A 127,500-nucleotide genomic window follows, 5' to 3' on the forward strand; every position below is an offset into this window, starting at 1 on the left:
ATGTGCCTGGGGGAAGCAGCATTGCGTTTCTGACTGGTCAAGGCTTTAAGCTCTGTGGCGGAGGTAGCATTAGATCACAGCGAGAGACATCTTGCAGAGCAGTGGCTTATCTGCGGCCCGGGCTGCTTCGCTAGAGGATTCCTCTCCCTGCAGGAGATAAGGGACGCGGCTGCCAATCGCTCCAATTCACCTCCCTCCCGCAGCACGAGGACTCCCGAGGTACCCGCGTGAAGAAAGGGCCTGTCGTCCCAGCGAGGACGAACGGAGCTGTGTGCTCTCGAGGGCCGGACTGAAGGGCATCGGAGTTGAAGCTGGCTAATCCTCTTCCTCACCCCTCGACCCTGCCGCCAAAGCCGTTTAAAGTCATTATTGGTAATCTGCACCCCTCAGGGATGATGTTGTCCGAGGGGTTTGAGGTGAAGAGCGTCTTCGTTTCTAAGAGTCCAGCCGACTCACGGATCACCTCCTCCCCATCTCTGGCCCGGGGTCAGTCACACCGTTCAAGCTCAGCACCCGCACCAGGTCACTCTCTGCTCCAACAAGCCCTTAACTGCTGGCTAAATATCTGGGCGTTGAGGGGGGGAAAGGGGTTGTAAATGTCATTGCTACATACAAGGAAACGAATGACTGACGATGATGCCACTCTCACGTGGGTGGATCTCACATGGGCCAGGATTAATGCAACCTTCAGACAGTTCGTCTATGGGTTTAAGACAAAACTCTTAAGGCCGATCCCCATATGTCTACCCAAGACACCCGGCTTTTGACCAAGAGCTGTACAGTGAACGTTCTGCATTACAAAACCATGTGTATTTCAACGTTAAGCTATTTTGCTTGAGAAGGAGAGAGCAGTGAGGAGAAAACTAACTCAGTTCAGAGGAACTAGAGGTCAAGGAGGCTGTAGAGAAAGTGAGAGAGAGTGGGAGTGCGAGAAGAGGGAGAGAGCATGAGAGTAAGAGAGAGTGAGAAAAAGTGAGAGAGGGGTAAGAGAGGAACAGAGAGAGAGAGAGAGAGAGAGAGAGAGAGAGAGAGAGAGAGAGAGAGAGAGAGAGAGAGAAAGGGAACATTACAGCTGCATAACAGACCTCGTCAATGCAGCCGTTCCATTCAGGTGCGCTGGTTATTGTAAATCACTAAACGCGCTGTACTTCGGCTACAGTTCGTACGCAGGTACTGAAAGATTGGATGTGGATCCGTGATCTCTGCCACTTCCACGGAAGCCATGCCACTGAGGATCCTTTGTAGAGGACCAGGGCCCACAGCGAGGTCTTTCAAAGCGGGCCCGGCCTCCAGAGCTGGCTCAGTGCACTTCATTTGCCTCGCTGCATAAACCGATGACACCGCCAGCTGCGAAGCAACAGGTGGTCAGTGAAGAATTCAAATCTGATTGCTAATGATGTGTGAGTCATGCCACTAAAGCTGAACTTGTATAAACTTTCGGAACAGCCCTGTGCACAGAACCCAGCGAATGAGCTCCTCTGGAGTCTTCCTCATGGACATTCTTTTTCTGGTTCAATTGTATTTTCTGTCTTCAGTTAGTATTAATAATAATAATAATAATAATAATAATAATAAAAATTATTATTGTTGTTGATGATGCGTAAGAAGCTAGATGTCTAAACAATAAATAAAAAATATAGATGCAAACAAGCAAGCTGGTTCTTTGCTTTTTCCTCACTGGCTGAATTTCATTGAATGCTATAAAGAGCCCGTTCAAAGGCAGAATGCCAAGGTTGTTATTTATATTTATGTTGTTTAGGTGGCATTCTCCAGCCCTCAGTCTTTTATCTTTTCCACTCGACTCCTCCTGTTTAGCAGAAAAGGTTGAATGAGCCATTTGGTGGGCTGGGCTGGCTTTATTGAGATACCTATTTGTGAGTAATAGCTTCTGTCACAGGGGCGCGAGCCCCTGCACACTATGCTGACAGGATCATTGAGCCGTTGGGGCAATTTGTCCCGCGATGCTGCACCTTTATCAGGAGGTTGTCTGTGGTGGAGAGGGAGAGATGGGAAGAGAGGAGGAGAGAGGGAGAGGCAAAAGGGGAAGAGAGGAGGAGAGGGGGAGAGATTGGAGCGGTGGAAGCTGTTATCTGTAATAGTCTGCTTCCTTGTAAGGCTCAGTGCAGATAGCACTGTCTGTAGCTCTAGTAGAGGTGAATCTGCGGTAGTATCAGAAACTGCATATCTGCACATCAAAGACCACACAGTTACTGCAAGCGCTGCATGATTCAGTCCTGTCTGAGCAGAAACATGTAAAGGCACCTCGACTATCTGATCATCCCTGCTAATCTCCTCTTCCTGCACATACAAACCTAAGGAGTCACTAGTACCATGAAATCATTCAATTCACAGATCCAGTCGATTCCCACACGGTCCTCAACTCACTGCACTGTTGGGTCGCGGGGGAATACAGTGCTAAGCGCAGACCTTTGAAGGCCAAAACGAGGTAGGGTGCAACGCAAAACACGCGACTCAGTCAGAGGCAGCGCAAAGGATGACCGCATGCAGCGGACATTTCCTGACCCTGACCTTGACCCTAAGCCTGACCCTGACCCCGAGCCTGACCCTGACCCCGAGCCTGACCCAGAGCTGAAGCCACCAGAGCCCATTGCGGTGCTCTGGCAGAGCGGAGCAGGAGCAGGAGGGAAGGACGAGGCCTCCTGATTAGGGTCAAGGCCACATGGTCAGGCTTTGCCATTTATCGCCGGAGCAACAGCGCAGGTAGAGAGAGAAGGAAGAGAGAAGCCGCTTGCAATAACAAATACGCAAGTGGCAAATACGCATAACCTGTAACACCTTACACAATGCAGCTTCAGATGTCTGAGTCATAAAGCTCAGACATGGGCATCGTCCTCATCTGACTCACTAGCCACAAATATTCATGGCCTGTGTTCACGGATCGTACAGTGGTGGCGTTACCTTATCAGCATAACGAAAAACACCCCACACCCGCTTTAAAAGAAACCAACTGACGACATCGTAATTGAACAAGGTCAATGGTCGCCAAGCACACACGCCGCTGGCAGTGTCTACCGCGCTTCACCGCTGCGTTTGGGGAAGCGAACGCAGATTTCCCGTGAGAGCAGCCGCTGAGAGGGAGAACGAAATCTCACTCGAGCTTGGCCAGATGGCAGCTCTAATGACCACTTGGCAAGGCCTCCCACCCCCACCCTGGTTTCCTCCGCCTTGCCTCCCCTGTTAGCCAGAAATGTCTTACAATAACACAGTTCTGCAATACAAATTAGGAAAGGTGCAGTGTATCAGATAAACGCAGGGACCGAGTTCACGCAGAACATGGCGTTAATGACCACATTGAAAGGATCTCATGCATATATCAGTTTGGCTCCGCTGTTATGGCCATAGCAGGTATGTAGCTTGATGCCTCAGTGGGTTTACAAATAAATGATTGATTCAGCATCATTTGCTTTTCAGTCCACTGCAAATGGCTAATGGATGTACGGTTTGCAAGAAGCAGAGTGTGTGTGTGTGTGTGTGTGTGTGCTTATAAGTATAGGCTTATACATCAATGAGATATTCTCGTCTCTTGTAACTGTCGACAGGGCTGGAGCCATATTATTAAAGCAGTGATGAAGGGAAGAAATGAACACAAACACATGCACAAAGACGCAGAGAAGCAGAAGAATGCGTACATTCTGTGTCTGTGTGCGTGAGACAAAGAGGGCAAGAGACAAATACAGATAGAGAAAGTGAGTGAGAAAGTGTGTAAGTGAGAGGGAGGGAGAGAGTGTGGGGGAGAGAGAGAGAGAGAGCGAGAGAGTGTGTGTGGGGGAGAGAGAGAGAGAGAGAGAGAGAGCGGGGTTGGGAGGGCGGAACAGCAGTGAGGCTGCAGCCCTGCCTCTGACTCAGCCTGCTCCCAGGGGACCCCCATACTGACGTCACAGCAGCTCCGGCACACGCCAGCACGGGCCCAACCCGAGCCTCACACACACACACACACACACACACACACACAGAGCTGCACACATGCATACAACTCCACAAGGGCATGCACAAACATCGTTGCGAGTATTGAACCACAAAGCAAATGCATGTATGTACAAGCACGCACGCACGCACGTACACGCACGTACACGCGCACATTCCCACACGTATATAAGCACAGAGGATCTGGTTGAGTATCCCTCACTTTCACCACCGCAGGAGCCGCCCAGCCCTTGTCCTGCTTCCTAGCAGATGCCCTCAGCCGCCTGCCAGCCCGAACGCCTGCTCCCAGACGGAGGCGGGGCTCAGCTCGCGGCAGCCGGCTGTGTGGATCGTGATGTGCGCAGGTTCGCACTGGGGCTGAATCAGCGCAGGAACAGCTCTTATCGTGGCACACTCACAGAGCCACACTGACTCATGCACTACACCTCGTTAGAGAGAAGGCGCACGGGGTCAGAGGCGGCCTGGACCACTCGTGGATGGCAGCCAAGTACAGGGTCAGAATGGTCGGCCATGCAGCGCTCAGAGTAATGATTTCAAAGACAGGGCAGCTGGCTTTATTTGCATCAGGGTGTGAGCTATACTTTGGGAGAACTCTACCAATGCCTTGGCTCATGTTTGTCAGAAGCAGAATTTGTGAGTTTCAAAGAGCTAACTTGTCTACTCTCTAATGGCTAACTTGTCTAGTGCATAAATATATTCTAAATATTCAGTTGTATATAAATATGGTGTAGAGTCGAGGTTTCCTTTTTGTATAACTACATACATACATACATACATGCATACATACATACATACATACTCTATATTTCCCAAATGTTTCGCTTAGTGTAACCACAGTATCAGAGCCAGTAATCCACAGCCAGACAGACTCCCTCCTACACTCTCTCTCTCTCTTCCATTAACCAGGCTCAGATTAATATCCTTCGACCTCTTCTAGATTACTCAGAGCCAAAATGGCTGTCCATGACAGGCAAACAGTGTGATAATGAGGCAGCAGAGGCATTAGTGTGCAGTATGCTCCATTAAGGCTCTGGGTGATCTACTCCCTGCAGGGCTAAGTTACATGCTGGGCCTGACCCCTGAATTTACATTTAGGGGTAAGATTGTTTGCTTTTACATCCTAATTAAAGTTAAAGTACATTTAACTGCTTTAAGCACAGATCACATCAGTAAACCGTATTCAAAAGATGACTGAGGTGAGAAAGGGTCCAGTTTGGACCATAGAGGTGCAAATTTTTTTTTTTTTTGAATCAGTGTAATTGTAATTTCAGTCAGAGGAAACATACTGTTTCACATTTGTCATTATAAAGATGGATATGGAAATGCGCCTGCTTACTGACTTTACAAATCACCGGTGAACAGGCAAACAGAAGTCGAGCATAAAATGATTGTTAGGGATGAAAAAGGTAGGGTCACTCTTTTCATTAATAATAATAATAATAATATTATTATTATTATCAATATATTATCAACCACCACCACCATCATTATAATACTACAATGGTGAACTGAGGCCAGGCAAGGCGTGAATCGTCAGGTACCGAAGCTTTCTTTGCTTGGTGGCCTGGACAGGCGGCTTACGGCCAGACTCAGCTGAAGCCAAACTGAGTATTTCTGGTTCTATTTTCCTGCTGTTCTTCAGTGACAAGTGTTTAAGTGCTTTCAGTTAATATTTTTATTTTAGTGTACCCAATAAAGACCTGAAACAACTAGTAGTCATTTGCATAGAGTCTTATGTGTAAGTAATTGGCCCATTATGAATGATACTGCAATTATTCTGAATTATGTTGCCATCGGGAGGGATCTAGTCGAGAGGGCCATGGCGCAGTTACAATTGGTAAAGGATAAGGAGAAACGCTCGAGTGCTTTCACGCTGGGGCGGGGGTGCGGTGGTAAAGTGCGCACGTGAATCATATCATAAGAGTCTTTCAATGCGCAAAGCTCAGCAGCAAGGAGCAGGGCAGCGGGTGTAAGTTCAGTGTCAGTATTATTATCAAATTCAATAAGTGATTCCCCTCAGAGGCCAAAATTGTATATAATTATCCCGCCTTAGCAATTACCCATTAGAGGTAATTGCTGCGGCACTCGCGACATGTTTTCGGGAACGTGCACAGCGCTTGGAGGAGAGAGCTGGCAAGTAATGGCAGCATGTGTTCACGAGCGTGGACGTATTCAGGTAGTTACAAATCAACCTTAAAAAAGGACAGGAGGGAGGTTGTCCAGACAGTTATCTATTACATGTAAAGTGTTTATTATACAGTAAACAATATTAGGGTTCTGTAAATAGTGCACGGATAAACAGTGGTTTAAAAAAAACAAAACGATATGACAAATTTGGTCTTTAATATAATAACATTAGATCCTTTTTAATTTTTTTTAGAGTAAAAAAAAATAAAACCACTAGATCAGAAATTATAAGGTAAATAATATCGTAAATGACAAATATTTGTGGGAATGATTTAAAAGAGGGTGGGATTAAAGTTAGGAGACTAATTTTTGTTGACTCAAGAGCCACTGTGGGACTGAGCGTCAGGAACAGGTGCATTAGGAGAGAGCTGAAGGAGTGCTGGGACAGACCACCAGTCATGGCTGCACGAGGGCTATAGCTGCGGCCACACCGGCTCACGCGGCTCCAATTTCCTTTCGTACATACGTCTCTCTCGGTCGCGTTCGCCCTCGCTCGGCTCTCCCTCCCTCTCTGTTTCGAAATGTCAACCACGGGATGAAATAACTGACTGGGCCGACTGGATGGTAATTGTGTTTGTTAATAATTGATAGCGGCAGCATGAGTCCTGCCGCTGGGCAGGCGGGGGAGGGAGAGAGGGAGAGAGAGAGAGAGAGAGAGACTGCGTCTGCAGACGCTTCATTAGTTCTCTCTGACATGAAGACAGCAACGGCTTTATCTACACACCTGCCCCAGATTAGCCTGAAACACTAATTCCATTACTTTTGTAACTAATGCTGTAACCACACACACACACACACACATATATATATATATATATATATGCATATGCGTGTGTATATTATATATATATATATACGCATATATGTATATATGTATATATATATATATATATATATATATATATATATATATATATATATATATATATATATATATATATATATATATATATATATATATATATATATATATATATACACATACATACATATATACACACATACATACATACACACATACATACATACACATATCTATATCTATACTGAACAAAACTCTTTATGCTGTTCAGTAAGCATATTCACGCAGCATCCAAATTATTGGACATATCAGTTCAACAGCTCGAAGATAACCTCCACGTCAATCTCTTGCCAAGCACAAACTGTGTTCTCCCTCTTCTAGCACCTCATCTCTGGTCAGTTTCTGAGCTCAGGACTCCTGTTGGCTGTAGATGTTGGTACAGGACCACTCTCAAGCCGGCAGCAACACCGACGTGTAAGAAGTCGAACAACTCTGCTGTTCCTCACCAACCTATACCAGCTCAACTGCATTTAATGTTGTGGATAATAAAATAATATTCAGTCAGCAGCGATCCCATGGCCAGAAACGGAACAGTGATGTACAAACTAGGCTGGCAGTTTACTGGGTGCACACCAACCAACACAGATCAAGGGGCCGGTGTAGTCTATAAGCAACATATAGATGGGAACAGCATACTGACAAGCTCTTACATGTGTGGAATGTGATGGGGAAGCTTCATTCTCTGGTTGCTTCAACATGCATCAAAGCCATGCATGGAATTCTAGATTCCAGTCTTAGTCCGATAACTTTGTGGGAAGCCAACACTGTAGCGTAACATTGCCTCTGTACACACACCATTCAATGAATGTGTTATTGTATAACAGGGAGTTGACTGGGGTTCAGGATATGTGATTTGAATGAACTCACCAGCCACCTATGATTAAGAATTGGACATAGGGAAGGTGAGAGAGAGGTAACGTGAGGGCAAAAGACAAGGAGTGACAAGAATTCCTGTGGCTCATGCGTGCTTGGTTGATGTGCAGTTGGACAGCCGCTCAATTATGCAGTAAGTCAGGCCCACCCTGGGCTCAGGGCAGCTGGCCATCTGGCTGTGCTGACTCGGGCAGCCACAGGGACATTCTCGCTTTGTTTGTTTTTATCCTAGCCCAACCCCTCGGCCAGTCCCTGCGCTGTCGTCCAACTCAGTGTGTAGTCCCGCCCACCTACCCCAACCCCAAAGAGGTCAAGCAATTTACAGCACTCAAAATGACTCACCATCAGGGTTTGGTCATTACTGAGTCTGTCAGTTCACTCATCCATCCGGCTGCTCGTCCGGCCGTCCGTGCGCATACAGAGGGGTGTTTTCACCTTGGTCCGTCTAATTTATGGCCACTTTCCAGGGGTTCCCCAGATTAATATACAGCGCAAGCAGACAATCACACACCTATTAAGAGAAATTGATTAGATGTGCCTTGCATGGCTGCCAAGAACAGGCTCTCTCGGCGTGCTGGTGGGAGGGGCGTGGAGCGTTGTGGCAGAGGCAGGTCAGGGGTTTAACAGGTGGTAACGAGCGGTCAGGTCAGTCATTAAAACCTCCTCTGGCCCCCAGCCAGATAGAAGCGGCAGCCGGGTGTCTGCTGGCTTCTTTCCCTGTCCATGTCCGTGCGTGTGTTTGTGTGTGCTGAAAACCCAGAAACTTGGGGCTACGCAGGAGACTTTGCGGGACCCGGCAGGGATCCGATGGGTACTGGAACTTGGGAAAGATGAGAAGCGTGAGCACTGAAGAGGCCACAGCCCCATCTACATTGTACAGCCTGCACATATTGTGGGCTAGTGACTATTGACATATTTATGACACATTGTTTTCCATAAATGCCCTCATCATCATCGAACAGACGGAAGGAGAGTTGTTCAGGATAGCCCCATGAGCAGAAAAGCACCTACTGATATTGACGATGCGATGACTGCTTCGAGAACAGGGCCAGGGCAGCTTACATCACAAAGGGGTCCACTAAGTAATCAAATCTTCCCCATTACTCCGGAGCCCTATCCGGTAATGTGGTAAATCAACCACTGCATGCGCAAGTCCACCATCCGTGACCAACGAGTGCTAAACTGTCACTTGCGATGTAGATTTACAGTGCTGGGTCCTCCCCCACAGTCTCCAAGGCCTCGTTGCCAGTCCATCCTCTGCCATTCTGGCTCCATTTCAGGCAGAACACCCTACCCTCATCTTCCCCCAAATTGCATTAGCGCTTAACCAAGCGGGCCAAGAGAGACAGCGGCAATAACAGTTACAGGCAGGCGACGAGCTTGCGCTTCGGTCCTGTTAGTCCGCCACTGAGTTTGCCTCGCGGGGCGGAGCTCCAACTCCGGCGGAGACAGGGGCGGGGGAGCGGAACAGCTTCATCGACGAGGCCCGTTCTCTTCCACGGCTGAGCGAGCGCGACATGAGGGGAAAATTGCAGGCCAGACGAACCTGTCATTACCCCGAGGGCACTTGTTACGGCTGTACCCTGTGTTTTTCCAATCCACCCCCCAACCTCGCTACTGTCAGCCTCCTGAGTGGCTAAGAGGGCGGAGAGAGAAAGAAACAGAGTGTTTGTGTGTGTGAGTGAGAGAGAGAGAGAGATGCTGGGAATATTACAGGTCCCAATGGCCAGTGGGTAATTTTCCTGGAGAAGGATAATGGGGCGGATGGGCTGGTGGAGCTCCCACCGTGAGAGCGATGACTCCACTGCTGCACAGACCTTCCCCACTCACCAGTGATGTTTACGCTCTTACTGGCTGTTTTTTTTCGAGTGCTTTAAAGTCCCCACTCTCTTTCACACACCCACCCACCCACCCACCCACACACCCACCCACCCACCCACCCACCCACACACACCCAGCCCTTTTTCCTCTCTGTGAGAGTAATCCACTCCATTTCTCTGTCTTTAACAGCATCAAGTATGTCATCTAACGGTATGTCCTGTTCAGATGAGCAATAAAACCTGTTCAACCTGAAACTACCAACATAATCATGAACTGTACTGTGGTAGTTAGTTTTATTGTGCTTATTTGTCTATATTCTCTTCCTCTTCTCTCAGCATCTATGCACCTAACATGGATGGAAACTGGAGCCTCTGTGTTGAGAGCTGTACACATACACGCACAAGCGTCTTCGTCTGACGTCACCCTGGGAGTCCCTGTGGTTGCATCCTTCCGAAGTGGGCCCCGGCTGTGCGTGTGCGTGTGTGTGTGTGGTGGTGTGTGTGCATGCGCACATGTGTCTTTGGCCACTCTGTAGAGGAGATGCAGCCGGCAGCAAAACTGCACACAGTGGCAGACTCACTTAAAGCGTTTAGCACATTTGGAAATTAGCACGTTCTTAAAAATTTCAGTACCAGCAACAGCTTCAGTTTCTATTCTGTTTTTAGCCGCTGAAAATCTTTGACACATGCTTCACAAAAATCACACCAACAGCTATCACTGTTGCTGTATTTCACCCTGGTTATCATACTTAATTAATAGGTTCCTCCCCAAAGCCAAAGAGAGCCAAGACACACCTGCTGCCCTGAGAAGGACCCACCCACTGCATCAGGCCAAGGAAGCAGAGGGGCATGTGCTTCCACAGAACTACCCACTCATGTTTAAGACACTTCATTGCCTTTGGATATCTTGTATACTTGAGGCCATCTCAAATGAGTTAATTGGTTTCCCTAAGCCACTGATGTCAAATCAACTAAAACCTGATGAGTCAGAGCTCCCAAGTAATAAATTAACTGCTAATAATTGGAATCTGTACATGGCATAGAACAGGACTATTATTTAATCTTTATTTATATTATAGGTAACATAACCAAACAAGACAGCATAAGGACATCAGTAGGCCAGTATGGATTAGAACTTGCGTTGATGGCTTCAGCGAGCCTATATTAAAATATGCTCCTGCAATTCACAGCAAAGGAGCAGACCGTCTGTGCAGAGCTGTAACGACAGCTCCTGCTAAAAATGACAGGACATTCTGCACAGTCCATATACAAACCTCCGGGAGCTGCTTACTTCTCGCGCCACGCTGTGGGCTCGTTCGATAAAAGAGCACAACTAGGAACGCGGAGGAACAAGGGCTTCAGCTGAGACCACGGCCCAAGGGCCCCCACCTCCGGTGATGCCTCATTCCGCTTCGTATAGCCGTCTCGCCTTCTTTCCACCCCCCCCAACCATCAAAGTTCGGATGGAAAGTCAGAGAAGCGTGGAGGGACTTCCAGCTGGGCCCTCGACATGGCCGCGTCCTCCTCAGGGTTTGATCCGCTTCCCATGAGGCAGTGGGACCCTGCGTCATTCACAAAAATCATTCAAATGGCTTCGACCTCGGAGCCGCGCCTTCATTCAGAAATCTTTTTATAGCCCAAGCTGTGCCAGAGGGGTGTGTGTGAGATGAGAGCGAGGGGGGGGGGGGGGGGGGGGTTGTGTGTGTGTGTGTGTGTGTGTGTGAATGAGAAAGAGAGACAGGGAGAGAGAGAGAGTGTGTGTGTGTGTATGTGTGTGTGTGCGCGTGTGTGTGTGTGTGTGTGTGTGTGTATAAGGAGAAGCTCCTTATAAAGTACCTGATGAAAGAGCCTCTCCTCTGCCTCACCTCCTCCTTAATACACTACCCACATCCAATTGGCTGCCACACCTGTCTGTCTCTGTGCTGCGTGCAATTGGATGGTGAATGTGACCGTGCTATAATTGATGGTTGCGAAAATGTGAAGCCGACCCACGGAAGCCTATTGGCTGGAAGCAAAGACGTCACACCAACGGGCCGGCGAGCGATTGGATGAGGCCACGGCACGTTCCGCAAACAGAGCAGCGCTGTAAACAGCAGGGAGCTCATCACTGACACCAGGCTCATTCACAAATAGCAATACGCAGAACGGCAACGGCCAGACACTTGCTTAGCCTGCGTAAATGACTGCGCAATAGAACTCTCTTACATAGCTGCCATACCTCCTGCCAAAAGTGACATTTGAACCATATGAGCTGGCTCGGTGTGTTACAGAACAAAGCCCACTGCTCAGGGCTAGCCTTTAAACAAAGTCCGGAGGAAAAAAAAAAAAAAGCACAAACCACAACTGGAGCGACACAGAGCAGGAATAAACTCAACACTAATCACCTGCTGTGTTCCTGCTGTAATTGTTGTGAGTCAAATGTCATGCAGGGCCGGCAGGCAGGCACTTTAGAGAGCAAGCAGTACTAACGCAAGACTATGGGGTCACATTCACACGCGCTGTAGCTTTAAATTCCACTTCCGACATGCGTTTTCAGGCATTCTTTGATGCAAACGTGCCCAATGGAAATGAAACCAGTCTTAGTGGGTTGCCTTTTCTTCATACACTTCAGACAAGTTTGTCTTTGGATACTGTAATAAGTGGAGTAACAGACATATGAATATACAGTATATGAAACGCTGCATATGTACTGGGAAATTGAATGGAGAAATGGGATTTACGCAGGGCAATACGAGCGGTAAAACGGGATTTAAGCAGTGGAACGGGAATTTGATTGAATAAATGGGATCTGAGTGGAGGAAAGAGAATATGGGTGACGTGACAACGGCCAGGAAATGGGCATGTAGGCAGGAGGGTGGCTTTGTAACCCTGTGGGGCAGGCCAAGTTGCCAGATGACAGACAAGGTGGCACTAATCAGACCAAGTGTGAGGGGAAGGGGGGCAGTAGGAGTGCATTAAAGTCCATTAGCTGCTTCCAACACTGTCACAGTCACTTATTCAGACAGATTCATGCAAGCAGGGTGATTCTCTACACACACATACAGCACCCCCCCCAACAGCATGCAGCCCAACCAGGCGTGACTGTACACAGATAAATTGGAGGGGGGGGATACACAGAGATACAGTAGCTCTTAGTCACAGGAAGAGAGGCCTTGCATGAAAGAGATACCCTGCACTTTCAGTAATGCTACTGCCATAATAGAACTCAAAGCCACTATAGATGCCACAGATACTGTTAATGATTTAAAACGGGAGGCTAAACCGCCCTGAAGAGTTTCCAAGTCTCTTCCCAAAAAGCTGACGGAGTGTGTGCTAACAGCATACGGGACAGTCTCAGCCTGAGAACGCACGCACATGCAGTACATGGGGCTAAGCATCAGCACTTCCGGACTGGCAACGCTTTCCGTTTTGTTTCCCCACCATTTTCATTGACTCTGTGCTCCATCCCGCCAGTGCACTGATGTTCCAGCACTCCCTGTTCCCACTTCAAAACAGAAGCTCTTGTTTTCCAAAGTTACTCCACCTCAAGTTTCATTATACTCATTATACAATAAAGATATTCTATTCTATTCTATTCTATTCTATTCTATTCTACAAATAGCCAACCATCTGCTGACCAAACCTTCTCCAGCGTCCAAGATGCATTTCGCATAATGGGTGAAAAAAGGCTCCAATTATAGATAATTAGTGGGAATGTGAGTGTGGATCTCATTACCTGCCCCGTGATTCTGTTGACTCATATTTTTAATTAGTCCATAGCAAGGGAGCCAGCCCATTGCTGGGTAGGGATAACCATATTAATTGTGATTTGAGGGAAATTCTTCTTAGCTAGCACAGGAGAAGAACAGGCAGGCCCCTCATCAGCATACACCTGCTCAGATGATGTGTGGGCTTTGAACCAGACTAAAACAGCACCCAAACTTATAATAAGATTCAGCATCTGGCTGAGATATAAATAAAGAGTGTACAGATTCTTTTTGCTAGTACATTCATTTTAGTGTGTAAAAACATGAAGTCACAGAGGGCCTTAAAATAAACATCAGAAATAACCCAAACTTTGTTGGTTAGTTTGATGCGTCATGTTCCCGTGACTACCATCAGTGCCAGCTCTCTTGCCATAAGGGGAGGCAGAGCCAGAAATAAACTTGGCACCAGTGCCAAGAAGCAAGCCAACACACACACACACACACACACACACACACACACACACACACACACACACACACACACACACACACACACACACACTCCCCCTCTCTCTTGTTCAGTGATACTAACATATAGCTTGTTTACAAAATGTGATGCAAATGTGTGTGAGCTTATATATATATATATATATATATATATATATATATATATATATATATATATATATATATATATATATATATAAAGAGAGAGAGAGAGAGCAAGAGAGAGAGGGAGAGAGAGAGCGAGAGAGAGAGCAAGAGAGAGCGAGCGAGAGCGTGTGTGCGTGTGTGTGCGTGAAGTATTGTGATGAAGTATTTTATGTTGAAATTAAATCTTCCAATAGCTAACTGAATATTATCTTGATTCTGAGATTTGGCTTCATTTGTATCTAGCAATCCAGTCTTTAAAGTCCTACTGTGACACTTGTTTCCATAATCCTAACAAGTCCTTTTACAAAAGGTGGATGCTGCTTAAGATAAGGAAGAATTCGTGTTCAGGTGATCGAAATTCTCGTGGCGTTGTGCGTCTTGCATTCAGAGGTGTCTGGATTTCAAAGCGGCAGCTCGAGCGCTTTGACTCCTATTAACATGCAGGCAGCTGGTGTGAGGGGCTGGTGACGTCAGAGCGAGAGGAACCAGGCAGGAAGGGGAGGGGCTGTGGCTGAAAACACGATTAGAACCGAAAACACCCTTAAACACCATTAAGTTCAATGTTACATGTGCCGTTTAGTTTCCACGGCAACAACAGGGCAGCGTATATTTAGAGGCGGCAGAACAAGACGGTGGAGAAAAAAGTCGGAGATGGAGAAAGAGAGAAAAGTGGGAGCAGGAAAAGCAGGGCAAGGGAAAGGGAAGAGGAGCCACTCCATACCGGAGGAGCAATTTCAAAAATGACGACGGAGAGCACCTCGGGAGGAGCGCAGAGAGGAGCGCAGAGCGGGCCTCGGGAGGAGCGCAGAGAGGAGCGCAGAGAGGGCCTCGGGAGGAGCGCAGAGCGGGCCTCGGGAGGAGCGCAGAGAGGAGCGCAGAGAGGGCCTTGGGAGGAGCGCAGAGCGGGCCTCGGGAGGAGCGCAGAGAGGAGCGCAGAGAGGGCCTCGGGAGGAGCGCAGAGCGGAGCGCAGAGCGGGCCTCGGGAGGAGCGCAGAGCGGAGCGCAGAGAGGGCCTTGGGAGGAGCGCAGAGCGGGCCTCGGGAGGAGCGCAGAGAGGAGCGCAGAGCGGGCCTCGGGAGGAGCGCAGAGAAGAGCGCAGACCGGGCCTCGGGAGGAGCGCAGAGAGGAGCCGAGTCACAGGCTCCCGCTGAGACGCTGACATGTTTTGAGTCACTGAGTATTTAAAGCATCAGCACGCTACTGACTCACGCCCAGCAGAACAGTGCGAGCTAAGGCCAGGCAACTTTCTTTTTCTTTACCTCCTTCCCTCTCCCACCTCGAAATGTTATCTTAGCATTTGCAAACAACTCGCCCGCGTCACGAGGACACACTGCTGGGCAGTTTCCCTTGAGTGGACATTTGACACGGCGTTTTAGCTGATAGTTAGGAGTCGAGCTGTAGGCAGCAGTGACTGGGGTCCCGGTGCACCTCAAAGGCTCTGAAATCTAAACCCACAGAGGTAGATATGCAGGCAGACAGATGAGAGCACCTATCCAAGCAACTGCAATCAGCTACATCACATAGGGTGAAGTGTTTATTTCATCACCCCTGCTAGGTATTCCAGATACAAATCCAAGCCGAACACTATTAAATATATCTTGTTAATCGTTTTCAGAGACAATGCAGTCTTGTAATGCCTCTTCTTATATCTTGCGAGCTCTCTCTTTATACTTGTTTCGTGCACATAAGCCAAAGACGTACAAAACTCATTCATTAGAACACTAATGCCTTCTCTTTTTGAACAGAGGCAGATGAGATGGGGTTAAATTCAAATTATTCATAGAATTCATGACACACTTTCATTTTGCTGCTATTCTACACAGGCGGAGAGGTGTTTGGGGTCTTGGAATGAAGTGTTTATGCAAAGTTAATCAGATCTGATGTGACTCAGAGTTTGAGTGAGTGAGGGAGAGAGAGTGAACACAGTGCACAAGGCACGGAGCATCACCATGGCAGCCGAGTCCCACCCGCGTCCTGCAGGTGTGTGACTCACCCATCAGCTCCACAAAAAGAGACAGAAGACACTGCACAGAGAGGCAATCTCTCCATCTCTCTCCCTCTCTCCGACACACGCCACACTGGCAGCTTCCATGTGGGCTTGCCACACACACCCATGCGCTCATTCACAAACCTGCGGCACCGCTTCCGCACGTACCGCGGCGACGCCAAACTCCATCGATCACGACGTTCAACCCTCTGATGCTTCTCACCACTCGACTGCAGCGCCGCGCTCTTTAAGGCACAAAGACGCACACTGGCACTTGTTCTGCCTTGCGTTCAAACAGACACAAGCGCAACAAAAACACAAACGGTGAATGAAACTCTCACACGCACGCACGCACACGCCCCTAAGCTCTCTTATTAAATTGTTGTGAAGCTCGAATCTCTATTGAGATGGGAATAGAGAAGAATGGCATATGACTGGACCTACTTTACAAAAAATAAAGAAATAAAAAAACAAGCAAGCAGGGAGTGTTTTGACCATGACCGCTCTTGGTAATGAAATGAAAAGCTCTATAGGGAGGGTGTGTAATGTGGGTTTTGTTTCCAGGTATACAGTTTTGAGGGTACAGCTAATGAAAGAATGGAATTGATTTGAGATTTCATCATTATGAGTTACATTATGACCTTGGCATTTCTTTTCACTTTTGAATGTCCAGCATACACAACCTTTCCTTTATCCATCCATTCAGTCCCTGATTTTAGAGTTCTGAGGTTGTATAATTTTGTCCAAAAAAAACCAAGATAAATTACTTTGTAATGTTATTACATTACCACCTCAGGTTCATCGACAGGTAGACTAAAAAGTTTGCTCAGAGCAGAAGTAAACCTACAGCAGAGGGAAGCAGAGTGTTCAGCTACAGTCGGGACATGGGCGTGAAGGAAGGCTCGTGTCCCTGAGTCCCCTTGCACTTTGAAACGTCCTACCGTCACTGTTCTTAAGCCAAGATGAGTTTTGCTCTAGAAGCCAGAGGCCTTAAAAGGCTCCGCAGTGTCTGAGCACACGCTGGGAGAATGACACGGCAGGGGATCTCTCCAGCTCGGCTACAGCCTCATGGCTGCTCTAAGCTTGGCTGACCTCCCCCGTGGATTCCCCTGCACCTCCTCCTTGCTGGGGAGCACAACCTTCCTCCGCAGGTGCGCCCAGCGTCCACTCTCCGCCTCTCCCTCTTCGCCGTCCTGTTCCTCGTCCGCGGCCCGGATGAGCTGGCGGACGCCGCCGCGCCGCGGGGCGGCTAGGTCCTCGCCGCGGAGGAAGCGCTTGACGATGCGGTCCTCCAGGGAGTGGAAGGTGAGCACGCACAGACGGCCGCCCGGCCGCAGGAGGCGCTGCGCCTCCTGCAGTCCTGCCACCAGCTCGTTCAGCTCGTCGTTCACGAACACGCGCAGCGCCTGGAAGGTCTTGGTAGCCACGTGAGAGGGTCTCTGCAGCCGGTCTCGCCGGGCGTATTCGGCACAGGCAGGGAACGCTCCTCCAGAGGGACGGGGGAGAGACAACAGGTGACAGTTAAAAGAATGGTTTAGCAAAAAACAAAAACAAACCAAAAAAAAACCCCCCCACATATTTCCAGAATTTTCCACTTGAACAAATGTAGTCAGTCAGACAAGAAGTTTGGTGCCTAGACATTTGCTTTATTCATTTTAACGTATACGGTTAATCTAGCTAGTAAGTATGGAAATACATGGCCTTCATGTACTTGTTTTAAATAACTGATTTTGGACAATAACAGAGGAATCTGTATTTAGAAATATATCTATATAAGTAATATATAAGAAATATAAGTTCAAATTCTATTAAGATTTCCAGTACATGTACGCCTTTAAAGAAGAAAGGGATTCTTCCAAGATGGCTGCTCCCATAATTTTATAACAGTCATCCATACAATGAACTTTTTACATTTTTTTGCAGATTACAGTAAATCATACTTTGTCATAAACAGCATGGGCAAGTCTGCATAACATTACTTACAAGAATATCCCCATGCCTAACCTTGAGATTTTTATTTATTTTTAGCATTTAGGGTAATAGTCATACAGTAATTATATGTCAAATGCTTGCTTTTAGAGTTATAGAGAGCAAAAATTACATACCATAGATTATGGAAAGATTTCAATATTGAAAAATTTCAATATTATTTTTATAACGTAATAACGTAGCAGTTGGGCTATTCACTTCATTTTTATGGAGACTGTCAAAGAACAGAAGACTTCAATATTTTGGCATTTATGTGGTAGTAATGTTCTCTGCGACTGACTGAACGCATGGAGGGTGACGTGTGTTGGTACACATCTTTGCATGTCCCCTTGAAAACGTCCATCAATGCTAACTCTCTATTTATACACTTCAGATTCAGATCACTTCATCAGGAAACATTTTTGCCTCGAGATTAAAAGATCTTACTTGCAGTAGAAACTAAGGTAGCTGCTAAGTACCTATCAACCATCAGATTGCAGGTAACTAGAGCATTATCCATTAAGTACAGCAAATACCTTCATACCTACAGTAATTCACAAAATAGTTTGAGGACATGACATCTTTGATGTATGTTATTAGGCTTACCATTTCATTTTCCTAAATTGAAAATTGCACCATCGATAACCATTTTGCACCATGAGTAACTCTAAACTTTAAAATACTTAAAAACCATTTTAAATTTCCCCGAATGCTGCTAAAAGTGTTTTTGAGGTATACCTCTAGGATATTTGTTTAAGACTTGGATCAACATTACTGGAGGCAAGAGTGTGGAGATTTGGGAAACAGCTACATAGCTACGTCTCATTGCTGCAGAGCTAATAAAAGAGATAGTCGGTAATAAATCCTTCTTGTTTGATCGACCATATTTGGCAGTTTTTGAAAGTTTGATTTTTATTTATTCATTTTTTTTAAAGATCATAAGTAAAAATGACATTGTATTGCACAGGTAAATCATAGCTCAGCTCCTAGAGATGTAATTTCTAATAAACTGATTTAGCTAATAGATTTGTTTTAGCCTACCTAAAAATTAGGAAACAATTGTTTTATAATCTCTGCACTATATATGTTAAAGGATAGCCCCTCCCCCCACCCCCCAAATTATTGTGCCCTTTGCCCTTACAAAACATTGGGCACAGCAGCGGTTTTTTACCACCAAGCAAATCAGGGAAATGAGATTGGTTGCCCCCTGCTGGCCACAAGTGGCTGGCTGAAAAAACTTAAAAACCAACTTAAAACGCTTTCTTACATTGTTTGGCATCAAAGAGATTCCACAACACAACAGCCAGCTAATCAGAACTCCAGAACACAACCATGAAACGCTCGTATCCTAGCAGCACCCATAAAAGAAAAAAAAGGAAAATGAAGGAAAAGAAACCTGGATGGTTCACTTCTGACTGTAGTAAAGTAAAGATTGTACAGGGTGGGTAAATGCTGGAATTTATCTTTGATTAGAGCCCCTAGACATAACTTTGCTTGAGGTCCCAGAAATGACAAATCCGCTCATGACTGGGCATTTTCCTGAAGCTATTGCAGCATGTTAACATTATAAAAGCCCCAGATAATACCTAAAAGTTGCTGTCACTCAGGGGCTGCAAATTCACTTCCCTGCATAGTTTAGAGTTTAGAACTCTTATGTACATGATTAGCTTACCTCAGCTTCATGAGTTCAAGATATGAACTTCAAGACATGAACCTGTGAAGGTCTTAGGCCTGGGGCCAAAGAAACACATTCACGAAGACCAAGATGTCAGCAGTGAACTCTACCCATCACACACGCTTGGGCTAAGAAGATGCTGGGGATATGTAGAATGCGATATGCCCAATATGCCCTACAGGTTCTACATGTCTATCAGCTACAACTGACCCCTGTACTTCATGACCACAATACTAGCAGAACTAAAGGAAGTGGACACTCTGATGAAACATTAATGAGGGAATTGTGCAGCATGGTATGCGGCTAAAAGTCTAAGATGTAAAACTCTGACTTAAAGCATTATACAAAGCATTAGATTTTCTGATTCTACAAAGTGAATTACTACACATGGTTAATATAGAATATAATGGTGCTGTTTGAATAAAACAAAAATCTCTTAAGAAAGCAAAAAATAAAAATAAAACAAAATAAATAATAAATGAAGCTAAAAATCATTGTATAAACAAAGCAGCAAAGCATACTTTAAAATGGAGCCTTCTGGGGAGAGACAGCGCATTCTTACGGGCCAGCAAGGGTTACTGGGCTCTGAAAACACGTGGGCTGACGTCCTGCCTAAGCTCAGACGGCTAGCTGACAATGCACACGTCTCAGGAAATCAGAAGCCGCGGCACGCCATAAACCAACGAGCAACTGCAAAGCCTCCCAACAGGCTCCCAAACCCTTTCGAAACGAGGTGGGAGTTTCCATTTATGTTTGCAAAAAGATTTATTTCCTCCTTCTCCTGGCTGGGGAACAGAAAGCTTTATTTCCAGGTCTGTCTGATTATGGCTGATCTCGAGGCAGGATTCTATTTCGACTGATACGAATGCGACTCGGTAAGGTGTGGGATCAAATAAAGACACTTTCGGTAAATCAGTTTCTCATAGCAAATAAAAACGAAGGAAAGAACAATAATATATGGCCAAATGTAGGAAAAATTAACAAAATCAATTTCGTTTTAAGATTAATGAGAAATGTCTCAACATAAAAGCACTGACCCTAAGCATAAAAGCTTATTTGACAGACTAAACATAAATTACATCATATTTCACATAGGCTACTACACAGTTCATACATCATTCGTCTGCCAAATGGATCAGATGACATCATGGCACATAAATAAGACTTATACTCCAATCAGTTGATTGATGGAGATGAAGGAAAGGAGCGTTTTAGCAGCTCAAAAAAAACAAAACAAAAAAAAACAACCCGTTTTCTCATTTGGTTTGTATACAACAGCAGTTCCTGGTCATGTTTGTTTGTGCTTAAGAGCTCAGAGGACAGAATAAAGGAAGGATGTACCAGGTCTTTGTTGACAGCGCATAGCACACACACGCTCACACACACACACACACGCGCATGCACACGTGCACACGCACACACAGACAGATGCGCACACATAGACGCGCACACACACAGACAGACACGCACAGACAGACGCGCGCGCGCACACGCACACAGACAGACACACGCGCACAGACAGACGCGCACACACAAACACACAAACACAGACGCGCACGCACAAACACAGACGCGCGCGCGCGCACACACGCCCGCGCGCGCGCACACAGACGCACGCGCGCACACACACAGACACAGAGACAGACACAGACAGACAGACACAGACAAAGACACACACACAGACAGACAGACACAGACACACACAGACACACACATCTGCCTAACAAGGGTCAAGAAAAGCTGAGCGTGCCATGGTTCAGCAACTACCCTGGCAGGTGATCCATTTGTGAGCAGAGAAGAGAAAAAGAAAAGGAGAGACAGACAGAGAGCTGGTGAGAGACGTATCATCACAAACGTCTAACACTTCTGACCTCGAGTGACTCACCAGCCAATCAATAAGACCACAGGCCCCTGCCCAACCTGTCTCCTGTTCTTGTTCTTAAGACATCGGGAGAGCAGGGTGGAGATGCAGAAAAACAGAAGGAGAAAAGAAAAAAAACATTTGGGGGAGAATAAAATGACAGAGGAGTAAACGATAGGAAGATGGGACCGTGGGAAGGGCGAAGGAGAGAACGGCAGGACACGAGGAACCAGGGCGTATGTGTACAAACGCGAAGGAGAGAAATTAGGTTGAGAGGAGCAGGAGATCCTACACTGAAACAGATGGCGCCAGCACACAAATACGACCAACCGAGGGCGTGGGCTACAGCACACAAACAAACAAGCAGGCATGTACAAAGTCAGCCAGAACACAATGACTATCTGTTATGTTGTCATGTGAAATTCATAGGGCAACATGCAAATTGACCAATTTCTCGATATCGCTATGACGATGAAGTAAAACAGATCAGTTTTGAAATGGAGCCACAGAGTGAATTTCCTTTAAAAACTCTGAGTCAAATGAACTCTTGTGAATATATCTGTACGCGAGTCACTCAGTGGCTGATTCTTTTATCAAAGAGCTCTTTCCTTATTGTTTTTTAGCCAGCAAAAATGTGTCATTCTTTATTTAGCTAAAATAGCTTGAAGTTGAGGATAAAATTCAACATATTTTGAAACAATTTTCTGACAGCTCATAGTGTTGGAATGAAAAGGGAAAGGGATACATTTCCTTAATACACTGTTAAAATATACGCTAAAACATGAACGTGTTCTGAAAGTAAAAAAATCAAAAAAGCTTTTAGCATTTTTAGCCTTAGCAAAGCCATAACACACTTTTCATTCATTGTAGCTAATAATCGTACGCACGCACGCATACACGGCTAGCCAGTATAAGGCATTACATTATGTGAGTGTTATCTGGAACTCTATAGAGAGCACCTAATTGAGTGCCTGTCTACAGTGAGAGGGGAGGGATTAGTGGGTAACACCCGACTGCTTGTGGAACTGATAATTGGCAGTATGTCTTGTTTAGGTCAGGCTGATTATTGTGTGGCACCCCACTATAGTGAAGAGAGAGGGCAGTCTTGAATAAGGCTCTACCCTCACACATTTTAGCTTGAATAGAAGTCTAATTCTTAATCGAACCTGTAGACTGAATGACCTCTTTCCTTTTGTCATACTGTTCTATTATTCATTATCCCCTGTTGCCCCTTGCAGCGAACTACAGACAACATTTGAAATTCAAGGCTACATTACATCATTAATGCTGTGTTCTCCACGCAAACAATGGCCGGAATTATCAAGTTGCTGAACTGATTGTGCTCTTGTTATAAAATTCTTGGCCTGAATTACTACAATTGCTGTTAGATTAAACCGACCGCTTAAAACAAATTAAAACAAACACCAGCGGGTCACATCACTAGCCTTTAATTGATTTACAGGAAAATAAATCTCATAAATACGCTTCTTAAGGACCATAAAGTGTATGATGGCCAAAAATGTATCAAAACTGAAGGGTATTTATTTATTAAATTTTTTTCGTGATTTTCCACCACAGGATTGACAAAGGTGCTGACGAAACAAAAAACAAGGACTTGTAAGGGAGTCACGGCATGGAATATAGAGGCTATGGAACAGAGGTAACAGGCTTGGATGGAGAAAGCAGGCTACTATGTGTGGAGCAGAGAGGAGCCACATCATGCTTATCCCCACCAGAAGCCCTGGGCTTACTGCACAGCCTTTAAAAGGGCCATGCCATATTCCTCCAGGGGCCCCTGGGTTACAGCATCCAGGCTGCACAGTAATTCAGAAGGCACTCTGACTCCAAAGTCAGCAAGAGGCCCTGCTTCTGGTTCGTACTCAGAGTGACCGTTATGCAGTGCAACCTCTGGCCTGACACTGTCTCCAGAGCCGAGCTGCATCACCGGCGCCAGGTGTCAGAGCGAGGTGGACAAGCAGAAAACTGTCCTGCGGAATCCTTCCAATTACAGCCTGTAACATGTCCAGCGGTTCAGAGCCACGGCGAACCGGACCAAGGCAGCGTCTACACGTGTAGCATGCAGTTCTGGCCCTCCTCTATAAACCGGGAAGCAGAGAACGGGAAAAAAAATCCTTATGGAACGTGCAGGTTTTCCGTTCTTGATTTTGTTTTGATAAATGTCTCGTTTGCCTGTCAGGTTTCAAGGATCAAAAAAAAAAAAAAAAAAAAAAGGAAGAAGTGGAGCCAGTCACTTAGGTACTTACCTGAGTCAGGTCTGACGATGAGAAGAAGCTGATAAAGAGTTTTGATTTACTTCCAGGGTTTGACCCTGATGCACATCTCCTCCTCGTGTGTGCCGGGGGCCTCAGTACAGGGCTGAATCCCTTGCTATGACAAAGTGATGACTCATCCGTGATGATTGTGTCTCATGGACAAACTTACATATTTCTGTTTGGATCCCTATTCTGAAATAAAATGAATGAAGATGAGGGAGACAGCATTGGGAAAGAAATCAAGAAGAGGGTGAGAGAGCGAGCGAGCGAGAGAGAGAGCGAAAAAAATGAAAGCCCTCCATCTTCTCATTTACCTCGTGTGTCTTCTGCAGATTTGAACATTAACTCCCAACCTGGGATGATTCTTGTGTTCACCTGCGAGCGGGCACGTGGAGGATGTAATATCTGTTGACAGTGCCGATTGATGCTGCGTTTCCTGAAAGTCCTGGAAGGGCCCTTACATGGGGGCGGGGCCGGTGTACCATGTCAAGGCATTGGGCGGTTTTATGCACAAAGAGCAATGCCTTATTATTAGCTCATAAATCCCCCTTTATAGATGACCCAATGCATGCTGGGACACAGTACATTATGAACGTCGAAAGGGGTTTGAGACGCTGTCATTGGCCTGTGGGGGAACTCTCAGCGGAGTGAGGCTTTTCCATGTCATTGACTGTTATTAGGATTTTCTGTTGCTTTTTCCCTCCACTTCCATCCGAGTAACTGTGCCGGCAGCCGTAAGCAGGTGAGGTGTGACGGTGTGCCGGGTCAGTGGGCCCGCCCAATGGCGACTCGCTTTCCCTAGGCGACTCGCGGTCAGAGAGGATATCGCCTGGCCGGCCCTTCACGCACCTCTACTGCTGGAAGAACCGAACCCTCTCTCCGAGATGATGCTGGGCTCAGGCTGAGCTAAGCGCCTGATTTACATCATCATCCAAGGATGCACAGAGCAGTTGCCGGAGGAGTCTTCTCAAAACAGCATAAAAACAAACAAACAAAAAAAAACAACTTATTACAGCCTAACTGTAAAGGGTAGCAACAAAGATCGTGTCTCGCTACCACAGACTCCAAGAAGAGTCACAGAGGCCCGAGCAGGTCTGGGCAGCACCAAGAAGAAATCTGAGCAAGAAACAGAACGATCGATTTTCATCAGAGCTACAACGAGGCAGCACTCCAGCCGCTGATCAATACCGCGCTGATTAGCATCCCGCGATGATATTAACAGGACCGGGAGCCTAAATGATTCTTTAACTGCACCAGTGAAAGCCTTGAGCCAAATCAATCAGGTGACATTTTAGAATTTTAAGATTTGCATTTTTTTCCAAGCGGAAAAGTGCGAAGCATGCCAACTCGCCCACGTGCAGTCGCCTCACGCCCAAAGTACCTGCTGGCTTCCAGGTCATCAAGCAGGCTGTGCTGGTTTGTCATGACCATGTCTATGACCTTTGTTTTATTCATTCATATGCATAATCAAAAAAAAAATAAAAAATTAAAAAATAAATAAATAAATAAATACCCATTAATATTTTTTGCTTAATGTTTTTAACTTGTGGCCTGACTGGTGATTTATCAAAAACTGGTCAACAATTGATTCAAAAAGTCCAACGTCAAATAGGTTTTAAAAAACAGGCATGTCAGTGAGTAGGGCACAGACATCTGGGGTAGGGTTGGTGAGGGGAGGTTGTCTGTAACTGGTTAGTGCTACCGTAGGTGTGAACAGGCCGCAGGCCTGGGGCTTATTACGATACCGGCTGGTCCCTGACGCGCACGGCCGTAGGGAAGAGGCAAGGGGACACTCTCCCGTTGGACACCGCGTAATCTTCTGCCAGTCCAGCCGGGTCCACGCTGGTGGGAATATTAGAGCAGCGCGGGCTGCTGCTTGGAGGTACACAGCCGACACACGTGGGGAGGGACAAGTGTGGCCATGGCCAGGATTTAGGAAAGAGCGGAGAGTGATCTTTTGTATGGGGGAGGAATGGGGCAGGGCCAGTGCTCGTGTGAGCGGGGTGGCAGATGCAGAGGCTGGCCAAGCCCCAAACGCAGGGGCAAAGAGGCATCATGGGAGTAGAGTCATCTGCATAGGGAAAGAAGTCCCCAGATACTCATCACCGTGGCTTCCAGTTACACACACACACACACACACACACACACACACACACACACACACACACACACACACACACACACACACACACACACACACACACACACACACACACACACACGCGCTCCCTCATTGCCTCCCTCCACCTTGTCACTTGCTTCCCGGGGCAACGATGGTGTCACTAACCCGCTGGCATTCCCAAGAGACCCATGGGAGTCAAGACCTTCCGGATGGATGGGAACAAGCACTGGTGTTGACTAGCTCGGCTTTTTAAAAGAGATGAAACAACTGCCCTCTCTCACACCTGTTCTGCCACTGTGACGCACACGCTGGCCCCGCTTTACCGTCATCCATCGAACCGCCCCTTTCTGTTCTGTTCTCCTCTCTCTCTCTCTCTCTCTCTCCCTCCCTCCCTCCCCCATCCTCCTCTCACCTCCTTAGCAGCACGGGGTTATAAAAACAGCAGTGGTGGAAAAACAAAGCGTACGATAAATATAATATCATGCACCATCATGAAGCTGTCGCAACGTGGCGTGCGTGTGTGCACAAGGACGCGTGAGGCGTGTGTGGTGTGCGTGAGGGAGGAGGTGCAGCGATGGACACAAATAGGTGGGTGGAGGGACAAAAAAGAAACAAGAAAAGGGAGGAGACTAAGGAGAGACGCCAAATACAAATTAAAATAAACACCCCCCCCCCTCCCCAAAGGTTGGTAACCCCCTTCTCTCTTGCCTTGCTGTGTTTTATTAATAAGACTCATTGGAAAGTGAAGAGCCAACGGGTAGACGAGGGCTGCGTAAAGGGGGTGGGGACTGATTACGGATTACATTCGCCTCTCTACCCCCCCCCCCTCTCCGATCCAGGACAAATAGGTCCTGGAGGGAGACATCGGATGAATATTTCCCCTCTCCCTGCCCCTCTCCGTCTCGCTGCTGTCGCTTTCGAGTGGTGCGAGATGGCACGGGAAATTAATCCCAGGGGCGGTAGGGGTGGTGTGGTTGGAGGGTGGCAGGCGGGGGTCTCTACCTGCCACGATGCGGGCTAGTTGCTGCGTCCGGACGATGGGGTGGAAGCTGCGTGCCTGCGCGATGGCCGCTGCGATTTTCCTGGCGTGCCGCTCCTCCCCGTACGTGGCCAGCACGGACGTGAGCGCCTGCTGATCCAAGGCGTTGACGGCGTCAGCCGCGCCGGGCATGGCGGGGTACCTACGCACAAAGAGCAGCCCAATTAAGCCGCTTGACGTCACGGTCCTTCGCTGACAGGAGCGAAGGCTGACAGCCCTTAGACGCCTGCGAGAGGGGGAGAGAGAGAGAGAGAGAGAGCGAGCAAGGAGGGAAAGGAAAGAAAGAAATAAAAGAAAGAAAGAGGGAAAAAAAAGCCCTCCCTCGCTCCATTCCTCCCTCCCTCCCTCTTTCTCTCTTCCTCTCTTCCCACTCTGGGAGATGTGGGCTCGAGATCTATAAAAAGAGTGCGTGTGTGTGAGAGAGAGAGAGAGAGAGAGAGAGAGAGAGAGAGAAAGTGGTGGTTTGCAAATATATAGATCCCAAACCCAAATGTCTAAAATAGAGTCCTGGTCCATTTGTCTTTGAGCTTGAAATGGCAGTTATGCCTGTACACCTATATCACTTGCGAGGAGGGGGCGAGAAAGAGAGACAGACAGAAAAAGACAGCAAAAGAGAGAGAGAGAGAGAGAGAGAGAGAGAGAGAGAGAGAGAGAGAGACAGACAGACACACTAAAATGCACACACTGAACATGGGTAGCCGGTAAATAAATATTTCACACTTACCACGCTAAACTTGCTTAAACAGAGACTGCACCATGTCATTTGTCTTTATTCATCATTTTTAAATGATCAAAGCCTTAAACTGAGTCAAGGTTTAATCAAGCTGTAAAGCAAATGGAAGAAAGATGCCTACTAATCTTAGGAAAAGTATCAGAATTTTGCTTGAAGTTCACCTTATTATAGACTCAGGACCTCTGACCTGATCAAAGTTGATTCTGACCTTGTTTAACCAAGATGAACTCAACAACCTGATGACATTTTTCTGTAGGGGGGACAAAATTAGCCATAATTGCCCATTTTCTGCCCATTTGGGTAATAAAATGCTTCATTTAGCTTGCAGGCCACAAGTGAAAAGTGTACCAACTAAACTTTATCTCTGTTGATTCACCACTGCACCTAACTCATAAGCAAATGTTCATTCCCCACAGATCCCTCACGTTTTTCTTGGAGGGAAAAGCTAATCTTGATCTGCCAGGAAGCCTTGAAGCACGGGCCCCGCCCACCTCTCTGACAGAGCGAAGCAGGATTCTTCTTTGGTGTGTAGCTGGCGACGGCTTCGGCATCACAAGCCCATGGCTGCAGTGGGCGCAGAGAAAAGCTTCGGAGGCGTCAGTCAGCTACGAACATAGAGAAGCACGAAGCCCCACCCCCTCTCCCGCGCAAGGTCAGCGCAGGCAGAATGAGATCACCACGCGGCCTTGAAAGTCTGAGCTGCCGTCAGACGCAGTAAGGATTAGCATATCTGCACTATGGGCAAGGCCTGCGTCTGTCACTCCACTCAGTTATAAACCTCGACTTCTCTCGCTCTCTCTCTCTCCATCTCTCCCACCACTCCATCTCGCCCCCGGAATAATTCTGGAGTCAGCCCTGGTGGGTGGGTTACCCAGTTCATTATCAGTGGCAAACTTCTCAGAGACTTCTTGATAAAAGTTAGAGGCCTGCATCCATTCTTCAAATAAACAAGGGGGACATTAAAGGAGCGAGTAACAGAGGGCTTGTTAGACGAACGGATATTAATTATGGCAGGACCCCTTTGTTTACATGTAAACAAAGCTAATGGCTACCATTAACAGAAAACGGAGTGCAGGGCTTCCATCATTAGCACCAGAAAACAGTGCTGGTTTTCAGTCACTTTGGGCTGCCTTTAGCCAACTGAGCTTCATGGAAGTATACTGCTGTGTGCTCATAATTTGTGGTTGCTCATAATTAATATATAGGCAAAATGTTACATACTCAATATGCAGTAACATTCTGGAACAGTGTATGGATGCTGCCTTTAGCATACAGGTTTGGGAAACGGCACACATGACATGCGATCCTTTTCCTTCTGTTCATTTTTGTGTACGCGCCTTTTGAGGTATGCAGCTTGATGATGTCGAGCTTGTTCCTTTCTTTCTTTATTTCTTTGTGAGGGGGTTTTCTCTTCATTAGAAACACCCCCCTACGTGTGGGCAGCTGGATTACCTTGAAACTCGACAGAAACCGAACAGCCGTGGTGTTTAAATGTTTAAAATATGGGACATTACACTCGCATGCCTTCTCTCTGTCTCTCTCACTCTTTCTCTGTCCGTCTGTCTCTCTCCCTCGCGCACGCACAGACACACACACACACACACACACACACACACACTCTCTCTCTCTCTCTCTCACAACGTTTCTCTTTGCTCCCTCTCCCATCTACCTCTTCTTACACACTGAAGAGAAGACGCCTGACATCCAACATGGCAGAGTTGACACTTTAACATACCGTATTTACACACCGCGCCAAGCAGCTTAGATGTCCTACGGCTACGGTGGAGGGACGGCACAACTCAGAAGTGCTTCACTGCACACTACCAAGGCATAATGCACAAAGAACGTTTTTCATTAGCTAGTTTGTCCACTTGTGCACAAAGTTGGTCTCTGGTGGCCAAGGTGGACAGATCAGGTCCAACGGCCATACAGAACACTGTACGCCTGCTATCGCCCTGAAACTCTCGCAGACGCTCTAAATGGCCAGACGAGATGAACTTGAAAGACCACTTATAGGGATGAAATATTCCCTGCAATTTACAACATAATTCCAGTTCATTACAGCTGGTCTATATAGTATAAAGTAATCACACTCTATGAAGGAATATTAGGCAACACTAAATAATGTCTAGCCTACTTAAATGTTCATGAGACAAGAATTATTCTGGGGTCCTACCCTAACAGCAAACATGGGTAAGGCCCACATGCGTAACATACTTGAAATTGATGATGGGTAACATCTCACTGAGACAGAACTTCAAAAAGCATTCCCCTCTGCAGCTGGCTGGGCTCCTATCGTCAGCTCCTATCATAAACTCCAGAAGCAACGTGAACTCCGGCATGGCACCTGTCTCCATCCATCCTCATGTCCAGCGGTCCATCCTTGCTGAGGGAGAAGCCTCTCACCGCAACATCCATCTGCATGGAGGAGCATCCGGCGTCCAGCAGGGCAGCGTCCAGGCCGCTGTCGGCCAGGCCGAGGCTGGGGAGCAGCTCTCTCAGCTGACTGAACCGCGCTAGCACAGGCCTCACCTGGCCCCTACACACACACACACACACGCAAAAAGAGAGAGAGAGAGAGAGAGAGAGAGAGAGAGAGACAGAGGCAGGGACTGGGTAAGAAAGGGAACAGAGGCAGTGAATGTCAGAGACCTCTGAGCTAAGTTCAGAGGAGAAACCAGCCTGCACATGCACTGGGTCTGGATCTGAGGAAGAGTGTGACAGGTGCACTGTGAATACACTCTGTAGCTGGTTATCCTGTTGCTAAGGCCCTAGTGGGTGTCTGCAACTACTACAGTTGATAAACCATTGCAAGAGAGAGAGAGGGAAAGGGGAAGAGAAAGAAATCACAATGTGCATACCACTGGGAAGGTAACAAAATATCATTCCATTTGTTTATCACCTTGGAGACGCAGAGACGGGGTAGAGATGGGTGGGGCGTGGGGGGAGCAGAGAGATTTGCTGCAGCACGTGAGCTAGTTCACACGGCACAAGCTCCACGCGCATGTGCCAGAAAGCGTGCGTGTCCGTACGCCGCTGTGTGGATGAGTGGTATGGGACCAGGCATGCGGCTGGAGCGCATTTTATTTGGGGTTGGGAGTGGAGGTGGTGAAGTGACGTGCGTGCTGACGTGGACTCCTTTTCATTCTTAATCATTCAGATGGACATGTGGGCGTCCGGGTATCTATCTATCTATCTCTCTCTCTCTCTCTCTCTCTCTCTATGCCTTTGTGTTCATTTCCTACATTCCTCTGGCAAGCACATACTTATTATAAAGCAAAGAAATGTGCAAGCGAGCGGCTGCCGGACGATTAGATCAGCCCAATCCTCAACGTGAGATGTTCCAGCAGGGGCCGATAGGTTAAGACCACCTTGCCACCTCTACCTCTCCCCTGTAATAACTCTCTCTCTCTCTCTCTCTCTCTCTCTCTCTCTCTCTCTCTCTCTCTCTCTCTCTCTCTCTCTCTCTCTCTCTCTCTCTCTCTCTCTCTCTCTCTCTCTCTCTCTCTCTCTCTCTCTCTCTCTCTAGGAGCTATCCATTTTTACATGACCTCTTGTGGCTGGCGCGCGACACGACCCGGGTAAGCAGCGCCATATCGGAGCAAACGTCGGAGAGGAGGAGGAGGAAAAGGACAACAAGTGAAGAGGAGGCCCCGCCCTCTGCTCCGATCAGCGCTGCGTCCCGGAGTGCCTCCGCCAACCCCTCCCCAACAGAGTAGAGGAGGACCGAAAGCACCCCCGCCTCCGCCTCCCTGTCCTGCGCACACGGAGGTTCTCCTCCCCTCCCACACGCGACTCTTTTGCCCGTACGCCCACCAAGCCAGCTGAAAGATGAAGGGCAAGGGAGCAGCTCGGCAACTCCGCGCCCACGGCCTGGGTTTCCCTTGCTCCCCTACGCTGGCGATTAGTAGTCTCTCCCTCTCTCTGTCTCGCCCCCCCCCCCCCCCCACCCTCTTTCTCAGCATCCTCATTAATGTTCTGGAAAATCTATAGCGAGGCATTCTCTTGCCCACCCACGCAGTGCTCTCGGCGGGGGCGGTAAGCCCTGGGCCCAGCCCCACCATGGATCATTGGCTTCGGAAGAAGAGACGAAGCGTCTTAACCTGACACACAGAGCTGACAGGGCCGGGTACAGGGGTCCCCCTCCCTCTCCTATGTCAATATGCTGCCAGCTGAAGACCCCAGAGGTGCTAGGCTTCCCCCGACGTGGTCCCCTGTTCCTGAGGATCCTCTAGTCTCGTCTGAACATGTTGATGCTTTGTTTTTTCGCCTCTTTTGGTTAGCTCTCTAACCGGAGCCCCAGGTGACTGAACAGTAAGGAGAGTGGTCAGACCCAGGGAAGCTGCGCCACTGCCGAGCTGATGTGCAGGACCACGCCACAGCTGTTATGATTCCAACCTTGCCTTGCTGAGCGTTCAGCCAGGAGCCTGTTGACCTCTAACCCCCTTTAGGCCATAACATGCTCTAAAGTGAAGACAACTTTTCCACCAGATAAGACTGTATCTGAGAGCACGCAGGTGACCTGCGCGCCGTGTACAGACCCAGCGTTAGCAACATTTTTCAAGCATGCCGCTTCTCTTTCCACTGACTGAGGAAGATATAATAACTGTCTGAGTGTAAACACCATTAGCCAGTAGCAGAAGCCTGTGTCATTACACTGCGTGTTCATATGGTGCTCTGATGCCTCACGGCAAAGGTCTCCGAGCAGAGGACAGCAGGTTGGGCTTTTTTCCATTTGATGCAGAAAATCCTCCAGGAAACACATTCACGTAATAAACTGTAAATGCTTCTTCATTACCGCTGATCGATCCATGACCGCTAGTGACAGCAAAGCCGAGCCAGTTTAAACCTCACACCAAGGTGGAACAGCTGGGGCTAGTAACCAAGGCAGAGGTATTCACTCCCCAACCCTGGGAAGAGCGTAAGGTGAGGGGGGTGAGAACTGACGGGGAGTGAGCACGAGAAAGAGTGAGAGAGAAAGAGGGAACAAGTATGGGAGCGACAGCAAGAGAGTGAGAGAAAGAGCAAGAAAGAGTGGGAGTGAAAAAAGAGCAAGAGACAAAGACACAGAGAGAGTGTGAGAAAGAGAAGGAAAGAGAGAGAGAAAAACCTGCTGCACCTCTCGTTCATTTCACCTGCGGAGGGAGGCATCGGTGACATGCCCTGACACTGGCTGATCAATAATTGAGCGGAAACACTGATTAAATCGAGAGAAGGAGAGAGTCCCTGAGCCACTCCCCTCCGCTGCCTCCTCCACCTCCAAATGCCAAAGCCCCCACCACCACCTGAACCTTCCGCCCGTCAAGAGCATGGAGCCCCAAAGGCAGACGGCGGTGCGCACCGGGCGCGTCTGAAGACCTGAGCCTGTCACCAGTCAGCTCAGCCTGCCACCGACATGGACAAGGGCCACCCATGAAACTGAACAAAGGTGCTACTCCAATCCAATGGCGCGCAGGATGCTGTGACACAAAACACTAATAATCCATGCTTTCACACAGGTTTTCTTTCAAGTCCTTGTTTTTTTAAGGCTATTTTTAAAGTAAGACCATTTCCCGCCGAAAAACCTCGCTCATCATCGGTGCTGTTTATTTTCGTGTTCTACCTTATGAAAAAGTACCTATAATATGTTGACGCATTAAATGTGTCTAACAAAAACCTTCAGCACTGAATGCAACACCATCATTTTCTGTGTCAAAACAGCACTGAAAAGGCATTTAGGAATGTCCTTGAAAAATCCACGTATGTCTGATGAATCATAACTGAGTGCTTTGTAAAGGGAAGACATCTTATCCTCCATTATGCTTGTTTATCTGTTTAGCACATATAAGAAAAGAACTCTGAACCTGAGGGACCTTAGATTAGGCACACCACCCCTCATCTGCCTCTAGGAGACACCAACCAAACTGACAAAATACACACGTTGCCAAAGGCGCATAGCTAATCTCTCAATGCCAATGAAATAAATTTTGTTACAAAACATTGGTACTGTTACAAAAATTACAGTTATATACAACTATAAAGGTCACAAAAGACATTACGAAAATTTGAATTGCCCTGTTTTGATTAAACTACTTTACTGTGAAGCACTCTGTAGTTTTTGCCTTAGAAAAGTGTTCCAGAAATAAAATTGATTGCTTGATTGATAAAAACGTGCAAAGCTCACGGGGTGGCTGTTTAAGACGACGGTTTCTAAATGTCTGTTGACGTGAACAAGGACTGTCATGACACAGACGGTCACAGTTGCTAACCTGCTGTGTTTATAACACATCTGCGTCCAATGACATTATGTGGGGTGTTTGATGCATGGCTTGATGGCTTCATTTGACAATGTGTGAACCCATAAACTCGCGTACATACACGCACAGTTTCTTCCTCACCCACTCTGCCTATGGCATATGAGAATAGTCACTAGTCATACAATTTCTCACTGTGCTAGTGACCATGGCAACTTGCTACTTGGTAGTGTTATATTTATTAATTATTAGTTTATGCAGTATGTGACTTTTACTCAGCATTGCCCATCCACATTAAATAAATGACTGAATACAGCAAGACATTAACCGGCCGCCTCGACTTCAGTTGCGACTGGATCAGAGCACATGAAAGTGAAGTCTGAACCTTTATGCTAAAGTTATTGTGAATCAACCAGTGCTCGGTAGTTCACTTCAACCAACTAATGATGCAAGCTGTAATAACTGAAAGCAGCATGATTTTCTATCTACATGCACTAAAACCTTGTTTTGACCAATTAATAAAAACTGGATGCAATGGGAAATGTGAGAGGGTGACATACAGGATATCCCCGGCTGGCAAATATGCCAACACGTCACGTTCCCCTGGCTTTGCGACTGCACTAATGCTGCAGTGTTCAGTGAACACTTCTAAAAACCTTTGGACAATTGCTTGGAGAAAAAATGTGTGCCAACATCAAAAGCCCATGAAGCATGATGGAGGGACTGACTTCAATTCCACTCTAATGCTACGACATGCAGACCTTGCAATGTTGTGTCAACATTTCAAACTAATATCTGTATAACATCTGTATTGTACAATGCTGAAAGAATCTTCTCAATTACAAAAGCCAGATTTTGAGGCGATGCTGAACAATAAATAACAATATAATCAAGATTGAAGTGCAAATTTTCATCACTGACATTTAAAAAAAAACTATGAATATATACTGTAAAAAAGGAAGAGGAAGAAGCCCCCAAATTGTCCCTTGCAGTACACCCTTTACCATCATCAAATAATACCGTAATACTAGAATAGGATATCTAGACTTAATACTTCAGATTCAGCCAAACCCTTGACCTACCAATCATCAAATGAGTAATACAAAGACAATAATCCAATAATAACTGCCTAGTCTTCCAAGTTCTAAATAATGACATCAACATTTACCAGTACTATAGCCTGAATATCATCAACATCTGGTCCCAAGGTGTGGAACAGGCTTCCTTTTCGGTTGAGGTTTGTTCAAAATTGGTTTAAAACTTACATTTTTCATCTTGCTTATGGGTGAGCCAGTATTGAGATTTATCGTGTGTTGGTATATTGTACAGTGTCCTTAAGTGTCTTGAAAGGTGCTTATTAAATAAAATTATTATTGTTAAAAAGCATTAAAACAGGCCAGCAAGGCCTCCATGGTAACAGCGAGTCTCCTGGAGATTAGTGCTTCTGTGGGAACATGTCCTTTTAGGGCACTGCCCTCGTGTCGACAAGGTGAACTCATTAGTGGAATCGGGTTTTGGAGCCAATACCTGGTGGATGCGGTCGAGTACCTGTGCTCTGCGTGATACCGCGTGAATGGTAACAGCGCCTAGCAACCCAGCAGGAATGGGAGGTGGCATGTCAGAGCCTCAGAGGTGGAGACCGAGTGCTGTAATGTCTGCTTTGTCTGCTGCCCAATATCAGAAACACCTGCGAGCCCAAACTCTGAGTCAAATGCAAGCCGAAGAAGTCAGACACGTGCCAAACGAGTGAATAATGCACAGCTAACCGGAAGAGAGCTGCCCCACCTCTAGACTTCCAAAGAATGCCATTCACAAGAATTATCCATAACGCACCTACCAGCAGCACTAAAAAGTCATGGGTCACCGACAATTGAACCATCAAAGATCACCAGGGCCTTAGGCCAGTAAGCATCTATGAGCATCTTCATCAGCATGGCTTATGTACAGTCATTTTTCTCTCTCGCTCTCTCTGGGTTAGCCAACGGTGCTATTCTCCCATCCTGCATCTCCAAAAACACTGTGGGGGTTTCCTAACCCCCTCCATAGCTCGGTTACTCACAGCATGATGTGAGAATATGCAACACACTTGCATAACAATTGTAAATAATTAACTACTTTTCTTATGCCATAAACGCAGAATCGGGAGACCAAAATGTCTTATGTAAGGCACGCTTTATTTTATTAAAACAGGACTAGTGTTATCGGCAAGTGTTAAATATCTCAGCACGTAGATATGTGTGCGCACGAGACGGCATGCGTGCGCTCGTGTGTGTGTGTGTGTGTGTGTGTGTGTGTGTGTGTGTGTGTGTGTGCGTGCTCCAAATAAATTCATTCTAATTGCTCAAAAGAACGGGACTATTTATAGCCACACAGCCCATGATGGTGAGATCATGTGAGAATGGCAGGCTCCACGCGCACACACCATCACTCGGGTGTAGGGAAAGGCAGAGGCTCCTTACATTCGCAGATGCAGCAGTAGCTCTTGCCAGAGCCTCCGAAGGTTCTGGAATCCTTGAACGATGCCCCTGCCCCATGCAGCATGCTTTGAACTGCAAGCAACTGGCAACATTTTACACCAGTGTAACAGGCATGTCAGCTCAAATCCTAAATATCACAGGAAAGGTTTTTAATCCACTGTGCTTCTTAAGTTTATTACACTGAGATTAAATAGGTCTTTAAGTAGAAAATACTTAAATATATTTCTGTAAGCATTTATTTCAAGAAGGCCTAGTACGTAAAACCACGCTCCACTGTTTGATGGAGTGGCCGTTTTGATGAAAACAAGCCTCATGCACCGTTCTGGGGTCTCAGGAATAAGTTAAATTAAAGCGTCTATAATAAAAAAGGATACAAGCGGTTGATCTGCAAATCAGTGACTTGCTACCTGAAACCAACCACAAGATCAAAACAGCTGCTAGTTGTCAGGGTTACATAAAAGTGTGAGTGGAAAAACGGCCTCGCTGTGAGTTGATAATGCTGGGTGGATGTTCAGATGTCCCCTTTAAAATCAGCAAAAAGCAGCTACTTCCTTTCAGCATAATTAAATGTGACATGTAACCTCATCTAAAAATGCTGTTTGTAAATTCCTCTCATCACAGGCAGGGGAAGATTAGAGATGTTTGCTTACAGTGGGTGTAAAATGCAGGTGCAAAGCCTGGGACTGGATGATTTCTTATTATGGCAGAAATGATTTCATTTTTATCCCACTGATGTGTAAAAACATTTCTGCTGAAGATAACACCTATGAGCTTAACGCCTATGATCAGGTGGAGTTTCACTGTGCAGTCCCTGTGCAGGCAGGTGTGGGAGCGTGTACTGTGTGTGGGAACTGTAGCACAGCGCTCCCTACCAAGCCAAGTCTGCACGGCGGCAGAGCGGGCATGCTCACACCCCGGGCAGACATCATCCAGGCCAGACGCACGAGGCTGATTGACTGCCATCAGCAGGGGAGCGCTGATGAAAATATCTACAGAACAAGTCCAGACACACACACACGTGCGCGCACACACAAACAGGTCCCAGATGGACAGGAGCAGGATGTAAACTCTTTAAAGAACACCATTTGGCTTAGAAACTGGCGGCTTGGCCTCAGCCTTGGAACGCCGTGCAACAGGAAGACGCAGCCATTTTGTGATGCAACCACGCATAAAAGAAAGATGACAGGCCGAGATTCCGGCCCGACACGGAGCACAAGGTCCCGGTGGAAACTGCGGCTCTGGCCAGCCGCAGAATGACTACATTTGCGAGCTTGGCACACATGACGAGCTGCATTTACGCATTCATTACCTGCCACAAATTAACAGCACTCTCGCCACTTTTCACTTGCTCAGCAGCTGTATTCATATGTAGCTGCATCTGCAAGCTGCAGGAGAATACACACACACACGCACGCACGCGCGCGCACGCACGCACACACACACACACACACACACGCACGCACACGGTGTGTTTTTGCCAATGTGTGCCCACGTGTGTTTTTAAAGAAAGTAATGCTGTCATCTCAGATGTGGTTTAGTTGATGGTGTGCGTTGCTTTTAGTCTGATTAAATCTGATTAAATATGAGGGCAGAAAAGAAAACCATCAAAAAGGCAGGCTGAGTTGCTCTGAGTGAGGATCTTCTCTGCCCGTAAACTCTGGGGAAGGAGGAGAGTGGAGGAGAGGATGGGATAATATGAGCAATAGGAAAACCCATGCAGAGGAGAACAAGGACCGGTGACTGGGAGGTGAAGAGTTAAGAAAATGGAGAGAATTATAAAAATTAGAGGAGGAAAGAAAAAAAGTAAAACAAAGACAGAAGAGAAGAGAAGAGAAGAGAAGAGAAGAGAAGAGAAGAGAAGAGAAGAGAAGAGGTTGTGCCTTGTGCAGGGGGTGCGTGGGTTGTCTGGCCCTGTTACACAGGCCTGCAATACGATTGGCTAATTGCTAGATTTCTTCAGCTCCTCTCACCCCTCGCACGAGTGGGAGTCGAGGGCCTCACTGTCGGGGTATATATCGCTGCTGACAGAATGGCTTGTCCTAATATTCTCTCACTCTCTCTCTCTCTCTCTCTCTCTCTCTCTCTCTCTCCTTTCTGCCTCCACCCCCCCTCCCTCTCCCTCTCTCTCTCTCTCTCCCTCCCTCCCTCACATGTGTTTCAGTAGCTGCAGCAGTTCCCCTGAGACAGGTTTCCCCAGAATCGACGTAAAGAAGCAGCTTCAGCCCACGCCGCAGAATCAGGAACATCTCATTTCCATCCGCCCTCATGTACTCCCTCGCTCACGCCATCCACACACACACACACACACACAAACACATGCAAGGCCCCACGCCTTCTCCCTTCGCCTCCCCTTTATTAAACACCATTTCTCTCTCTTAGTCGCTCTTCTTTTTCTCCCTCTCCTATCCTCATCATCCTCCTCTCCCTCAAACAGGAAGCTGGGAGATCCTGCGTGGGTGGCAATGTCTCTCCCTGTCACCGAAGCCTTGGGCCCCCACTGACAAACGAGTCGCCGGGGCTTCTCGGCCGAGCGTAGGTGAGAGCAGAGTTTCTGGACCTCCGCAAACAGAGCAGCCCTGGCTGCTACTTAAGTGATATAGACTCCGATGGAGGCCAGCAGTGGGTGTGAAGATGGGGGAAAGACTTATCGTCCATCTACAGCCTCGCTACTGAAGATGAATGCGGTGCCTGTGTACAATGGGCAAACAGCCACTAAGGTCCTACCATCCTGGATTTAATTAAGTTCTACATAAAGGCAGTGCTAATGCAGCACTGGGCATTTATTCCAGTGTTTCTACGAGACTTAAGTGACGTAGCAAAGCAGCAAAGAAATGCACACATTAGAAGGGCCACTAATTTAGGGATCACTCAAGACGTAACATGCATCTGTTTTGCATGTGACCAGAGCCAACTGATCTGATTGTCAGCCTGAACCAGATCGAGATTTCCCTCCCCCAACCGATGATTAAATTACATAGTTTATGAAGGACGGCATCACTCCCTTAAGCAATGCAACCAACCTCAAACACTGGTGGTAAGAGACAGGCTCATTATGTGCTTATTAAGAGACACTTGTGAAACTGACAGACGACAGTGCAACAGTCAGGGAGCATTTCAGTGAAAGTATAACTAAACTCACGGGTATTCTTCTGCAAGCTTCTGCGCCAAACGGAACGCCACGGGGTCGCGGTCCGCGGCGACCACAGTCACGCCTGGAACAGACCGCAGGATGGCCTTACTGTGACCTCCGCCCCCAAAGGTCAGGTCCAGAAAGACCTGTTCCAAGAAGGACATGAGAGAGGTCGCTGAAATGGAACGTTTAGTAAGAATTCATGCAGCACAGGTTCTTGGCACCACAGGGATCCCAAGGCCAGTTTCCTCTGTTCCAGGTATTCCTGCACCTGACCCAGGTCATAAGGGCTGCAGATCTTTGGATTACCTGGCCAAGGAGCGTTGGGACCTGGAACAGTATTAAAATGTGAACTGTCTGAGGGTTGGATTAAGAACCTCGGTTCTCAAAGCAATCTTACGTTACTTGAGTTAAAACAGAACATCATCAACTACAGAAGTGCATTTGAATTTGAGTTACACTTGATACATGATTTGCAGTACATTGACAACAACTAAAATTAGCAACAACTCTATCCAAGACTTCTCCAATTTCCAATATATTAGTCCAGTTCACCTGCAGAGCTTCAGAGATTAGTTATATCCTTATTAAGAGAGAACGTAAAACTGTGAGACTAACAGCTGACAATCCAACATACAGGCAGCATTTTTAATGCCAACATTTCTGGCAGAGGCATCAAAGACAAAGACCTTGTCATTAGCAGGTAAGCCGACTGAGTTTCGAGTCCTTAACTGGTACTGGCTTTCATTGATCTTGATGTCAATTTTGACTGATTTAATCAAGCATAATTCAGTTTTACTCTGATATAAATATAATGCTCCTGGTACTTCTGCCAAAGAGGTCATAAGTCATGTGTTCTTCCCCATCAACTTGACTAATTTTTAATATTTAATTTTTAAATATTAAATTGAATATTTTAAATTAGTCATTGTACACCGACTGCTTAATTGAAGTGCTTGGTCTAAGATACTTCATCAAAGCATTCTTTTTTTTTGTCATTTTACTATTAAAATAACAGTTAAAATAATTCCCCACTGAAATCGAAGGTCTGCTTCACACAGCCCCAGCATCCATTACGGCTGATCCACAATGGGACAGGAACTGGCTGAGCATCATGGGCTGGCGTGAAAAGCTCACCAAGAGCTTACAAAACGCATTTGTGCATTTCACCCACTTTCTCACTTTCTTACTCTGTCTCCCTCACGCTCTCCCTCTACCCCTACCCTGTGTGTGTGTCTCACACACACACACACTCCCAAGACAAGGCCCTTTGTTCTCATCCAAAAGTCAATGCATGAGTCATGGTCTCTCCTGGTGGGAATAAAAGCCCTGGGTTTTGAGAGCTGCACCTGTGCATGTTCCCAGGACCTGAAGCCCATCACCTCTAACAGCCATGATATAATGATATAGTGTGCCCCCCACAAGAAAAAAAAGAAAAACCTTCTTTGGGACAAATATTTACAATTAGCATCTGAGGCTCCAGGTCCATCTGAGGCTCCTGGTCCATCTGAGGCTCCTGGTCCATCTGAGGCTCCTGGTCCTGGTCCACCTCTTCCCTCAACTATGCAGGGAACACTGTACACTGCCTGCTGATATACTAACCTTTCAAAACTGGTGACTGAGCTTTGTGTGTATTTGTGTGTGTGTGTCTGTATGTGTATATAAAACAAGGGCCCTTAACCAGCTGTACAAGTGAAGCATTTCTGCATCATAGACGTTTTCCTGTGAAAAGTACTGTTGACAGTTTTTTTGTTCAGAATATTTTGTCAAAGTATGTTCTCTGACAGTACAGGAAAAAGTGAGCCAATGAAAGACTCAGATCAGAGCGGGTGGGGTGGGGGGGGAACCCTTCCCCCTACCAAGCTGGGGAATCTCGTTACCAAGGCCTTAACTACATTTTGCCCCAAAGCTTCGTTTCTTCTCCTCTAGTATCGAACACCTGAACCTCCGATGCTTGCAGGCCGCCAGCAGATGCCAGCCCTCCACCTTCACCATAGGCCATACCCCACTGGACACTACTGTTTCTCTCCACAAATTACCAAATGATTTTGTGCGTTGTCATTGAACACAAGGTTTTATTCCTGCACCTCGATCTCTCACTCAGAGGAGCTGATCTCCAGGCGAGAGTGGCCACTTGTGTAAGAGCGCACACATGCGCATTTAACTCCCCTTTATTGATCTGTGGCAGGCGGGCTGGCGGGCGTTCGAGGGCCTCGGCGGCGTCTTCACGCTGACGTCTCTCCGGGCTGGGAGAGCCCGACAGCCGCTCCTCTTGTTCCGTTTCATTCTGCACGTAGTTCCTCTCTGCAGTCTTCCCACCCCCTCTCTCCTGCTCTCCCAGCAAACGGTCGGAGCACTCCCTGAGCTGATTGGCACGCCAGCGGATGGTGGATGTATGTGTTGTTCATTACACTCCCCTGCGTGAGGTCAGACTCGCAATCGTGACGCACCGCCCTGCCCTTATTGCTCTGTGTCCATAGCAACCGTGAAATTGTCATGTCCCTTTGCTTCTTTTTGCCACGAAGGCGCCTCTCCTTTCAGACGAACAAATTTAGAAATTAAAATGAATTTCACATGCAGGGAAGTACACTCCAGCTCACGCTTCTAGACGCTAAAGTGGAGATTCAACACCAAGAGAACAATAGGCAACTAAATACCTCCTACTTTAATCAATGGCGGTAGCAAACGCAAGTGGAATATTGGGCTAAATGTGGTTCCCACTGAACAGTTTCTACCTCCTACAACTTTGATATCAGCCCTTCCGCTGGTTCCACGTGCAGTGTTCCAAAAGCGAATGGTGCTTTGATCTCCTGTTAATTCCCAAGATCCAGAAAATCAACCAATCAGGCAGCATCTATAAACCATTGAATGGAAGGTAGTAGAATGGCCAGCCTTGGAGAAGCGCAGCCTTGGTTTTCAGTCGTGCTTTACAACTTTATCTCTTAGGCTGCTCCTGGTCTGTCTGGTGCTTCCAACATTATTCCCCAAGCACTGACTCATGTAAGGGCTCCTAATTCAAATGTTATTATAAACAAAAACTGACAGGAAAACAAACCCATTTGGTCCATGGAAGGCGGAAGGGACATTTCAGGGTCATACAACCTCTGCTCTAGAGTCCTGTGTTAATAAAGCACAATTACAAATTTCTTATTAGAAAAATTTCTAAGGTTTGACCTCTTGTGCCCTGGAACACACCACTAATGTTTGTCAGTTGGGGTGGGGGCAGGGAGAGCCAGAGAAGAAAACAAGAGGAAAAATGTTAAGCACAGGGATCGATAGTGAAGGCAGTGGAGATGTGTGTGCATGTGCATGTGTGCGTATGTGTGCACACATGTGCAAGCGGTCGAGGAGGTGATCGATGCTGGAGAGGCTGAGTCTCCCGCTCGTGTCTGGGACTCGGGCAGCAGATGGGGAGGGAGAATGGGCCAGTGTGATGACTCACACCTAGGAGCAGCAGCTCACCCGCCGCTCCATTCAATACGGGGAGGGAGGGAGGGAGAGAGAGAGAGAAAGAATATGAAAATAAGAGTAGGGAAGATATATGAGAAAAAAAACACTGCAAACAAACTGCAAACCTGGTTGGAATTGTCAGTTGCTGAAAAGGCCTGGTTCCTGATTGAGAGAAGAAGAGGATTATAAGGCAAGAATAGCAGAAACAGAGTTGGTGTAATGGGTAACAGTCCTCTCCTGTGGGTGAGCGGGGTTCAAACCCCATCCAGGCAAGTGCTCCATGCTATACCAATAAGAGTCCTTAGGCAAGACTCCTGATACTACATTCACCTACCTCTGTATCACGCTTGAAACTGTAAGTTGCTCTGGACAAGAGTGTCTGCCAAATGCCCAAAATGTAAATGCAAATGGGCCCAAGAGCTGGAAAAGGGACCGGTAGGGGCAGCTGGGCTCGTTAGGGAAGACACACAATCCAGCCACTGCACAGTACAACTTAACTACATGTCCTCACAAAGCAGAGCTGTAAATGACTTATTGGAGAGGAATGACTAGCAGGGAACCTCCTTTGACTGTACCATGTTCCTGTAGATTCTTCCCTTACGGCTGCTTAAGAAATGGAGACAGTTTCATTACTCTTCTTCCTGTCGTCTCTCCCTTTTTTTTTTTCTTTAAATTTGTGCTTTGACAGAGCGGAAAAAAAAGAATCCAAGCTTTTTCCTTTACTTTCCAAGATGGCCCTCTGGTAGCAATCAAAATGTGCGAAATGACACACACTGGCGGCCGACTCTTTTCATGTCAGCCTGAGCGAGACGGCGATGGCCAGCAGTGGGGGTGCTCCAGGGTCAGGCTGCTATGTCTGGATCTCGCGGCAGGAAGGAACAGGCCTCTGATTACTCCAGACGCGGCTATAACCCCTTCATATGGCTCAGCCCGGAACTGCGTGCTGCAGGACTGGGCAACAGCTCTTTGCTCAGTCGCTGTTCTCTAGAGCTGGCGAGCAGCTGTTTTCCTTCAGAAACTTTAAACTGTGTCTAGGCGTCCGTAAAAAAATTTGCCAAAGTAGATGCAAACATCAAATTGCGCATCAAAACGGCCTTGGACGGCAAGGAAAGCGAAATGGTTTAAACAGAAGCATCATCCAGCCAAAGCACCACAGTACCTCGTGAAAAATCTAAAGTCAGATTTGAAAATGTTCCTGTGAATGTGCAGCAAAATTTAAACAAGCACTCTTGCTGGTCCTTACAAGTCTCCTGAACCAGTCACCACTATCAGTGTCATCATGGGCCTTGGATTTTCCATGATGATCTGGAGGGCTGTCTAAGTTGCTTAGTGGGTGCCTGACCCAGCTCACACTAAATGTTTTGGGTCAGGGGGTAAGGAAGGCTTTGGAGACTGCTGATGTTGTGGTGTTATTTCCCTACAGCATCTCTGCGCCCAGTTAATTACCCACTAGCGTCACCCTGTCATCGCACCTGCGCATAGGTGCGAAGCGGAGCAGAGGAGTCCTGGGAACCTGAGAGACACTGCAAAATCGGCCCCGCCACCCAGTGGGTGTCTAAAGTGTCATTGGGGGACTTTTGGAAATATCGCCTTACGCTGAAGTGACATAGACAGGCTGGGCTTCGTCGAGTCAGCATGACTCGGTGCTCTTCTGTGCACCATCACTGCGCTGAGTATCCCCAGGGCCGTGCCGATTCCTCTCTCTCTCTCTCTCACCGCGGCTGCAAAATGAAACATGAAATGCGCATGCACGTCTGCTGCTGACTGCTGTTTAGTTACCCAAAGTGCACACTTGACTGAACCCTTTTTAAAATGGCAAGAGCATGTGGGCTTTTGGCATTCATCTTTGCAATCCACAAAATAGAGAATTTGCATGTTGCTTTAAAGAGGACAGTGAGCAGTGGTTTTGTTCACACCCTACTACCTATTATCATAAAAAATTATATTCTAAAGCGCAGTCTAGCCTTTTGCATCACGCCCGAGATTAGTACGTCTGCACATCAGCATGGAAAGACTCTCGATGAGATTCTGCAGTGCTGCCGTCAATCAAAAGCACCCTCCAACGTAACCTTGAGAGGTCTGAAGTGCTGCTTTTTTTTTTTTTTTTTTTTTAAAGCCAGGGTGACGCAAACGGCAACATCGCAGCATCAGACACAACAACCTGTGCCTACCTCTTACAATGACGAAAGTATCGAACAGACCCAAAATAGCAACCTGCTCTCATGGGAGTGCCACTGGATGTGGGGCTGGGGATCATCTTTCTTTTATGATCCCAGCTTTCCCGAAAGAATAATACTATCCCAGTTATCAGTTTTTGTTTACGTGGTGTGTCTGTTTTTAGAAAGATGAACTAAAACGTGCTAAAAAATTAATGCCTCCTGCAGCATTTAACGCCAGTGGTACTGGGGGGGGGGGGGGGCTACTCTGGCCCTTTAAGAGACCAGCCTTCTCTACCAGCGGAGAGGGACGTAACAACTCCCTGAAGGATTTGGCTATAATGGGCTTGGCATTTGCAATGGTGATTTACACTGAAGTCGAAGTGAGTCATCTGCACTGATATTTCATACAGAACGGTGTCGGAGGCCGTGCCACCCCAGGCCCTTCAGGGCCAACACAGCTCAGGGAGGGGAGGGAAAAGGTGCGAGCGAAGGGAAGAGAAACTACGCCCGACCTCCACCCTGGTGCTTCGTCGTGGGAAACAGCCCGATTATGCTCACTCACTGGTCATCAGTTTGGGCTATAGGTTTCTTTTTACATTGTTGTGTGATAGTGGTCCATTTGATGGGGAAGAGGAACACACTGTAATGTCAAGTGCCGCTGTTTGATCAAGAGGCACTATACAGGGTGTTGCCCTTCTAATTGTGTGTGTGTGTGTGTGTGTTTGTGTGTGTAGTGTCATGGTTCAGATGGCAAAGTGTGGATGCAGTTACTGCCTTTGCCAGCAGAGGGTACAGGAGAGTCAGAAGTAGCTCTGGATCACCACACATCAAGAACAGAGGACACTTAAAGACCCACCCCCTGCAGCCTCACTGTACCAGTTTAGTCTCTTGGTCAACTGCAATATATAAGAAAAACAGCAAATCTTTGGTTACATAAAAACAAAACCTATCCCAGAGAAACGGTCTATGGTCTCGTCATTAAAGGTAGGCATTGTTACTGAGTTTTGGCCACTGATGACACTGTTTGGAGTATAGTAATAGCAAAAGAGAGCAAAAGAGAAAGCGCAAGAGAAAAAGAAAAAGAGACAGAGAATGTGTCAACGCTTCCATCTCTCATTCATGCACTGCGATAAGCAAAGGAGGGCCGGGAACCTGAGAGACGCCTCAAATTCTACCTGTGGCTCTCCTGCCCAGTTCAGTTACAGCTGGGGGTCTAAAGTGTCACCAGGGGACTTTTAGAAATATCTCCTTACACCAAGAGGTGCACCATTAAGGAGAGAGATTGCCTGGAACAGGATCGCGTTTCCCCGTCATTCGGTTGCCATGGCACGACACGGATGGGGCGGAAAGGTTTCTTCGTCCGTCCCCCCCCATCCTTATTTGGTGTTCAGCAGAACATTCCCTTCTCACATAATTGCGTAGCCACACTAATGAAGAACACTGCTCGTTAGGATCCACGTTTCACAAACCTCCGGTAAAGGAGATTCTACGGTCGTGGTGGAAACAGGTGGGCAACAGTCGCAAACTTCGCGGGTGTGAAGTGGCCCACGCTCTGCTCTGGATTCTCATACAAGGCCGCTTCACAGGACAGCCTGAGAAGGGCTGTCCCGGGAACAACGCTCCCTGGTTGCACTCTCAGAGCAGACCTGTGGGAAGACCTGCAGCTCAACCAATGGGGTGACCCAAGCTTGGGGTACAACATTATAAAAATACATTTGAGGTCATTATTTTGACACAGTATTCCAAAGTTTTGCTGGGGAAAGCATGTTTCTCTGTTCAAAAATACCCTTCTGAAGAGATTTATATTCCATTTACAGCTTTTAGCTGACACTTTTATCCAACACGACTTACAATTATGACTGAATACAACTTGACCAATTGAGGGTTAGGGGTCTTACTCAGGGTCCCAACAGTGGCAACTTGGAGGTGGTGGGGCTTGAACTAGCAACCTTCTGATTACAAGTCGAGTACATGACAGGTTGACCATACACATGTTGTATATTTAATCATTGAATCCTTGCTCCTCCCATTCTAGCTGTGGCTCCTTCCCAGGAAAAAATGGGATTGATCTCATCAGTTGGGTTTGGGTTGCTAGAATGACAATAAATCTTAACGTTTAATGCTTAGATGCACTAAATACAGCACTCTGCTTCTTTACTTATTAACCCGACTACTGAAGCTAGCAGGATTATTTCTAATCAAATGTCCCAAACCAAATGTAATGAAATTGAACAATTACAGAAAACTGGATATCACCAAATGGACCAAAGTTTCTTCAGTAGTCAAAGGAACAGTGAATGCTTTTATTTAATCCTTCCACACACTTAATAAGTAGTTTCTTGTCACCGCTGGTAATGTGTAAGTCACAGCGAAATCCAAGATGGCTTCCAGGAGCAGATCTGGCACATGAAGTGGAATCGACGTGAAGCAGGTGGGCATGCAGAACTTTCGGCAATGCTCAACGAGACAAAAACTTGACCCAGAAACCCCTTAATTCTGGCAACTGGGTCACTGCCAGATTTTACAGTCTGCAAACATGAAGCAAGTGAGAGAGATTGAGAGAGAGAGAGAAAGAGGGGAGGCTAGCCAGCCAATGAGGTAAAAGTTCCTTGCAATTACTCTGTCAAGGGGTAATTGTGTCGTTGATTGTACACATTGATGGATGCGGCCAAAACGCATGTCCTCTCTTGCCTCTTGCTGTTTGTTTAATGGGATTTGAGGGGACCTACCTGACAAGCTTCCACGAGTTGTTGGAAGGCGAGGCAAAGAGGAGCCACAGAGTCAAAACTCTGAAAGAATGAACAGTGGCATCATTACCGTACGTTGTGTAATCGATTAGTCAAAACTCACAAAGGAAAGAAGAGAGACTTGCATAAGGCTCTTTCTTCCTGTAAGGCTTATTTTTCGTGCAAATCGGCCGTTTGTTTGATGGTGGGGGGGGGGGGGGGGTTGATGAAGCATGGCGCATTCCTGGTCTGTTTATGTGTGCAGAGCGGCTGCGTGGAGGGCTAAAGCCCACATACAGAAGCCTCCTAAGCTCGAGAAGAGCATGGCGCGACTCGTCGAGTGAAAACAGCACTTGCTTTTGCACGCAAAAACCTGGCAGCCACGACAACCATGTTTAGAGAGCACCCTGCTGCCTGTGGAAGCGGTGGAGGAGAAAAAAAAATAAAAATTCCTCATGCCTATGCCAGTGTGTCTGTGTGAAGAGCGAACGTATCCGAATGTCTGCGCGAGTGTGTGTGCTCATGTTTGTCTGCTTCAGGTTAGGGAGAGACAAAGGCCCCGGGCTAGTCTGGACACTGAAACTTAGCAATGCAGTAAAAAAAAAAAAAGAAAAAAAAAAAGAGAAGAATCCAGTTGTAAGTTCCGTCAGTCCCTGAGACCACCTGGCTTTCTCTGAGCTGCGGTAATCCGTACCCTGTATGCTCGTCTCCGTCAGGCCTGCCTGCCAGGACCACCTCGGGCTCCACACCTTCACGTCACCAAGTCTGCCATCACCTCGCCATGCACTTTTTGTCATGCTGCCCGGTACCCAAGGCTGGAGGGTACACCGTGCGCAAGAGGGACCACTTTCTCCAACTTCACCTTTAACATGCAGTTGGTAGCTTTCAGAAACAATACTCCCTTCTCCCAGTGGCCTATACAGAAGCACTGTTGAGGGAGACATGCTAATCTGCTACAATAGAGGTGGAAACAGAAGCATTAGTTTTGTTTCTTCTGAACAGATTTCAGAATTATTCATCCAGAAAGGTATTTCAATCATTCATTTTAGTGAAAAAACACACTTTTTATATAAATATTGCATGAAAATAATTTAACTGGAGCTTTAATTACCTTTTGGTAAATAGCCAAGTTGAGCACACATTTTTCCACTGCTTTTAGCCTTTGAGTTAATTCATCTTTTGGCTGGCATCTTAAGACCATTAAATGAGGGATATGGCATACAGGAGCTAGGTGCATTCTGTCCAGAACAGATTCATTGAAAAACCAGTGTTGTACCCCTCAGGGGAATCGCTCAACACCTCTTCAGCCATGTTCTATTCAGGGGCTTTGCCCATGTTACAAGGACAGAAATATTCAAGTACCTCTTGGGACAAAAAAAGAAGAACACCATGAAGCTTAGGTTCCTCCTTGGTAATCACCATGTGAATTGAAAGACAGCCTCAATTCGCAAGGTTAGCCGCTTTTACCCAACATGGAGGAAAAACGCAGCAAAGAAGCTCAAGTGCATTTCAGCTAGTTCTCAGGACTGGTGGGAGCTGTGTTCGTCTTTGCTGCATCATGGACGCCCAGGTGAGCGTTACAGCCAGGATGTCTCCGTCTGACACGTCCAGAGCAATGAGCTCTGACAGGGACAGACAGGGAGCGAAGACATAGAGGAACTTTAACATAGAGGAAAATTAATAATAATCATAATGAAATAAATTGGCCCTATTGATTTCTACCATGGTTTCACTGCTGGTTAACTGCCTTATTGGGGTTATAAAGTCTTTAATGGGCCTGCGATCACTCTCGGGCCGACGGCCCGGGGGCTGCGGCCCAGTGTGTAGATGGGGGCATAAAGGCTGGTGGATCTGTTGAAGGATAACCTGTGGTTCTGGGTGGGGGGGGTTGAGAAGGAACCTGTATCGGGGGCACCCACGCTTGCTGTGCCTGCTGTTGGGGATGGCACCTCCACTGTCAGTCAGGGCCTGTTGGAGTGGGCCACTTCAACTGCTTCACCTACACCAGACACTCTACAGGAGAGAGAACACACTCAACCAAGTGTGTGCGCAGACACGTGTGTCTGAGCGTGCCTATGTGCAATGGGGAGAAAACTCATTTGTACTTCAAGTGTGAGTGCGTGTTTGAGGGAGAGAGGCCTCATTTGTGAAAGAGTAGGTGCGTGAGTGTGTGTGTGTGTGTGTGTGTGTGTATGTATATGTGTGTGTGTATGCATGTCCATGAGAGAAAAGCTTAGAGCTGGTCTGTGCATGTGAGTGTGTATTGGTCTACATTAATTAACATAATGCATTCTAGTAAATATTTCTTTAATAGGCCAAATTCTCCTTCGCTATAATAATAAGACTATGACACTTCTGCAAAACACTGATTCTGTAAGTCTGTAAGGCAGATGCGATATGTAGTACAATGCTTAGTGTAATTACTGGTACTCTGAAAAACAGTTCTAAGCATGGTCCTTGACACAAAATCAAGCAACTATTATGAGTCTGTTTGCTAAAGCACTGTTGTTCACGTCACCTTCCAGGCTGCACCTTAGCAATGAGTATTGGGAACATTTCATCAGGTCTTTAAAAAAAAAAAAAAAAAAAAAGAATCAAAATGATTGCTGCCCTTTGTTGGGCAGGTGGTGGAAATGGCGAAGCATGATGCAGTGCGCCATAGGCAGCCTGGACCTAAAGGGCTCATAGGTCGGTTTGTTCCTGGGAGAGGTGGAGGCGAACAGCCACGGGATGTTCCCATGGTCCTGTGATCTCAGGTCCCTATGATCCAAGGGTCCGAATATCCCAGGTCCCCATGATCCCCAAATTCAATATTCTGTTAATACATTAACTTTCCTAAGCCTAACTTTAACCCATTATATATAGAACCATACGACAGTTCTAAGGAACAGAAAACCCCTTTGATGATTCCCCACAATAGCACATGTCGTATTAAGTGAATAGAGAGCTGGGGAACACCTTTTCCAAGTTCCCATTATGTGCTACATAGAGCAGGGCAACATAGGAACCTGGGAGAGCACATGTAGAACTGAGGAACACAGGGCCCTTTGTCACGTTCCCATTATGTGCCATATGAATATGGGGAATATAGGACCCTGGGAACAGAGGGGCTTTGGCCCACAGTCCACTGGGAACATAGGAAGAAACTGTCCAATGCGTGGGCAGAGCAAACTGTCCTTTAACCAAAAGAACAATGACGACAGGTACCCAGACACATGACCATTTACACGTTTACGCACCCCATCCCACCCCACCCCCAATCCCCTGGGACACACGGGGTACTGAGAGACCCTGACAGTGACATGGGAAATAGCTAAATGTTTTAGAGCAGCTGTGTAGTTGTGCTGCTGTCTGGCAGTCATGAATGACAGCTGATAATGAGATGTTTTGTTATTGGAGGTGAAGGGAAAAGAGAGTCTGTATGACTCATATCCCCAACCCATGAATTATACTTCTGCCCCTCCCTCCCTCTCTCCCTCCCTCTCTCTCTCTCCCTCCCTCTCTCTCCCTCTCTCTCGGTAACTAGCGAATAACTTCCTGTAACCACCCATAATGAGCCCAGCATGCCAGCACGAGCCTGTGTCATCATCTTCATCAAAATTAAAAGGAAGAAGGAGGAGAACAGACCCCGTATTAAACACGCTGCCGTTCCCCAATGCCGCAAGTGTGCCCTTGTTGTGTTTAACCATGTACTTGTGATTTAGGAAGGGTGCGTATTTGTTCGCTCTGAATTTTAAAAAGGTAGAATACACTGGTAAGGAAGCTAAGAGCACGTTCCAAAACCTGCACATTAGTGAGGCCATGAAAAACAAGTGCGATGCCTCTTGTGGCTCCACCATAAACTGTCCGTGTACTGCGAGTCCCACATAATGTATGGTGCAGAAGCTACATTGTATAAGAGGCAGCAGTGTGTATTCTGAGTAGTACTGCAAATATAAATGGAACAATCTAAAAGTTCCTTTAATTTTCAAAAGTGCCCTCCAACAAACAAAATTAAATGCCCAGAAATAAAAGCTAACTGACTAAATTAATAAATAAAATGTTTCTTCTTAAATGTAGGGAAGGTAAAAGTGAAACACATGGTCGTTCTTCAATGCTTGGAGTAAAACCTCATGTCTCCAAATACACTTTGAGCATCTATGTCTGTTCAAGTCAAGATCTGAGTCTCAAGCTTTATGTTTGATGGTATTCCCTTTTCAAAGACTGTCACAGAGAACAGTAATCCATCCTGGGGTTTGATCATCCTGGACAGATTACAGCATTGTCACGATTAACCTGATCATAACCATGATTATGATCATCACATTTACAGCATTTATGTGACACTTTGGTCCAGAACATCTTACAGTAGTACCTTCTTCCCTCCATGGGTTTTCACTATAAGTGTATTTTAGATGACTCTGTTCTTTTGTGGAATTAGTCGATGCTTAAAAACTGAGCAACTCAACATTAACTGGTTTAAAATCTAATTACATTAAAAAACAAAACAACAAAAAAGACCCCGTAAGTGTCTTTACCAATTAGAGCGATTTGCTCAGAGGGTCCATGGCTCCGACTGCTGCTCTTATGGGGTAACTGCTGTGCGAAAGTGGGGTAGGACTCAAAAGACCTGCTGATGCCAAAAAGCCTCCTCTAATATGACTAAACGTGAACAAAACAAAGGGAACGGGGTCACATCCCATGCAGCACGAGCCATTCCCCAGCAGGCTACGGTCCACCGCTGCTCCCCTTTGAAGGGCCTGCTTGCTTGGCTAAAGCCAGGAGTGCCATGCTAGGAAGGAAACAATGCGTGCTATATTTAAACCACAACGCAATCAAAGTCAAGCGTGCAGGGCTGCGGTGGCCGAGAGGTTGTTTTAAGGCCTTGGACTATACACACGGAATATAAAAGACAGTGGCAAGGATCGTCGGGGAGGGAGGGAGGAGAAGAGAGAGAGAGAGAGAGAGAGCGAGAGAGAGAAAAATATGGACTCCCATCCTGAAGGTGAATTTCATGGCTGTAGATGTGGACAAAGGCGGCGCTGATCCAGGACCATTAGGATGTGATAAAAAGCCCAGCAAAACGAATACATGCCCATCTCAGAGTGATGATGGACAAAAGGAGGGAGGGGGAGAGAGATCCAACTTGAAGCCACCATGAGAAGTTGCTTCCGGTTGTTTAATAATAGTGCAAAAAGGAAAGAGGTGCAGATAAAAGGACAGGGAGAGAGAGAGGGAGGGAGGTTACGTGCCGAGGTGGTGCAGGAGAAGGAGTCTGACAGAAGCTGCCCCAGGGCGAACCGTTTTAAGACTGTGGAATTAGCAGTTCATGGAGGACTTCATACAGCTCAAGCTGCTGGATGAGGGAAGAGCACAGGAGTTGCAGCAAGGCAACCTACTTACAGAGAGCTGGCCAGAGGAGCGTGCACACACACACACACACACACACACACACACACACACACACACACACACACACACACACACACCTAACAGCTCCCTCAACTCTGTAGAAACAGTGCAAGGAAAGTCTCCAGACTGCCACAGAACTCCTTAAACAAACAAACAAAAAATCACACATCAACACATCATGCTCAAAGAAGTGTTGGAAATGCACATATACATAAACTGCACAACAGCAGCAACCATTTCTGTTCTACTGGTAACAGGACCCAGACCTGAAAATCTCACTCGCCATTTGACAACAACGGTGATGGTGGAGACTCGAAGCAGGCAATCCTGCCGATGGCAGGAGGAAGTCCTGTGGCATTAAGAAGCGCAGCCGGCGATGGAGTGGGTGGATGGGCAGCTGAGCCCGCGCACCATCCACGCGGCTCTCTGTCTGCGGGGGAAGCAGTCTACCCTGGTTATCACATCACTGCGCCGCGCAACACCCCCTCAGCCCAGGCCGAGGTGGGCCGAAGGACGAGGCGGCGGGGGACAGACGGGTCGGGCTGTCACACTGTCAACCTGTCATGCCCACCTTGAACCAGGCAATCCCAGTGGAAAAGATGGGAACTTTCACCCACACAGCTCGCGAGAACAAAACCTCCCCTCTGCTGCCTGAACAAAGATTGCAGCGCCACCTAAATCAATTAGAGGGAAGGTAGCTATTTCAGGTTTTGATGTTGCATAAGAAAATGTAAACGCGCACCCTGGTTTTACCGGCCGACAAGGTTCATGTTTAGTTCATTAATGCCTTGTTGGCTTGTAGGCAGTACCACTAGCATGGCAGGCTGGCATCCTTTAACGGCAGAAGCAAACGCGCAGCCATTTCCTTTAAGCAGTACAGAAGGCTGCATCCACTCTGTGCTCACGATAAAGGAGGAGGACATACAAGCAACAAGGAAGATCTACTGCCAGGTGAGGGAAAATTAGCCATAGAGATATAGCTGTCGTATTCGTTCTTCGCATCCTCCTAGTGAAAGCTTCAGAACCGTGGCTACAGCCAGTAATACCGCAACATGCCTTACAGTAAATTAAAAATGCATTTGATGGAAGTGACATTTAAGGAGTGGACCACATTATTTTTTGCTAAAATTATTTCCATTTGTTCGACGATGCAAATACCTCCGTTTAAATCATGTCCCCTCCCCCAGTAATAAGCAAACGCATATGCAATCTGGTCAGGAGGTTCACAGGACAAAAGAAGAAAATTTACATTTGGATATTGCAACCTTCTGCAATAGCAGTTTTGCAAAGGCCAACACTGCAGTGACAAACTATATATCATGCAGCCCTAGCAACAGAGGTTGGAATAGGATTCATCCATCTGAAGCACCACAGTCCTCTGCAGTTTAGTGTCTTACTAGAACACACTTGATTCAACTTATGAAGAACGTCTTAATGAGCCAGTAGCTTGACTCAGTCTTATGCAATATTATGGCCCATCATGGCATGGGTTAGTGATGTGATGTACAGAATTGGTATCACAATATATTAAGTAACCTACCACGTCACTGGCTCTTCTAACAACACTGACCAATGGTTTCATTAAAAAAGCAACAATTATAGATAGTCTGCAAACAACAGTGGTGCAACGCTAACACGCCGAAACGGCACTACTTGATTGTACATTAAGCTATTTTGCTAATATTACATTATATTATATATTCATTATTATATATAGTACTGTGTAAAAGTCTTAGGCCACCATTAGATTTGTTGTATTAACAATGGTGTAATGACCATATATAATTATTCCTCATTCTCTTTATTAAGATACAAACAGAATGTATAGGAAATATGTACATAATTTTTTAAAAAACAATTTTCAAAACAAAAAAGCTTCTACGGGCAAACCTCAGTATTTAGTGTGACCTCCCTTCGCACTAAGCACATGTTGATCTCTTCTGGTGTTTTCTGAAGTAATGTTCTGGTAACATTCCATTCAGGTTCATTCCATGCAGGTTTAAGAGAGCCAGGTTCCTGCTATTGCTGAATTAGAAGAGGCGGTCAAACTAAAGACTGGCCACTGTAGCTTATAGTCTCAGTCTGTAGCCTCAGTTTTTATTTAATACTACATCCATATTTCCTGCATTTTCTGGTTGTATTCTAATGAAGAGGCTGGGGAAAAATCATTTCATATGATCATTCATCATTGCTAAAACAACAAATCGAATGGTGTCCTAAGACTTTTGCACTGTACCATATCTCGCCAATCCAAACACTGCAAAGCACTTCTGCTGTTTTATTTTATTTGCTAAGAAATGTCAATCAAATTGTTACCTGTGTAAGTGCATGAGAGAAGAGCAATTTTATTGCAAACTGATTTCATGAAATGGGAAGATCATTCCAAAATGAGGGAATCCTACAACTAATTCGAAACTTCCAGTAGACTGAAGTAGACCGCAATAAAAGTCCACTTAGCTGCATGAAAGAACCAAAACGAATACCAATCGCAACCACCAAACCACCATGACACCAAACATGAACTTTCTGATTTCTAGCTGTTTTGCATAGGACTGCTTGAGTGTCACATGGTCTTGCTTATAAAGAACCAGCATAACCCTTTTAACTAATAGCTTGGAGCGTATTAGGCAATAGGCATTATTGTGTGTGTGCACGTGTGCGCCTGTCTCTGTCAGTGTATATAAGCCATCACACCTGTACGCCTCCTGTGTTCGCCCATTCAGAGCACAATAACAGAGTGTGTTAACCTGCAGATGACAGAGAAAAGCCTGCTGCTTGCTTGCACAAGCAAATACCTGCCATTCACCTGGAAGTGTTTGCACTGGAATCAATGGAGTTCAAGCGTACATGTAGTACCTTATGACACTAATACAATGTCAACAGATGACCCGCCTGCTGTACAATACCATGCTAGATTGCGCTGGCGAGAGCCGGCCTCAGCAAGACCTGTGCCTTAGACAACGGGGGGAGGTGGCTTATCCCGGGGGGTGGGGGGTTTGAGAGGGGATCCTTCCACCAGGTGGGCCGTGCAGTACCTCTGGCCCAAAACAGCACGGCCTCGCAGCCGTAATCCTCCTCTCGGGTTAATGCTGACTTCCTTACAAGCCAAATGATGAATCCATAAGTTCCAAACTTCACTTGCTGTCAATAATAAGCTGACATGTTTTGCCTACACTGATGAAACAAGTGCATTGGTTTTCCCACTGCTGACTCACGGTAGGCTGGGGGGTGACAATATCCAGGCTGCAGCAAGCTTCTTACCAGCTATATTTGAATTAAGGGAGAATTCTAGAAAACTGTACTCAGTCGAACAACGCATAGGCCTAGGCCATATCCACATTGCCCTGAGGCAGTAAAGTCTAGATTGTGGTTTTATGTTTAGCTATCTTAAGGGAAAATATTGCCAGGAAAGTCAGTTTAGCAGTTCCCAACACAAATCATGCAAATATTGTTTTGACGTTAACATTTACTGAGGGTAAAAACACTTTGCAAAAAGTTTGCATGCTGGGCAACTAATGTGTTTATCTACCTTACCCAAACTAACTAGCTGTTTTGGAACAAAAGTAATTCACAAAGTAACTAAAAAAGTTACACTTTATCAGTTTTGTATTTTGCATTTTTCAGTATGTTCATGTGGCATCTGGGGGGAACCTCTCCCTGAGCAACATGAGGAGAAGCAAATTAAGAATAAAATGGTGTAATGAAGGATGACCAACATTTAACATTAGATGTATCATGGCTAAAAGACTGAAGTCAGTGTGTTCAAACACGGCACTCATACCACGACAGAGGTCATCATCCCAACACTCTCAAGGCAAACTATTATATAAATTATATAATAAAAAAAAGCATAGAGACAAGTTTTATCCTTTAAATTACAGATCGGCATACTACCCAAATACAATTTTCTGAAAATATTACAGGATTATTCTAGGTTTCATTATTCACATTAATTCTCGTTAATAAGATACCAGTTACAGCAGAGTACACAACCATAGTACACAATGAAACACAAAACTCCTCTTCTGAATACTTTAACATGTCTGGTTAGAGGGTTTTAAATCACACACTGCTAAATCTCTGGTCCCTCAGACCCTGATGGCGTGCTGCTAGCCTGTCTCGGTCATACTGAGACTCCTCCCTCCCAAACCTACCACCTGTGCAGGTAACTCGGCAGGGGCGGGATTTCTGATGCCCCTGGTCTTAAAAGGCCATAATCAATGAATGGGATTTGAGGAGCCACTTTTTCATTGAGTGCGTCTTGACAATAGAATTGTACAGCACCTATAGAAATGAAACTGATCTGATATTTCACCTGCTCTACGGCCAGAGTCCTGACACCACTGCTGTGCCTCTGTAGCATCACCTAGCAAAGCTCTGTGACACCTAACACCAATATTACCTTAACAGGGTAACACAGTATGGTGCCCCAAAAACAGCTTTCTTATGAGATGATACTCCTAAAGTAGGCTGACCTTAAACTAAATTACACACTCAGTGCAGAACCTCCCATTGAAAGAAAGAGTAATACACAGAATGTCTGGGAAATTTCATAATAAAAAAAAAAAAAAACGCATTAATGGGGTAGAATTTAAAAGTCCTTTGCCGTGTGTGTGTGGATAGTCACAAGCTCTACTCTATTTTCTCTGTAGTTTGGGGGATGATATCACCTTTGACTCCACCCCTTGTTGGTTCCTTTTTATTCAGAGAGATTTACATATTTATTACTCTGTGTGCTCCCTTGGAATTGGTTTTGCTAGGACCTTGCTCTGTTTACACTACCAGGTAATCTACAAGAGCGCTTTTTTTTTTCTTCATCATTTAGCTTTGGAAATGCCCCTGCTGATGGGCAACACTGCCCACCTGAAGGACTGTAAATAATTACACAAATATGACTAACCCTGACCATGATCATATGCCATCACCCCAAGTCATTTTCAAGTAATGCGGGGCCTTTCACATCTTTGGCCCTTCTGTTTCTTCATGCAAGGTCCGGTGTAAACCCAGCACTGCTTGGGGTAATGCATCCAGTCCACCTCCCCTATTTGAGCTGGACCAGAAGGCAGATGTACCGTCACTCTACAATAGCTCACCTATTATAAATAACCGGCAGCCTCTGAGGGGTGGCTCCTACAGTGGTCTACCTGTAATAGATTCTGATCTACAAGGAAAGAGGAACCAAAACTGCAAGGGACACCACAGTTTTTGAGACAACGCTTGATTTATGGGGCAGTGGTAGCTCAGGGGTTAAGGTACTTGACTTGTAATCGGATGGTTGCCAGTTCGAGCCTCACCAATTCATGATGGTCTTGCATTGAATTGCAAAATGATTGAACAAAAGTATTGTTCATGCATGCCAGGCTTTAACGACAGGTGAGGGCACTGGACAGCATAATAAAACCAGCAAGTGACAAGCCCAAAATTGACAGGAAATGTTCATTATGATTTATTTGAACTGGCGCATCGTAAAAAGGCCTTTGCCCGAGGCTCTGACTCACTGGTCTGAACCCGAGTTATGATCCCCTCTCCCAGACACCCATAAGCACCCAAGACACCTGCTTCACCATGGCAAAATGAGCCCTCATACATTACAATTCCTGTCACGTAAAGCCACAACACCCCACCCCATCTTCCCAACTATCATGTCCATTCATAATGTAATAAGTAGGCCTCCGTCACCGAAAGCACACGAAACAACCAAGACTGAAACAAGACCCCCACCCTACCACCACCCAGAAGGCAGGTGACATCCACAGACTCTTAAATGTAAACCTTTTGTTATCACAACTGGCATCCACGTGGATGCCAGTTGTGATAACAAAAGGTTTACATTTAAGAGTTCTCAGTCCGGTGTTTCAGAGAAACAGTGGTGCTGTAATTAATCTGGAGTCTTATCCTAGTTAGTTAGTCCAGGCCACGTCCGGTCGAGAAAGCTCTGAGTCAGGGAGCTGAGTCATGTGGTGAGAAAACTTTCTGGTTTTTTTTTTTCCCCACTAAGGCTCGCGTTGACTTCTCTCCCTTTGTTGTCTGCAGAAGGAGAAATGCCCATAAAGAAAAAGAGAAATAACAGGGTAAAAGAGCTAGTCCAAACACCACCACCACCAAAAAAATAAATAAAAATACATAATGCATACAAGGTCCATCTGACCCGTTAAATACAGTGCCTCGTCTTCAGATGGCTTTTCCCATAATGCACCCACTGAGTCACATCCATGGTGGCTAAGACAGCCATGAGAATGCTCGCAACACATTCCCCTCTCATAATTTCTTACGCTGCTCCTTGTTTTGGGGAAGAAATGGTGACCTTTGGAAGTGTGCCAAGGTAACGTGTTTAGTGCATTCAACGTGGCTGACTGCGGCGATGGCCACTGGAAAGTTTCACCAGCCTAGACTCAGCGGCTGGGATTGGAAATGCATTTACTCAGCCTGCTTTCACTGGAGCAACATCCGACCACAGTGCAAAATCAGTGCGCGCTCAACATGCAGCCGCTGCATCACAAGTCGATATTCACCACAGCCTTTCAACATGTAGCCCGTCCCCAACAACACGCAAGAACATCAACAGCAGCAACAAAGACATTGTGGATTGTCAGCCGAGCCTCTCCCAGTGAGCCTTCACCATGAAAATCTGCTGTGATGAATTATGGAGCATGATCATTCAAATGACAACGTGCCTGCGGTTTTTAAGCTTCCGTACAAACCCCAATCAAGGCCATGTTGCAGCGATGAGTCATCGCTCTATCCAGCTGTCCACAGGGCATACATCTGATTAGCAAACCCACGCTCACACGGTAGGCGCAAATGTAAATATTGTAATAAAACCTTCCGTAATAACTTAGCTCGTGTCTTGGAGAGGCTTCACTTTATTTATTCTAGTCCCTCGCGGAGAGCGCGCACGCTGAAATAAGAGTTACTAAAGCTGCACGTCAGGTGCAGTTTCCCAGATATCATCCCACTACTCCACTACTGACGAGGCACTCGCCTCATTAGTGTAATCATCCTTCTCATCGTTAAGGCACAGGTTTTCGTGTTTCCACTAACAGACACCCAGAAAACGACGCCTCTATGCACGGTGATGCCAAATCTAAATCAAATGCCACAGAAACTTCTAGAACATTTGTGAACGTTGCGCGACAAAGGCCCTGGGTCAAAGTTCGAGGTCTGCGACACCGTTGGCTCATACAGAAACGTCACTGCTCTGGCGCAAGCTTGCCACAAACGTTGCCAGAGAGGGAGCACCAAAAACAGAGGTGGGAGGTGGGTTCAACGGGTGTGTTGCCGTGGTGATATGGGATGCTCAAGGGCTCCTGCCGAGCTCGCGCTAGGAGGCAGGCTCCTCTGTGCCAGCCCAGCCACCTGGTACGGTCGCAATACATTTGGCTAATGAACTCGTGGACCCTCTTTCATGCCGCGCCCCCACTGCAGTGGCAAATTGTCTATTCATGAGGGTAATGAGAAGTCAGGATCAGGGAGAGAGAGAGAGAGAGAGAGAGAGAGAGAGAGAGAGAGATGATGCTTGTGGCCACTGATAACCCTAGACTAAACTCGCAACCTTACGAGGTTCGAGCTTAATATCTGGCCGTCAATCAGCTCCGCCATCACTCACCGGAGTGTTTAATTACAGGGATCAATTATTCACCAGCCTCTTCTTTCAGTGGGGCACACTCCTCCAAAATAACACTGCCCCAGGCGAGGGGGAGGAGGCCCGGACGGCTGCGCTGGAGCGGTCACACACGCCTGCGGCCTGCAGGGTGGAGAGAGCCCCTCACGGCACACTTACGCACGCATCTCCCTGCAAACCACCCTGCGGCTGAAGTATGATGATGCCCAACTGCTGCAAGGGGAAAAAACACCGCAAGGGAACACACTGCGGACGGCCTCGATGTCAGATTGGGCCGTTGAAAAATGTCACCCAATGAGCTTCTCGTGCGTGGCCTCAGTGGTCATAAATACTTAATGGGTAGTGTTTAAGATGCACCAGAGAATGTTCAGCACCACCTGTTGCACGTAGGCATGGTAGTGGAAAACCCTGGCAAATATAGTCATTGGCATAAAATGTATTTTTATTTAATGCTTCAGACTGGGTAAAACATGAACAGAGACCTACCGAGCCTTATTTCCAGAGTGTCAGTACAAATATGAAATCATATATACAACAGTAGTAAACGATATTAATCCAGTTATGTAAAATACCATTAAAATAAATGTAATTACATTGAAGCTGAAAGAGATCATTCTTGATTTTCCAAACAAACCAGTGAATTCTGTTACCATCCTTACTGAATGTATTTGTGCTCAAATATAAACTTATGAACTTTGCTGTATAGTGTACAAAAATTGATTGAAAATCAAAACCAGATGGCTACCAAGAAGACTTTTACCATTTCCCTCTCTTTGTGTGTGAACAGAGGCAACCAGTTTTCAAAATCAATGATTAGACAAATATAAAGATTTATGACCATACATCGTTACAAACCTCAGTCCTCTCTGCAGTTATTGTTGCTAATGGCTTGTATTTGGAGATATTTTTAGCTGCAATACATCAAAGGTATGTGCAAGGCTGATCACAGGCTCCGTACAGAATACGCTCAGTCCTTGTTTAGCTAAGCAATAAGACTTCATTCAAGATGCTGGTAAGCCAGAGCTATGCGTATGCAAAAGGATTCGTCATTATGTGCGTGGTTCTGCTACTTCATGCTAATGTGAATTTTATTTCCTAGTGGTTTACACTGCTTGGATAAATCCTGTTTGAGGTTTTCACACTAACGCCTTCTGATGTATGCCCACATTTTATTATGATTTATAAATGTGGTCCACATTTCCTACAACTGCCACAGGTGAAAGACAAGAACAAATGATTGCACCTAAATCTAAACAAATGCAATAACAACATTCAACTGAATGCCACCACCAGGAATCACTGCAAATGACTGGCCAGTTTTTACTGCAATTTCAAACTGTAAAAGCAGCGATTAAACTTTGCTCTCTGTAAAGTTTACGCATAGTGCTTTCTGTTAGTAAACTCAAGACTCCTGGAGCAGACAAGAGTACAAATTTTTTTTTAAACAGTTTGAATTAAGATCAATTTGAAATGAGTATACACTTAAGACTTTTTCATATCTTCACACCCCAATATAGGCACTAAGGAAGTGCAACTGGTGCTGGTGGCACATTCCCTGCATATTCACAAAGCAACCATCAGAGGCCGAACTAAATTATGCATTCGGGTAAGAAGCATCGCCATTTTCACTCTATAAAGTTGAAGGTTTAATGACTGCGACCTTCATACAGGTTGCACGACGTGCTGCATTGGTACGATGTTGCCCTTTCGGGCCCATCCATGAGTTTCTCCTTTCCTGTATTGCTATTATAGGAGAAACTGATCTCAGGTCAGTCGTACGTGCTTTGGACCTATGGCTCGTTAATCTCCGCTAGCCGAGATCCCTCCCGCCGAGTGCAGCGAACCGGCACCAGAGCCGAGGATTCCCCGATCAGCCACTCGCCGGGGGGGGGGGGGGGGGGGGGCGCTGGGGATGCCGAAAAAGCAATAAAACAAAGCAAACCACTTCCCGCCCGGGAAGAAGCTCTGCTATGTGGGAGTGCGCATGTGTCTGTGTGCGTGTGTGTGCTCGCGCGTGCAGAGTGCCGAACGAGGGACCACTAAATGAGACACGACAAAAAAAAAAAAGGGGGGGGAATAAATAAATAAAGGCTACGGCTGGTTTCGATCGTCTGTGGGCAGGCTTCGGGGAGCAGCCGGCAGAGAGGAATCCATCACAGCAGACTAGTGTGTCCGTGGGTGGACCTGCCTGTGTGAAAAACAGCAGCGGGGCAAGATCGTAGACTGCAGTCACAGGCATTTAGTCCATAAGTCTTGGGGAAAGAAACTTCCGCCCGATAATCAGAGGAGATGCCGGGATTTCGGGCCATGTGCTGACTTAAATGAGGGGAAGGGGGTGTCGGCGAGTTGGTAAATTCAGGAGAACTTCGATTCCTTACACCTTCAGTACCGCCGGAGGAGCAGTCGCCCACGCCCAGCTGCTGATTAAAATTCTGCGGAGGCATCAGGAGAGACAGTGGTGGATGCAGGGTTGAATCTATAAGGGCCCCTCGGCGGAGCCAAAGCCACCGCGCTCTCTAACTCAGGAGTCCAGGCAGGGGGCATCTGCTGTTATGGCTGCAGAAGTCGGGTGGCATAGGGCCTGAGTGCACATGCCATGCTGCTGAGCCATAATGGCCAGCCTAACGAACGCCATTAGGCAGCAACTGGATCAAATGTGGAGGTCATGTCCCTGCATTAGTTACAATGGACATGGCCTTACAGCAGCGTGAATTCTCCACCAAGATGGTCAGGACAGCCATAATTGAAAAGAGTGAAAAGGAAACCACACAATGACCAGTGCAACGACCACTTCTGCAAAAATAATGACATTGATGTAATGGCTGCGCCAAATAAAGCTATTGGGACAACAGTACCCCAATAGCCTTTGTCACACTGCCTGCACTAGCACATGAGGCAGTAGGAAAATTACTGTCACTGTGTCACATCTGCTTGTAAGATTGGTCTGAAATGGCAAGGAATAAAAAAAACTCTGAACCTGTGAACTTCCTTATATCCATCTGTTCCGCTCAGTTAGGCTCCATCTGCACTCCAAGATTGGGACAGAAAAGAAACAGGATGGAATGAGATGACATCGACAGTGTCAGCCCTGCCACAATTTCATTTAGTGCGATCCTTCCCAGGCAACAGTCACGCCGGCCGCGAGCTAATTCACAAGACCTGACAGGGGCAGGGATGCATCACGTCTCTCACTCTGGGGCATCGTCCCATCTGTAGATGGGGTTGCAGGTCGGGAGGATTTGATGGCCTGCACTGTGCAAGGCGTGGAACCCCACGCCTCCCTAAGCACACTCCTCCTCCTACCCCACCCCCCAAGCCTCAACTCCAGGAGTATGCTGTGCCTCCCTCCCACGACTCGCCCCTGTAATCGGACCGTCGGCCCACTGCTTAGCAAGGTTTATTATTATTCGATTAGCCAAATGCTACAAACCTGATGGCTAAGATAATTAGGGTAAAATGGTTATCTACACTGGCCAAGAGGACCCGCAATTCAAGGTGAATAGAATAATATCCAATTGTGGCAAATGTAATCTTTCCGAGGCTAATCTGGCAGCTAATGAGGCTGCTGTAGTTTGGGTAATTTATGGGCGAGCAGAAGGCGAGAGAGGCCAGTCTAAGGGAGTGCAGTACACGGAGACTTGGCAGCTCTCTCTCTCTTTCTTTTTCTCTCTCCTCCCTCCCTCCCTCCCTCCCTCCCTCTCTCTCAAAGTTACTGATGAAAAACCAACAGCCCAATAAATCTGTAGCAGAACGAATGAGAAAGGAGGAGTTCAGGGCTCATTCACCGAGGAGCAGGAGCTACTCCAATCCTAGGCTTCATAATAACACCTAGTCTTAATTTTCCATTCGCCTTTCTGCAAAGTTTTAGACAAATTGGATCTTTGTAAGGAAGCGTTACAAAATTAATACAAGTGAGTAGTGGCGAATGATGTCCAGAGCTTCCCAGCCTAAGGAAAGGTCAATTCTGCCCTAATCACCATCGGATTTACAATGGGGCTTACCCGCAGATAGTATGTGACGACCATCCATATAGTGAGTGCGCCAGTAATGCGTCTAATGAATCACAGCCAAGAACATCGCATACTGTGCAACATCGAAGACTGCGGCTTTGCCCTAAAAACCACAGAGCTCTTAAAGGGATGTTCGGGGGCGGGGGGGAAATAGTAGTAATAATAAAAAATAAAGAGGCTTGAAACCTCTATCGCCTACTCCACTCTACCCGATCCGGACCGGCGCGACGTAAGATGCTGACGCGCATTTCCCGTTAGTTCCCCGGCGGAATCCCCTTCCCGCTGCGGGCGCGCGGTGAGCAGCGGGGCGGAAGAGCGCGCGAGGCCTTCACCTGCATCGCCGCCCGTGCCTGGATGTCTGCGTGGGAGGCAGCGGCGGCGGGACCGCTGAAAGCCTCCATTTACCCACTTTGGCGTAATTGCAGCGTTTACTCCCCGGACGGCTAAGTGCTCCATTCATCCTGCTTCGGCTCGCGCAGGGGTTGATTGCTTTACAATGGCAGATCAAAATATTAAAGCGATTCCTCTCAGGAATCATAGAGAGTGTTTGACTAGCGCTATCATTAAGTTGTCCGTCAAGCGCCGCAGTTAGCAGGCTGAATGAATGGGGGCGGGAGACCACTGATAATGGCAGTGCAAGTACCACTGATCTGATCATCATCATTTCGGATCATTAACCACAATGAGCTGTGACGAATTGATTGCCCGACAGCCCAATCATTTTATAAAATGTTAAATTACTTGAAATGAAACATAAAAATGGTAAATAAAAAAACTGCCATGGTAAAAGACACTGCCTTAATGTATGTTGATGTAGAAAAGCAAGCACATTAAACACCTGGCAGGGGCGTTTAGACAGAGAATTAAAGGGTTCATTAAGCTACAGATATATGTGCATTAGGTCTATGTAGTTCATGTCTGGTTAAATACAGCTCCTTCTTCAAGCCAGTGTTCTGTTTATATAGAGCAGGTCCACGTGGAGGTTCTGTCATGGAGCTGAAAATGTGCTAGTCTTCAAGGCCCAGGTCTCAGGTCGAACCTTCCAGAACTTTCCCGTCCGACACAGCACAGCAACGCAAGAACGGCACATCCGTGACATTGCATGCTCTTAGTTGGAGTAGGAAGCTACCTCCTTACTGTTTATTTCATTACTCCATTACATCCAAGATTTTGGCAGGCTCTCAGCACACCAGTTGGCCCATGGGCGGATGATGGTCAAGTTAAGAGGTGCAAAGTTTAGTCAGGAGTGCGGCGGCACTGCGGGCGATCCGGGTGCTGTCACCAGCCGGATGGTGGCATCGAGCTTGACTCACTCTCTGACCCGAGGCCCCCACCTGCATCAGCAATGCTTCTAGCCGTAGGACCCAGCGAAGTCCGGACCGAGGCGCCTGCCCGAGCAGACGGCCCTTTGACTCATGCCCATCTGGCCCACTAGCACGTTAAGAGGACGCCAAGGTCCCTGCTAGCACGACGCTACCTTCCCACCCTGGCCAAGCGGGGGACAGGCAGCGAATCGGAGTGCCTGGAAAGTTTCGCCAACAAGCGCCAACTTCTGCGGATAGCGTGCGTGTGGTTACTAAAGGAGATGACAAGTTGACAATCTGCCTCCGAGCCTTCCCACATGCACATAAAAATACACAAACACAGAAGTTCAAAGTCACACCATGAATAAAATTTCTAAAAAGGTACGTGATTTAAACTATGATAATTATTTCAAACCATATGTATAAATGAATTATGTACTTATTTTCCATTTGTTAGATGTTCTTCTATTTCTTCTTTATTTGACAGCTCTTAAAGAACCATTATGAAAATCTGTGGGGAGATTTCCCAGATTTAGATTAAGACCAACACTAAAGTTCCTAAAATCCCAATGGTAAATCATAATTGAAGATTTCTTCTGGGCTTGTATTAGGGTTAATCTGCATCAGAAAACAATTTCCCGGATAGTCTAACATTAATTAATCTTTGGTTGGGTCCAACAATGTAGTAAAATACCTGACTTTTTATTGCCACAATTCTCATATTTCCAATTTGTGGGCCTTGTCTTTTCGGCCACAGTTTAAAAAGACAATATGTCCCATGACACATTATCTTGCAGTCATTTCTATCTAACTATCATAAAATAATTCATGATCACTACAGGCTGTCATGCATTATTGTCACAACACAAGAACAAAACCCCAACTTCTCGAGAAATGCCAAGCATCCTTTCTGGACCCAGTTAACTGCCAGAACACATTCAACACATTTCAAGACAAACAGATTGACAGAAAGCAGAAAGCCCTGACCTGGCCTGGCTGGATATCCAAGTAGTGCAGAACCTCATTCAGCAGAACTGGGGTGTGAGGCTCACACTCTGGGTCTCCGCTGGACCGGGCAGAACCAAAACACATGCACCCAGGCTGCTGGGGATTCCTCCAGTACTGAGCAGGCACGCTTCGCCATCTGCCCCAAGAGCTCCGGAAAAGAGGCACTAGCAGGCCACGACAGGGAAGAGCCATGTAGAAACTGAGAACCAGAGAAAGATTCATGTGCATTACTTTTACAGTATTTGGCCAACGCCCTCATCCTGCCATGGATGTGTGCTCACTGGGAGTCAAACCCATGACCTTGGTGTTGCCTCCCAGTACCTGCTCTAGCAGAGGATTCAAAGTTCATGGAACGATTGCTTCTACAGCACATATAAGAAACATATATAAACAAAACTACACATAATTAGCACCATGAACCGCAGACACTGTACAATTAACTTTGATATTGAGTGAATGCATTTTTAGATTATTATTGGATTTTTAATTTAGTATATTACCAAGTAATCTAAATAATTATAGTATAGTAGACATGCAGAGAAAAGTGTCATCAAACAGGTAGGCTTATTATGATTTTATGTAAGTGCTGAAACCTATGATACTAATATCATGCATAACTGATTATTAAAATATAGCAGAAACATACCCAATTGTTTTGCAAACAAAAAGAAATAGATAAGTTTATAAAAATGAAATTGCAAACAAATCCAAGTTTACAAAAGCAATTGTTTACATAAATAACAATGGCAAAATAAACCTGATTTATTACTTTAAAGCTTGTCTTGTGGGCCACAGTTAGTGAATTTAAAATGTCTATTTTATGGTAAATAGGTTAACATGTTAATTACTTGTAAAATTAATGACTGCATAAATGTTGCGCATGTTTATTATAGTTCTACCAACTTTCAAAGCACCAAAAGTAATCAAGCAAATACAAATAGGGCACGAGAGATCATAATGAAAAAAGATCTTCTAGTTGCATTTAGCTTCATTTGATCAGGATACCTTTAATCTTTTTTTCTTTTCTGTTGAAATTAACTCAGCATGAAATGCACAGGTGCCTCTGTCTGAATAGCATGTCACTCAGACAGGGCTTTCATCACTTTAGCTGGGACTTATGGAAGTGTGTTAGAGCACCAGATGGATAGGTTTCAGATGTAATATCCAAAGCCTAGGTCAAACATCCTTGAATACATTTCTAAACAGGTGAACTGGGTATCACCTTGCCATGTCTGAAAGCAGGTTTTATTTGATGACTTAAAAGTTGCTCACCAGTGAAGCAGTTTGGGGTTGCCTTCTTCTGTAAAAGCTTTATCTAACAATTTTAAACTCAAAGAAACTAACTTCAGTATTAGGACAGTGTTGCCAGTGAACTCAACATGGCCAAAGACTACTTTCACCAGGAAATAAGTGTTTTTAACAGCAAACTATCTAGCTAGCTACCTCATAATTATAACCTAACTCCCAATATTTCAGTTCTCCAACCTTCAAAAGTGACGCCACACACTTTAGCTACACACTGCAGCACTCCATGTGCAGGTCATCGGTTAGGCAGTTAACGATCCTTCTACCTGTTCACTTCTTAATATATCCATTTAAACTAGTTAATAGCCCACCAACTGCCTCTTACCACGTACACATGGCGTGTAAAGGTCACACAGCGAAGAAAGGGTCGCTTAGTGCCACACTCTGCACTGGGACCGAAAATTCAGGTCTGCTGTACTGAGTAAAAACATATGCACTACTCATTTTTACTATAGATTTTTATTCTGCCTTGTGCTGCTAGCCCTGGAGACGGATCATCCCTTGGCTACAGCCAGCACACCAAGTTACACACCACATGCAATAATGGAAACATACCACTGTCTGAGCGTCGGCGGCATGAGCGCTGGAGTGGCGCATCGGCGAATAGTGCAAGGTCGGAACCATATGCAGTGAATTTACGTTCCGCTGACAGATTGCAGAATTCAAGCTTTTGTATTTGTGTAAAGTGACGTTTAGCAAAAAAGTCCAACTATACCTGTTTTCTGTTTTGTGTGTTCGCTCCGTTAAATTGAAAGCTTTATTAGTCAGATATAACAAAACTCGGCAAAACAATATAATGCTCCTATATGGTCCAAAATTATATAAAACTCCTGTGTCCACTTGAAATCGTCCTCATATTTACTTAGAAGCTAAGTAGATTATTAATACATTATTACTAGTTTATTGTTTTTTTTGCCGTTATGAACTATTTTGTTGTCACATTTTTGAAACGCAACCGTGTGCTCTGACGTCACGCAACGTCAGAGTCCGTTCGTCCAATGGTGAGTCGTGACGTCGTTGGTGGCTCGTGTTTGAAAAATCTCCGCGCTGAGAGAGACTCGCACCGAAGAACAAATGGTACTGTAAGTGATGAGTTTTGGATTAAATGTCGAATTGTGCCGTTTATTGCGTATGTGCTGTTTCATCTGATACAAATCTAAATATAATTACGACGTAGCTAGCTTAGTTGGCTAGCTTTATAGTAAGTGGAGGCTTAACTGCAGTAGACGGTTAATGCTAACTGCCATTCACTGGCTAGCGTTAGCTATCTAGCTAACCTTAGATACAGGTTAGCCGAGTATCCTACAGCAACACGCCAAGCTAGCTAGTAATGACTACCACACACCTATCTGGCTAGCTGCTGTTTATAGCTAGGGTACAGTTTCGCTCACATTTAGCTGTTTAATCGGAAGTAGCTCTGGCCTGAATTAATGTTAGCTACTTAGCTAGCTCATGATTAGACAGTTGCCTTGACATGAAAACGCGTGTTGTATATGCATTTGTCCAAGGTTTAATAACTCACATCCAACTCTTACTTGCCTACTGTTATAATTCCAGCAGTCTTTAAATAAACGCATACCCCAATCTACCTACATAGTCAGAATTATTTGTTATCATCAGCTACCTAAATGGATATGTTTTTTATAAGAGATGAGGATTGAAGAGGTGAAGTCTTTGTGGTTGGTCATGGAAAAAATTATTTGAAACCATATAATGTTCAAAAAGTTAATGAATCAGTTTTAATAAGACTGACTGACTGTCTTCCATGTTGCACAGCTGATGTCCAATTGTTGAGAACTTAAACAGCTTCATGATGCCTGGAGTAAATTTCTCAGTAGTCTGTACTTTACTAACCCTTGTCTCATTTTTTTACAGATAAGTTACATACAAAGGTGGTGGAGTGAGCATACACAAGTGTCTTAAGAAGAAATTATGTCGGGAGAAGAGGTTTGTAGCCATGTGAAAGTGGTGGTCCGCGTCCGTCCACTGAACACAAAAGAAACTGATGGGAACTTCAAGAAGGTGGTTCATGTTGTGGATAACCACATGCTCATCTTTGATCCAAAAGAGGAGGAAGTGACGTTTTTCCGCGGCCAGAGAGTCGGCAACAGGGATGTGAGAAAACGAGCTAATAAGGACCTCAAGTTTGTGTTTGACCATGTGTTTGGGGAGGACTCATCTCAGGTGGACGTGTTTGAAAGCACTACTAAAGGAGTGGTTGATGGAGTCCTAAATGGCTACAACTGCACAGGTGGGGATGTTTTGTCTTTGTCTTAATAAATATTGGGCAATAGTTTGGCATAAGGGACTGTGTGGATGCTGTAATTTCACACATGAACCACCCTAGAGCAAAATTATGAATATTTGCTCAAAATCTTCCATGTCTACAGACTAATTAATAATCCCCTTTCTATAAATAAATCTCTTTTTACATATATTCTTTCTCTCAACTGGGTGTGAAAATCTTCATTATAATGAATGTTGGTTATAGGGTTCGATGTAGCGTTCTTTATTTGTAGAGCCACTTTGGATCTAGCCTTTATATTTAATGGTGAATTGCCCAACTGCAGTTTTGTGCCACTCAAACAAAATGACAAACAAAAAAGTGTGAAAGGTTTTTTTTTTTTTTTTTTTTTTTTTTTTTTTTTTTTTTTACATAATTATTCTAGTTTGAGGGAAAAGTGCACTGAGAGATTCTCTTTAACTTATATTAATGATGTGTGTTTCTTTAGATTCTGGGACATCATTAAAAATTGGTGTGAGCCATAATGACTGTTCTTGAGTGTTGAGTGGCCTTAGTGTGCTGTTGGGGTTGTTGGTGTCCTCATCCTGGAGTGTTTGCAATAATATTCAGCAAACTGTGGTCTCGGTCATTGTTGTACTCTTCTTTAATGACTCCAGATTCTTAAGTCATTTCAGTGTGATGCTGATGTTCAAGCAGCTTCAGGAATTCCCATAATCCCCAAGGGATATTGGCATTGGCCATGACAGCATTTGTGAAAATTGGCAGACTTTTTCTTACATTGCCTTGTCTGGATCTTGAGTAATAGGTTGGTGGGTACATGTGCATACACAAGTCTTACGTGTCAGTCTGTGAAGTACATTTGATCTTACTGTTTGAATCTTACATGTGCATGTAATCCACAAATCAATGTGAAACAAATCATAGAACATTTTCTATCCATGACATCATGTCATGGGCATTGAGATGTATATAATGCATGCATTTTATTCCACTGAGATTTAATTTAATTGTGAAAAGTGGCTGGAATATTTCTTCTTCTCCACCTCCTCCTCCTCCTCCCCCCATCTCCTCCTGTTCGGCCTTATTGACAAATCCAAAATAAGAAATTTTAGGGGCAACCATAACACTTTTTTTTTTTTTTTTTTTTTTTTTTTTATGAAATAATACTGATGATGAATCAGGTCATTATGACTAGGGACTTTAGGTTTTTTAAAAAAAAAGGTCCATTTTGGGTTCCAGTTGTCTTTAAGAGTTCAGGAACAGGGCTCTGACCTTTTAAGCACAGCTTGACCAAACTAAGTTTAGTTTGGTTCATTAGCTGGACCATAAAATACAAAAAAAAAAGTGTAGTTCTTTCACAGTGCTTGTCTTGTGATCTTGTCTTGGGAATGTGTGTGGATTACATACTTATAGGCAGAAGAGAGAACAATGGAAAACAATCTGCTTTACTGGAAGACAGGTAGAATAAGACTTCTGCACGAAGAAAAACATCTGCTTAGTATGCAGTCAGTTCATTTTCACGATTGCTTGCTGAGTGTGTGCTGTTGTTTCTTATTTACTGAGGAAATGGTGCGTTGAATATGTTTTTGTTTTTTTTTTGTTTTTTTTGTATGGTCCATGGTGGTCTCATGTCTACTTAGATGCTAAAGTGCAGGGCTTGACCAAATGAATATGCACAAAAATAGCACCCGGTTTGCTTTGTGTGGATACAGTTTTGTTCACTTTTACTGTTAAGTGCAGTCTATAGCCTGAAACTGTTTGTGTTCAAGTTTACAATAGAACCATATACAATGCAGCTAGGCTGCTGTGTAGCTCGATATCAAACTTATCACACGCATCTAAAGAATGTATTGGAGAATATAAAAAATGTTTTGATATTATAAATGTTATAAAAATGTTTAAAACATGATATTAAACTAGGAGAACAAGTTACCAACAACCAACTTGGCACCTCAGACCTCCCTGAGAATGGTCTGGGCATGGTCCTAATATTCTATTGCACATGTTTGATTGACAGCCTACTGTCAGAGACTCGCAGCCTGCTACTCTCCTCAAGCAGAGCTGAACATAATGAATGTTCAAACATGCAGAATCTGAATCATACATTTACAAAACAATCAATGAGTTTGCAAATTAATTTATTAATTTCCAACAATGGTACTTCTTGGTTTTATCTGGATGAAAAATAAATTATAGGATTGGACAAAAACAGTGGGCTCCATGGAATATATATAGACTTCACTTACTTACCCTAACATTGACTGTCTGAGTTTTCTGGTAGTTAATGTCAGTTTAGTCTGTGTTGGGTAATAATTGAATAAGCTTTACTCAACATTAGGACCACCCATATCAGAAGGTGAGAAAATCTGGCTCAATAAATGAGTCATTAGTGGACTTTGGAACTGTACTTATATAACCAGTGTGAAATGTACCAAAGGCATGAGTAGGAAAGGACACAGGTAGGAAGGGCAGAATCATATGAGGACTAGATGGCTGAGGATGAAGCTTTATGTGCAGTGGCTTTTGCTGAGGTGGCGTCCCCGCTCAACCCCCCCCCCCCCCCCCCCCCCCGATTTGTCCATAATCACAAGGACACCTTGGTGACTTCTGTGGTGTGTGTGCGTGTGTGCGTGTGCGTGTGTGTGTGTGTGTGTGTGTGTGTGTGTGTGTGTGTGTGTAGTTTTTGCCTACGGAGCCACAGGAGCAGGGAAGACTCACACAATGCTAGGAAGCAGTGATGACCCAGGAGTTATGTACCTCACAATGAAGGAACTCTACAACCGTATGGACCTTATTAAGGAGGAGAAAGTCTTTGACATGGCTTTCTCTTACCTAGAGGTAAGCAGGGAGGTTGTATTAGTGGTGTACCAAAATACTGTAGCCAGTTAGATTTATGCTGTCAATCACATGCTGTGATTGACATTCTCAGTTTTTGCCAATATTTGTGTGTCAAAAAGCAATTTCAGGCCATCAAATATAGAAATATCAATTATCAACATTTCGGTTGGAATTTTCCTTGTAGTTTTCTGGTAAAATGCAGATTTCACAATGAATGCTTATAGCTTTATCCTGCACTGTCTAAGGCATCTTTATTTATTTTTTACATTTTTTTATTTTTTGTTTTGTTTTGTTTTGTTTTTACTGAAAAGGTTTATAATGAGCAGATTCGTGACCTTTTGGCCAACTCCGGTCCACTGGCAGTACGAGAAGATGGTGCAAAAGGAGTGGTTGTCCAGGGCCTTACTCTTCACCAGGTGTGTGTGTGTGTGTGTGTGTGTGAGACTGAAAGCCACAGGCAAAGAGAGATATGCAAGAAATTGTTTGAAATGCTAATGAAACAAAAAGATGCTACTATGAGGTTGGGAAAGTCATGTTTGCACTGCCAGCTGCTGGTTTTTGTTAGTGTGAACGATTTAGATTTTGTATGGTGATTTAAAAATTTTGCGTTGTGTAATGAGATGCCATCAAAACACTTTTTGAAAATATGAGTGTAAATGTGAAGTATTTCATATTTGTAGTCAAATATGTAGTATTTCACTTTGCATCAAATCACCCTTACTCAAAACTACATGTGCCAGCCAGGATTTGAGGTGCAGTTCTATGGCACATCCCTTGTCCAATTTGGTTCACATGTCGAAATCAGCAGTGCTCATTTTTTACGTCACACTTGAGAAATGAAGAGCTATTGTTGGCTTAAGCTATTGTAATCGCTGGGTTTGTCACAAATGAGTTGTAAAAAAATGGCTGGTGGATTCTGGGCTGTTTTAAGGCGATAGAAGGAGAAGAGCTGGCAGAAAGCATTTGAGAACCCATGACATCTCCACTCCCAACTTCATCATCATCATCATCATCACCACCACCATAATCATCACAGCCATTACTACTATCCCACCTTCGTGTATGCCTTTTTTGTGAAACATTTTTCCCTGTCACCTCAACAGACATGCTTGAGTTGAAATGAGGGAGTATACAACTTCTAACCTTTACGTTAATCCTTCATTCTCCCTGTGCCCGAGTCAGAACCTTAACTGTTGAACCAGTGCTGAAAATCAGAGCTCTCTTTATTAAAATATAAAAAAGATTTGCTGCCTTGATAATACAAGAAAAAATGGTAGAAGCTGTAGAAAACATGACTCCCTTAAAGTCTCCCTCTGTGGTAATATAGTGTGTGTTCCCGTTTCACTTGTTTATGACTTAGGTGTGGGTTCTTTCCTGGTCCTGTTTAGATTGCTTGTGTGTGTGTGTGTGTGTGTGTGTGTGTGTGTGTGTGTGTGTGTGTGTGTGTGTGTGTGTGTATACACTCTTGGTTTTCATATGCTGATTGACTTAACCACTCTCCAGTAAGAGCTACCACTGATGAGTTTACCTGTGTGCGTGCATGCATGCATGTTTGTGTGTGTTATGGGGTCTGTTTCTGTGCTTTGTAGCCCAAATCTGCGGAGCACATCCTTGAAGCTCTGGATTACGGCAACAGAAATAGAACGCAGCACCCCACTGACGTGAACGCTTCGTCCTCTCGCTCCCATGCCGTATTCCAGGTAAATGGCCAGAGCTCCAGGAGCAGTGTCTCTGCTTGCTTCACACACACTTTCTAAATCCGCTCTCTGGTAATTGTTTTGATGCACCCAGGTGCTGTTTACTGCTTCAGGTTGGAGATACTTTGGGCTGGTTTTTGTTCGTCGTTGCTCCTCTTCTCTTTCGTTCTTCCACCCCCTTTTTTTCAGAAGGCACCAAGTTGTGTTTGTCTGTGTCACCCTTATTGTGGTGCTCAGTAAAAGTGGCCTTAACCTTTCTGATTCACTATACACATTCACTTCCCTTTATCCGAGTCTTAGCGTCTCCCCTCCCCTCATCTTCCCTCTCTGAGCAGATCTACCTGAGGCAGCAGGATAAGACGGCCAGCCTCAACCCCAACGTGCGTGTGGCTAAGATGAGTCTGATCGACCTGGCGGGCTCCGAACGGGCCAGCGCTACCAATGCTAAGGGTGCTCGCCTACGAGAGGGGGCCAACATCAACCGCTCCCTCCTCGCCCTGGGCAACGTCATCAACACACTGGCCGACCCTAAGGTACATCTCAAATGTGCACCTCAAATGATAAACAACAAGAACTAAAAATGAAATGAATAGTAATAAGTTATGGAACATATTTTTCTAATAACCTAGCGTTTCCATTTTTCTGTGCCTGTTTGTCATATACTATCCCTTGGCCCACAGCTAGGCAGGGTCAGCTGGGTTTGTGTCCTAGTGTGGTGTGTTCCCACTGCCCACCCCTCTGAGGGTATCCGCCAGCCCTGCCACCTCAGCTGCACATCTGTGTGGGGCTGAACTCAGGTCCTTTGGCTCTCCACGGCACAGGCACTGCGGCTATCTATGCAAGGAGAGCTAAACCTCTCTTAGCCTGGGCTCTGTTGTGTACACTAATCCTTTTCCTCAGGGGCCTGTGTGTGTGTGTGTGTGTGTGGGTGTGTGGGTGGGTGTGGGTGTGTGGGATCTCTTTCTGTACACTTTGCTGCCGCAGGCGCTGTGTGGAATTATATCCAGATTTTCCAGGTCTTAAGAGGGATGGTGAATAATTTTATACCCAATCCCTTTAGTGTGTGACTGTTACAGATTGTAGTCTCAAAAAATGTTAAACCCACCTCTAACTGTTTGTTTCGCACCATGAACTGTGATGAAGTGCCTTTGTGTTTATTTTGGAGGACTTTTGTGCATCATGTCTCTGCTAATGCAAACTGATTATTTTTCCTTTATCCTCATCTGAAAAGAATTATATGGAAATTTTCAGTTATGTCTCTGAACATTATTTTGGCCATTTGTACATCCACATCAAATGTGCCATTGGTACATCACTGTAATGATGCCACCACATCACGACTGAGTTTATCATGTGAAGCTAACTAAGAGTAGGACCAAAAGAGCAAAAGTAGATATTTCCTTTTATTATGCACACCAGTTCTCTTGTTCTATTTTTATTTTATTTTATTTTTTTTTAAATTATTTTTTTTACTGAAGCCTTCTGAGCACCGGGAAGGACAGATCTGTATCTGAGACACATCTGCATTTATTAATGCAAATGTTAAGTGTTTAACCATTTTCAAAAAGCTCTGCTCTATGGGTGGCTTGCACCAACAAGGATTAAGTCTTAAGTCAGGGTTTAACTACTAAACCTGATGCACAAAACATCAAATCAAGATTAAATTTAAACCAAATTAAATTTAAGATTGGATTTAATCTAAACTTAGATTAAATCTAATCAGGTTGCACAAACATTCTAGAATCAGATTTAAACCCTAGTCAAGGATTTATTATAAACCTTGAATTATTTTGGTGTTATTTAGGATAGGAATAACAATCTTTGCCATTTTACTGGGTCAGCTGTTATTTAGAACAACGCTGTTGTGGGTTTCTTCCCCCATTCGTTTTATTTCTCTTCTGTCACTCTCATTCCTTAACAGCTGTGGCCTGGGGTGGCCCAGGTGAAGCAGGCCATTACAGAGTGATAATCAGAAGCACACTTTAGCCTCAGCTGCCTCTGACACTTCTAATTTATGGCATTAAGCAGTTTGGGGGATTTCGGAGGGGGGGAGGCTAAATGTTTTACCAGCGGCTCAGCTTATCTAGAGGCGTGTGACTGTGTCTGAGAAAAGTCTTCCTTGTGCTAAATGTGCTTTTTGTATAGTTTGCTTTCTGTAGCACACGCCCAACTCATTTTCTCTTATTGGGTTTGTTTGTTTATTTTTTTGAGCAGCACAGAGAGCCATTTATGGATGCCTTATATCTGATATTTTTTTCCCTCCATCCAGTGTGTTTGTGTTTGTCCAGTGCCGCGGTTGCTTTATGAAAAGCCCAAGCCTGTTTAAGCTGCCAATGGGCTTGTCCTGAAAGTTAAGAAAAGTGAAGCCTTTGTAGTAAACACAAACGTCAGCAAGCTCCAAACATTTCAGCAACTCTAGTTTGTTAAACAAAAGCATGCATGTATGTGTTTTTGCCCTTTACTATCCTTTAGAAACACATCTAAAATCTCTTAATGAAACTAATGGTTACATTGCTGATATCCTTGTATAGTCATTACATTTTAAAGATGGTTCTTTTCTTGGGCTGTTTGATAAATATAATGTGTCTGAATGACAGTTACTTTAAAGTTTGTAGACCTTCTTTTAAGCTTCAATAGTTCTAGAGCTTAAATCTCTTTCAAGAGCAGCCTTTTCAGTTATAGGATTGTTAGGGTTGTTTTTCCTTCATTAATTCATACATTTTATATATTTAATTTAGCTTTAGTTTTTTTATAAAATACTTGGAGCAGCTGTTTTTTTATGTCTACCTTTGCTGTCTCGCATGATCCATCATTGAAGAAGGGCTTTCAGTCGGTACTTCTCAAGTGCATCTTTCTAAGGTTCGATGGGGATTTTATCTTTGGATCCTTGGTCTTTTCAGCATTCTACTTCTATTTACTGTGGCATGTAAAACTGTTTCATCTGAGTCTGTGTGTGTCTGTCTGTGCATCTGTTTGGGGGGGTAAGGTGAGCAGGTTTATCCCTGTCTCTGGGCCTCACTGCAGTGTGGGTCAGTGGGTATGGTTTTCATCCCATCTGCATACATTAACCTGTGACAGACGTCTCGCCTTACCCACGCCTGATACGGGCCACTCGTGCCGACTACCAGGAGCACACACTGTAAAGAGCAATGTTCCTGCTTCACTGGACATTCATCCAAACAGTGGCGTTTGCCTCACCTTTTTTCATCCGTTTGGGTTTGTTTGTTTTTTTTTGGGGTTGGCTGCTTTGTTAAATATGTATTCATTTTAAAAATTATGCATACTACATGCATACCACATTAGAAGTCCTGTATTAATGTAAAGCTACCGTTAAGGCACTATACCAAGCTATCCGGGCATATTCCTTGATCTTGGCATGATTGTGGTTCATTTGAGGTTTGTGGTATGGTTTAATTTACACTACCTATCTTGGTCTGCTTCCTTTATTTGCTGCTTGGTATTACTGTAGTAATCTTTCCTAAAGAAAACAAAATCAACTGTAAAGTAGGACAAGGTCAGTCTTTCACCCCTTTGCTACATGGAAGTCCCGCTGGCCTCCCATTGCTTTGCTAACTATAAAAACATGTGTGCGCTCTATCTCCTTACCACAGACCACACACACTTATTCACTCTCGATTACTCACCCTATCACTCCCTTCTCTCCACACTCTCCACAATATCATAAACATACAAACCAAGGCACGCTCTCTCACTCTGTCACACACACACGCACACACACACATATATATATATATATATTACAGACATTCCAGATATAGTGTTTAGTTCCAAGACCGCACCTCCACAAAATCGGACTGCATGTTTCTTTTGAACTGGACCTGCCTATTCTTTGCACCCCAACTGCTGCCATATGTAAGCAGGCTCTACAGCTTTGTTGGCAACACACCCAGCTGAACAATAATTTGGTCATGAAGCTTCATGGCTGTTGAGTCTTTGACTGTGCTGTGGAATTTTACTTGGCATTTTACATCCCTAGGTTAGCTGGGGCAGGCTGATGATTCCATAGGCGAGAGAGAGAGAGAGAGACATTGCTTCCTAAGCATGAATTACAACCATGAGCTACTTCAGATCAATAGGCTGGCACCCAAGCTATGTTCAGCAGTGCATTTCTAATGATTGAGTCTGAACCATCAAAATCTTGTCTTTTGGATCGTACTACCAACGTGATTGGATTTTTTTGACAGGACGGGGGGGGGGGGGGGTCAAGGGCGTAGTCTTTCAATCAAATGAACTCTTGAAGCATAGATGTCAAAGAGAAGACATTTGTTCTCAGAAATTTCATATTGATGGGTAGTTTTGCACTCAAAAAGGGCACCTTTCCTGGAGGTTATTTTCAAATGGCATAATGGTTTCAAATGGTTATTGAAAAAAAAGTTTATGTATCAGGGTAGGTCCATTGTTGGAACCAATTGTTCTCCATTTGGGGAACCATAAAGCCCTAGTTCAGATTTATGCACTCAAGTTTGGGTTTTATATTCTCCACCTTGTGTTTTGCATCACTCAAAAATGATGAAAAATGGGGAGGAGGAATGACAAACTTCTCTCAGCAAGAAGGCTTGATTCTATAGCCCAGTTTTTGTGGCCAGGGTAACGCCCGTCTTTTCAGTGTGGCTTCAGTAATCGGAACTGCCAGATCGCATCTCGTCTCCGGTCACGTCGATGTGTCCACACATGACACTTTTATGTGAACTCTGTGGTCAGACAAGAGATCGGATTTATTTTTCCCGCGTCTCGTTGTAATTAAGAAAAATGACCAAGGGAAGCAAGAAGAGCTCTTTGCTTCTCATTTTTCCACTAAACACACTTCCTTGTTCCTTGGTCCATTTCCTTGTAAAAAGAGGAAGAGGTCGTCATTGTGTCTTTTGTTGTAAGCATCCTTGGCAGATTTGCGTGCTTCTTTTAAATGTTTTCTTTTGGCACTGAAACCGAGCTTGGACATTCACTTCTGAGATCTCCTTAAAACCGATCTTAATTTTGTCACAGCTTTGTAATTTGGCCTGCACAGTGGCATCTAACCACAGTGCCATGCGATGTGAAGTCTCAGCAGCTGGCTGGCTTGCACAGTGAATGACATTGCTTACATGCTCACGCCATCCGAACTAGCCTGACAAACCTCCACACATCACTGAGATCCATGTCCCATACCACTTCAAAAATGTGTTCAGGAGTTGCAAGCATATGATACAGTATCACCTAGAAATTGGACATTAACATTGCTATGGCACCTTTTAATGTCAATCTCAAGGGCTTTGGTTTTTGCAACAACGGTTTCAAATTTCAAATATTCTTTGCCCTGTTAGTTTCATTAATGAAGATGTGGAAAGAGCAATAGGTGAATATGACTCCCAACTGACTTCCTGACTGAACATGTGTTGTTTCCTTCTGGTTCAGAGTAAGAAGACACACATCCCTTACAGAGACAGCAAGCTGACCAGGCTTTTGAAAGACTCTCTGGGTGGGAACTGCAGGACGGTGATGATCGCTAATGTTAGCCCATCCTCCTACTCTTACGAGGATACACACAATACACTCAAGTATGCCAACCGGGCCAAGGAGATAAAATCTACAGTAAGGCCGTCTCACACATGCATGCACATACATGCTGCATCACATAACAAGACCCCAATGCTGTTCCAGTTAACATGCGATTAAAGGGCTTTATTTCACATGGAAAGTAACGCATAATGCGTATTTTAAAGATTACCAGAAGCACAAAGCAGCCATGATTATTAGAATATTCACTATGAACATTATGTAAAATCTCAACACTTTGTCACAGTATAATATATAAATTAACTTTCCTCTACCTCAGTTGAAGAGTAACGTGGTCAGCCTTGACAGTCATATTGGCCAGTATGCTGTCATATGTGAGAAACAGAAGGCCGAGGTAAGGACTTATGATCTGTGTTTGTCCATCACTCCTGCGTGTCTCATATACACATACTCTCATTACCTTTGCTGTGTACTTGTGTAAATCTGCTCCCTTTCTCTTGACAGGGGAGATGGATTTAATTAGAATGAGACAGGTGCATGTTAGTTGAGACCAGGCTCTCTGTGTGTGTGTGTGTGTGTGTGTGTGTGTGTGTGTGTGTGTGTGTGTGTGTGTGCGCGCGCGCAGATTATGCTACTGAAACAGAAACTGAAAGAGTACGAGGACCGGAAGGTGGAGGCTCCAATCTCCAGACAGAAGAGAGACGAATTTGAGAAGTAAGCTGTGTGTGTGTGTGTATGTGCGCGAGCGCGCGCACGCACACTCGCGTCTCCCATCTGTCTGTGCAGCGACGCAGAAAAAGCAAGCGCTATTTGCGAGCAGCAGCATGTGGCTCAAGACCAGTGTTTTTGTTTGTCCAGCCGTTGTTTATTTCATGCCATGTGTAATGTGTAACTGCTCTTTAACTCTGTCCTTTAAAACTTTTAATACGCATCAATAATTGATAAGCAATAGTACGCAGGACAAAGGCTGGCCCTGTTGCAGACAGAGGCCTCGGTTCCTCCGTTCCTCTGCATTTTTAATCCGTGCGGCTGAGCCTGGGCACTCCGGCTCTTCCTCCATGCCTCCTTAATCGTTTCCCTGCCACTGTTTTATTCCCCGCTCGTCCGCCTGCTTGCAGATGGAAGTGTATCCTAATGTGGGCGTGTGCCCTGCTCATCCCGCCCCGACGCCATCTCCCTACCCGCCTGAGCTGCGGCAGGAGGCAGGAGAGGGAAAGGGAGCGAGAGGGAGAGAGGGGGGGGGCAGTAGGAGGCGAGGGAGGGATGAATGAGTCTTACTCCTACGCATTTTCATTCACCGGCATCAGAATTCACAGCTAGGAGGAGGCAGGGAGGGAGGGGGGAGGGAGGGCAACATGTGCTCCTGCCTGCATGAACCGCACGGCAAATGCAGGAGGATAGCAGCAAGAGCACTGCAGCCACATCACCCTGCTACCTCTCCCTCTCTCTCTCTCTCTCTCTCTCTCTCTCTCTCTCTCTATCTATCTATCTACGTATTTGTCTCTGTCGGTCTCTCGCTCTCTATAGCTCACACACGCGCACATTTTCTCACACTCTTTCATTCTCTCCCTCTCCGTATCTCTATTCATTGCATTTATTCATTGCTTCTTCTTTTTTTTCATTTTCCACCTGCTTAACAAACACCTACGTTCAAGTCCCTACCTGCAGTGACCGCACAGGTCATGCACCTGTATCACCTGTATGTACATGAGACAGGGTGGCGAGCGACTGAGTGCGAGCGAGCGAACGTCTGAGTGAACGAACGAATGAGCGAGTGAGTGAGTGAGTGAATGTCAGTGAATTGAAAGTCACGGTTAGGAAATTGGACTGGGTTGTGACCCATACAGTAGCCTCAGGTCAGGGCTCTTCGATGAAGTGCTTCATTGCCAGAAGCGCTGAGCAGATGCACTAAACATAGTAAACTTCAAACTGCAACTACACCTGTTGTTTTCAAGGACAGTGGTTTTAGATTTATACATAAATCTAATATTTGCGACTGTCTGTTGTTAAAGCCTTAGACAATAGCGATGTTATTTGGAATGTTGCCGTTGTTTTTGTTGTTGTTTTTTTTTTAAATACATTATAACAAACTTTGCAGACTGCTCAGTATGCACCTTAACAAATGGTGCAAGATACTCACTTTGTAAAATATTTCTGTGTGTGTGCACAGAATGTCAGAGTCGCTGCGGAGCGCGTTTGCGGTGCGGCTGCAGGTGCGGAAGGAGCAGCTGGAGGTGGAGAGGCAGTTGAAGGAGAACCAGCTGAGGCTGAGCCACCGGGCGGAGTGGCACCAGCAGGGCCTGCTCTTCTTCCCCGAGGGCAAGGCCGAGAAGGTGTGAGCACCGCCCTCCCCTCCCCCTCCCTCCTGCCGCACACACAATGCCCAGGCTCCGTTTACCACGCGGAGTGGGGTTACATTATGTCATTGGGTTTCAGAAGATCAATCATGTTGCTCGGGCCACTGGCTGTTTTGGGTTTTTGCGGTCACGGTCTCACTACCTGTCGATTTTTCTTTGTGTGTGTGTGTATATGTGTCGATTCTCTGACCCCAACACAGCTGTTGCCAAACTTTTGCAGGCAGTCAGGTCACTTTACATGTTACAGGCTGTGTGTGTGTGTGTGTGTGTGTGTGTGTGCGTGCGTGCGTGCGCGTGTGCAGGCCACCTGTAAGTACGAGCGTAAGATGGCATCCCTGCACGCTCATCAGCAACATCTCCAGAGGCGTTTGGCAGAGAGCGAGCGGCGCTTCCAGGACAACGAGGGCTGGCTGCACCGCCTCGAAAACGAGATGAAGCTGCTTGGCCATGATGGGCACACCCCAGAGGTCAGCTCAGAGGTCAAAGGTCAAGGGCAGCACCAGTGGCATAGGGTTAAGCATTTAAACAAGGCAGACTTTGTGTTTTGAGACTCAAAACAGGATTACACTTTTAAAGTCACTGCAGCATTTGAGTTACGGTTTCCCCTGCATCTAAAACACCACATGAATACTAGAGGAAGGGAGGGCTTATAATCCGTCTCATCAGACACAGATAAAATAAAAGCTGTCTCTGGTTATAGCACAGTACCACGATGTTAAGCCTTTAAAGTTTATTAGAAACCAGTTGATCTTGGTTTTCTCCCTCTTTTGTCACTCTGTAAACTACAAGGCTAGTCCTTTCTCATATACCCCTTTATCTCGTTTTCATTCTCTCATTACCTGCACTCTTCCACCATGAGACGATTCGGTCAGAGCTGAAGAGCGGAGATCAGTGCGCACAGCTGGGTCCTGGATCCATACACCATAGCCTGCCACTCGGCAACCCCCGCCCCCTCCCCCCCTTTCCTGGAAGTAGAGCGGTCTAGTGATGCACCCGCCCATCAAATGTTCCATGATCCGCTTGCGTTCACCTCTCCCTGCGTCAGAGGGCCTGGTGCTAGCAGACTCCTCAGAAAGTGTATTCTCAGAGAAGGAGACGAAAAACAAAGGCCACTCCAAAACAGATCCCCTGTCGACCCGCGCCTTCTGCCTGTTTTGGTGACTCCTCTGGTTTCTCAGTACAGAGGACAGCTCAGTACAGTCTGATCTCCCCCAGTTTCTCAGTAGACAGGAGGGCTCGGTTCAGTCTGATCTCCCCCGGTTTGTCAGTACAGAGGAGAGCGGTTTAGTCTGATCTCCAGTTTCTCAGTACAGTCTGATCTCCCCCAGTTTCTCAGCACAGAGCAGAGCTTGGTTCAGTCTGATCTCCCCCAATTTCTCGGTACAGTCTGATCTCTCCCAGTTTCTCAGCACAGAGCAGAGCTCAGTACAGTCAGATCTCCCCCAGTTTGTCAGTACAGAGGAGAGCGGTTCAGTCTGATCTTCCCCAGTTTGTCAGCTCAGAGCGGAGCTCGGTACAGTCTGATCTCCCCCAGTTTCTCGGTACAGTCTGATCTCCCCCGTACCCTGAACCACCACCCACTGCTCTGCAGCCTGCTAACATTCAGCTCAGACACACAGCTGTGTCCATCAAGTTCCCCCTCCCAGCTTGTACTGCTGGTTTTTGTTGTTGTCTTTTTGTTTGTTTGTTTTTGGTAGTTTTATCCCGCAATGTTTTACCTTCCTTTCATTGACCGGTTGGACAGACTGCGTTGTGTGAAGCCTAGTTCAGACAAAATCTTTGTCACGACCATGACACGTTTTTGGCCATGTTGTTTTCATTTTCCTCATTGGGAAACTGGTGTAATAAGAAGATGATGATTTCTGAAGGCTGTTAGGTTAAAAGCTTTATGCTGGGCTTCCAGCAGTTTGCCGTTTAGTCTAATGGAAAGAATAATCCATGTTGTTGACATGTGTCTATACTACGCTACTTGGCTCTCAGCACTAATGATCTCACTGTTAAATTTTTATTATATCATCATTAGATGCATGCCAAGTAATTTGCTTCAAATGTATTTATAGATACAATACTACCACTTTAAAAATGGCAAACTAAATGTGTGCGTGCGTGTGTATGTGTGTGTGGGCCAGCAGGAGCTTAAGAAGGAGCTCCAGTGTCACCGGCTGCAGCTGCAGGTTGATGACCTCCAGCAGCACATCGAGCACATGAGCTGCCTCATCACCCTGCAGGACCAGGAGAACAAACACATACGCAGGTGCGTGCAAACACACACTCGCTGCTGAGCAGTGTAAAGTGGAGTTTTTGTCCTTTGAGCAATTAGTGGTATAGATATAAGTGGTGAAAAACAGAAAATGTCAAGTGATATGGCAGCTGTTGAGAAAACCTCTGCTGTAATGTGTTCAAGACTTCTACATATGAGCACAAAAAAAGAATTTTGCTAAACACTTTATTCTTGAACAGTTTATTCTAAATTCACACGCACGCATTTTTTCTCTCTTAGACTGGTCCATGCTCTGCTCCCTGCCTGCCGCCGGCAGCACCTGGCACTGAAGGCTGCGGGTGTCACCACGGCAACGGACGAGGTGGAGCTGGAGGAGCTCGAGCACCTGGTGCAGCGGGAGCGGGGCGTGGCTTGGGCTGACCAAGAGGCCGCAGGGGTGACGGAGGAGGCGGGTGCGGCCGGCGAGGACATCCGCCTTCAGCCCATCCTGCTGTCCTTCTCTCGCCTCGCCCCTCACAAGAACACGCCATGCAGTGAGCGACCCAGTCATCTCTCTTCGGGCAGTCCGGAGATTTGTCGTTCTTGATCGTTTTGCGCACATTTGTAGGCCAAATAGTAGTAACACATCGTAACTGATTTAACAGTTTTTTATTTGTTTTTCTTGACGGTAGGATGTGCAGGACACAGCTCTCAGCTTTTAAAGACATTTTTTTTGAAAGTTCTCACAGTAAAAGCAGCTGAATGCAGTAGTTTGTGTCAGTGTCGTGTGTCTTGTTTGTGCGCGCGTGTATGTGTGTCGATGCGCGTGTGTCTGTCTGTCGAACGTGCTTTCTGACTGACAGTATGGCTGAATAATGCCCTGCTTCCTTCACTCAGGTGTAGAGAAACATGCGCACAGAATCTCCCAGCGGCTCAAACCCTCTCACTCACCTAAAGGTAAACGTGTGTTCGCCGGTGTCTCTTGTTCTTGCTGCCTCACTCTTGCGCACTGTTTATTTCCCGCTCGCTCGGCTCAGTTCTGCAGCTCTACGGTACAATGGCTGTCTAAGCAGTTCAGGGTGTGTAGTCTTTAATATAAAGCACTGCATTAAAGCACTATTCAGGAGGAAAATGAAACATGCACAATTTTCTCCATGGCGCAGAAGTAGTGACTCATCCAAGATATGTTTTTTGGCAAAATTTTGCTTCTTTCGTTTTTCACAAAAGCATGAGAAGTTCAAACCCACCTATTAGCATCAGACAAAGCATACATTTCAAAACCCACCAATTGGCATCAGGCAAACTGTAAGCAGCGTTGTTATTTTATATCCAGTCTCATGTAATTGTGATTGAATGCGATGTTTCTCATGTTCAGGGTTTTTTTGTTTCTTTGTTTACTTGAGGTTATTGTTTGCAAGTAGCGTCACATAATTTAAAGGCTTTTCTGTCTATGTCTCATTACCCGGCCCCCCTCCTAGGTCCTTTCTGTTCTGTTACTTTGTCTCTGTCTCTTTCGTTCCCCATGGTTTGTTCCAACATACTCTTCTCTCATCAATTCAGCTGCCACGACCTCAAACATCACTCATGCTGTGAGTGTGTGCGCACACGCATGCACGCACACTTGTACACATCTGTATGAGAAGCATGGTGAAAAAGATCCATCAAAGGTGGCCAGCACTTTTGTTGTTGATTTGTACTTCACAGGTCAGTCCGAGAACTGACAACATAGTCGTGTTTCAAGACATCCACAAGCTGCATAGGGTCTGTAATAAAGGTGGATTGGAATTGGTATACAGTTCATTCATTCATTCATTCATTCATTCATTCATTCATTTATTACCACATGAAATAAAACTTTCACATAAAGTGAGGTCAGCACCTCAAAAAAGGAAATAGTTTTAATAATGCTTCACAGAAAAGAAGCCAAATTATGAAGGGTCTATTGTGCAGTTGACGCCCTGTACCCAGGGCGACTAATTGACACTGGGAGATTTCACTCCATAGGAAAGGGTGAGTGGGGGGGCTTTGAGGCGTGGAAGGAGGAGTGAGTTATGGCGCAGTAAATGGGCCGTAATGATATTTGCTGCAGAACAGGTGTTCCTCATTTGATTGAGACACATTGTGGGAGACCCTGAAAAAGAGGGGGGGGTCCCAGTTGGAGACATTGGGTGACACAAACAGCACGCAGTGAAGCACGCTAGGAAATTATGGTCAAAAGAAATGATCTCCTTCAGCATCAAGGTCTGTGAAACTAATGTAACATGGCTGACACATCAAATCTAAATCACATCAAGTCTTGGCCAACGGGTTTATCGAGCTTCAGTCAGGGCTCCAGAGTACTGCTCAGAGCTGTCCCGCATGCTTGAGATGTCTTTAAAAATGCGTCAGCCAAATACTGCTTGTCCAAAGAAGCTGCCAATATCTCACAGAGGGATATATTCAAGGAACTGGAGACCTGACCAGAGGAGCACTTTTGCTCATGCGAAATGAATTGAACTGAGGGAAAGGTAATATTGGATAGATTTGAACTGGAGGAAGACAAAAAACAGACATTCTTTTGTGCTTGATTATTTATATAATAAATGATTAAAAAATTTGGAAAAAAAAAGTTTGTTGGTGAGTGGAAGAGAACAAAATGAAGGACAGAAATAAGGGGGGTTTTATCATTATTGTTGTTCTTCTGAGAAGAATAGGAGCCGTGGGTTATGAATGAACCAGCCCCTCCGCTTTACAACAATGCTGTCCCTGCACTTGCACTTCAGCTATCTCTCTCTCTCTCTCTCTCTCTCTCCCTCCCCCACACACTCAAATACACATGCGTTCTAGGCATTTTCCTTTGTTGCATTAGGTTTTTCATGGATTTTTCTCATTTCATCTGGTCGCATGTTGCTCGGTTTTGTCCCACGTTTTCTCTTCTTTGCACAGCCTTTATTGTCCATCCTCTCTCCCTCTCTGCAGCCCCACCCCACTCCCCTGCCTCTCTCCCAGACTCATTCATAAAATTGCTGGTCAGCGGGAGGGGGGAGGGGGGAGGGGCGGGCGTAGTCATGTACGGTGTGAAACTCTCCCAGATCGTCTGCGCTGACTGAGGCACAGTGAAAAGGGAAGGAGAAAGGGGCGAGGGGGTCTGCAGCCAGCCGACCCTAATCCCAGGCGCTCTCCTCCAGAAATAGCACCTCATGCATGCATTAATCCCGTCAGCCAGAAATGTGCCATCCAGTGAACTCTGCCACCAATTACTGCACATGCCTCTCCGCCACCAAACAGGCACACGCACACCCTCAACCCTGTCTGTTATTACACTGTGTTCCTCACGCACACGCACACTCACATAACACCGTGTGTGTGTGTGTGTAAGTGAGTGAGTGCATGCGCGCACATCATTCTATCAGGGCAGTGCGTGTCATTGTCAGTCAGCCTCAGTAGTGACGTAGATGAGCTCTATTCTCTGCCAAAAAGCGTTAAACAGAGAGTGCTCCGGCTCAACTTCAGAAGCGCTCCTCTTAGCTCTGCCTTTCTTAAAACTTTTTTAAAAAAATTTCCCACCTTGTGTGAGTAGTTCGTGTTCAAACACAAATAAGAGAGCATTCATGGAGCAATTTGCCAGTGGGCAGATGCGTCGAGGTTACGAAGTCTCTGTCTGTGAAAAGCACTTGCAGTCCCCCGAGACAGCTACGCACTATCGCTCTGACTTCTGGAGAGTCGCTATTGGTCAGCAGCTCTTAAAGGGTTCTTTATCAATCACACTTCCTCTTTTTACATCTTCTCTTGTTCTCCCTCCCTTCCCCTCTCCTCTCTCTCTCTCTGTCTGTCTCTGTCTCCCTCTCTCTCCCTCCCTCCCTCCCCTCTCTCTGTCTGTCTCTCTCTCGCTCTCTCCCTCCCTCCTGACTGTCTGTGAGTCAGTGTGTGGCTAGGATGCAACGTGCCCAAGCATACTTCACCACTCAATATCTAACGTCAAACCCCTCCAACAGCGCCTGGCTTCCTGGAGCCACCCGTGCATGCGCACACGCACGCGCACACACACTGTGTGAAAGCCTTTACCCACGTCAGCGGGTGCTCGTTAAACACCTGGCCTTCAACAACATAGCTCTGGGAAATAAGTCCCCCAATATGAGGTTTTTTTTTTTTTTTGGCCAGCGTGCCCGTGCGTATGCACACGTACACATACACACACTTTCTCTCCTTCAGCATTTGCACTTGTCTCGTTCTCTCTCGCGCTCGCTCTCGTTCTCTCTCCCTGCTTCTTTTTACCCCTAGCCCCACCCTTGGCTCCCCCTCTCCAGTCACGTGTGCTGCTACTGCTACATGCTGCCTTGTCTGACCAGGTGATGAACAGAGCTAAATTATTCAGAAATGGATGTGTATGGAATTATTGAGCGTACACCGGATGGGGGCATGGCCTCTGTGAATGAACCGGAATGTACAGAATATGAAATGATTGTGTGTGTGTGTTGTGGCGGGGGGGGACTAAGGGCTATAAGGAATAAATGTGTGATTCATCACGGATAGGTATGTGCTTGTGCTCCAGGACTTTAATTTTAAAACTAAGGGATTAGATTTTTATGTAATTGCATTTAAATGACTGCCATTAGTGTTGTTCTGCAAACAAAGGCCATCATTAGCTCGTACATTAGCTCATACGTTCAGTGCGACTGTAGTCTCTAGGGTGGCAGGACTTAAAGAAGCTGAGCTTGATGGCATTATACAAAGAATAAACACCTGTAATATATTAAAACATGAAACATGGTCACTCATCTGGCTTCGGTTAAACAAATATTAATACACTTCGTTCTTCTCTAGACCCCAGAAACCTATTTATTTAAAAATGCATTGCACGATGCATCTGAAAGCTGCCTGCACAGATCATTTCTGCACAGATCATTTCTTTCTGGAATCCAGGGCCATTAAGCCATTTTATTGAAATGTCCAACTTTGGGACTACAAAGTTCTCTCTTCAACCCACTGTGATATTTAGGCCTAAGCATTGAAGCATCTGAAGATATTATTAACACATTAACACACACACACACACACACACACACACACACATACATATACATACATACATATATATATATATATATATATAAAAACTTAAACCTATTATCTTGTATTCAATATTCAATATATGCTGACTCATTCATTTTCCTTATTCGGTTGTTTATTTATCGTTTTCTTTCAGTCCCTGTGCCCGCGGTGGAGAACACAACTATGGCCGAGCCTCCAGCCAAAAAGCCAATCAGGAGGAAGCTCGCCGTTTCGCCCCCAAAGCCCAGCTCCAATGGCCAGGGTCTGGAGCTGCCCCACTGCCCTCCCGCCCTGCAAGAGGTGCTGCGCCAGGAGGGCATGTTCCCCCTGCAGTACACGCCCGAGGCATGCCCCTCTGAAGCTCCCACCGCCATCGACCCCAACTGCACCTTCGAGGTGGGACAGGACCTGCAGGCGCAGGAGCCAACCACAGCCAACGACACTGTGGTCTTGTCCCCCGGACCGCCAGAGCCTGTCACGGTGTCGGGTCTGAGCCAGCTCCGCATACTGCGCGCCAGTAACGGGAATGAACCCCCCAAGAAGTACGAGAAACCGGCAAATGCTATAACTCTGTACAAACATTTTGGTAAAAGTGTGTGTGTATTGCAAAGCAAACAGTTATCAGATGTTTCTGAGTGTGTGAGCATCAAGCATTTTGTGCTTAAAGCAGGTGTCCGTTTCTGTTGAGCGCATAATTCAATCTGCTAATGTACTACTGTCCATTATATGATAGACCCTTGTGTAGGTTGCCCCTGTGTGTGGAAATAGACAATGAAGCTGAAGGTTGAGGGGTTTCTGTCTCAAATGAAGACCAGGGATCTCTACTGGCACTGCTCCGTTTCTGAAACGGAACAAGCTTGCATATATTTGCGTTTCCTTCATTAAGCCCCACTGTGCTCCTGCTTGGGTGTGTTTGATGGTGGATGTCTGTTTCGTGTGATTTGTAGGTTGGACATTCCATCTCTTCTTGACCTCCGTCGAGCCAAGCCGTCCTACATGGCTATGACGTCCGCAGCACAGGGCAAGCGCAAGCGCAACTGGTAAGTGCTCACACATGGGCTGGTGTGTGAGGAGGAGTCCGTTCACTCAAGAGCAAAGCATGTTTACTGTGTGTGTGTGTGTGTGTGTGTGTGTGTGTGTGTGTGTGTGTCTCTTTCCTAGCACTGGAAAGGAGACTGGACCAGACATTTCTCAGGGTGTGGCAGCACCCAAGCGCATAAAGCGTGACCCCTCCGACACCTCAAAACCACTCCGCGTCCGACGTTTCGGAGGTGAGTGGTGGCCTTCATTCCTTCTGGCAACCTGTGCTCTCCCTGCAGCCGGACTGTTCTGCTCTTTTGGCTGGTCCTACACTAATAAGGGTTTTCAGCAGATTATTACTGGTGTTTTCATGCAGTCCACGACCAGGACTCAGCTGCTCGGTAAACTGGCCCTTTACGCTCTGTCCGTATTTCAGACATGACGCATGGTCCTCCCCTGTGGCATTTCTGATTAAGCTTTTACATATAATCTATTACATTTGTCAAAGTGCAAATGAAGTGTTCGGACTAGGCCACCTGACAGCTGTTAAACCGAGCGTAACACTTGGCCAAAAAAAGCCCCAGTGGCCTGCAGTTCCCACCAACTCCTCCACTCTCCCTCTCCATTTCACCAGCGTTCTCCTCCGTCCTCATTTGTGTAGTGCAGTCTTAAACGGAGTCTTGCTCTGGTTGTCTCCTCGTTTTTTCCAACCCGTTTTTCTTTCCTCCTTCCAACCGTGACCAGTCTCGTCGGAGAACGAGCCCAGCAGGGGAGTGGTGCGCAGCGTGTCCGAGGGCAACCTAGACCAGCTGGGCCGGCGCAAGCCCAGAGTCCCCTTTCTCGGGCCTGCCACCTTTTTCAAGAGCAAGAGGAAGTGAACATTCTCCATTAAACATCCCCTGAAATGTCTTGTGCACTGCCTTCTCACACACAAACACACACAGAGAGACACATATCCACTTCCATCAGGATTTGTAAGGAGAACAGAAGTGAAATGTGTAAATGGCAGACTTTTTTTAGACTTTTAGTAGTGAATGATTTTAAATATGTAAAGCCTGTTTCTTATTTCATTAAAATAACTTTGTACAAAGAATGTTTGTCTAATGCCAAGTGGGGATTAAAGATGTACAGATTTTGTGTTTACTAAAATGCTGTTGGTTTTTTTTGTTTGTTTGTTTTTGTTTGTTTAGTTGGGGGGTTTTTTGTCTTTTTTTTTCCCCCCACTTGGCAAGAACCTTTCAGTGTTTGTGTTGTCTTTTTATCAGTGTCATGCTTTTCTTCCCATATATCTCTTCTGTAGCAGGGAGTTCGATGTACTTCCTTTCTGTGCTGCAGTACAGTTCAATAAAGAGCTCCGCACTCTTTATCTACAGTTGCTTGCTTTTGAATAAAAAAAGTTCTACAGATTTCATCAGACATGTTTTCTTTGAAGTTCAGATAGTGAATGTGTAATGGAGTCAGTAAAGAAAAATATATAGGTGGCTGACAGATTTGCATCATTTCCCTTGGTAAAAATAATCTATAAGTGTTCAGATTGGGATTACTGAGTTTGTTGGGTGTCGGGAGGCTAAACTGTCCATGCATGTTCATTTTGTAAAGACTACATGTGGTTTAATTCAATATTAATTCTCAGTATAGCCATAAAAAATAGCTCATATAATCAACTCTTATTTAGAGTAATTTGAAATGGCAGAGAACTGTTGACTCTTGTGGTGGTTGATGTTATAAGTATGAGCCAAAGTCCAGTGGAAGTCCTTAACACCGTTTACAACAGCTTCCTATCGGCTGTGGCTAAAAGCGGGGAAATGGCTCTGGGTTCATTCGCTCATTAGAAACGAAAATAAAAATTGTATAGTTTGTTGCTGCAGTTCTTGTCTGCTTTGACTTCAGGGTTTCTATGGTTTCATCATGCTACTAGCACAAGAGCAAAGTAGTTTGCCTTAGGAGGGATGCTTTTTTCGTTTGTTTTGTTTCGGTTTGGATTTTTGGTTTGTTTGAATTTTTTTTCCCTGTGAAAGGTGATGGAACATGTTACATAACTACATTCAGTAACTTTGTGGGATGTAATTCTTGCGACAAGTTCCCCTGTATCACTATACATAACTTTTTTTATATATATATATATATCTCTCAAGCACAGTTGCTCATATTGAACTCAAACAGTATTGATCAGTTGGTGGAACTATTGTTGAGAGATCCCCGACTCGCAGACTAAACAGTAACGCGATCCGGTCGGTTAACCCCCCTGGGTCACTGCTTTCATATTCCTGCTGCCAAAGCTCACAAAAGCATGATGTTGAACATGCAATTGGATACCTGGCTCTCTGTACAGTGGTTCTATTTAAGCTCCAATCTCCAGGGCAACACACCAAGCCTCCAGGAGCATTGAACATGTCTTCCTGTCCACTTTGATATTAGTTTAACAACTTCAAGTTGTGCTGCAGCATCAGTAAGACCTTTCAGTTTTAGAGAGCTGCTTAATGGTGTGGTTTCACTAACGCATCTGTCTACGGCCTTTCCTGTTCCCTGTCACGCTCGGTCATTGACAAGAATTTCTTCACTGAAGCCTTTCTTTTTTTTTCTAGAAAGAGGGAGGTCTTGACTAAAGTTTATTAACTTCCTCTCAGCCAATGAAATGGCTGCTGTGTTACAAACACCATCCAATAAGACTGAACAAGAGGCTGGAGGTGGATGTTGCTTAGCAACTGCAGGTAGAATCTGGGATCATGTTGAAGTCATTGTCTTATCTTGGTTCCATGTGAGACCACACATGTATATCACAGTGCTTTTGTGAAATGTGAAAGAAAAAATCCTTTTGTGTAAAGTGTAACAAAAGGATGCAAAGTTGTGTAGCTCTAAGTTCCAAAAAGTAAATCAAAAGGGGGTTAGGTGGGTTGCTGTGTTTCCTGCTCCTGTACCAGACTGAGACAGAAGAACTTGCAAATGTCTGTCAATCAGAGGAACCCTTCCCATGTTGGTCCTAGGGCTTTGGCTAGTTAAATAGGAACCAGTCCTTACTGTGATTATTGGTAGACCTCTATATCCTTCACTAATACCACCGTCAGCACCTCTGTATGGGCAAACATCTATAGGGGAATCTCAAGCAACCTAATTTCAGATTGTACATAGACCATGTGCAGTCATGTGAATTTCCTTTTTGCCGGTCTTAGATATTTTTCTTCTTTGTCGCATGTCAGTGAAGTACATCTATTCCAGCATTTTGTTTATCTAAACCAGGACTTGAACTGGAGATGAGGGAGTTTTTAGTGTGGTGGATTTAACGGGGTCACGGAGTCTTGGGGATGCACTCGGCTCGTTTCTACTCAGTCTGCGCCACGATGTTCCCATGACAGGTGATTGGTGGAAGAGATGCTTGGGCTCCCACATGCCAACATAAACAAACACGCATCGCCTCCCACGATGCGACAAGACTCCGACTCCACCTCCTCCACCCCCGGTGGCAGTGGCCACGGCGCATCACAGATGCCGTCCCTTTGTCCCCCGGCTAATTAAGGTGGAGTCTGTTAGGAGACCCGGCGTCGTGAGCTGCCACTTTCATCCTCCACGACCATGTACGCTTCACGCGCTGCTGCGCGCGCTCTTCAGCTCGCCGACACAAGACACTGTAATGCCTTATCTGGGGTGGGTGTAAGGTGTCGTCGTCTGTCAAGTTGACATTAACTGTGTGCCGTGTGCCGCTGGTGATTAATTACACACGTGCGCATTGCCGTAGAGCGTTTATTTATTATCTGATATTGAGGGATGCTCTTTGAGCTCTGGAAAAAAATCTTACACTAACCAAATATATAACCAATATCTTCAAATATATATGTATAGGGCTAATATTCAGCTCAATCCTTCAAGCTCCCTAGCACTCTCGGGTATTCTTTCCAACCGTGCACTAGAACGCTAGATTTAAAATGAGCTATGTTGCAATCTGCACTTCTAGTATGCTATTCACAAATGGTACAGAGTCTTTTGCCACAACCCTTGAGCTGTATGGTTTGTTTAGTTTTATTCTTTTCCTGTTTGGTTGATTCTGGCTTCAGTCTGTCCAGCTGTGATGAAGACATCAAAGCCCTTTTAGTGTAGAGTTAATTATAGCTACAATAATATTCTATATCAGTTCTTTTTTTTAATGAATTGCAGTGATTGCAAACTTTGTACTGATTCTTTTTTTTCAAATAAATATTTCGCTATGATCCACTTGTCTGGAAAGTGTCACTTAGTTTGCCTATTAGGTGCCGTGTTTTACCAAAGAGAAAAACTTACTGATTTTGTGTTGATCAAAGTTGGCAAACATGTCAGACTGGAACTATAGAAAGAAATCATCTACCATCATTTTAAATTATTTAGCTGGTGTCTGTGTTTTGCTTTTGTTTTGGCCTCTTAGTCATGTGCTAGACATTTGATATTAGTGAATGTGTGCTTTTGTGATATGCTACCTATCGCCTTTTGCAAAACTGCGCAGGCTCATGCTGCAACCACTCAAACCAGAACATTTCATCATATCACTCCAATTTTCTCAGCGTTACACTGGCTACCTGTTAAATTCCATATTGAATACAAAGCTCCTTCTAACGTATAAATCTCTAAATGGGTTGGCCCCTCTGTATCTTAGTGAACTTCTTGAACCCTAGAACCCGACATGTACTCTTTCACAGGATGCTGGCCTGCAGGCTGTGTTGGGGTCAGTGGTAGCTTGGTGGTTAAGATACTTGACTTGTATGGTTGCTGGTTCAAGCCCCACCTCTGCCAAGTTGTCACTGTTGAGCCCCTGTGCAAGGCCCTTAACCCTCAATTGCTCGAGTTGTACTCAGTCCTAGTGGTAAGTTGCTTTGGGTATAAGTGTCAGCTGAATGTCAAAAATAAGGCACCCTGTCTTTGGAATGCACTTTCTGCCTCAGGATAGGACTCAGATGCAGCCTTGATATTTAAAATGAGTCTGAAAACTTAACTATTCGCACAAACCTTTGGCTAACATATTGTGCTCAGAAAATGCTACTGTCTACATTTAACTGACCTGTGAACATGATTTTAAGTATTGTGTTTCCGCATGCATTGCTAAACCTTTGCGGATAAACGGACTCTGTTTGCTGCTCTTGCTCTGTAATGTCTACCCTCTTCCCTTCACTTTCCTGTATAACCTCTGCCTCGATCCTTTCTCTGAGCCGTTCCTGCCCTTTGATTTACGCTCCGTGCCCTAGAATGGGACTCTGATACATTATCAGTCTTAAACCTGAACTGGAACTTCAGTATTTGCATACATTTCTAGCTAATATTCACTGCTATGCAGTGTGCTTACATACGCCTTTGTTTGCATATTTACTAATATTTTACCTTCTTGTTTCATTTCCTATTTTTGTTTCATTTTCTTGTCCCTCCTTATGGCTGTGTGATACAGGTGGAGTCCAGCTGAGCTCAGGCATCCCTGTACTGGACCATTTGGAGGTCTCCTGCTTACTGTGTGCTTGATGAAGGAAACCCTCAACCTTCCCTGAGTGGGTCCTGCACCAGACATGGTCCTCGGACACTGACACTCTTAACCACCACAACCACCACGCCATGTCAAGTGCTCGCTTCTGACATCGACATTTTAATGTCAGTAGAATTCCCCAGCTATGTCCGTTCCTTCTACTGTGTTTCTCTCTGATTCTTATTGATTATTTCTGTTCATTCAGTCAAGCTATTATGTTGTGATTATTATTAGTATTTGTGTTCATTATTGTTATTATTTTTTTCTGTTCATATCATTCACATCATTATGTGGTCCAGTGTCAACTAGGCAAGGATGGGTTCATCTTGAGTTTTCTCACCACTGTTTCCCGTGGCTTACTCTATTGGGTCTAGGACTCAGACAGTTGTGGAAAAAAAATATATATATAAAACCGTGATTACCTGACAAAGAGAAATGCAACTAGTTCTAAAGATCATACCTTGATTGAGCTTTTTACAATTATAGAATTTAGCTGACACCTTTATCCACAGCAGCTTACAAGGTCTGAATATAACTAAATGCAATTGAAGGTGAAGGGCTTTGCTCAGGGGTCCAACAGTGGCAACCTGCTGGTAGCAGGGCTTGAACCAGCAACCTTCCAATTACAAGTTGAGTAGCTTAACCACTGAGCTACAACTGCTCCACATGAGCTAGCAGATGGATCATGTATTGTCAGGTTTTGGTGATTACTCCACGAGGTAAAAAATGCCGAAAATCTGAGTAAATAACATAAAGTAATCACTGGTGAGTTCTTAAGAAATAATTACTTGTCTTTGGTTTGTTGTGGGTTAAACTGATTAGGCGGGGGTGGGGGGCAGACCAATGGAAGACACTGCATCACACACATGTAGCCTCTCGTGTACTGCTCCAGGTGTATACATAAAGCCTCAATATTTGTAACCAAAGCACATGAAATTTAAATGAGGGCACGTATCAAAAGAATGTTAAAATAAACCGACATTCACAGATGCATGATTGAAATGAATGATTTCATGGGGAGAAACAGTATGTTCAAATTAAAAGGAGAAAATAGTCTGAAACTGCACTGGCTGAAAGAGAGAGAAAGAGAGAGAGAGTGTGTAGAGGAGAAGGAATGACAGAATGATAATAGTTAAATGCCTGATGGGATGAGGATAACGAATAAGTGTGATTTGATTTGTATGACCACCTGAGACTTGACCAGAAATAGAAGTTGACTCAACTGCAGCCTTGGTGAGAGTTGCGTAAAAATGTCCTGGCCTGCGATAGTGTGCCTGAAGGTCCTGTGAGAGTGGAACCTTGAAGTCTCATAAGGGAAAATTTGAGATAAACAGCCACTGATAACCAGCATAATCCTTGGAACTACTGTAAATCTGTTTCTGTGACTGGCCTGTTGGAAGGCTAAAGGTTTGCAGATTTACCCTAGGCACTACAGAAATGTTCATTCATCTTCCTGATAAAGAAAACTACTATCCCAAAAAACAACAAATATCCATGTGTAGTGAACTCCTAAACTGGACACCTGATTTAAATGAGTTCTCTTTCATTTTTATGTAAAGAACGTCCATTACATGTGCTATACCTTACAGAATCATCAGATTCTGCCTGCCAGCCACCCTCCTAAGCAACAGGACTGCACAGACCACCATTGCGTTACAACCACAATTAACTATGTTGATTCAATTTAGAGCCAATCAATTCCATCGAGTGATGTGAAACTGTTAGCACAACGACTGAGTCCAAATCAGAGGGGAAAAAATGTGGCTAAAGGTCATTGTATCACAAGTTGCCCTTCGTCAAGAACAAAAGAGATCATAAGGCCGGCATCTGAGCACAGTTCCTGTGGGAAAAGACAGTTGTGGCATCTTTGTGACTCTCTTACAAATATGATGACAAGTAGCAATAAATCTAAATGTTTGCTTATTCTGCCAACTGCACAAAAAAACATATTTTTTGTTATTTTCTCATAATCAGTGCATCTTATTTTAAAATGATGTGAAGATTTATGGGTACATGGCATTTTCATTGATTATTGTAACAGAGGGTCAGGCAAACTCTGAAAATATTGAGTGAGCAGCTCTGTGAAACTCGCTGACTGCCCTCTGAAGTCTTCATTGACATCCTCTCTGAGTGGAAAATATTCAAATGCATGGTATGGAAATCCCTAGATGGGCTCAGATTTGAAATGTAAAGCAGGGTCCCTGGAAGATGAGCTGCGTAGCCCTACCCTCGCCACCACTCTGCCAGATACACCTATTCCGTATCCAAGGGCGAAATCCGTGGACCTGGCATACGCCTGGAAGTCACGCTTGATGGGTCCGATGGGACCTCCGGTCCGGCACCTAGCACAGCGTGGGTTGAAGGTAAGCCAAGGGGACGAAGTCCAACCAGTGTGATGTTGTTGCTTTTGGAGTTCTCATTCCTCTGTTGTGCCGGGGGGGCTACAGGAGGTATAGGCCCTAATCAGCTCTAAACAACACCGCTGATGTGTGTAGACAAGCAAATTGTTTTGGCTTGATCTCTGTGAGAAGATTCTAAATCTCAGAGCCTTCAGCAATTTTTTTTGTCGGACTGTAGGTTTATATGACTTGCTAGAACAGTCCACTCAAGAGCAGGAAGCTGAGTTCGAGCAGAGCAGCTTCCATTTAAATATATTCAAACTAAGCTGAAGAAACACCACATCAACCCCACTGAGCAAGTGCATGACGACCAACCATGGTCATTGGCATGGAGCATCTGAAAGATAAAAGAGGTTGCAACTAAATTTCACTACGCATGCGGTCCTCTGGCTGGTTTGCCATGGAATGAATGTGGCAGTAAGAGTTTCAATACCTGAAGGAGGTGGTTTAGGGCATGTTTGGGACACAGCTTTGAACTGTGGAGTTAAAGAAAGAAGGCCCTGCAAAAGCCTAAACTGTCACTATTTATACTGCAAAAGCAGGTTTGCCATATACAGATTCAGTCAAACTCAGCAATCAGCTACACCTCATTGGAAGTGGAAAGTAATGCAGATTTGTGTTTGTTTAAAGATTGAGCTTAAGTTTTCACTTAGAAACATTAAATTGGCTAATACAATTACTAGTGTTTTTTTAAATGCACGAATATCCTTGTTACTACAAAAAAAAATGGCCCATTCTTACTGCTTTCAAAAAATGGTGATGTGACAAGATTCATGTTTCCTTTTTAAAGCTATAGAGCTGAAATGAAAGTGGGACCAAGTATTATGCCAGTAGCAGCTAACATCTTGCTTGCTTTCCATGGACCAGTTCTAATTAAGAATCTAGCTAGCTGGGTGCCATGTATCATGCACAGCAAGACACTTCAGACATTTATTTAAGTTGTTACATTTAGCAGGTTGTGGCAAAATGTCAAAATGCTACTTTTATGTTCAAAGTAAAACTTGTTTTTAGCTTTAAGGGCATATGCAACAAAACTAACATCTGGCTTAAAACACCAATCATGAGTTTTTTAGAGTTAAATTAAATTACTTTAACTTAAACCTCAGGATCGCACAATGTATAAGCCAATGGATGCAAAGTCTCAAATAAGGTGCATTTAGAAAACAATGATAACAATATATTGATAAATTAATAATAACATATTAATAATAATACATTTTCTGTCCCTGTAAATGGGTGATCACTTTTGCATGTCTTAACAGATATTTTGGCTTTAAAAAACTCAGTGTTGCAGCAAGACTGAAGCATAGAATCAAACAACTACACTTCACAGAATATGAACAATTACTGCATTCAGTATGGATAAACTCTAGTACTTAAGCTTGTACTTTGTAGACTCTTCGGTCATTTCAGCCATTCCTGACTGGAACTTATTATTGCAGTTGAGCCACTGTTACTGCTACAACCCCTTCAACTGACAAAAGGGTTCCATCACCTCTTACTTATTTTCTCTCTCTCTCTCTCTCTCTTTCTTTCTCTCTCTCTCTCTCTCTCTCTCTCTGTCTCTCTCTCTCTCTCTCTCTCTCCCCCCACTCCCAGCTACACATCTTCTTTCAAGTCATGTAGCTTCATTCAAGCTATGCTTCTTGGGACCCGTGTTCTCCTATGTCTTTTCTCGTGTATCCTAGAAGTGTGGGGCCCGGACTTCGATGAGTCAGGCAAGACCGTGGCCTCTTAGCATTCATTTCTGCTGCCTATTCTGTTGCTACGGGGTTCGCGCTGAAACAGTGCGGCGAATAGAGGGATGAGATGCAGAGGTTCGACTGCTGACGTCAGATGCACAACAGCATCAGACACATTATGGCATCTCTCTTCATTTGGCCTCAGTGCCCTTCTCAAGGGTCAGCAACCCCCCGACCCACTTCTCCAGCCCCACCTATTTTTTTGAAAACCTCTCGACATTCAGCATTGTGACTCACAAAGGAGCTGCACTGATTAGGTAACTGCTGGCGTCCAAAATCAGTGCCACTGGGTCTATCACACTGCACTGACATTTGTGAAGGGCTGCCGCTCAACGACAACTGCAAGGTCCAGATGAAGGAGGAGGCAGAGCGCAGTAGAAAGAGAGGAACAAAGACGTACACTTTCTTATCTTTTCTTTTCTTTGTCTTCCTTTCTTTTCTCTCTCTCTCTCTCTCTCTCTCTCTCTCTCTCTCTCTCCCCTTTTACCAAATATAGCAATGAAATAATAAAAACAATATCAAGTCTATATCTGCAAGTTAGTAAGACACCCACTCTCATTTGCACTGAGAGGCAAATGACCCTGGTGATGAGTCATAGCTTCACTTTAAGGATGGTGTATTTTCTCCATACAATCACGCTGAAATCCTGCATGACTTCTGAGGTATCTTTATGAGAGGTATACAAAGAGAGAGAGAGAGAGAGAGAGAGAGAGAGAGAGAAAGAGCAAGAGAGAGAAACTTTGCCATGCTGCAAGGGACCTGGGGATGTAAGTCCTTCCCCCCCATCAGTCTCTAAAATCAAGCTTCTTTTTGAACCTTTCCACTGAAAGCAAGCATACTCCATTACACCAGGGGAACCAAACGAGAAAAACAGTGACATATACACACTTTTCTCTTTAAAGCTTGTTAACAGGAAGTGGAGGGCATGAAAAAATTTAAAATATTATTTAATATGATATCAGATTTTAAATTGTTTATCAATTGATAGCTTTTATATAATTTTCAAGTGTTGAAAATATCATTTACTATCTCTTGATTACAGACTGTATATATCATGCTTTGATAAAATACTGCTGGTTTGGTAAGGCTTGTTTTTTGGTTTGAGTGTTCTAAGCCAATTGCCAGACCTGCAGTATTAGACCAAGTAGTTATCTGAAAATTAGAATAATAAATTCATTTTTGCATGACTTTCAAGACCTTGGTTTGTAATCAGCGTGGTCTCATTTAAGGATGTATAAATTCTATAAGCACCAAAACATGAATATGGAAGGAAAATAAATTAAATTAATTTACTGTAAATATTAGTGATTGTAATTCTTTCTAAAGTAGTTTTTCAAAAACAAAATGTATGGCACAACTGTCAGTTGTATTGGGTCATTAAAATAAAATGCATGTGCCCATACACATGCACACATGCTACAACTGTCATGAGCATATTGGATAGAAAGAAAAGGGCACCACATTGGCTCAGAGGGGATTTTAATACCATATTAGCATGCTAATAACATTGGCAGACATTGCAAAATCCAAGTGAAAAAAAATTAAGGCAGCTTTAGGAGAACTAAAATATTCGAACTGTTTCAGTGTTAAACTGTGACTTTAGAGTAGAAGGTCTGACTCAGAATGGCTACTGGACGGAGCAGCGGCTATAAGTCTGACCATGCATCAACCTCAAGAGCCTGTTTGAGGGGCTTAAGTGTTAACAGTCTCTGTCTTATCAGGTCCCATCAACTTTATTTTGTTTAAGAGCAGAATAAAAGAAATGAAGAGTGTGTGTGCGTGTGTGTGCGCGTGCGCATGTGCGAGTGTCTATATGAGGGGGATGTAACTGGACCCAAGAACAGCAAGCCTGAGAGTCACTGAAAGGATTTTGATGCAGTAATATTATACGTCTGTCTCAGCTCAAGCCAAACAAAGGTGTGCAGCCAAGCGCCGAAGCAAGGCATGTCATCTAAATAGCGAAGCCTCCTTTTGCGGTGTATTACATCCAGCTGCTTTGTGCTGCATGAATTTGGCTGGGAGATGGCACAAAGGATATAGTTTGTTAGGCCCCCGACGAACTGGCTTTTATTTGCTGACGGCCCTTTGATGTCTGGGGAGAGGAGCATTTAGGCCGGGATATCCCTCGCTGAGCGGAGGGGAAAAAATCCCATTCCTAGAGCGGGATCTTAACAATCCTCTGGCCTTTCACTGGTCAAAGCCTTCTTTCACCTTAAACACCTCACTTTCCACCCATTGTGTTGACTGGCTGTTATCCTAAGGCAAGCTGGAAGGCTTGGTGTGCTCTGCTGTGTGTGTGAAGGAGGGATGCACACACGGACCCAAAAGAACCAAAGGAAGAACGGCTAGAATCGGCAGAGCGGGGCAACGGGCGGCCGCGGAGGAGCGAGACTGGTGCGGAAACTTGTCCAAGCGCCAAGGCATCTGTCGGTCCCACGACTGTTAGCAAGCAGTGGATCTGCAGCGGTCTTGAGCTCCATTTCTAGATAATGTATACAGTGAAATAGCAGTCCTGAGCATTAGTCAGTAAGCAGGTGTATGGAGTGGGGAAATGAATATGTTTAAGCAAAGGGTTAATTGATTAAAAGCAAAATTTGCTTCAATAAATTGTAAACAAACATTTTTGTAATAAAGAGAGGTAACGGCCAGTCAAATGCGTCTTGCATGCATAAAAAAGTACAAAGCTAATTGGGCCATATTTTCGAAAAGCATATATGCAGAGAGGATTGTTAGCAAGGTCATATGAGTCACCAAGAGTGAGCTTTTTGCTAATGCTTTGGTTATGTCACCTTTATGTTGAGCCACTGTTGGTGCGGGATAAGGTCATTGCTCATACTGTAAGATACATTGTGTTTTGAGAGGCTAGGCCCTTAAATGGTCTTTGAATCACTTGATTAAAAGCAGCGAGAGTTTCCAAATGCATGCAGAACTAGAGCCAAAAACAGTAATAATCACTACATAAATTAAACCAGCCTAAAAATCCCTCACATCGAATAGCTCTCATAACCATGCACAACAATTCGAAGTATTTTAGTTTTCCTGTTTTTGCCACAGTGCCTTCTGTTCTCTTTCAAGCTAGCACTTCTTCTTTATCTTCAACAAATATTATGTTTGTTTGCTCTTTTTTGTCCAAATTTCTTATTTTATTGAGAAGTAGCCAGCAAAGCTTGTATTGACTACTCAAGATTAGATGGACACAAAGATGCAAATTGACTGGTCCTAACTGCTATAGGCTGGAAGTTTAAGGCCAGACCAGAGAGAAGCATGCAAATAAAACTAGTAAAATATATTGCACACACACACACACACACACACACACACACACACACACACACACACACACACACAAAGCCCATTATTTCAGTCAGGCAACTGTGATAATAAATATGAAATAGCCATTGAAATTAGGCAATGACATAGTTTGTTATATCAATTGAAAATTTTGCATCTAGAAATAACTTATTTATTACATTTAAATGCAGTGTATCCGTATTGCATGCAACTTTAATGATATGTCATTAAACTATTCTCCATTTATTCTTTGAACTTAAATGTGAATTACTATTATGTTATATGTAAACATACTCCTGTAAGGTTGAGTACAATGACAATCTTTTTTGTGTTTTAAGCTGCATGTGAAAATGTGTATAAAGTTCAAAGTTACATTTCTGTGTGTGCGAGTGTGCCTGCATACATGCCTATGTGTGAGACTTTAGCTTGTGGTGACAAACAACTATTATATTACCCATAGAGAGTGTTTACCATACCAAGAGTGTATGAGAGGAGTGAGCTCTTGGATCAGAGAGTTCCACATCCTGTCCTTTAGTTCTAATGATAAGCACAGCTAGGTCGTCATGGGAAGGTGTCCAAAGCCCCACTGAGCGTGCAGCCAGGACCAGAGGCCTGGCAGAAGTCACCAGGGCCCACAGCCCCTCTTCAGCTCAGATTAAACCGTGCAATTTCCGCCGCAAGCTCCAGATGTGAGGCTCGCTCGCCTCTCACATCCGTTCTCGTCAGTGCTCTGGCCAAGGAGCCTGCTGACCAACCTGAAGCCAGCCCCAGTCAGGCTGACACGTAACGCGCATTGTGCTGCTCCCCTGCGAGCTGGAAGTCACCGCGGTCAGCTCGGTGCTGGCACAACGGCTCACGGCCATACAGCTCTACTCAGGGCGGTCACTTTCATCTCTTTCTTTTGGGGGAAAAAAAAACAAAGGTTTTTGTCCCCTAAGCATATCAGGTTGGCACTGAATCACTGCAGCACAGAGGCAAGGTGAGAAAGCAATGCTTGTGAACCACTGATATGAAGGTAGCGTTACATGTGATGAGAGATTTGCTTTAGTGTCGGGTCAACTTATATTTCTTCCCACACGTTAATGTATGACAGTGGACTATAATGAAAAAGGACTTTCTTTGGTGGAAAAAAAAAAGGCATTCTGTTTTATGGCGGTAACTGTGTCATTCACTTAAGCCTTAAGTAAAACTTCTGGTAATCTTCACAACCTTTGGTGTCATTAGCAGTGCAATCACTGTGTGACTCGTGATAGGTTAAGTCCACTCAACTGGCTAATTTCTATTATTGATGAGTACCTTATTACCAGGAAACAGAGCCCTGTTGTATTTATGACTAAGAGAATGTTCTCACAGGTGAAGAATGTTCAAAAAGCAAGGAAGCAAATGCAAGTCTCCAACTGAAGGGTTTAATGAAATGGAACATAAGTGTGCACAAAAAGGAACTAAGGAAAGCCGGTGTAATGTTAATGGCCGACAACCGGTCATACAACCACAGAGGGCTTATAAAGGTGCAACATAATGACACACAGGTGACACGGTGAACAAGGCTCAACACGGGCCACCTGTGTGGGCTGAGGCACAAAACCAAAACATACAACACATGCAGCAGAAAAGCACAACAGAAAAGCACAACATAAACAAAAGGCCACGTGAAAGCCAGGTGAAGACTGCAGGCAGTGAGGCACCATTACCGAGGTTTAACAACTTTTTCCTTACACCATACAAAGGCATGAAACCTAGGCCTTGACACAATGCAAATCACTGCAAAACATAATATATTAATTTATCTTCCGAATTTCCCATGCCACAATATTGTAATATAATCTTATGAGCTAGAATAGAGCAATGATCTAAAATATATACATACATTTTGCAAATGCGGATTGCACCTTTAATCATCTGTGGTTTGAGGACTGAACAGAAAACTGTAGAATGAGGAGAGAGTGTGGAGATCTTGGACTTGAGTTCTGCATGGCTTCTGCTTTGCACTAGAAGGCCTGACCCCCTTGTAAAAGATCCAAGAGATTGTAGGGAGTGTAGAGTCATGGAGAACAGAGAGGAGGTAGGAAAGTGTTGGAGGTGCATAAAAACTCAATCTCGTTAAATAAATTATATGATCAATGAAATTTTGTTAAAGTGAAATGCACCAATCAGGTGTCAGGTGATGATGAAATTTTTGTATTTCACATTCATTTTTTGAGGTAACACAAACAGTAGTGATGAAAATAGTGGTCTTCTATTACCTGAATCATACAAGGGTGGCTGCATGCCTTTATATCTTAAATAAACACAACCTCCATAGTAAGCATAATGATACTTCAAACTCACAGTAGACTCCATCACTGGTAGGCAAAGGATTGTCATTATAAAACATGAAGCTTTATAAAACAATACAGCCAGTAAGCTTTTTGTAAAATGCTAGATTTCTCCTGCACAAACCTTTAAGAGGCTAAGGCCATGGCAAAAGGCATTTGGTAGGCATAGTTATTGTCAATAAGATAACCTTCACCTCGAAGGTAGACAGCAACAGGCAACCGTGACTGTTTCTCTTTGGGAAACAAGCCTGCTTTAACGTGAATTCTATAATAATGTAACTTTGATGCAATTTTAGCACAGATGGACATGAAAATGTAATGTACTCTCAGCATTGATTCAGTTCCTGTTGTTGCTTCTGCCTATCCTTTGAAATTAAACTGCTAAATATTGTCATAAGGTGAATCACTTTGTTCTAATCAAAAGCATATGCCTGTCTGTTCACAGATCCATGTAGAGTTTGGTCGATATGTAGCTAGGAAAGAAAACCACACGAGACTGCATGATGGAATAATAATTATTACTGTTAGTAAAGTGCAAAGTGAAAAGCTGCCTGCAAACATGTTAATAGCACATGCTGAAATGTGGAGTGGGTGGGGGTCTTTTATTTTATGGAAACATATATTTTTAAGTACGAAGCATAGTGCTAAGCATTAATATTACTGAATAATAAAAGCCCCCTCCTCTACTGGCCAGCCTGGATTCGCAGTTTGGGATGTATAATCGGATGCCATCAGGGTCCCGAAAGCATTTTGCAGGGGGTGGGGGAGGGAATGAAGGGGATAAGCATGTGTCAAAGAGACTGAGAGACTAGTGGAGGAATGAGTGATGTCCACTCAGCCATGCAGAGGAAAGAGTCCCCCTCTCCATCAGGCACCCCACAGACTGCCAGGGGTTATTTTTACTGCCAGGTACAAGTAAGTCATGACGCACAGGCCTCATTACTGATATTTATGGAACACAAATTGAAACGGAGAAATGATACAACATCCCCCGAGGACTCATCCACTCTTAATAGCTGTCGGTAAAGGGAGTGGAAGAAGGGGGCTCAAAAATGCTGACGGGCGGAATTCTTTCAGCCGTCGCACACTTTACGTCTCGTAATGGTTCCGGAGACCAGGCGAAGCCCAGATGTAATTAACTGCCACAAACAAGTGAGCTCAGGTGACCTGTGTAGCAACAACAGTGCCTACAGAAGTATGTAAAAAATGATAAATCTAGAAGCGAACAATTGTGAACATATTGTGCAATGGGATAAAATCCTGTGCTATTCTATAATATAGTTAGGAAGATTAGTTTGCATCATCTCAGACTGAATCTCAAACTGATCTAGCACTGCCTTTTTTCTCACTTCCTCTTGTTTATGATAATGATAGCAGTTATGTTAGTGACAGCGATTGTGATAGTGACTGCAATTGTGATAATGACAGCAGTTGTCATAGTGATTTTGATAATGACAACAGTTGTGATAGTGATAGCAATTGTGATAGTGACAGCGATTGTCATAGTGATTGTGGTAATGATAGCAATTGTGATAGTGATAGCGAATGGAATAGTGATAGTGATTGTCATAGTGATTGTGATAATAACAGCAATTGTGATAGTGAGTGTCATAGTGATTGTGATAATGATAGTGATTGTCATAGTGATTGTCATAGTGATTGTGATGATAGCAATTGTGAGAATGATAGTGATAGTCATAATGATTGTGATAATGATAGCAATTGTGATAGTGATAGTGGTGATGATAGCAATTGTTACAGTGATAAAGATTCCGATTTTATTTTTAAACTGAACTGGATCACTCAGTTTTGGGGATGTCTCTGATCTAATCCTATGAACATTTTTTAAAAATTCACTTCAGAGAATAATTACCAACCCTTAGGATTCAGTATGATTACTCAGTCTTTGTCTGCTAACTTTGGTTAGTTTTATACAGCACTGTAAAATAGAATCTGACTGGCTTCTGTTCATAAGTTCATAAAACCAAAACATATTTTTCTTTAACCTTAGCTGTAGTTTAACCTTGGCTGTAATTTAACTGTAGCTGTAGTTTAACTTTAACTATAAGTAGTTAAAAGTTAGATAATGAAAATCTCCTATCAGGATGTTTTGGATATCCTTAGAGTTGATCAAGGTAGGTGAAATGGACTTTTTTTTTTTTACAGTTCTTGCACAAAACAATGCAAGTTTGATTACTGATCCTCAACATGCTACATCTTAATGCAGCAATTTCCCTCAGCATTGCTGTCTTATTGATGTTTATAGATTCAGCTAACTCATATCAGATAGCATACACTACTGATGTAAAGACATTTCTGATGGCAGCTTTAGTGTATTAAGAAATGTTGCTTTCTGTCACAGAGGAATTGTAAATAGTCAGCACGGGCATGCCTAATCTTCAGCTTTAGTGCAGAGAGAAAGGGCTTCCCAGCCTGCCCTAGTCCTATGACTCACCCACAGCTAAGGGTGGAGTACAGGGAACAAGCTGTAGAGACCAGACCTTTCCATCACTTCCTGAGAAAAAGAGAGAGAGAGAGAGAGAGAGAGAGAGAGAGAGAGAGAGAGAGAGAGAGAGAGAGAGAGAGAGAGAGAGAGAGAGAGAGAGAGGGTGAGTGTGTCGGGGGGGGGGGGTTGGTGCATGTAGAGTGACAGCTAAGCTGCAGTGCAGTGCAATTTATGGTTCAACTTTGATTGGGGGTTCCAATTCAGAAATATAGAACATATCTTATAATCATGAGAATTTTGCAAAATAGCAAAAAAAAAATTAAAATAACAAACTCATTGTTGATACTTTTATTGGTTAATAATAGCACTCATAATCTGTACAGCTAAAGCATCAAACATAAATTTAGAAACAGACAAAGCCCACTGAATTCAGAGTTAATATTTAATTATATTAATAATTACTTAAATAAGAACATAGAGTAGTTGAGAAAATAACTAAAATTAATTATTAATAATAATTAATTAAACTATACTATTATTGCCTAATTAAGTTACTACTTTTTCATGTGTCAATAATAATAATAAACCAATCTAATGTATGAAAAACCTAGGTAGGTATTTTCATGAATGAGAACAATTTAGTTATACTTCATTCTAATGAAACTGAACAAAAAAGACACGGTGTGTAACTTCATAGTTTCTCACAGACAATCATGTAGATGCAGATCTTATTAAAGAATGCAAAGATAGAGGAAGACAAGAAGAGATATTAGAACCCACAGGACTTTGTAATTAAATGTGTGTACATAATTTAATATATGACTCCTCGTCTCTAAATGGGGGGAGGGGTTCTTGACCTCCAAACGTTGCAGCTGGACTAGGTGGAATTAATAGTTGTTTGATTTGTGAAGGTTTATCTTTTTTAGTAAAAAGATATGAGAATCCTTGCAGTCAGGTAACTCTTACAAACCTTACCATTAAATAAAGTTAAAAAAAACAACAACAACAAAAAAAACATTTAAAAAAGGTTTCTCGCATTCATATTTGATACAATTCAGTTAAGAAAAGTATAGTTTAAACTTTTAGGCACATGTTAACACATTTATTTACTATAGTTTTCTAAAGGCAAATTCATTTCACCATTAACTAGAAGCTACCCTGTTTTATCCAGTGTATCAGATATTTTGGATTTCTCATTAAATTCATAATTATCTCTTTGTGTGACAATGAAGGGATTTGAACTGGTGAACTTGTGATTATGAGGCAGAAAAGCACCAGTGTCACAGTTTTTATCATTCTCCAAATATAGTTGCCTTCATTGCTGTGTTGCCATGGTGTTTTAGTTTAAAAAAAAATGAAAAGAAAAGAAACCATTAGTTTTTAATGCTTAATGAGAAGTTAAACGGTTGCATCCAGGACCTTGCAACTCCACAAATAAACTTTTACAAGCCCTTTTAAAGTAATATTGTACTATGCTTTGGGCCAGACCTTTATGGTAACCATTGCTGACCTTACTGAACATTACTCAATATAGATTTGCACACCTCTTTATGACGCTATGTGTTCTTACACTTCTTGTGTTGTGATCATAGTTCACTGATGGCTGATTTTGCCAAATATATAAAAGTCAGAACATGTGATATACTTGTTTCTTAGTTTGGAAAACTCATTGCCAAATCGAAGGATCACTGCATCTTGAAACATTCTTAATTGATCTATTTTCTGTCTGCTGTGCCCACACTTGTGATCAGCTTTCAAAAATATAAAAGAAACTGATAATCACACAGCATGCTGGAAAAGCTGTAGTATATACAGTGCATAATTGAATAAAAAAACCATCATCCCAGCAGTAAACCCTGTGACGTGTGAGCAGACATTTCAGTGCAGTAAAGGAACACCTGTGTGCTTCAGGGTACTGTTACTATAGATCCTGAACCTGAGCATACCGCTGCTTTAAAAGAGTAGTAGGCGTTCACTCTCAACGGCAGCACACAGGAGCACAATAGCTTTTGGTCTTTTTGATCTTTCGAGTGACTATGATACCTTCAACAGTCACAGCCTTCTGCTGTGCTGCATGCAGAGCAAATGGAAAATCAGTATGTTGAGGGGGGCGTTGGCATGAGGGCAGGTCAGGACAGGGCCTGGAGCATGGTGGCAGAGGGCAGATCAGGGAGCGGGCCTCTGGAGGCGCAGGGCATCTCCGCAGGAGCGGCACGGAGGAGGGCAGGGGGCGTGCGGGGCCAGGCGTGAGTCAGCCTGAGAGATGTGAGAACCACGGGAGAGAAGGTGGGATGGACAGGCAGGGACGGCCGCCGCCATGCTGTGATGCAGCCGCAGGAGGAGGGGAGGAAGAGAGGACAGCATAGTGGGAAGGAGGCTTTAGACATCGCCGCGTTACGTGAGACTGCGGCCACCTACGTTTTTAAAAGATTCTATGATTAACACTTTGTCGTAGCGTGGTATGATATTTAGTGATGTTCATCAGCACAGCCCACTGAACCTGACCAACACGACACCCCCCACACATACGCATGTCCATCTGTATCGTATTAAGACATCGACATCACGTGTCTCTTTATTACACCCACGCCCACTCACACACAGTGATCGAAGTTGATCCAGGGACACTGCTATGCAACTGACCCCATGCTATGTTCCAAACCAGTGTCTCATATTACGAGGCACTGGTAATAATGTTTGTGTAGTGTGAGCAGGCGCTAACAAGAAGACAAATGGACCAATAAGGCTGTCTCTCATCTTGCAATTCAATTGTGTATTGCATGGGTTTGTTGAACTTCAAATTTGCCCACTTTAAGACATTCCTTCTACGTTGTTAACTCACTAATCATCCGAAGCTGTATTAATGTTTGAATGCACTTTTGACCACAGAACTCTTACAAGTTATGTAAACCTAGAAAAAAGCTGGAGCAGCATGTTGTCCTCTCTCCTCCCTCTGTCTCTTCTAATGATCGGAAGAGTGACTAACAATTCCTTTTTAATGCTGACACCAATTTGTGTGCTTTTTTTTAATTTTGGAAACATCATGTATTGATATCTCCATATCTCTTCCTAGCACTAAGTTAAGCAGGTGGGCAGTTTAAGAATGAATGAACAAATGAATGAATAAGAGTGTGATTGACTCATAATTGCTTATGATCCAACTAAATTAGTGTAAATGTGAATATAGATAGAAACATGAAAGTAATATAGTGTGTTTTATGGTCAGACACTCCATGAAAGTTTAGTTTCTGTGTTTAGAAGCAAAAAAACAAAACAAAAAAACAAAACAACTTCTCAGCCTCTTTCTACTCTTTTCCCTCCATCCCTCCTGTGTGTGTGTGTGTGTGTGTGTGTGTGTGTGTGTGTGTGGTGTGTGTGTGGTGTGTGTGTGTGTGTGTGTGTGTGTGTGTGGTGTGTGTGTGTGTGTGTGTGTGTGTGTGTGTGTGTGGTGTGTGTGTGTGGTGTGTGTGTGTGTGTGTGTGGTGTGTGTGTGTGTGTGTGTGTGTGTGTGTGTGTGTGTGTGTGTGTGTGTGTGTGTTTTACCTGAAGCCCTGAAGCACACTACATGCTTTGACTGTGGGCTATTTTTACCATACTGTTTCATATCTTTTACAACTTCAGCTCGAGCGAACCTTGGCTCATCCCGGGTAAATACCACCTATTACTCATGTTACTTACCAGCACATTTGTAGGACACATGCAAGCATATCGCCTCGTCACTGCATAACAATTAGATGTCTGAGTGCTCACCGCGCAACTGATGGAATTTTACTGATAACAGACAACGTTTGTACTTGGAATTCGTGACTGAAAATTAACCATTATTCCTGCTGACAAGACAAAGGCGCGGGGAAAAGCTATTGTTATCTTTAAGTTAAGAACAAACTTCAATATTGACGCGGATTCGTCTCCGTTTTCGCAGTAGTAGGTTATAAAAGGAAGCATAAAACAGTGTTGCACAGATGTAAGTATGGCATTTATAACCATTTTACTCTTCATCGCTTTGTCTTAGGCAGCAACAAGTCCCCCGAGAACTTTGTCTTGACAGAAGACACAGAAAATATAAGCTTCTGGAATTTACTCTTACCTGACTCAGGTCCAGCTCAGATGGGGGAAAACTGACTGAGTATGTCATGAACTGTACTGGCTTCGCGTAAAGTTGCCATATGACGCGCGGTATATATCGTGGCTAAGAGGCAGCGGTCACATCAAAAGAGCACATGGATGTGGGTGCATAACTTTTCTGGTGATCGTTTATTGCTTATTCAAGTTCAGGGCGAGATCTGTTGCACTTAGTGGTCAGTTCGGTTCCCACCTAAACTTGACCGCCTTCGCTCATTTCAATCACGTAAGACCACTAACGGCGTTTGTCTGAGCAAGGGATTGCGAAATCTATATAGGGGTTTTCGGTAAATCGCGGTTGGTTACTATTGGTCCTGTCGTTAGAGCCACCAAGGTGTTAGAGAGTTTTAGCACGCGGATATTGCAAAGGGTTATTAGATTCATAAGTCACCCAAGTGGTGGGCGATATACTGAGCACGGGAGAAGTTCTCATATGATGACTTCAAACAAGACACATTACCTACCGGCATCTGTTGGAGTGTGTGGATATTAAGACACTTCTATCTCCAGGACAGCATTGGGGAAAATGGTAAGTAGCGTGGAATCACTATACTTACAGGAATAAATCCCCCAAAAAATGGCATTGCTTGTGGTATAGGGCTGATAGGAAAATAACGCATTAGTTGGATGGGTGGTCTCATGCTTATGGATCCCAAAGCTGAAGTTTAACGTCTATACCAGGGTATATTGCCAACGGTAGCGTAAAACTTTGTACTGGTGATGTTTTCTGCGATTTGGACATAGTGGGATAAAAAAATCTGAGCATGGGAGATGCTGGCACGTAGAGATGTACAAGATAAAAACTGTGATGAGAATTGTCCTCTCGCGCGCAGTGTACAAAACTGTATTTGTTGGCTGTTCAGTTTTTTGCAGTTTTTCTACGGAAAATGATTTTTTCCCGATGCCAATGTAAAAGCAACATGTGTAGACATGTGGATGTGCCCTGCAGGACACGAGCAGTGCATCAGAACGCATTCCAGAGCGGGACCTATTACGGTGGGATTTGGGGATGTATTTGGATCCGTTCTGGGGACTCCTTTTAGAGGAATTCGGACCGACTTTTGAAATAAGTGCTTCTTATGTTAAGAAAAGGTCCTGCCAACATGTGATCAAATATTAACAGGACGGACTTGGCAAGGATATATTCACGTGACAAGGCGTGGGGAAGCAATAGAGTAAAGCAATATCAAGTGGCACTTAACGAAAGTATAGATTTTTGCCTTCAAGTAACCTTAGCTTTGCTATGATTTCAGCACTTTGGACAGAGGCACCGGAGTCGTTGAACGCCGCGGACTAACACGAAGTGGACATCGCCTTTTATGCTTTGCAGATCTTTGGCCAAAGCTAGGGAATTGTTTGACTTTTGTCCTTTTTCTTTTTTTTTCCTTTTTTCCTTTTTAAAAATTTTTTTGTAAGTGCTTTCCGGGGGAGCCCTGTGAACGAGAGCGGAGAAATGAACCAGTCAATAGAGAGCTGGAGTTTTGTCGCCACTTAGAGCATGTGAAAGTTGAAATCTTAGAGATGCTGTAGGGTGCGCGTGCTTTGCAAGCTCCACTTGGTACACAGCGTTAACTTTGGGAAATGCAAGTGTTGGTCTTGGAGATCTAACCACTGATAGTGGTTGTCAGCTCTTAAAAAGGTAAGAACTGTTTCCGTTTTGATCCATTGCTACTAGCATTTTTGTGGGGGTATATCTTACTTCAGAAGAGACGAATTACACACCTTTTCTTATTTGAAGTTTGATTTGTGGTTATGAAAGATGCCGTCACGCGGTTGTGAATAGGTTAGGGCAGCGATGATAGGTATTGGGAGGTAGACTAAACCAGACGACATCGACTTATAAAGCAATTGACAAACTTAATGTATTTTTTTTTTTCTACACCGCAGTAGTTTCACTTTACGATGATGTTTTCCTTTTAGAACGTATAGCAGTGTATTTATAGATTGTGGCCATTAGAAAGTTGCTCTAGTTTAGCCGGACGTTATTATGAGTCATTCATGAAAATGTGATATTGGCGGTTGTTTGTCTTACTCTGTTATCAATGCATAAGTCATTAATTTACGCGTGAGTGCACATTTATTTGTTTGATACGGGATCTTAACCAGGGCGCCGGATGAATATGTACATTTTACTATCTGCAAAGAAACATTGTTTTTAGTGCGTATATGGATCATTCTGCGTTCTCACAATAACCATGCTTACAGAATTCCTGTCGTCAGTGGACCTCGTGTGTGAATAATCCACATAATGCCTATTTTCGGTTGCTGAATAATGGTGCATGTCTCTTAGAAAATATAAGACTCAGCATAAGTCGCCTTGCTACATATTACGCTATCTATCTATCTATCTATCTATCTATCTATCTATCTATCTATCTATCTATCTATCTATCTATCTATCTATCTATCTATCTATCTATCTATCTATCTATCTATCTATCTATCTATCTATCTACCTTTTTGTTGGCTTATTTGTTTTTCTCACTTATCAGCTTTTTAAACTGTTGTTTCGTTAAAGTGACAGAACACTAATTTATTTCTTTTCAGTCGTTCCTAACTGGTGCAGCCACAGATATGTGTGTAATCTGTGTGAGTACCGTCGTCCCGCACTCCGTCACCGCGGACATATCGCTAGTGCTTTTACTACGGACCGCTCCTCCGTTTCATTCATCCCGAGATTTCCACCCCTATTCCAGCATCACCTGCTCCGGTTTCCCAGCGCGCAGGTCCGTGCATACGCGAACAGTTGGAGACCCCTTACAGCTAAAAGCACTCGCTACAGATAACATCTTCCGTTAAACTATTGAGAATCGACTGACCAAAAAATATAGCCTGAGGGGGGAAACGTTGCATACTTATTCCCCGATAAACGGAATAAGAATTTGGATAGGCGTGGTCAGATATTGTCATTTGTTATGGCTGGGTTAGATGGAGCCACCGATAAGATTGCCTGATAAGGAAATGGCTGAGAGGGTTCCACGCGTATCGTGGGGAGAAACGGGACGATGCCGTGCAAGATGAAGATAAACTAAGACAGTCAGCATTTTATAGGAAGCCTCGCTGATGATTTTCTGACTTTTATGCCGACTAAGTTTAGGAATTCGTCTCAGTTACTGAGGGGATGAGCGGTGGATATCAGCTATGCTTGTTTTTTTTTTCTTTGTATACGCTTCTGCTCCAAGAATCTGATTTAAGGGTGAAGCGACTGAAAGGCAAACAGACAGCCTCAAGAAAAGCCCAAGATATCTACGCCCACAGGCACTTTTGCCACTGCTTTAATCAAGAGGCCATCAGGCGGAATACAGTCAATGTCTCATTTAGCTGCTTTTAAGTTCGTTATGACCGTTTCCCTTTGTCCGGGTTCATTAGCTTCTTTCACGTTTCTGCAATGGTAAATCGGTAATTTCTCCATTAAAATATTTTATTATTAATCTTACAGGTTATTCCGTGTATTTCTATAATTACAAAACACTATATAGTAGCGTTCAATGTAAACATTTAATATGAGAAATAGCGGACAATTAGCTCGTGTTTTGTGAACTAGTCAGAATATAAAACAGGATTTCTGATCCTAAGATACAGATTAATTATTTATGTGCAATTGCCATTTAGGTATTCTATTGTATTGTTGCTACAGCGTTATGATTGTGCATTGATTATTCCGAAAATAATAGAAAACGTGATATCATTACAACCATGTTCTAAATAGATCATCTCTGTACTCTGCATGCTAACGAAAAGATTTCAGTTTAATGAAAAATGTTGCGGTATTTTATGGCTGACCAAACCTGCACTCATATATTTCAGTTTACCTTGTATGAGGAAAAGCCGTTTTCTGATGGTTTGTGCTCTTTAAAATATCAAACTATTTGTGTTCGGAGTCGTGTTTTTCCGCATTTTGATATTTGTTAGTTTATTTTGTAATGTTTTTCATAAGAGATGTGGGTTTATGGCGTGGGTGTGGGCGTGCGCAGGGAGGGGGAGTGGAGGCTGGGGTAGGGGGTGGGGGGTGGCACGACACACTTTGTATGTACGAAGGGTTTTTTATAGAACTTTCTGCAATGTACGTCATCGGATCAGTCCATAAATGGGGTTGTGTCATCTTACTGAGAATCTCCCTCTCTGGCCCCCTCTCACCGCACTCTGATCGCTGCAGAGTTAGGGTGGGCGTCAATAACAAATCTAAGAATGGTAGGTTTCATTCTAAATAACACAGAATTATATCGAGGCATTATATTTTAGTTTCATTCTCGATAATTGAATGTCGTGAGAGACCAATTATACGTATATACTGCTATATTAATATTATTATCCAAATAAAAAAAAATTGTTTACCAGGCCAGCTTTCTTAATTAACTTTTAAATAGGTGTACCGACATATTGCGTCCTGTTTCAGTCGCGGAATGAATTTATCATATTGAATATGTTGAATTCCTCGGGGAAATAAGGGCTCACGCACGAAGCTCTGAAAAAGAAAGCCTGTAGGTGTGATTTTAGTACAATTATGCGTATGCAATATATGCAATATGCGTATGAAAATATAATAATAATAATAATAATAATAATAATAATAATAGTAATAATAAGAATAAGCAAACTTATTGTTATTTTTCGATTTTAAAAATCGGGATTTTATATACTCTTACTGACACAAAAATGATACTACTAATTAAACTACCCTATTCATTGGACGGAAGAAAATGATTTATGATTTGATGCAGCAGTAAAGCCCTTAATATCCTAATACTGGACGATTTAGATAAGTTTCAAGCTCCATTTGTGGCGCAGCTTTCCCGTCTGTTTTCTCCTGCGCAACGCGGGCTGGCCAGCAGAGACGTGATGAATGGTGCGCGCGGCCAGTTTAACCATGACAGCCATCCGAGACGTAGAGCGAGCTGGCCTCGCGCGCAACTCGTTGATTCATTGCGTCGTATGTTGTGCAAGGATTATGGTATAGGCTAATAAGCACGGGCGACGCTCGTGAGCCTGACAGTACGATGAGGGGGCAACTGACGGTGTGAGTGTGTGGTGTAATGTGAACTGTATTAACGCAGGTCATTTTTTCAGGTATTTTATTTTGAACTTTTTTAGAAGCTATATGGCTTTTGGAGCTGTAGCACCAGTGATGTGCTTCCACAATGAGTGTACACGTGTGAGTGTGTGTGTGTGTGTGTGTGTGGGGGGGGGGGGGGGGGGGGGGGTAAAGCTGGGGGTGGTGTGTGTGTGTGTGGGGGGGGGATGTTGTTGTATTTATGTATATGTGTGTATATGTGTGATTCAATCTTTTACCATCAGTACATACAGATTGGATGGGGCTCTATATGTGAGCTTTGCTAGCTGTTGTCCACCCACCTGAGTGTTCTAATCAGTGATGTAAAATGGAGTGATACTCTCCTTGCAATGTGGGAGAGCTGGAGAGCAGTATTAGTACCGGTGCCTGGCAACTGGGGCTGCACCAAGGAAACCCTCGAACTAACTATTCGCCAGCGTCAATGCTCGGGTATGTACGCAAGGCGCCTGCTCTTGCATGTTTGCTTATGTTTCACTTATGTGCTGTTGAAGGATGCTAGACTCCTAGCTTGTGTATATGCCTGTGTGTGTGTGTGTGAGTGAGAAAGATAGATAGATAGATAGATAGATAGATAGATAGATAGATAGATAGATAGATAGATAGATAGATAGATAGATAGATAGATAGATAGATAGATAGATAGATAGATAGATAGATAGATAGAGAAAGAGAGACAAAGAGAGAGGGGAGGATGGATTTGTGTTAGTTGGAATGCGTCACTAGCAAAATTTTTGCAAAGGCTGTTTCCTTGGTTATTTATCTTTAAAGAAATTTTCATATGAATTATTTATGCTTCATTGGTCATTTCGATGACTCTAAGGTTTCTATAAAATCTGTAAAATCTTGAGATATTATTTTCTGTGGCTGGAGTTTCAGTCTGTGAGGTCAAGTATTCTATTGGCATTATACTCGTTGGCATTCTAACTTTGCCAAGCCAAATATTAATTGTCAAGAGCTTTATATCAACAAGTCATTATCATATTTTGTCATTTTGATTTGAGATTGTGTTATACAAACTGGTTACAGTGCTTTCTGTAAACAAGTGCTTGTCTACAGATGTTTAATTGCATCAAAAATACCTTCACCTCTCTGCTCTGGTAATTAGAAAATGTCCCATATGAAGACATGTCATACTGTGAAAGGTACAAGGACACATTACAGTGGTGAATGACTGCAGAAACAGTGCACCTAATTATGTAAATATAGATACATGCTACAGGTGTAGGAGTGTGCAGGGACCGTGCAGGGGCTGGATTACCAGAGGATAGAATGTAGAAGAAGGCTTACATCCCCACCCCCAGCCTGTGGATACATTACCAGGAGAGGCAGCGTATGCCACAAGGGATCAGTTACAAGCAAGTGTGTGTGTGTGTGTTACGACTAGCGTATACATGCCCATGTGTATCTGCTGAAATGGACATCTATGTGTAGTGCACATGCTAGCGGTCGACTTTTGGTCTGTCTACATTAAGTTGCCATTGGCTATGGAAGAGATGAAGGGACCTGTTAGAGTGCTGGATGTTGCTGCTGGAAGTGCTGAGGGCCCTGCAGTCATTCAGAACTGATAGGGAGTCTAAGACGAAAGGCTGTGTGTGTGTGTGTGTGTGTGTGTGTGTGTGTGTGTGTGTGTGTGTGTGTGTGTGCTGGGGTGGGTGGGAGTAGAGTGAGTCACACAGACACCCCCTCCCCTCACACAGCCAGACTCTCCTTCAGCTTCGCCAGCAAAGCAGTCAGGATCGGGCAAACCGTAATCATGGAGGGAGTGCTTTCGAGATCTGCCGGGTGACTCACTCATTTTAGCGTGGTGACACGGTGCAAACGTGAAGACTCACTAGAAAGAGTGTGTACATACTCACACACGCACACGCACATAAACATGCAGCTCTCGCTCCATCCCAACAAGCGAAGGAGAATATTGAGTCATAGGTATGGAGAATGGTATTCCTGCTAAGCTCTACACATCTTGTTGGATATATGCGCATTTTAAAATGAGCTATAGGCTTCAACTGCTGCTTGTTTATGTCAACATGTGCTTGTTAGTTAATGCTTCAGGTTCCTACCACATTCCTAAGAGCTTTTTTTTTAACCACAGGGATGGACAGGGTTGTATGTTCATATTTAGTGAGAAATGTACCATTGTTATGTGACTATGTAGAAAGTAATATCCAGCCTGCATTTGTACAAGATGACAAGGGCCCAAAAGCCAATTAATGTTCGCTGCTTCTTTGATAAAGCTATAACCCTGTCTGTTTCCATCATGTTTTTTGGCATCACCACACGTTGAGCAGTGGGAGCAATGATAGAAACATCTCCTCTATGTCCTCTACCCAGTCTTCCCTGTGACATATTTTATGATTCAAAATCTTGCCCCATCAGGTTTCACCCATGAATTTCAGGGCATCAGTGAAGGTATGTTGAAGAGCGAGTGAACCACGTCCTTGAAGGATTGCGTCAGGAGCCATGTTGGTCCCAGACGAGGCAACCAGGACAGGACCAGCAAAGAGGAGTTTTTGAGAAAGCTGAGGTGACGTCATTAGCGACCCGACCTATTGGATAGAGACACGGCCATCGCTTCTGACGCCGCTCCGACTCTCTCAACATTCGCCGCTGCTCTTTTCAAAAGACAACACTGGCGTGAGCACCGGGAACAACACATATTTGCCCAAGATGAACTGAAATCCCAGCAATGTGTTTATGTTGGGGAATGCTGCTAAAGGGCTGAAGGTTCTGGCATTTGAAGTGGCACTTCTCGAAGTGCCAAAGAGGAACGTTCAGGGGTTTGGCATATGTGAAACTCCTTGACCTTCTTTAACATCATATAGGCCTGCATAAGCACTCAAACTTTGTGGTTATGTGAGTTGTGGTTATGTGAGTGTGGCTGGCATTGTGCTGTATTTGCAGTTCTGAGTGAGACCTATGTTTTTGTTTTTGTGCTCCTAATGAGAAGCAGAGTGATTTATTTATGAATTACCTGGCTGGAACAGCCCCAGTGTGTTCTCTCTCTCTCTCTCTCTCTCTCTCTCTCTCTCTCTCTCTCTCTCTCTCTCTCTCTCTCTCTCTGTGTGTGTGTGTGTGTGTGTGTGAACGCCAGGTTAAGCTTTATCCCCCTCTCTTGGAGTCATGTCGCTCAGCAATTGCTGATGCAACTCTTTGTCATCCAGAGTTTGCCGTCTCCTCCTGTGATCCTATGGGTAGTGCTATATTCATCTTGGCTTATCCCTATAGGAGCTTGGGGGAGGATGTGAGCATGAGAGTGTGTGAGTGCATGAAGGTGATAGTATACTTAGATTTAGATTTGTGTGAATGGATTTGTGCATATTTACATGTTTCATGTGCTTGCAAGTGTGATTGTGAAAGTGAGATGAAAAGGGAATGTAAGAAAACCAAAGCATGTGATGTGTGTGTGTGTGTGTGTGTGTGTGTGTGTGTGTGTGTGTGTGTGTGAGTGTGTGTGTGTGTGTGTGTGTGTGAGTGTGTGTGTGTGTGTGTGTGTGTGTGTGTGTGTGTGTGTGTGTGTGAGTGTGTGTGTGAGTGTGTGTGTGTGAGTGTGTGTGTGTGTGTGTGTGTGTGTGTGTGTGTGTGTGTGTGTGTGTGTGTGTGTGTGTGTGTGTGTGAGACAGAGCAGATGTTAGCATCCTCTCCCATGCTGTGACCATCTAGGTCTGGACCACTCCACCTCATTGCCTTAGACAGAGAATAATCAGAATCACCAAGCCACAAACTCATTGCTATAAATCTCACATTGGGCCATCTTGGCATCACCTACTCATGAACAAGAGGTGCAAAGTCAATGAAGAGAAAAAGCATTCACATCTTGGCTCACTGCCAAAATTTGTGTGAAATTTTACTAATGCTGTAAAAGTCATTCAAAATATGAACAATTAAAGAAATGAAGAGAGCAAATATTTCAATCTTAAGGTACTCTTGACATGTTGGACAGTTTGGGAAGAAAACAAATTGTTAAAAATCCTATCCATTAACATCATGACTGACATGAAAAGGTGTTTAAGGGGGAAAAAAACCCCAAACAAACTATGGGCTGGTAGCGTTATGTGACATATAAGCTCTTCTTGCAGGATAAAAAGGTGGTCAATAGACAAATGACAATGGTTAAAAACTATCACCCACAGAGATCTCCAGAACAGAATAGGACCTTGATGCAGTGGAAATGAGGAGGAACCGCTTTACTTTGAAGCTGCTTTTAGAATAACAAAGGCAACTATCAATTTCATGAGATGATCTATAGTCTTGTCACACGAGGGTTTCATTTTAATCCGCCCAGTGTCCATTTAAAAACAATGAACGCAGGCTGGGCATATAGGATGAATGAAGCAACAAAACATTATGGCCAAAGCACTCGGCTACAGGCTCGGTAAAGGCTACAGTCACTACATTTGCTTCAACATTTCCAAGGTGCCGATGTCGCCAGTCATTCAAAAGTTGAAAAGCTCAGTCTCGTTTTGCGATGCAGTCGTGGGCTTTAAGAACACAGAGATTTGACAGCCGTGTTGAAAACATTCGTGGACATGTTCGTGTTGGGCAATTCCGGTTAAGTAGTTGAATTTCCCGTTAGTTGCACTTTACATGGACAAAACATCAAACCATTCTACGCCAGAAGATCAAAAACTAAAGAAATCGACCAGTAGCCAAGTTCGCTGATGAGATATTTCGAGAAGATGCGCGCATCCAAAAGTCACCATATTTTAACAGCGACAAACATATCAAGAAACTTGGTCTGCAACAAAAAATTATGATTGTGACTTGACATCCCTAAAACAGATTAGCGGCGGTATGCAATTCAATTCCTATAAAAAAAAAAAATTCGCTTTGGTACCGGATGAATGGCACAATAACCTAGACTTTCCGTTTGTTCTGAGGCTCATGCAGCTGACCGGGTTGGCTGGTAGACATCCAGCGGCGGAGTCACATGTTGCAACGTCACGATGTAGTTAGGTACTGTAGTCGCGAGGAATGAAGCCGTCATTTCAAGCTCGAGAGGTCTCTCCACGCGCAGTACCGTGTGTGCTAGTATGCCATCCGACTGCTTAAACCGAACTCCAAAGGATCCGCTCAGTCATGGGAGTCCATTACTTCAGCCATGCAATTTCCACCATCAATAATTTCATCTATTTGCTTCCAAGCTGAAGAGACAACTTGCAGCCACTGGCGACTATCGGGGAATAACGCATAAACAATTGCGCAGAGGGCTATCCAAAACATCCCAGATGACACTGTCCCGTTGAATGGGCTTCTTTCCCACTGGACAGTAAAGGTAGGTGTTTTGTGCGGGGTACTTTCTTTAGTTTATGTGCCTTCTACCGAGGCGTGTGGAAGAAGACGGGCACTTCTTCTAAAGCGCTCAAGTAGTGTCTAATGCAAACGTACTGGCTATACCGCGACTTGGGAGCAGGTAGTGAAACTTTATCTTCTTGTTCATTAATAAGAAAAACCGTTATTATGTTGAGTGAATTTTAAATGTGCAACCGGAAAGGGGTCAGCGCAATCGAAAAGTTTTCGGGCTAATGTTTACCTGAAGCTTTGCACCGATACATCGAAACATCTTTTCAACGACTGATCAATAGGTGCAATTAATGCGATCAGTCAAAACCTTCATCACTTGTCTGTTAAAACCCTTTAATAATTAAGTTTGACTTGCGTGTTTTGATATTGTTCTTTGATAAACTCCTATTTATTTCACAGAAAACTTGTGGAATATATGCAGTGTAAACTTTGACATGGGGAATAAATGGGTTTGGTGTATTCAATAAGACTGCATAGGAAACTCGAGCCCCACGGTTTGTCTACCCTTTCCCATAGCCTGATCAGCTTCCAAGGCAAAGAAAAGTTCTCGAATAAAACTTTTTGCGCTTCCATTAAGGATAGTATTGCAATTGAATGCAGAATTTCGGACTAGAAAAGTCCAGTTTAAGATGCTTTATCTGACTGTTCACAAAGCACGCATGTGCTTCAAATTCCTGGGAATGTAAATGATTCATGGGCCTACTTATCCATGATCCTTGACCTATCAAAATTTCTCATTAGCTTTGCGGATATTGAATTATACTGCAATATTAAAATTCTGAATAGGTTTGTAGGTTGGCCAAAGTGAAAATAACAAGCTGGCCGAAGTAGTTCATAGAAGTAGAGGAAGAATCCATCAATTTGCAGTTTTGAGTTGTTTCACATATTTGTGAAACAGTGTATTAATCTGAATTGTTTAGGAAATTGAGATTCATGGAATACATGATCGAGAAGGACTTATCTAAATGGACAGCAACGGTACATTCATTTAGCATGTTCGCCGCTCTTTTGCGTTTTGTGCGTACTTGTAAAGGAGGGTATGTAGTAGCCTATGTCCAATATCCAGTAGGCTATTGCCTTGCCGGCTGATAATAGAAGCGTAACAAACGTTTTATGCAGACAAATACGCCATCTAGCGTAAATATGTCGTAAAGTCCATACCTGACAACAGCAACCCAAACTGCTGGATTATGTTGCTAATGCTACCTGGCTTGTTTTCGAATACTAAAAAAACTTTGACGAGTGCTACTAAACTTTTTTTTCAGGTTTTTTTTTTCTGGTATGTGTTTTCGTTATGTGTTTCTAGTGTGTTTGTGAGTTTGTATATGTGTGTCTCTGCCTGTTTTTGGATGAAGGACTGAAAACAAGTAACAGCATTACTCTGGCTTTGCAATAAGGAATGTTTTGATGAGTGCAGTAACATGTTCTCTCAGTAGTTAAGGAAAAAAGTAACCTAGGTGGTAACGCCATCTACCAGCATCACAGTGACAAATCTTGGATGATATTTCCGACGGTTGTCCTTTCTCCTGTTACGTGAAGGGCTGAAACTTATACATTAATCATTACCGCACTAAAGTTTAATTTGGTTTGGTTCCCTGCTTTCCAGGAGCCAGTAGTTCTACCTCTATCCTAACAAGCCTGAGAACTTCAAAAGGAATCAATTAGGCTACAGAATGCACTTGAATTGTTTTAAATGAAAATTGGCTTGCAACATTTATGTTTAAGAATGCACCTGAAATACCTAATCTGTCAAAAGAACCTTCTTCACTCAGCTACCAAATGTAGCGTCCTCCATGTGTTGAATGATGACATTTTGCTTACACATGCTAAGATTGATGTAACCTCTGTGAAACTGGTTATTTTAATTCCGTTCTCCAACCCTTTTGGGATGAAAGCCCACTAACAGTGTCCAACGCTGAAAATAGACGTTACTGGAATGAATGGGCAGGCTACCAAGAAAGTGAGGGCCATAGAAGTAAGCCATGAGATGGGGACAGAACCTCAGAGTCTCCTCCACCTCGTTCTTTGCATGCCTGTAGCACAGCTGTGTTACATTGTGGAGGGACCTAAAATTACCTGAGGATGTGCTTCAAAGGCTCCGACATACTTCTTGCACCCACTAAAGCTGAGTGAGACTGAGCCAAAGACTTTCCAAGCCTGCTGCCGTACGCTGCTGTTTGATGCCACTGTGAGATTAATGATTAGCTTGGCACGGAGCCTTAGAATGGCCATGGCCGCGGTCGCTTTGGTGCTGAAGTGGGTTGAGTTCAGCAGAAACTGGTCAGCGGTGTCACATAAAAATGTCATGAGACATTTCTTTATCATCACGTTGGCACTTGCTGAGTTTATGCTATTGAATTCCACAAAGTTTCTGAAGGAGCTTGGAGGTCTTAGGCAGTGCACATTTCCAGGGTTTTTTTGGATTGTCGTGCCATTGTCAGGCATTAGAGTACCAAGAAAATACCAAGAATACCAAGAAAATCTAGGTGCTTTTGTTATGATCTTATAAGATCTTCTACGGTCCTTACTTGCAATCCATTTTTAACTTTGTTACCGGCCGTGGTGTTCTTTCAAACATGCTACCGCATATAGGCGCGCAAAGAGTAAAAAAGTGAAAACCTCCCATTTTTTTCTGTCAAGTGTCAAAGCTAACAGAGGAGCTACAGCTGCCACTGCGCTTTCATGTTGGCAAAGCTTCATCTGTCTGTCAGGAAAGGATTCCTCCTGTAATCCTTGCATGGCATGGAGACTTAAGCAAATAGAGTTGTGACGAGCCAGGAGCAAGCAAAGGGAACAACCTTGTTCTTCCAGCTTTTCTCTAAACAACCGAGCAGGTGCACAAACCCCCCCTCCCTCCAATAGCGATAGGGCTGCCACTCTTGCTCGCTCAACTAGAGATCAATCACTTTTTGTAGTAAAAGTGCTTGTGTTCTTTTGTGTGTGTGTGTGTGTGCGTGTGTGTGTAATCTGTGCACGCATGTGTGTGTGTGTGTGTTTGGGATGGAGACCTAGTATCAAATACAGCTGTGCAGATGGTGTGTCATCACTACACCTTCATGTTTCTTTGTAGACAGAAAACCCAGGGGTCACCTGAGGCTGGGGGGATGGTTCTATGGAAGGCATGACCGGTGGAGATGTGCCACAAATTCAAAGGCACATGTTTCATGTGGCTTCCATGGCGATAGTGTAGGTTTCACAAAGAGGTGTAAATTGTATGAGCTCCTACCTCTGTTTACTTTCATGACTCCAAAGATTGTTCTACAGATTGTAACCCCTCACCACTACTACCACCTGCTGCACACATGCACATACACCATGTTTGCATACGTTGGCAGGATATTGATATTGAGACTGCAAGACGCAATTCAGAGGGAAAGACACACACAGGCGACATATTATAGCGGAACAAACGCGAACAGGGCGGTAATTTGGTTTTTTCCCATCCTGGTTTGAACAAGATAGAGGGTCTGGGTTATTGCCGACTCAGTCCCAGTGCAATAAAGTGATTCACCGTCGAGATTGCGTTTTAACAGGAAGGTGATTGAGAAGCATAATCCATATTGATTCGCCTGATGGAAACAGGAAATAGCAGGGTTAGAAATAAATCGTTTGTTGTTCCTGGAGAGTGGGGACCCCAGAGGAACAACAAGCAATTGCAAGCTGATCAGTTGCGCTGCGCACCCCCACCTACCCCCACCAAGAGCCCTCCTTTCCACCTTCCCTCCGTGCCTGGTTCCCTTCCTCCATGCCGCCTTGGAGACCTGGAAGAGACGTCATCGGGGTTGTTTTGCTGAGAAATGATGCTTAGCTCCCCACGCCCAACACCTCAAGTCCACCCTTTTACTGCCTAAGGCTTTTACAATGTCAAACGGAATCTTGTCCTCCCCACAATCACAACTGCTACCCAGCGTAGGTGATCTCTCATTTCCTTTGCCT

The 127,500-nt window shown here is 44.6% G+C and overlaps 3 protein-coding genes across 8 annotated transcripts in view; 2 read left to right on the plus strand and 1 right to left on the minus strand.

Annotated features, from left to right (window-relative positions):
- Positions 1-16,542: 16,542 nt before the first annotated feature.
- mettl15 (methyltransferase like 15) lies at positions 16,543-69,092 on the minus strand. 2 transcript variants are annotated; one of them, XM_035521102.1, is made up of 6 exons: positions 69,055-69,092; positions 67,174-67,393; positions 39,535-39,671; positions 30,033-30,224; positions 26,916-27,094; positions 16,543-17,500 (listed from the first exon to the last, which is right to left on the minus strand). In XM_035521102.1, exons 1-6 carry the CDS (start codon positions 69,075-69,077, stop codon positions 17,073-17,075), a joined length of 1,179 nt encoding a protein of 392 aa, XP_035376995.1. In that variant the 5' UTR covers positions 69,078-69,092; the 3' UTR covers positions 16,543-17,072. The 2 variants fall into 2 exon arrangements, with proteins under 2 accessions (XP_035376995.1, XP_035376996.1); XM_035521103.1 differs by lacking the exon at positions 69,055-69,092 and adding an exon at positions 68,467-69,040.
- A 412-nt stretch (positions 69,093-69,504) lies between these two features.
- On the plus strand, positions 69,505-92,800 carry kif18a (kinesin family member 18A). The gene is made up of 18 exons (XM_035520973.1): positions 69,505-69,581; positions 70,375-70,750; positions 73,425-73,582; positions 73,894-73,998; positions 75,172-75,282; positions 75,615-75,812; positions 80,692-80,868; positions 81,113-81,187; positions 81,419-81,507; positions 82,964-83,126; positions 83,453-83,617; positions 85,283-85,404; positions 85,651-85,904; positions 86,248-86,307; positions 90,536-90,923; positions 91,329-91,421; positions 91,543-91,652; positions 92,146-92,800. Exons 2-18 carry the CDS (start codon positions 70,432-70,434, stop codon positions 92,277-92,279), a joined length of 2,721 nt encoding a protein of 906 aa, XP_035376866.1. The 5' UTR covers positions 69,505-69,581; positions 70,375-70,431; the 3' UTR covers positions 92,280-92,800.
- A 20,041-nt stretch (positions 92,801-112,841) lies between these two features.
- Positions 112,842-127,500, plus strand: part of bdnf (brain-derived neurotrophic factor) — an 18,633-nt gene continuing 3,974 nt past the window's right edge. The window contains exon 1 of one of the 5 annotated variants that reach the window (XM_027008955.2): positions 112,842-113,034. Coding sequence is in view for 2 of the 5 variants with exons in the window: in XM_027008950.2 (XP_026864751.2) it covers positions 113,719-113,721 (3 nt within the window). In the remaining 3 variants the exon portion in view is untranslated. Of the gene's footprint in view, positions 113,035-113,562; positions 113,722-114,462; positions 114,832-115,956; positions 116,584-123,252; positions 123,536-127,500 lie in introns of those variants that run through there. The other 4 variants (XM_027008950.2, XM_027008954.2, XM_027008951.2 and 1 more) reach the window with 4 other exon arrangements.

The sequence above is a fragment of the Electrophorus electricus genome, chromosome 21 (assembly GCF_013358815.1).
Source record: "Electrophorus electricus isolate fEleEle1 chromosome 21, fEleEle1.pri, whole genome shotgun sequence".
Lineage (NCBI taxonomy): Eukaryota > Metazoa > Chordata > Actinopteri > Gymnotiformes > Gymnotidae > Electrophorus > Electrophorus electricus.

Bases quoted from the DNA above. Each gene is read 5' to 3' on its own strand.
- mettl15 (XM_035521102.1), bottom strand. From the start codon at position 69,077: ATGCCGCCGACGCTCAGACAGTG. The intron at 30,225-39,534 runs GTGAGTTTAGTT...GTGTGTGTGTAG, and splicing joins AAGCTTGCAGAAGAATACCC to GGGCCAGGTGAGGCCTGTGC. The intron at 27,095-30,032 runs GTGCCATGCCGG...CTTTGTGCGTAG, and splicing joins ATGAGGATGGATGGAGACAG to GTACCCCGCCATGCCCGGCG.
- kif18a (XM_035520973.1), top strand. From the start codon at position 70,432: ATGTCGGGAGAAGAGGTTTGTAGCCATGTGAAAGTGGTGGTCCGCGTC. The intron at 75,813-80,691 runs GTACATCTCAAA...CTTCTGGTTCAG, and splicing joins ACACACTGGCCGACCCTAAG to AGTAAGAAGACACACATCCC. The intron at 81,508-82,963 runs GTAAGCTGTGTG...GTGTGTGCACAG, and splicing joins AAGAGAGACGAATTTGAGAA to AATGTCAGAGTCGCTGCGGA.